Consider the following 144,179-nt stretch of genomic DNA (forward strand, 5'->3'; position numbering starts at 1 on the left):
AATTTCTAGATATATATTTTTGAGACAAGAAATTTTCTCTGAAGTATTTAGTGTATTGTGTATGATGCTGAATAAATATTTGCTGAATGAATGGTTGAATGAATAAAAAGACACTCCTACTCTCATATTGGGAAGTACTTGAAAGCCTGTAATAAATGATGTGAGAAATCTAAAATTCCAAAGAATTCTGAAATAAGACTTTTAGAAGACTAAATGCATAGTCTTTTGAAGTGAGTATTCACTTCCAGATTTTTCTGTGTTTTCAGTTTGAATTTTTATTTGGCAGTCTTTAAGCAAAGTTTATTTGCATAGGTAATCAAAGACAAAAGTAGTATCTAACTCAAAAAAGTTTTGTGAGGATTGAATAAAACAACACATGTAATATATTCAGAAAAGAGTCTGAGACATAGGAATCCTTAAGGGATGTTACTATTACAGCTATTTGAATCAAAAGCAGAAGAGTGTAACTGTTAAGTGCATGGACTCTGCTGCTACACTGGTTGGGTTCAAAGTCCACCGGTGTTTATTAGCTGTGTGATCTTGGGTAAATTACTAAAATAGCATAATAGTATGTGTCTCAAATGGTTGTGATCAGGATTAAACATTCTTAGTCATATATACAAGAGTACACTTTGAGCATTTAATCCTCATCACAACCATTTTAGGTATACATTTTTATTATAGCACTTTAAGTGTTATATTTTTCTATCAATATTATCTATTTCACTTCTAATAGTGTTTTTCACACAGTAAGTATGATATAAGTGTTTGCTGTTATTATGATGATGTATTATTTATGATGCCTGGCAGATAATATTATCAGCATCTATTGACTACATTTATAAAGGAGACATCTAGGATGATTTATATGTCTTTATTTGGGCCCCTGGATAGCAAGCACTTTAATATAGGTAATACAAGAGGAGGAATACCATGGATTCACACTTACTGGCACTACTTTAGGGGTCAACTAGACTATCCTAATGATTATGTTACAAGGAGAAAGACAGGAGGTAGACTGTGAATCATATGTAATCAGGTACAAACAAGTGCCTTGGTGAATCTGGTGACAAAAGACAGTCCCAGCATCTTGATCTTGGAGAAGCCAGTAAGCTTTTGCTAGATATGGGGTTTAAAGGGTAGGCTTTATTTGTAGGCAATAGGAAGGTATTGCAGAGTTATATTTAGCAAGTGAAGGAGACAGATCTGTGTTTTATAAGGATCACACTTTGTCAATGGGGTACATGTAGGAAGCGGTAATAGCACATGTGTCAAACACAAGGCCCGCAGGCCAAATCCGTCCCGCCAGGCCTTGCAATGTAGCCCGCACCGCGCTGTCATCACTGCACTCCGCTGCGTTTCCATCACAATGACAGTTTATGACTGTTCAGTAAACCATTCGGCCCGCGATTTAGGCTGGATTTTAGATTTTGGCCCCTTCTCTGATTGAGTTCGACACCCCTGTTAAGCCTCGGACTGACCTACTGGCAAAGTCACAAACAAGTCCCAGCTTGGAGTGCACAGCCCTCTAAGCATATTAAGATTGATCTTGTGACTGCTCCCTAGATCTTTCCTGGGTAGCTACTGGGCTGTGGGAGGGGCATCAAGTGCTTCCAAAACAAGTGAAACTTACAAGAACATTGTAAATTACTTGTTTGTCCCTGACAATAAATAAAGCCTCAGCTTTGCAGTCTGGATCTGTTCTGTGGCCTGAGCCAGGCACAGAAGATCCACCTAGACCCAGCTTTTTCTCTTTGTCTGTCATTTCTCCATCCTGTGTTGCCCCCGCTCAGGCTCACCAAACCCTTGGCTGTGCTGGTGCGGCACAGGTACAGACTCTATTATTTATAGTTCTAACCAGAGATTAGAGACCTAATACAAAAGGTCTTCAACAGTCTTAAGCTAGAGAGATGATGATGGTCTGGACTTGCAAACAGGTGGGGAGGATGGAGAGGAGAGGCCAATTCATTATGAATAAGGGAGGTAGAATCTGGTCTGGATAATGGAGTAGATGTGTTAGTAATGAATCAAGGATGGCCTTGAGGTATGTAACTTGGATAAATGGTTGGAATGTTAGGCCACTAAATGGGGGAGGGAAGACATCTGGTTGATTTGGAGGTGCACGTGGTTTGTCTAAGCAGAGATGTCTAGAAATAGACTGGCTCTAAGAGTCTAGAGTTCAGTCAAGAGATCAGGTCTTGCCCTGGCCAGTTTGGCTTAGTGGATAGAGTGCCAGCCTGAGGACTGAGGTGTCTCTGGGTCACTTCTGGCCAGGGGCACATGCACGGGTTATGGGCTTCATCACCAGTAGGTGATGTGCTGGCTGCAGCCAATCAGTGATTCCCTTTCATCACTGATCTCTCTCTCTCTCTCTCCCTCCCTCCCTCCCTTCCTTCTTCCCTCCCTCTCTAAAATCAAGAGAGAGAAAGAGAGAGAGAGAGAGAGAGAGAGAGAGAGAGAGAGAGAGAGAGAGAGAGAGAGAGAGAGAGAGAGAGAGATATCAGGTCTGGAGATATAGATTTTTTCCACCAAGTCTATAAGAAGAGGTGAGATAAAGGAGAGGGAATGGGCATTCAGGAAATGGGCAGAAGAAATGGGGCCAGTGAAAGAGAGAGAAGGGGATGTCAGAGAATTAGGAAGAGAGCGGAGAATAAAGTGGGAGAGGTTTTCCTAAGAGGAGAAGTGTTACATTTCAGAGCCATCAAGTAGGAGGAACACCAAAGAGGTAAGCTGGTGACTGCAGAGCAGTCAGTTGACTTTTGGGCCTGGAATCTAAATTGTCCGCTGGGGGTCAGGGAGGGGTTGGGAAGTTTGGTTATAAAACCAGCCAATGTGAACTGTTTGTTCCAGAAATTTGATTTACAACCAAAGGAAAGAATCCAGTGAGTGATTAATTATGTAGAATACAGGGTTCAGAAGGATATGTTTTATATGGGGAAGATTTGAAAGTAAGATTGAGGAGAGGTCTGAAAGAAGATCATTGAAGGAGCAGGTCATAAAAGATGATAGAAGGTAATTAATAATAGCTCACATTTACTGAGTGTATACCATGTGCTAAATCCTCTATCTAGTAAGTACCTTTCTCACATGCTCACTCATTTAATCCTCACTCTCACCTGTAGGCAAGGACACATGCTATTGACCCGAGGCTATGCTGGCCAGCTGCCCTACATAGGTCTAAGAGCACAGGGAAAGGTATCTGTGCATAAGTAAAGAGGTATGCTTTGCCCAAAAGGTAGACATTGCTTCCTTGGAGATCAGGCATAGGAAAATGATCAGCTTGGAAGCTGAAAGTGTTTCTACTTGATGGCTCCTTCCCTCAACTTCCCTAAGTAAAATAGAACATCTGCTTTGAGAAGGAGATGAAGAGGCAATAAACTAGAAGTATTACCACAGAGCCTGGGATTCTACAAGAATTAAAGAAAAAGACTTCCAAGCAAAACACAGCCCTGTTATCCTAAAAACAAAACAAAATATAACTGTAATCCGACTGAAGTAGATACGACAAGTGCTCAGATAACTGCAATGTCAGGTAGCCATAATCGATACAGCTATATGAGTTTCCCCAGGGAGATACTTTAGCTGCTTAAAAGGGAGGAGGATCAAAACACATTTCAAAGAATGTGTCACATTTAAAAGATAGTTTCAATAAGTTGTCCTGGAGGCTCAGTATCCCATTCTTTCCAAACCACAGCTGGATAGCTTGCTAACATGTAGTTGGTTGTTCAATAAAGGAGTTGTCAACAAGGATTTCAGGAAACTGGAGTTGAGGAGAACCAGTGCAGAGTGGGAGGGCAGCGGTTGAGGGCATTGAACCTCCTTTTTCTGACCAGATAATGGGTTCTGCCTCTGCAAGAGTCCTACCCTTCATTCTCCCTTTTCTCTTCTAGCTCCTCTCTATTAAGTGCTTATCAAATACCTGGCACTTTGCTAAGCTCTTTATACTGTACACTGAATGAATTCAATCCACCCCTCCCCCCCCTCACAGCTTTTTAAAAATATATTTTTTATTGATTTCAGAAAGGAAGGGAGAGGGAGCGAGAGATAGAAACATCAATGATGAGAGAGAATTATTGAACAGCTGCCTCCTGCATGCCCCCTCCTGGGGATCAAGCCTGCAGTCCTGGCAGGCATGTGCCATGACTGAGAATCGAACCCTGACCCTGCAGTCCACATGGTGAGGCTCTATCCCCATAGCTTTTGTGAAGACACTCTTATCTTCATTTTTTAAAATTTCTTTATTGATTATGGTATCACATAATTGTCCTCATCTCCTCATTCTCATCCCAATCCCCTCTCCACATAGGCCCAACCTTCCTGCTGTCCGTGACTACTGGTTAGGCTTATATGCGTGCATACAAGTCCTTTGGTTGATCTCTCTCCTCTTCTGCCACCCTCCCCTACCTTTCCTCTGAGGTTTGACAGTCTGATCGATGCTTCCCTGTCACCGGGTCTGTTTTTGTTCTTCAGTTTATGTTGTTCATTATTTTCCCTAGATGCATGATATCATGTGATACAAGAAATACACTTATAAGAACCGAAAATGAGACAAGCCATAATGGTTATGCTGTAAGGCAAATGAGTCAGTCTGTAATGAGTTTCTTTCTGGGCCAATAGTTCTTTTGAGTCCCCATTTCAATGTCAAACAGTTCCTTATGTGTAGATGTCAGCAATGATATTTCAGTTCTAGATGGTGGACAAATGGTGGTGATACAGGTCTGACCATCTCTGGTTTGGTCCTGGGCATCCTTCAGAGACGCACAGCTGCTGTCTGCTAGTTTGACAAGGTTTTGTCAGTGTCTTCCATCTCTGTACTGTTTCTCTTCTGTCTTTGTGGCTGGAGCAGTCCTGTCAACTTCTCTCTGTTCATCTTCATTTTATAGGTGACTTTGATGAAGCTCTGAGAGCTCAAGTTACTTGCTCAAGGTCCCAGAATTTTACCCAGATCTGTTTAATGCTAAATCCTTGTTTCTTATACTGCCTCCCATAATTATGCGAACACAGTTGGCATATAGGAGATGCCTAATAAATTAATAATGGATAATAATAATTACTAATGAATATATGTTCAACAACATATGATGCTTAGGGAATTTAGCAAGATTTAAAGTGAATAGAACCTGCCTGGTCAGTGTGCTCGCTCAGTGGTTGAGTTCAAATCCCAGTCAAGCCACATGCCTGGGTTGTGGACTCAAATTGCAGTAGAGGGCATGTAGGAGGTAGCTGATCAATTATTTTCTCTCATCATTGATATGTCTCTCCCTCTCCCTTCCTCTCTCTGAAATAAATAAAAACATACTTTAAAAAATAAGTAAAAGTGAATAGAACCCAAGGTATCCTTGTGGCAGGAGGAAACACTTTTTTTTTTTAAGCAAACAAATTGAACTTACTATTTCAGGCACTATTTTAAGTATTTGATGCAAATGATTCCATTTAATCTTCATGAAAATCATATTTGGGGTGAGTATTATTCCCATTTTATAGCTGAGGCATTGAGTGACAAAATGATTACCCCTATCTAGCCCACAGCTAATAAGTAGCAAAGCCAGATTCAGATCCCGGTTAGTCTGGCTCCAGAGTCCATGTCCTTCATCGCTATACAACACTGACCCTGTGAAGATCCAATGGAGCCAGAGTGTGGAGTCCCTGTGCACCCAGCCAAGGGGAGCACCACTGTTCTGTCCCTTTCTCAGAGCTGAGGTCTCTTCCATGCCTCTTACACTAGTGATTCTTCAGGACTTACCATTTTGGTAACAGCCATGGCATCACCCAGATCCTTTTACATACCTGAAATTATAAGCTTTCTGAGAGTAAGAGCGGATTTGTCCTTTTTGTATTTGCAGCCCAGCAATTGCCAAATATTTGGCATATGGCATTCATATGATAAATATTTATGAAATAAATGGAAGAAAGTACCATAAAACTAGTCAGGCTTCCTGTCTCAGATTTCTTAAAAAGGTAAGACATAGATCAGAAACTGTATAGATAGTACCCAGAATTTGAAAACACTTATTCACAAAGATGTATGCACTCCTGTGTTCATTGCAGCATTATCCACAGTGGCCAAGACATGGAGACAACCATAGTCCTTTGATAGATGATTGGATAAAGAAAATGTGGTGCGTGTAAACAACAGAATACTACTCAGCCACAGAAAAGATGAAGTCCTGCCATTTAAAACAACATGAACGGACCTTGGTAATATCATGCTAAATGAAATAAATCAGTCAGAAAGCTAAGAACCATACCATTTCATTCAAATGTGGGATGTAAAGCTGAAACTCATAGACAATCAGGTTACTAGATGGAAGGGGGTGGGAGAATAGTGAATTATAAAGAGGGCCAAATATATGGTGGCAGAATATGATTTTACATTAGGTGATGGGTACACACTGTGGAGTATGTACCATAGAAAAGTACGCTTGAAAACTATGAAATCTTTTTAAATAATATCAGCCCATTTAAAATTTAATTTAAAAACTATTACTGTGGAAAAAAGAAATTAGGAAACTTTACCCTCATAAATTCTTACATTAAGATGAATAATATTGATAAAGCAACTTGAAATCTTTGGTAAATAGGGTCTTTATTAGGGTTTCACATCATGTCAACAGAATAAAAATATTTTAGAAATCAATTCCAGGTTAGCCATGCCAAAACGAATTTTGTGCACTGGATGTCTTTTGTTAACGCGTATTCTTCAAGAATGTCCTCAAAACACCGTGAAATTGTGCTTAACAGTTGCTTTTATGAGTCATTTGTCTTGAAAACTTATCTTCAACTTGGATCAAGTCTTAATGGTGAAAACCTGCAAAGAAAGATGTGCATAGATTTAAGGCTTCATTGGTGGGAGTTTGATCTGAGTGGGAGTAAGGTGCTGAGGAAGAAAACAGAGTTGAATGCATGAACAAAGGAGCAGCTGAGGAACACTAAAACGGTGTCTGTCTCGGAATTGGCCGGAAAAAGAGTTTCTGTGTGAATGTCTCCTGAGAGCTCCTGGGGAAAGCAGGAGGAGGCCCTGGGCACACCAAGGAGGTGATTTCTACTCCTTCCCACAGCACTGCAGGTTTCTTCATTGAATTGGAAGGGCACAGCTCACATACAGGAGATAAGAACCGAGGCTCTGTAGTAGGCTTTTTGGTCTATGAGAGCAAGGCTCTTCCCGAGCATCTAGATCAGTTCCCGGCACTCGCACACATTCAATCAGTATTTGGTAGTTGAATGAATGATGTGTAGCATCTATCTCACAGAATCTGAACTCCCCAGTCTTCTAGCAGTGTGTTCAAAAGGATATTCCTTAATTTCTCTGAACTGCCTTTTTCCCCCCTTTTAATGATAAAATGAGTATTTACTTCATATGATTGTTGTATTAATGGAAACATAGTTTGTAAAGCATTTCATGCTTGGTACATAGGAAACAATCAGTGTAACTTGTGGTTATTGTTATAATTATTGACATTAGTACGTATCAGGCTGCAGCCAGATCTGACATTTGGGGAATGACCTGCCCTCTGTACTCCCTGCCATCCCGGTTTCCTTTATCTAGTGCAAAGGAGAAATATTAAAGGTCCTTGACTTTCATGTAGTTTACCCTTACACAACCTTTACTTTCCCACACTACATATAGACACCTGAAACTGTTTTTATTGGCGATTACCCTTCATGGTGAGCTACTTAGTGATGATTCTGAGCTACTTTACAATTAACATGGGGTAAAGATTGGATTTTGGCCCAAGTCAAGGCCTATTCTCACCACAGGTGGTCTAGGGCTGAGTTAAGCCTGAGTCCTTCTTCCTGACATTGACCATTTGTGGGGAGCCTTCCTGAAACCCTGGATAGCCAGAGACTGGAATGTGTTCTTCCTTTCATTCTCTTTCTTTCTTTTTTCCTTCCTTCCTTCCTTCCTTCCTTCCTTCCTTCCTTCCTTCCTTCCTTCCTTCCTTCCTTCCTTCCTTCCTTCCTTCTCCTTCCTTTTCTTCACAATTTCTCTGTTGACTCTGTGCCTCAGTGTTGGTTGCTCTCTCTATATCACAGGATTGCTATCCAAAGCAGGTGTTTCTTGGCCTGTTCAGCTTTCCTCACACCGCCATTCTCCATGGGGAGGAGCAGATGGAGAGGAGCTTATGAGCATGGCAAAGTGCAAGGTGAGATGGGGAGGGAGAGCAGTCAAGAGGTCATGGGGAGGGGGTTCAGTCAGCTCAGACCTCACTAGGTTTATGTTAGGGAAACTGGCAGATCAAGGACCCTGTCTCCTATCCCTGCTCCAGAAATGGAGCACCTGCCATCTCAGAGGTTCAGACACTGGAGGCATCCCAGCTCCCTGCTGCAGCCTCTTTCAAGTCTGGAAAACAGCAGGAGGCGGGCTGGCTACTTCAAGTTGTCAGCTGTATCCCACAAGAGGCCTCTGGAAACCCATCAAGATTTTTACCTTCTCCTTCCAAGTTGCCAGGGTTCAAAGAGGCAGCTTCATAAGAAACAATGATTATGGGGATATAGTTCTTTGCTTTGTTGTGTTGTTTTGTTATTTGAGAACAGAACCCCTCCCCCATCCTTATAATATGGAAACATTTGCTAAGAGCCCACTTGTCAGGCTCTATGCTACTTTTTTTAAAATGCTCACCACAATTTAAGGGGTTGGTATTATTATCCTTAAAAAAAAAAAAAAAGAAAAGAAAAGAAAGAAAAAAGGCAAGTCTCAAAAAGGTTAGTAATATTCTCAGATTTATATACAACTAAGACTTAAAGCAGTGACCAAATAAGCCTCATGTGTGAAATGTACGTGGAATGTAAAAGAAAAGGTGAAATGGAGTTTATTCAGGATGGGTGCTAATGTGTAAAATGGGTGAAGGTGGTGGGATATTTATGAAACAGTTTCATCTAAAGATCAGGTTGAAAGTAAGTCATCCCAGCTCTGGGTTCTGAATAGTTACTACTCAGGTTAGTATGCAAAGGGAGGTACTAGAAAAGGTACATATAAAACAAGACAAAGGAGCTCATAGAAAAGGGAAGGGTGGTTCCGTTGAACACACACACACACACACACACACACACACACACACACACATTTAGCCCTGGCCAGTTTGGCTCAATGAATAAAACCTTGGCCTTTGGACTGAAAGGCCCCAGGTTCCATCCCTGTCTAGGGTGGCAGGCTTGATCCCCAGTAGGGGGCATGCAGGAGGTAGGCAATCAGTGATTCTTTATCATCAGGGATGTATGTATCTTTCTCTCCCTCTCCTTTTCTCTCTGAAATTAAACATATATATATATATATATATATATATATATATATATATATTTAAAAGAACACTATTTTTAAAAAGGTGTGTGTGTGTGTGTGTGTGTGTGTGTGTGTGTGTGTGTGTGAGAGAGAGAGAGAGAGAGAGAGAGAGAGAGAGGGAGGGAGGAGGGAAAAGTGACACTGAATAATAGAATGTGAACCCACAGTGCCTGCTCACATTCACAGACACTACGAAAAAATACCAACACTGAAGGAGACACAGGGATGCCATTTATGGATAAAAGCTATTTGTGAGAATGAGAAGCCTCACAGTGAGATGATTACTCTCGTTAGGTCCCTCTGGGAAGTAAATTAGGTGTTTGAGGAGGTATGTGCAATTCTCTTAGATCTCTACATTACATTTACAGGGATGATGAGAATGATATGCTGCCTTTGGCTTCCAAAGGGGGCTTTCTCAACTCCAGGCAATAGCACCTTGCACAGAGAGAGAGGGCTGAGAGAGAGACAAAGGCTCAGGTCATATTCTCCTAGCTGTTAAGGAGTTTGCAAGGGGTGCACAGGGCACATAGGCAGATGTAGATGCAAACTACAACCCCGGATAGATGTGCTGGTAAATGCTATACAGGAATGGGGAATGGAGGTGGGGACAGGAGATGCAGTTACTGGTTTGGGAGCAGGTTTTAGAATGTTTCTAGGTTTAAAGTTCACTGACTGCCTTGTCAGCGTCCTTGTTAGTTAATCACTTAGACTGCTCCTGAAATAAGTTTCAAAAAATAATTATATTATGATAAAATTTTAGAGCTGAGAAAGAACCAATTAATGATCATTTTTACTAGTTTTTTACACATGATTATTGATTTCCCTTAAGGGTTCCTAATTATAATAATTAATAATACCATGCAAGAACACCATGAGTTAAGTACTATTATTATCTCCACTTTACAGATCAGAAAACTGAGGCTTGGAGAAAGTAGATGCCCCGGATCTCATATAGCAAAGGTCAGAGCTGGGAGCTAGGCTCCACCCCAAATACAGCCAACTCAAACACTCATGCTCTTTTCTACTTGGAAATTAAGAATCCAACAGTCAGTTTTAATTTTTAAAAAGATATAATGGAAATTGTAATTTTTTTTAAAAAGCTGTTCATGGTGATTAATGCTATATGTGTCTGCCCTCACTCAGTTGGCAATATAGGTAATCTCCTACAAGCCAGAAGCATTGGTTAGCAATGAGAAATATCTCTTTTGAAAATTAAAATGTTAAATAACCAGCACCCTTTCAAAATAGAGTAAAACCTTGGTGGGGAACCAGTATTTTATTCCAAGCCTTTCATTTCCAGACCTTGGAGAGTTAAGTCAGTTACTCTGAAGACCTACATTTGGGAGCAGAGGAGATGGAGGGGTGTTGAAGCAGTTCATAGGAAAGTGAGTTCAGGAACTCACTAATCTTAAAGAAACCAATTCAGCTAGCCAAGAATTTCTTATAGATCCAGTTTATATTTGAGGTATATGGGACACCATTTCCTTCTTCTTTAATAGTGAAAAGTAGAATAAAATGATGAGTAAATCTTAATATTGAAGCCTATCAACTTTACTAAAAAAACAAAAAAATCCCCTTGTATTAAAAAAAAAAAAAAAAAGAGGCATCATTATTATTTAAATACTAGGGGCCCAGTGCACGGAATTGGAGCATGGGAGGGGTCCCCTCAGCCCAGCCTGCACCCTCTCCAATCTGGGACATTCCTCTCACAACCTGAGACTGCTGGCTCCTAACTAACTGCTCACCTGCCTGCCTACCTGATTGCCCCCAACTGCCTGGCTTGGTCACCCCCAACTGCCCTCCTCTGCTTCCTTGGTCGCCCCTAACTGCCTCCCATGCTGGCCTGATAGCTCCTTGCTGTCTTCCTGCCAGCCTGGTCACCCCCAACTCTCCCCTCTCCCTACCGCCCCTCCTCCCCCCTCCATCCTGGTCACCCCCAACTTCCCTCCCTGCCAGCCTGGTCACCCCACACAGTCTGTATTTGATTGTCCAGTTGTTTGTCCAGTTGTTCCCCTGGCTTTTGTATATTGGGATGTGGAAGTTGGCAGCTTACTGAGATGAGAATACATAATGTAGAGTATACTAGCAAGAGGGGGACATTCTTTCTATTTATGATATTCTGGAATCTACTCCTGTCAGGGGAAAAAAAAAAAAAAAAGATGTGTCTGAAAAGGCAAAGAAGGAAGGCAAATCAGCTACATTGGTCTCTCTATATTTGGGCATCAAACACTTCTGATCATGACTGTTGAAAAGAATTCCTTCTGCTTCTCCCTGTCTGATCTGATGTCCTCCACAGTTAAGGTTGTTAATCACTATTCAGTGAATACCAGCTGGACTGAGTCTAGGTGCCAAGTCAAGAACAAGTGTCTTCACCTCTTGGTATCAACCCCCCAGTGCTTAGAAAAAAAAAGCAAAAAAGCATGGAAGGGGTTAAGGGCTCAGTGAGTGACTGCTAGTTAAGGGAAGAAGGAATAAAGAGCAAACATATCTCAGAACTGTTCAGACTGTTAGTGTAGTTTTATATACATAAAGTTTGATACCAGTCCAACAAGAAATATCTTGCTGAACTTTAGAAATGAGCACCGCTATGATGTGCAAGTTTCATGGCATCTTCTGGAAGGGCAATACAAGTCCAGGAGCAGAGTAGAGGAGGAGAAAGGACTTTCCATGTTCCCTTGGCATAAAGAGGGTGTTGATGGAGGGGAGGGCAGGAAATCAGGTGTGTCAGGGGTGGTGGGTGGTAGAAACCCTACATGTGTGAGAGTGGAGAGGAGAGGTTACCAGATCCAGGGTCTATTTGGGAAACGTGTGTTGTGCTGGCCAAGCAACCAGTTTATGAAACACAGAAAAACCAAGCCCAGGAATTTATTTTCCATAGAGCAGGAAATCTCTTGTGTTTCTCCCCCTCCCCCCTCTCAAAGTTAAGTATAAGCAAAAATATATCCTCACCAAGAGAGAACAAACATTGCCATTTAATATGTGTACCATCTAAATCAAATGCCTCTTTCAGGCTTTTGAAATGCAAACGGTGGGCTTGTTTTCACACTCACGGATTAATTCAGCCCTCAAAAGTTCATGGAGGACCTACTAGAGCTAGAATTTTGTTAGGCACCACGGGGGGTGCAAAGATGAATGGAACTCAGTCCCTATCCCCCAGGAGTTTAGGCACCGTGGGGGAGACAAACGTCCTTACCAGTCCTTTACAAGAGGAGCTAAGAATGTAAACAGGAACTGTAGGGGCTCCGCTCCGTTCGGAGGATGTTACAGAGATGGTTTGGAAAATTAGCAAGGCTCTTCAGGCGAGTTGGTTTTTAAAGGATTAAAACTCTGATGGAATTAAAAAAAAAATTTTTTTTAAACGCAAGAACTAGGGTCAAGGCTCTGGAAACACATGGAGTGGGGCATCACGGAAGGAACAGAGGGCTAATTTGGCTGGAGCACAGGGTTCCTTAAATTAAAGGGGGCCCTGAGGGGATGGTAGCTGGGTATGTGCCTAATAGCTGGGCTCAGGCATTCGGAAGCCAGCCGAGCTGAGACATTGTTCAACATCTCTGTTCTTTGATTTAAACATTTTTGGGTGTCTTTTTTTTTTTTTTTTTTTTTAAATAATTCTCCTCTTTCCTAAAGAGAGTTCTAGCAGTTGTGGGGGGAGGGGATAGGACCCTTTCCTAAAGTCAACGCCTTAGTTAAAGGTCTGCAAAGCTGCCCACCAGTGATTTTAAATCTCGCACCAGAAAAGAAATCGTGTCAGAGGCGGGGTAGGGGGAACCCACTGAACAGCAACATCAACCCCCAAAGGACACCGGCCCCAGGCTGGGCGAGCTAGCTGCCTGCCTGCCCGACGGGAGCTGGGCGCCCCCCGCACAGGCGGGCGGGCAAGGGGGTGAGGAAGAGAGGGAGAGGGAGGGAAGGGAGGAAGCGCGGGAGGGAGGGAGGGAGGAAGAAAGGGAGGGAGGCGGTGTCATGTGATCCGCTTCCCTGCTCCTTTAAGCGTCCACAGGCGGCGGAGCGGCCACAATCACAGCTCCGGGCACCGGGGGAGCCCGAACGGCCGCGCCGGGGGAGTCCGCGCGGGCGCCGACCGCCCAGGTCCCATCCTCGCCGCCAGCCCGCACCCCTGAAGTTTTGCAGCGGCGCCCGGAGAGGAGGAGAGGGAGGGGGCGGGGAGCGTGAGAGGAGAGCGAGCAAAAAGCACACCCCAAAACATTGTATTTGCAAAAAAAAAAAAAAGGGGGGGGGCCGCAAAAAAGGAAAAAAAATGGCTGGGGCAATTATAGAAAACATGAGCACCAAGAAGCTGTGCATTGTCGGCGGGATTCTGCTTGTGTTCCAAGTCATCGCCTTTCTAGTGGGAGGCTTGATCGGTAAGTGCCCGGAGCTGCAAACTTTTCCCCCTTTCTCTCTCGGTCCGGGCCCCTTCCCTCGCCGCTCGGGCTACTTGTTACAGTATCGCTGTCTCGCCTCTATGATCTAATTAGTCCGGCTATTGTGCTTAAGAAAGCAGAGCTCCATGGGGCTCCGTGGGGCACCATCCAGTCTAGTGGCGAAGAGAAAAGGAGGGGGAAAAGTTTTGGCCTAGTTTCAGTATCCACTTGAAAGGCAGGAGGGGGGCGGCGGGGGTGGGAATCTGAGGCCTGGCCACTGGACCGCGGGAGGAAGCGCCGGGTTGCAAAGTTGATTGCTGCTCCCGCCCCCGGCCCCCCCCCCCCCCCGCTTTTTCCCGCGCTCCCCCTCCCCCCCGCCACCCCCACTTTCCTCCTCTTTCCCTCCATCTAGCTCCGGAGGGCGCCTAATAAGACTTTATTGGGAACAACAGAGGAGTCGGGGGAACTGAGCCTGATGCAAACCCGGAGCCTGGGTCCAGGGTTGTGCTGGTTGCCTGTGTTAAATGCATCTGGTCTGGTCTTCTCAGCCAGGGGCTGAGAGTTTGTGTGTTGGGTCCCAACCTCCCGCTCCGTCTGCTCCCTCGAAGCACCCCATTCCTACTCTCCGCCCGCTGCGGTCAGGAGGTCCGAGCGGAGCGAGGGGAGGCGGGATGGGGTGGGGGGTGGGGTGGGGGCGGCGGGAGAAAGTCCTTGGCTGGCGCCCATGGAAGTTGGAGAGGTCGGAGGAGGAGGAGGAGAACAGCGTATCCGAAAGGTGTTGCTGTTGGCCTGGTGCCCTCTTTCAAATCTGCCCTCCCCCCACTTCTCGGAGCCCCGAGAGCGGGTGGATCTGGAGCCCGCGGTCCTGGCTTGGCGCGTTGGGAAGCTCCCGCCACCGCCACCCCCGCACCCCGCGCAGGTGACAGCTCCCCGGCCCTAGGGGACCTCTCCTGGTGCACACAGCCCGGACCTCTGAGCCAAAGAGGCTTCCGGATGAAGAAGGTCTCAAGGACCTTCCACTCGAAAAATTACCGCCCCCCTCCTCCCCCTCCCCCCCCTTTTTTTTTACTCTCTCTCCATCTTCATCTGTCTTCCCGCCTCTCCATTCCATACTCTCGTGTCCCCTGCCCCCAAGAGATTTAGGACATCCCCGGCACAAACTTCAGCGCCAACTATGCAGCCTGCGCGGATGGGGGATTTTACTCCCTTCTCGGATTTGTAAAACTTTGTGGAGCGGAAAGTCCACGGAGGGGCTCTCTCCACGCTTCCCTTTGCCAAGAGTCTGCACCGCACAGAACAGGCGTCGTCATAGTCATAGTCTCCTCTTGGGGGTGAGAGCTTGGGCACTTGGAGTGGTATGCTTGGCGTTTTGTCTCCATACCTGGGTGTGATGGGAACCAGCCAAAGGGAGTCTGGTTCTGTAAATCGCTGTAACGTCCCAGGTAATTGTTTTTAAACAAAGGAGAGCGGGCAAAGCTTCCCTGAGGGGAGGCATTGCTGGAGGAGCTCAGACCTTTCTTTCTCGCTGTATGTGAGCAGAAAGGGGTTCAGAGTTTTCCAAGCTCCTATTTTCAATTTGGGCCAAACACCTTAATCTTGGAACACCCCCTTCCCCAAAGACACACACACACACACACACACACACACACACACACACACACTCAGGTAGAGCTTTCCTCTTATGAGCTCCTGTTCACTAGCTATGTGCAATCTCTGAGTTTCCTTGAATTGGATTTTTCGAGGCTCTTAATAGTACATCCTCTGCTGGGAGCTGAAGGCAGCCTTTCCCTGTGCGCTCTCAGTGATTATGCAGCGGTTACAATTACACCTCTTGTCTCCCTTGATGAGCAGTTGCAGTTAGATGCCATTGGATCCTGTGTGATTTCAAGTGGCAGACCATAATTAAAATTTCTTGCACCTTGTGCTTTCAGAATTAAATTGGCCTATTATCCCTGTCTGACCTTCATCCTCTTTGAGGTTTTTGTTCGGCAGTGAACCATTACACACAGCTCCCTGGTGTTTGTTGGTGCACGTTTCGTTTTCCAAAGCTGATACTAACCTTGAAGGGCCCATCACCCAGTGTTTTAGGTTTCTGAGGGCATTGCTGGAATTAGTATACTTTCTGGAGCCTTAGCACCAGGGAGATGGTCTGACGACACTGGTGCGTGACTGCTGGACATTCAAGTTGCAGTGAGAATGGTACAGTTGCACGTTCAAAGGGGGGTTTGTCTGGAGTGAGGGATGCCAAGGGTTGTTTTCCCCAGAGAACTTGGTGAGTGACCAAAAAGTTAGTGATCGGTTCTAAACTGTAATTAGATTCTCTTGAACAAAGAAATGGCTTTATTTACAACTTTCCTTAAAAAAGGAAATAATTATGTATAACACATCTTGGGGGGGGGGGGTAAGTTTTCTGTTTAGCTTCCTTTCTTCCTCGGTTGTCACAGCTCTGTACCCAGTTCTGGCTGGGAGACTGAAAAGATCAGATCCAGCCCATGTTAAATACTTGGAACAGCTTCCAAGCCTTTATCTCATCCATTTAGAGATTTTATTTAGTTAGTTTTTTTAAAGAAATCTAGGAACTTGGGTATACTACAAGACCCAAACATGGGAAATAAATATCAACAAACCGTAAACATGTTTTTCCATCAAACTTCCCTAAATTGGGAAGCAGAGGAAACCTATCAAGGAATAGAACTTCAACAAAGTGGGCCACTGGATTCAATAGATGAAGGAGCAGTTTGTAGGCTGGAAAGCAAAGTTCACAAACTTCCTTCTCCACTCTCCCCACTGAACAAAGAGCTTCACTTCCCAATTCCACTGATATGTTAGAAGTCAGGTATCCTGGGTGAGATGTGTCTTTCTAATCTGTAGAAGCCAAGGGAAATTTTAGCAGTAAATTGGCCATAATATATGTTCCTTTTTGATCACTATTCTCCCAGAAAGGAAATATGGACCTAGAAAGAGGAGGATCTGAATGGCAAAGCTCCTGGTTATAAGAATATAAGTACTACACACACATATGCACGAAACAATGGCAAACCACACATCCCAAAGCGACCAGGCAAATCAATTAACCAACAGGCTTCATTCTCCTCCTTGTTACCGTATTTTCCGGCGTATAAGACGACCCCCTAATTTTACAGTTAAAACATAGGTTTAGGCCTATATTCGCTGTATAAGACTACCCCCCCACTTCAAAGAAAAGACTTACTTTGCCGTCAAGATCTGCAGGTAATTTTTGTGCAATTTTTGGTCTTCTGCCCCCTATTTTCGGTTGACTTTTTTTCGTTTCAAAAGTCGTCTTATAGTAGGTTAATGAGTTTAAAGGTTCTTTCAGTTATAAAATAATATTATTTTTTCAGGACTTTGAGAGTTTTAGATGGCATTTAGATTGGTGTGGTGTCTGATTGCAGCCTTCTAAAATTGATGGGGAAACTTTAAATATTAAGTAAAAAAAGCAAATAGAGATTGGGTTTTGGTTAGCCAGCTTAAACACTCCCCTATATGTGTTTGGGTGTGTGCACTTATTTATTTATTTTTTTCTTGTGCCAGTGTCTGGGTACTGCTAAATCTTGAATGGAATTTTGCAAAAAGGCTCTAGAAAGCAATAGGTATATGTCAGAACTTGGGGTATTTAAAAATTCACTGGATTATGCTGTGCTTTCGTAAAAACCGAGCCATTATAAAATCTTTCATCTGATTATCTTCATATGTATTGAAAAGGTTTCTTACGTGGCTAGCTTCTTTAGTATTTAGAACTCACTTAAAAAATTTAAGAACCCCCTGAAGGAAAATAAAACATTTTAAAGACATAGCTTAATCTTTATCCTCCTCAAAAATAAGCCTGCAGAAATTTTTTTAAAAATAAATTTCCTTTGATTTCATGTAGAGACAGGCAGCTGCAGGAGTGAAGAGGGTGGATAGGAAACATGTGCCCTGAAACACGAGTGCAGCCACTAAAAATCATGAACTTGAATCCCTGGCCCATTATGTGCAATTTGCTCAGCTTCTAATTAGTCATGTCTGGGGGATATAATGGTTGGAAAAGCAGGTCACTGTTCCCACCTGTTCTAAAAGTGTTAAGAGTATGAAGATCAGGACTGGATGAATAAAAAATTATTTCATTGCTTTAAGCATACTCAGAAATGAGAATATTTCAGACTTACACTACAAATAAGTATCAACAAATTACCAAAAATTGTTTCTTTAGGAAAGATTGCTCTTTCAAAAGCTCATTATGTGAGCATATTAATGCTAAGACTATTATGTGTGTGTATATCTATCTATCTGTCTATATGTATATATTATATATGTGTGTGGGTATATTTATGTGTGTGTATGCATATACTTAATCAGTTTTCTTAATTTTTACATGGACTTATGTATTGTAGTACCTTTCAATGATATAGCCAAATGTATTGTGCTATTACTGATTCAAGAGGGAATTATTGGTGGTCTTGATTATGGTTTATTCTTGTGAGTTTTTGTTTTTGTGACTTATTTATTTAGAAGTTACCAGATTTTAAGAAATTAAATACAATTACAGTTATGCAGAGTACATAGAGTTTGTTTCCCAATACATTAGGTTTTATGCTTGTTGTGGTATTTATTTTATTTCAGCTTATGTTTAATAATGCACCACTTTTAATCCTGCAGTATTTCTCTATCTGGTGAGAATCTTGAAAAGAACTAATTATTTGGCCTTTGGTAAATGTTAGCCCACATTTTTCTGTATTTGATTCTCCCTTTTAGTTTATAAAATGTTGTGTTTGATTAAATCATGTCCTTTTCCCCCCTCTTTGTTAACTACTAGAGTATCTACTGTGGTTTCTAGGAGCACTATATAACTTCAAAAATTATTGTAAAAATTATTTTCTTAAGAACGTTGAACTACTTACTTGGCTATTGCAACAAAATCATGCTTGTGCTAACAATCTCTAATCATGCTTTCATCTGACTATTCAGATTACTGTCTTGCTTTCTATTGGAACTTTCCCATTTTCCTATTAAAGGTGAGAAATATTTCCTTGAGATAATAGTGCAATGTGTGGCTTTATAAGGCGTTCAACCTCGCTGCTTGAAACCCATATCTAGACTCAAAGCTTTTCCTACCTAGTTGACATTTTTCAATAACTTGACCTTTAATTTTTTTTTTAAATCCACAAATACTGAGAAAATATTTTTACCTTATCTTCCTCATAAAAGTGTTTCTAATGAGATTTAGAAATTGAGAGTTTATGAAAGTCCTTAGCTTAGTGCTCATGTGTGTCACTTGCCTAATGTGCAAAATATTCCTTAGAGCCTACTGTGTGCCCAAAATAGGGCTGCGGTGCTGACTGTGGCTTAGAAAAGTGGGGCCTTGAAACCCAAGGAACTTAGGGAGCCATAGGAAGAAAAGAACCCCTCTAAGTATAAGTTCACAGCGAAAGATTTCCTATGATAAGGTCTCTAGCATCAAAATAATTCTCACTCATTACTGGGAATTTGAGAACACCTGAAATTAGAAGGCCTATTATACCATCAAGTAATTATATTAAGATTTCATCTTAAAATTAATGTATTAATAAAATACTATAAGTAATGTTTAATATATGTTAAATGTGCACAATGTGTCAGACATTATCTAATTTAACCCATGCAAAGCCTTGCCAAATTGGTACTGTTGTACCCAGTTTGCATATAAACTGAGATGTAGAAATGTCTGGTGAAAGTGCTCAAGAGAGCCTAACTAGTCAGGGTCAAAGCTGCAGCTCCAGTCAATCTGACAAGAGAGCCAGAATTCTCAACTATTAGGTAATCCTGCCTCCACTTCCCAAAGTCTTGACTTCAGGGACTTGAATATAGCAAGACATATGATGAGTTAACTATTATAGTATCTAATGTGGTTTGTAGGAGCACTATGCAACTTCAGAAATTTTTGTAAAATAGAAAAACAACTAATTTCTTATTTTTAATCATTGGGTAACATATAAAAAGGAAAATATTTCAAAAACTATGCTAAATGAAATGGAGTCCAGCTGTGCTGCATAGCAGAACAGTGTCTTTGCCAAGGCTAAGGGAGGACACCTTTTGATATGCCAGTCTAACCAATTTCTTTCAAGTTCTAACCAGTTTCCATAATTGTATGAATCATCCACTGCCTGAGCAGCCAAGTTCATTAACCATAATGTGCTTGAGCTCTGCTACTTTAAGGTAGATTACTCGATTTGGTTTTCTCTAGTTAGTGGTTTTAACATATAATATAGTTATGTAGATCTGGACTTCAAAGGAAGAGGAGAGAAGGAGTCAACTGAGGTTGGAGAGGATTTTAGAGGGTGTGACTTGGCAGTGATGGTAGAGCAATTGAAAGAAGAGCCTCTTACTGAAAACTGAAAATTCTGTTCCCCAAAAGGTATTTTTTGTTTATATTCACACCCATACATAGAAGGAGGGCATTTCAAACCAGAGACTTCCGTGCTGACACCTTGAATAAGGTACATTTTGTTCTTTGGGGTGAAAAAAAAAATGCTGATAGACTCAATTTTGACAGACTTTTGAGAGATGATGGCAGATGGGGAGCATCAAGACATGAAATGATCATATCTGTTGCATTTAGGTTTTGTGTCTTCTCTGGGCTGTTGTAGTGGTGGTCTAATAGACAAATGAGCCAGGTACGGATAGTTCTCAGAGAAAGTGCTTGGATGGGGATGGAGATCAGAGTGGAGAAGAAGAGCTTGATGATGAAATGTTTTGCAATTTCCCTTTTCATCCTAGGGCTAATCTAAAAGGATTGCTAAACAACAGAAAAGGGCAACTCATATGTTTTAAAATACAGAAATATTAAGGTTCATTAGCTTTTTACTACTCTCCCACTCCCCACACCTCTAAGTCTCACAGAGGAATAAACACAATAAATAATCAGATTGTCATCCAACCAATAGTGGAAGATATGGCTTATTATGATTTGTTGCCGTGTGAGCATTTACTCACTGACTATGGAGAACATTTTATATGTATAGATTTATTTGATGATCATAACATCCTAGAGAAGCAGGTACATTCTCCAGTTTTCAGATGAATCCGAGGCACATTTAAGGAACTTTTCAGAGGTTACAGAGAGAGTAAATAAGAGGGCTAGAGCTCAAGCCCACATTCCTTGGCTGAATCCTAATCCATGGTCTTAAGTCTAATACAACTCTCCATGGGAAACAAAGGGTGGAGCGTGATGATGCTGGTTCTACATAGAATTAGTAGGTGATGATAGCTGTCTCCCCTTTTCCTGCTTCAACCCTTTTCCCAGACCACATACCCTCATCACTGCCTAGGTACTAAGCATGGACCTAGTTAATTCCTAAACAAATGATCCCGATTCAAATACATACAAACCAATTACACTAGCCATTGTAAATGTTGACCAGTGCTTGCAGAACATGCTGGGGGTGGGGAGCTGAACCTGAGAAAACTGTACCCCAGCTACTAAAGAGAGATCATTACACACAGCAAAGAGTGACTGAGCATTGTACTTGAAAATGTGTCAGAATTATTGACCTCCTGAGTGCTGTCTAGATTTGGCCTACACAGTCAGTCCCAAATATAGCTGTTGCATATAAGAAAAATGTGGGTGTGGAAAAGAGAGATAGGAATAGAATATGGACCCAAGGAAGAAAAACTAAGGCCTTCATAAACATATGAGACCATATCACTGGGACACAGCTTGTAACTGAATTTCCAAAACCTACTTCTGATGTCACCCACTTCCCATCCCCAAAAGAAACTAGTGATTCTATCTGCTATGCCTGTTCAAATCCTGGGCCTTCAAGGACAATGTTCTCCTTTCTTTTAATATTCCCTGGTGAAAGGGTGTTCTTTCTTCTCTGGAATTATAGGGCATTCTTAAACATCTCGTTAATTCCCTGGGTAAACTCAGAGGCTTTATCCACAAAACACATTTCCAAGAAAGCAGAGGTAATTGAAAGAAGAGGCCAAATTATTACATTTGTTTTGGCAAGGCATTTTGATTTTTCTTTAGAAAGAAGGTAACAGGTTTGTAAATGGTTGGCTCAGTTTTTTTTTTTTCCCCAAGCCCCAGATTAATAAGGCTTAGCTCATGAGAGCTGGTTGAGGGCCAGTTAACTGACCTTAAGCCTGGCTGAGCCCCTTCCAAAGAGAGAGTCCTGGTCTCAAGGCAGCATCCTGTAGTGGGCAGACAGTTGGCTCGAACTCTGCAGATGATGTGTCTCGGTGACCTCAAATAAGACAAAAGCTCCCACCCCCAAGTATGATGTGGGGCAGTGCCCTCCTGTGTGATTGTTGTGAGGATCTTGAGGACATGGCGCTCTTTGGGGTATCTCACTGAACCAGGCCCACCAGAGAGGTGATACCCAGAGGAATATTGTCTGAAACTATTTGATTAATTCCATATCCATCTCTCCCACTTTTTCCTTTCTCTGTTATTCTCTGTTCTTAGACATGGAGGAAACATAATCACGATGGTTTTTATTTTTTACTAGTAGCCCTGAACACGAATCTGTGTGCCAGTAGCTCTTTGCGGGGCCTGGCTACTCTGCATCCTCTGCCTAGAGGCTCTATGTGGCCCAGAGGCCCATCCACAGCTGGTTGTGGAAAGCTTGCTTTGTTGCTAGGGCAACAAAGCAAGCATTCCACCAGGCTGTTCATGCTGCCTGCTCTCAGTGGCCGCCTCCCGGGGACTGGGGGACTCCAGAGAGGGCTGCCATCTTGTGGCTATGGGTGACACCATCGCTGTGATGGAGTGATGGTTAATTTGCATATTACCCTGTTATTAGTTAGGATTCTTTTTCTTCCTTGAGTCACCACCACTTTTGTCAAACACCTCCAGGTTCATGGGTCTATTGAGATTGAAGAAATGGGAATGACCCAGTGCTTTACTCAGTTGGGTTTGAAAGTACAAAACAGGTCATTACATCCTGCTCCCTAGCATTGATTACCATGCTGTAACTGAATGTCTCATAAGCCTCCTCTACATAGTAGCTATTCTTGCAGAAAACTAATAAATAAGAACAAAAGTCTAAATCATTCTCCTAAAGCCTGCATATTTTGTGCTTAAGAGAATCCCTCATGCTTTTACTCAAGGTCTATCTTATTTTTGCTTTACACACAATTTTAATAGAGCTTGGTTATGCCATTTCTAAGTCTATAACAGTTGACAATTTGCCACAGAAACTCTCTGGCAGCAGAGAAATGTGGGAGTGGTAGGTAACATGAGAACAGAGGAAGAGAAGGGGAAAGAAGAATGCCCAGGAATCTGGGGTCTCTATGATATGAGCTAGTCATTTCATTCCTCAGTAGCCCCATTCACAGCATCATTACATTATTGGCTGGTATGCTAGTTGATTCTATTCTAAAGTGATCTTATTGCCATGAGTGTAGCTTTTGTGTGACTGCATCCACACACTTGGGTGTAGTTTGGTCTGAAAGGAAGCCCTGGAGCTTGTGGCCATTGAAAGTGTAAAGATTGCCGGAACCGGTTTGGCTCAGTGGATAGAGCATCAGCCTGCGGACTGAAAGGTCACAGGTTCGATTCGTGTCAAGGGCATATACCTTGGTGGTGTGCACATCCCCAGTAGGGGGTGTGCAAGAGGCAGCTGATCAATGATTCTCTCTCATCGATGTTTCTAGCTCTCTGTCCCCCTCTCTTCCTCTGTAAAAAATCAATAATGTATATTTTAAAAATTGTAAAGATTAAAGGGCCTTGGAGACCGTCTTGTCCTACCTCCTTTAAGGAAGAATCAGTCCCAGGAAAAGGAAGGGACTCAGTGTACAGAATTATAGTCAGAGCCATGGCTTAGACTCAGGTTCTAAGGCCAGTCAGTACTGCAAACATATATCACCTTCTGAGTTTCAGCATGAAGATTTGATTTCTGTCTTAACTCAAGAAAACTACCCACTTGTAGTTCTTATAGTTCTATTAATTTTTCTGCTATTTGAAAATAAAATAGCAATAACTTGAATGTCTTCTCCTTCTTGCTTTTATATACTTAATCTTATATTCTTACCTAATCTCTTACAGAGCAATGTAATTATATACTGTTATAAGCTGTTCTATGTGGATTTTAAAGGATACTGTGGAGTTAAAAAAAACAAAACCAAATTCCTGTGTTGCTTGCTGAGGGTGTGGTACATTCTTTTCCTCTTGCTTGAGAAAATGTTGCAAATGTAAAACTTAAAGAAAGAAAAAAAATCCCACGACTGTGGTCCTTGCTAATCCAACCAAAGACCCATCCTGATGTTTCATTTTAAGACTTCAATCTGTGGCTCCTTTGACTAAAATTCTGTGACTAACTTTTGTGCTTTTGCAGGATGTTTGTGGCAAGCATAATTTTAAAGTCATAATGAGTTTAAGGGAAGTGGCATGCCCTATATTTTTTGGTCTGATTTACATACAAAAGAAACAGCAAAATCCCTCATCCTACCTCTCTACCATTTCTTCAACTCTGAGGATAATTGCAAACAGAATTTCCAAATTGCCAAAATAGGACTTAACTGAATGTTGAGGGCTCCATGCCACTGCGACTGACAAGAAGATTTTTGTGATTCTAGAGGTGCAAGTATTCACTATAAATTCTTCCTCCTCCACCTTTGTTTTTGTTGAAATTAAGCAGAGTCGCAAATACTGTGCTTCTCTGCATCTTCTGATTGAATCCTAATACATTTTGGCTTTTAACTCTGTTTAACATGCTTGCCTTCTAATCACAACAAACGTTTGGGATATATATATATATATATATATATATATATATATATATATATATGAAACCCAGCCTTCTCTCAAGGCAGAGAGGTCTTTGGGAAGCCCTCTTCCTTTGACTCTGGGTTCTTATATATTTCATCTGCTCCCAGTTGGGTTGTAACTTGCCCAAGAGCAGAATGCCTTAAATGTTGAGAGAACATGTTCCCACATTCCTTTCTTTTCTCTCTCCTGTTGAGCTAGTTCTGGCTTGTGTGAAACCCTGGCTTGTGTTAGCCCCTGCCTGCTGCCACTTAGAGAACACACCTCCTCTTAGATAGGATCAGCTTTTTCAGGATTGGGAGGTGGGGTTATGGGCTTGGCTGTGACAGGTGACACAGGCATCCTTTTAGTCACCTTTCCTCCCGATTTTCCAGAGTTTGCAGCTCTGTGAGAGAGCAGATGTTAAGTCCCCAGCACCATTCTTTGAACATGTCTAAGCAGAACAGAGTTTTGCTTCAAGAGAACATGGTATTTATGGATAATAGTTGATGAAAGAGAAAGAAACAGGATAATTTGCAGATACCCAAGATTTTTAAGATAAAAGGATATGAAGGTTACCTTTCAATTAACATTTGTTTCCTTTTTAGAATAAACATCAGAAGAATTCCTCTATGCCCCTGCTTCCCTCACCAGCCACCTATGTTTTTGTTTTTTTGTTTTTGTTTTTTAAAATATATTTTATTGTTTTTTTACAGAGAGGAAGGGAGAGGGATAGAAAGCTAGAAATATCGATGAGAGATGAGAGAGAAACATCGACCAGCTTCCTCCTGCACAGCCCCCACTGTGTTTGTGCCCGCAACCAAGGTACATGCCCTTGACCGGAATCGAACCCGAGAGGGACCTTCCAGTCCGCAGGCTGATGCTCTATCCACTGAGCCAAACTGGTTCTGGCTGTTTCATTTTTTTAAAAAAAGAGAGAAAATATACTTTGGGAGAAGGATCAGCAGTATATTTTGGACTTAAACAAAAGTGACATTAATGTATTGTAAATTTGAGGCCATAATATTAGTAGGTCAGGACTTGGGTTAGGTACTGATTTCCATTCACTCTCTGGGCATCTTACTTTAGCATAACTCTTCTGGCAAGCAGAGCTGCTGCAGTCGTTTTGAAAGTTGCCTTTGAGGACTTGGAATCCTCATAGGATTCCTAGAAAACAGGCATTCTAGGTGCTGGCTGAAGATTTTCCATATGCTGTTTCTGTTCAATGATAAACCTAGTGATCCTTCCTTCCAAAGCAGATTTCTAACTGATGCTTTTCTAACATGCGGTGACTGGTGGGTGGAATCTGGTTTGTTATCAAGCTTGCTTTGTAAACTGCATCACCACTTACATATTTTGGACCTCAGTTTCCTCAGCAAAAGATTTCTCCCTCACAGGGAAGTTGTTGGGTTAAATGAGAGAACATATGTTACCAGAGCACATGTGTTAGACCAATCAATACAGATTGGCCATTTCCCTGGATTAGAAGTGATCACTAATTAACTTTGTGAAGTTTTGTGTGTTTTCTCAGTCATTCTATACCTGGTTAGGCCCGTGGCAGATTTTTTCTTCCTCTTAGCGGGTTACATAAAATTAGCAACGCAGCATCCCTGCTTAATAGCCTTCTACTCGGCATAATCCATGCTAACCAGCCATTCAAGCAGAATGTCATTTACACTTTTGGTGAAGTAGAGTGACTAACTTACTTTTTGATCCAATTAGTAATTGTTTTCACCAGGGGTTTACTCTGAATCTTAAATTTTGCCTTTTAAATTGCCAGGCCAGTATTTATGGCTCTTTATAGCATGGATAAACACAGGCAGCAAACTATGGCACTCAATTCGTGGAAAAGCTATATTCCATCCACATAAGCTGCTGAGCGAATCTGTTTTACATTAGAAAATTGAAGTCATCATCCATGGGGAATTTTTTTTTCTTCTAGATAATAATTTAAATGACAAATACCTTTGAAAGTTCAACTTCAAGGGGAAAAATGGATGATCTTTTTTTTCCTCATGAAATATCCACTTCTGAAACATTAACTAAAATTGTAGTGCTCTAATGGGAGAAATTATAAACCACAATAAAGATGAAAATATAACCCCTCTAAAACTGTAAGCTACATGAGAGCAAGGATGGTCTAATTTGCTCACCTTCATCTCCAGTGGTTATGTGGTTACCATAGGGGAGTGCAGGGTAGATGTCTAGTAATACTGGTTGAAGAATTACTAGGTACTTGCCTTTTGACTTATTGCAGAGGTCAGAAGTAGCTAAAATGTCTCAACTTTAAGGTCTGACCTAAGATTTGTAATATTATATCTCTGGCTATTCTTTAATAATTTGAATGAGAGGAGGTTTCTTACTATTATATTTTCTTGAATTTAAAAAATTGTGTCACCTTCATGGTTTGCATGCTTAGATTTATAAAAACATATAATTTTTGAAGTTTTAGAAAGGGACATTCTCCTATTATGTTGTCGAAACTAAGACCCAGAGACAGCTCAGTGAGAGAATAAGATTAGAACCAAGACAACTAATGAAGCGTTTCCTTGCCTATGCCCACTGTTATGTGGATTGCTATTATATCTGATCTCCATATTTGGTCTTTACTTAGCCATAAAGGCCAAGAGTTGACTGTGACTGGTTGTACATACTGGCTGGGAAGAAGGGAACATGGATTAGTATATGTATGTCTAAATTTGGATATTCAAATGAGAATGTTGACAGATGATGGAATTTTTGTGATTTATTGTCTTTAAGAAATAAATGTATTTTTTCTCCCTCCGTGTTTTTATTAGAGGCTTCTTAAAGACCACATAGTTTGCTTAATTTTCTGTAAATTTTTGAAGATGAAAAATTCACCTTTGAAAGTTTCTCTTGGAAGAATATTGTAGAGGTATTTACAGTTCTTGGAGATCAGTAATGTGTTTATGATGCCAGCTTTTATAACTGCCCTTGACCAGAAAGCGTAATAATGCCTTCAAATAACCAGCCACCTCTGCATTCCATTGTGTTCAGTCTGTGCATCTGGATGGTGGGAATGAACATATTGACATATTTCTCCAGGTTCCTGAGCAGCGCTGAAGCATGCTGTGCTGAGGGTGTATCTGGATGTGTACCTGGGCTGATTGACTTTCTAGTGGAGCAGGTGGAGATGAAGGACAGAGATTTAAGAAGCAGATGTAAGCTGGAAGGGATAGAAGCAAAAGCCATGGAGACAGTCCCACAAAAGCTGATCTTAGACTTCTTTTAGTCAGACCTTCCAGCTAGAGAAGGGATGTTTGGGCCAGGGGAGGAGGGGCAAACTCAGAGATGGCATAGAGTAAGGGGAGGGAGAGGTGGTTGTATTGGAGAGAAAATAGGGGCTTAAAAGAAAGGCGAAAGGAATTCCTCCTCAGCTGGGACAACACATCATCATGCGTTCCCTCTAAAATCGTGACTTTTTTCCTGTATGGATCCACCCACTGCTCCAAAGCCTAGGTAATACTCCACTGGAGCCCTAGCCGGTTTTACTCAGTGATTAGAGCAACAGATTGAAGAGTTGCAGGTTTGATTCCCAGTCAAAGGCATGGACCTCGGTTGTAGACTCCATCCCAGGCCCCATGGGAAGCATGTGGGAGGAAACCAATTGATGTCTCTCTCTCACATCAATGTTTCTCTGTGTGTCTCTACCCCTCTCTTCCACTCTATCTGAAAATCAGTGGGAAAAATATCCTCTAGTGAGGATTAACAACAATATAAAAAACTGCCCTGAAAATGGGAGTTTGCTGTTGTAAATGAAATAAAGAGCTTGCCTGGATATAAATTAAATCTTGGCACCATCACTTGCTGGCTATGTGGCCTTGAATAAATTACTTAATCTCAGAGCCCCAGTTTTCACAACTCTCAAATGAGTAAAATGATAGTAGTGTTACTCATGATATGATATGTGAAAATATTAGATGAGGTAATAAGAATACAGTGCCTGGCAAATATTAAACACTTAGGATAGGAGAGGTACTATTTTAATCTCACTGGAATTCTTTGAGCCCTGGAATGAGTTCCTGGAGTTAAATTACCTGGAGTCCTTTGGGAGGCTGGCATAAAAGTTTGTGTGCCTGCTCTGAATCTGGCTGTACTGGCTCAGAGAGATGTAGATGGCTCTAGTCTCAGGTTTAGATTGCTTGTGAGAATTTAAAATCTAGCAACTAATAACATGCATTGTTCTGTCCCCTCCTAATTTTTATTTATGTTTTTGAACAAAAATAAAATGATGTTAAAAATTAAAAACAAAATAATTTTCCTGAAATCTATCATTTTAATACAATTCTGTTAGTTTTTTTAATTTTTATTTTATTCTTTTATCTTCTGCAATTGAATAGTTCCAACTTTATATAAAAGACATAGGAAAGCCTAGTTAGCAGAGGCTCAGAAGTTTATTGTTTATACCTCTACCATGGTGTATTTATTTTGGAAATTCAACTGTCAGTTCCTCCTCTCCTCCTTCTAAACTCCTCTCTAATACTTAAATCAAGTTGCTTGTTGAGCCATTGAACCATGGGAAATTCATTTTTTAAATCTGCTTAATTGCTGTGAGACTTTTAATTTGTTCTGGATGATGGTGCTAATGTCTGGGAACTGGGACTAAAGCCCTCCAAAGTTGTTAATTCAATCAGCCGCAGTGCCCTAGCCATGCCTAATGAAGTAGAGGGTGGGGGGTTAGGGGGGAGACAATCCAAATTCTTCTCACAAAGAGGCTGGGGCTCTCCTGAACACCTTGTCAAAGATGAATAAGAGGGGCCCCACAGTTAGGTCAAACACTTGGGGCAAATTACCAGGGTGTCAGTCCATATTAAAGCCCTGGGTTGTGCTTCCCAAAGAATTATTCAGCGGGTTTTATGTAGGACCCCAGAGTGTTAAGGCATGGGTTTTGTGTGCATGTTGTTCACACCTGCTAATCTGCAAAATTCTTTAATTACTGAGGTCCTGTTGTGGCTCTGCCTGTAATATGTAAGATCATAAACATTACCCCCAGACTATTGATATTCCCGTTAACCACTGAAGTTTTCCATGGCGAGACTGGTGAAAGCTTGCTCTGTCCTCATGATAAATTAGCTTGTTTATTCCTCTTCTGCTTATTTCTATCCTGCTGTTGGTTAGTGTAATGAAGCAGAAATCCATTGTGTGTGTTCATTGGGTAGCGATCCTCTGGCACCAAAGGGGGTAATTGAGTAGAAAGGCAGAATGCTGTTGGTGCATGGGAGAAGTTAACACCACATGAGGTCACCAGGCTTCAAGCTTTAATCAATGTGGACACAATGCAATTGAGATTTTGAAAAGGGTTTGTTTATAGTGTGAGAATAAGGGTCAGTAGTTAATTTGAAATGCTGTAGGTGTGTTTTCCTTGAACCAAGAGGTATAGAGCATGTGTCATAGAGGATTGTAAATATCCTCAAGGGAAGGATGTAATTGGGATGGGTGTTCACAAAGAAGGGCATTTAGGAATTTAAATGTACTTATTATTGACCCATCATGTTTTATTTAAACTTTTCCAGTCTTCAACATGAGAACGAGACTATAGAAAATCCATAATATAGAGGCACAACCCTACCAAGAAACAACTTTTTTTTTAAAGCAGTGATTTCCTTTCAGAAGATAATTGAAGCACTATAAAACATTGCTAATAGCCATACTATGCGCTACTTCCAAAAGAAAACTCACCCTCAGAAGTTCACATCTTCTAGGATTTTTAATTGCTGTGGCTTGAATGAGATAATATGAAGACCATGAACTCCTCTAGTTTTTCATGCTATTGCCCTTTCCCATTCCAGTTCCAGGCTCCAGTCTATACCGGGCATGTGTGTCTGCTCTTTGGAATATTTTTGCCGCCCACCCCCAATTCTTCGATTACCCATGTTTCAATACCTGGAAACACCATAAGCATTCCTTGGCCAATGTGAAAGTAGAGAGGGCTTTTCTTTTTGTTGCAGGGAATCTACAGAACAACATCTGGCTTTCAGAAATGACTATAGGAAAAGAACGTGAAGGTTATGGTACCAAAGGCTTGATATGGGCTCTCAGATGCTTTGTTGAGTGCATGTCAAATCTAGGTGGTGAATTCATACTCTGAATCCTCACACTTGCATGATGCTTTTCTCCTCCTAAGCACTTCCTCAGTAATCATTTTATTTGATGTTACCAACAGCACTCTAAGATAGGCCAGCCCACTAGGGATATTCACATTTTAAAGTTAGGGAAACTGAGATGGAGAATAGCTATATTGTGGTTAGTGTTTTTGTTTCTTTTTTAAGAAGGTAATTGATTTGTTTGTGGTGGAAATTATTCTGGGGATTTGAAGATTGATTGTTATAGGATGACAGGGTGATGAACGGGAAAAGAAGCTTAGGTGTATGTTTTTTGAGAGAGAATTATTTACTATGGTAGTTATGTATGTTAACCAAACATTACTTTTTGAGCTATCTTCCATGCCATTTGTGGTCCATTTTCTTCACCTTCCCCGTGTAGCCCTCAGCAGCTCCCATAGATAGTTATTAACAATGCAAAGAATATCTCTGGCCCTACCAGTGTAGCTCAGTGGTTGAGTGCCGACCTATGAACCAGGAGGTGAGGGTTTGATTCCCAGTCAGGGCACATGCCCAGGTTGCAGGCTCTATCCTCAGTAAGGGGTGTGTAGGAGGTAGGTGATCAATGATTCTCTCTCATCATTGATGTTTCTATCTCTCCCTCTCCCTTTCTCTCTGAAATCAGTAAAAATATATATATATATTTTTTAAAAAGAATATTTCTGAAGGAACAATACATTTCAGCCTACTGAAGGTGGCCACATGTTTTGATCTTTCCCTGGGCAGAATCTGTGTCTTTAGAACCCTATGTAAATCTAAAACAGGGAGCCAGTGAGGGCTTAAAATATCAGAGTGAAGTGTTATAGTATGGTCACCTACAATATTAACTTCTCTGTGGTGTGCCTTTCTCCCTTATCTAAGTCATACCAGGAAATAGGCATTGGAAGGTCATTCTTGATGTTGGTATGAAAGCACATAGAATGTATGTGCCATCATTAAATTAGTACCCAATCACCTATTGTTGGACATTGATGATATTTCTAGTTTGGGGGCTATATAATAGTCATTCTGGGAACACCTTCTTTTTAAAAATACATCTTTATTGATTTCAGTGAGGAAGGGAGAGGGAGAGAGAGATAGAAACATCAATGATGAGAGAGAATAATTGATCGACTGCCTCCTGCACACCCCCCATGAGGGATCAAGGCCGCAACCCAAGCATGTGCCCTTGACCAGAATAGAACTCGTGACACTTCAGTCCACAGGAAGATACTCTATCCACAGAGCCAAACCGGCTAGGGCTAAAGTTAAATTCTTATTCATGCCTTAGTAATTTCACTTCTGTAAACTTACCTTAGGTTAAAAGGCATGCCCATGTTTAAGGATTTTGATAATAATTGCCAACCCTCACTTTAGATCAGTGATTACCACCACATACTCTTTTAGGCAAGTCTGGAAGAGGGAAGACTTATTAGGAAGAATGGTTCAGCCAGATTCTCACTGCATTGTGGCCAGTAACAGGCATTATGTTTAATTTTATTATTTTTGCAATGTGCCAAGAATATCCTTTTCCTTTAATTTACATTTCTTTACTAGTGAGGGTGAACCTTTTTTCATATGATTACTGGCTATGTATATTCTTTTGTGATTTGCCTGGCTGTTTTCTTCCTTTAGTATACTACTTTCAAAGTTGATCATCCCTATGATACACTCCTTAGAGATCAGGAAAGAGGAAAAAATTATCGAGGAGGATGGTTCAGCCCAATTCTATTGATAGAACGATACTGCGTTTTCTCTGTAGCACTTCTCCTTTCCCACTCTCAGTTCATGTGGTTTGAGAGAATCCTCACCTCTGACCCCAGTGATGGGCACGTTACCAAGCCACAGTGGACATGTGGCTTCAGTCAGACTAATAAGTAAATTCTGAGGCTTGTGTGGAGGCTACCAGGGGGAGATGTTCTCTCTCTATCTTTTTTTTAATTTTTTTTATTGAACTTGAATCTTGATAATATGAATCTGGAACTGCTGGAAGCTTTCCAATGTACCATGATAATGAAGCTAAGTGATTGTAGATAAGTGAGATCTATTGACATAATTTGATTTCTCAAATAACTCCTACCCAAAGACTGCTCTGTCTCTGCATATTTTTTAGCTTCCCCTTACAATATGATTGATTTGTTTCACTCAAGCAACGTTTAGCAACGTTTAGCGTGGTTTCCTTTCTCTTGCAGCCCAAAGATCCTTGACTGATGTACTTATTCCTATGTCTTTGGTTTAAAGATAGGTTGATGGAGACCACTGATATATTGCAGGAGGTGTTTTTAGAGAGTTTGCTCATGTTTGATGGAATAGGTCTTCTGTAACAATTAAAATATAAAATCAGCTGTGGAACCAACCTCTGTTTGACATAGTTCTTCCAACTAGAGCAATGGTTGGAATGGTGTGTGTGTGTGTGTGTGTGTGTGTGTGTGTGTGTGTGTGTGTGTGACTGTTTGGGTATTGAGTGGCTAGTGAAGATCATTAGTGACAATTCCTGAAGCTAGGCCAGGCTGCTGGCTTTGAAACGGAGCTTGTTGCCACATGTACTCATGCTGAGCTAGATCTCTATATGAAATGGATGGCAACAGGATGTTCCAGCATCTAAAGTGAAGTTCTTGAAGGCACAGAGAAGCTTTAGTGACTGCTTAAGGCTTAGGCCCTAAGCAGAGCAGTATTTCTGGGGATGGCTGGAAAACTTGAGTAGATGCTGTGATGGCTTGGGGTTTCTTTGGGACATCTGGGAGTCTGTGAGGCAGAATGAGGATCAGCCAGGGCACATTATTACCATTCTTGAACTGGATTAGTCATGGACCTCAGAAGGAGTGCAACCATGGCTCTTGCCTTTAAACTACTTAAATTTGATTGGAGAGATAAGGTCATTAAAGTAAGATAGTTTGTTGTTAAAGTCAAAGTTGGGCAATGTAGATTAAGTGTTCTTAGCATTTTTTAGATCATATAAAAAGATTTGTTTTTGAAGAATTAGTGGGTTTGGCCTGGGCCTTTGAAGCTTGCTGTGATTATTTGAAGCACTGTTTGATGTGCATAATCCCAAGAGAAGATTCACCTCATTCCAGACACTGAATTAAAAATGAACTTAATAGGAAAAACCATGAGTGGAGTAACAGGACATCTGGCTCTAGCCCCTTCTGCCTCCTTAGCCATACCATTCAATCCCTCTTGCCTCTTCTTATCTTTATCATTTGCTAAGTAGAGATGGCAATGCTTTCCCTTAGCAAATGAAAATGGAGGCATGTCTTTTCTCAAAGCCAAATATGTTGGCATTTTGCACCCAATTTTTTTTCTTTTTGTTTCTAAGGTAAACCCTTAGAGTCTTTAGGTTACTTACAGCTTAAAAATCTGTTTAGATGGTGATGAAGGTATGTCTTAGCACTTTGCTAAATTCTGGGAAATATAAAGAGACGCAACAGATAATAACCTTCTCAACTGTGATGTTATGGAAAGAAGGCCCTTGATCTGAAATCAGTGAGCTGAGGTCTTAGGGCATCTACCATGTGACAGCTGTGAGACTGGATTTGCTATTACTAGTATCTCTTCAATAACCCACCTTAGATCTGTAGGCTTAAATAAGATGTTATAAACAAATGCACTCAACTTTTGTAATGCACCAAAGACAAATGAGGTGACACTATTTTAACTGAGTATATAGGCAGGACATATATTAGAATATCTTTAAGTGCTCACTCAGTTGGTTGAGCATCTTCTGGTGCACGTAAAGGTCACAGGTCTGATTCCTGGTCAAAGCATGTGTCCAGGTTGCAGGTTTGGTTCCCTATTGATGTTTCTCTTTCTCTCCCTCTCCTCTTTCTCTAAAATCAATAACATGTTTTATTTTTAAAAAAGAACATCTTTAATGTAAGACAGAGCAGCACCTGATAAAATATTAGGTAATATTAATTGAGACTTTAATGTGCCAAGCAATGTGCTAAGTGTTTTATATGCCTTATCTTAACCTACATGGAAGTTGAAACTCAAATCTTTATCTCACTTGCTGTTTTCAGATTCAAAGGTTTTTAGAGATTGAAGGTAACTTAAAGTAGTGATTTGGACTTCTTTATCTTGTTAATTGTATTTTCTTTAAAAACCCTCTGTTCTAGCCCTGGCTGGTTTTTCTCAGTGGATAGATCATTGGTCTGCAGACTGAAGAGTCCCAGGTTTGATTCCAGTCAAGGGCACATGCCCACATTTTGAACTTGATCCCCAGTCATGGGTGTGCAGGAGGCAGCTGATCAATTATTCTCTCTCATCCTTGATGTTTCTATCTCTCTTCCTCTCCCTTCCTCTCTGAAATCAATAAAAAAAAAATATATATATATATAATGGAATCAATAAAAAATATATATATATTATTGATTTCAGAGAGGAAGGGAGAGGAATATTGATATATATATTTAAAAAACCCTCTGTTCTAGCCCTGGCTAGTGTGGCTCAGTTGGTTGAGCATGGTCCTATACATCAAAAGGTCCTCAGTTCAATTCTGGTCAGGGCACATGCCCAGGTTTCTGACTCAATCTCCAGGAGGGAGCATGCAGAAGGCAGCTGATCAATGTTCCTCTCTTTAATCAATGTTTCTTCCTCTTTCTTCCTCTCTCTCTAAAAATAAATAATAATGAAAAACAATCTAAAAACCCTCTGTTCTAAAAGCAATGACTTTTGGGGGACAAAACCTGGAAGTGCTGTAAATTGACCAGAAGGTTTACAAATACCCGTAAGGACGGGCACTGTGTTAGATACTGTGGACAATCTCCATTCACAGCCTTCCATCTGTATTTCCCTTTGTGAATTCTTCTGCTGAATGTCCCATCATCCTTTGTCAAGATGAGGTCCTGTTCATTCTGTCTGCTTTCATGCCATAAATGTTTTAGGAACTCTCCACAGACTGGCTGGATTGTTTCTCTGGGCTGTGAACAGATTGTGTGGGTGATGAGACAAGTAGGAAAAGACTCAGCAATAAAAAAAAGAGGGATGGAAAGCTCTTTCTTTGCCTTTCAGAATGGAGCTTGGACACAAAGGGAACTTCGTTAATCATGCCTCCTTTTGTAATCAGAATGGTGGAGGCATTTTTTTCCCAATCACTATTATTTTGTCCTCTGTCTCCTCTGAGTTAAACCAATTGTTAATAACTAATCAAGGGGTTAAAAATTTCCCAGACATAGCCAGGCGGAATCAACTTCACTGGATACAAAAGTGGGTTGAGAACCAAGTTGGGTGAGGTACCACGCTTTGCACAGGCATGGCACTAGTCTGATAGGATACCCTGGTGCGAGATTGACAAGGTGACAGATTAGTGCTTAGATGAAAATTTCGTGTGTGTGTGTGTGTGTGTATGTGTGTGTGTGTGTGTGTGAGAAATGGAGATGAGATAAAAACAAAACAAAAAATGGCTTAGGTTTTTACAGAATTCAATCACTTTGTAGTACCAAGTTCCTAAAATAAACACTGAATGGAAGACTTTAAGCACCTCAATTTATTGAACAATCTTGGACAATTTATTGTTTAGTCTTTCTAGAGTTGTCTTTATGGAAATCAAAGGAGGATAATAATCTTTGGTATCCACTTAACGGGTGTCCTGTTAAGTAATGAGACTGTAAATGTTTTGAGTGCCCTGGAGATGAAGAAATAGGGACATTTTCTCTTAAGTATTATTCATATTAATGTGGAAAGACGAATCAGTATAAGTTTTTTTTCCCTCTTAAAAAAAACACCTATTATGCTTTTAGCACCTGCCTTTTATAAGGGAGGTTGTGTGCCTTAGCAGAGGTTGACTTTGTAACCATTTTGTTTTCCAAGACAGGTCCTGCAAGTTTACCATGTGGTTGATTTTCTAAGAGGAAAGTTTGAGGATAGCCTTGTCCTGCTTCCATTCTGTCAATCTAGTGGTGAGATGATTTATAATGAATTGTTGGTTAAGGGTGAATCAAAGGTAGTGAAACCAAAGGTAATAGTAGTGTTTAGGAGATAGCCAATCAACTATTTTTCTAGCTATTTTCTACCTGCATGTTTGTGTATTTTCTTTTCTTTTTTTGTTAGTTCTCATTGGAAAATATTTTTTCAGTAATTTTTAAAGAGAAAGTGGAAGGGAGGGAGTGAGAGAGAGAGAGGCATCGATTGGTTGCTTCCTATACATGCCCCAACCAGGGCTGGAGATTAAACCTGCAACTCAAGTATGTATCTTTGACTGGGAATCGAACCAGAGTCCCTTTGATGGGAAGGCTGGCTCTCTAACCACTGAGTAACACCATCCAGGGCTATGTAGTTTCTTTTAAGAATTAAATGGAATTTTGAAGTAAAAATAGTGAGAGGTAGCTATGAAGTCCAAAGAAGAGGCATTACAGTATCTTTGAGTTGAAAGATAGAAGAAATAGCTGCTTAACTTTTGAATTTTTTTAACCTCTATTGCCCTATCCCTTGGTCATCAGTACAGAAGGAAAAAAATTCTCCACAAGGTTTTTCTCTCTCATGTCTGGTCTTACCTATGTGATTTTTTCTTCCTACTCAAGATTGGAATTTCCCACTCCTGTTATGGTGATGAGCTCCTACTGGTATTCTCTCTCTGCCCAGTGGAGACCCCTACTTCCCTCCCCCACCATTGTCTGTTTTCAGCAGGTATTCACAATTTTCTAGTTCTTTAGAGAAATAGATTTTATATATATATATATATATATATATATATATATATATATATATATATATATATATATATATAGCCTGTGCATTTTTCTAGTCTCGTCTCACCCGCACTGGGATCTCCCAGCAGAGACAGCACCCTTGCCATCCCCTTTCTGTCCAAGTGATGAGTTGCTGTCTAGACAACCCAATTGAAACACTATGGTGGTTACATGTTCTTTCTTATCATTCAGTGGAAAACTGGCTTCCATTACCACATTGTAATTTCCACTCACGAATTTTCCTTTTAGAATAATTTAGATTATATGCTTCCCTTCTGTTAGATGGTGACCTTTCAAATAATTAAAGATGACTATCATTTCCCTCTTTCAACTTTCTCTTTTCCAGTTGAAAAACACCCCTTATCTGGTTTAGACTCCTGACCATATTTGCTGTCCTATCTAGTGATTGTATTCCCCATCAAAATTAAGTTTACCTCTGCTACCATGGCAACCAGCTACTGAATATTGTTTTTAGTTAAAGGAAACCACCATTTTCCTGTATTTAGTAGATTGTCCATAATTCAAAAATCAACTTGTTAGCATTCTTAGAACAAAAACATCTATATTTTTGGTGGTCAGCTTATTCAGAAAACAGTGAGTTCTAGAACAGTCCATGTACCTCCTCATCATTTTAGGTCAGATAATTTATACTAAATGTGTTTCCTATATATCTCTGCATTAATTTTTCTCAGTAAGAGAAATAGTATGGCCCAAGGCAAGGAGAGTTTCTGAGCTCAGATAGAGTTAGGGTTCAAACCCCAGTTCAACCACTTGTTGACCTTGGATGAGTTATTTACCTTTTCAGCCCAACATAACAAATATCCAATAAATGGTACCTATTATGATCATTTGTAATTTGTAGATGACAACCTGATGCAGCAAGTCCAGTATGTAAATAACTATAATGGTAATGGATTGTTGAGAACTCAACTACCCCTATAGCTGCAACTCTGAAAAGGCAGTGTCAAAGACTGGCTTAGAGGGATACGGATTTTTCTTCTAAGCCTGGGTTGTTAGGACAGGGCTGACCTCTCCCAGCCAAGACCATCTCGTCTACCTGTTTCCTTTCTCTTGATTATATACCATGAAATCTAAAAAACTTTTATCTAGCAATAGTTGAACCCTCACTGGAGGGCAGGTGAGAGTATGCAACAAAACAAGCAAACCCAGCATTCTCTTTATCTGTAGGGAGCAGGGGAAGGAGTATGGAAGACCCATGATAATTTTTTTGGCCATAATTATTTTACAATAATTTGTAAAAATAATTGTGAAAAAATGTTATAATCCCATTTCACTCAGGAGAAAACAAGGGCTAATTCTATGTTCCCTCAAGCAACAGGTTGACTAGGATATCCCTGGGTTATTTCTCGGGGAAATACGTCTTAGACATTCAAGTAAAATTTTTATAGCATCATTTCTGTTTATTGGGACTGTTCACTGAGAGATGAAGAGAATCCTTTTTTTAATGACCCAAGATCCAAACCCTCTAGTACTTTAGAATTAACACATTCTTAGGGGGTAGAAGATAGGATAGAGAGCAGGGATAATGTCCCCATCTCCCACCAGGTTATTCACCTTTTGCTGGCAGCATCATTGTTATCGATACTTAACATTGATTGAGGCTCACTATGTGCAAGGTGATGTAGTAGGCTCTTTCTAGTAATTATTTTCTCTTCACAACCAACCTGTGAGATGGACACTCTTTTTAAAATATATATATATTTTTTATTGATTTCAGAGAAGATGGGAGAGGGAGAGAGAGATAGAAACATCAATGATGAGGAGAATCATTGATCTGCTGCCTCTTGCAAGCCCTACACTGGAAATGGAGCCAGCAACCTGGGCATATACCCTAACCGGAATCAAACCAGGACCTTCTGGTTCATAGGTCGTTGCTCCAACCACTGAGCCAAGCTGTCTGGACAAGATGGATTCTCTTAGTTAAATTTTATAAAGAGAAAACTGACATTTCATAAAGCTATGTATATTGCCCAACTAACCTATTAGTAAGTAATAGAGCTGGGGACTTGAACCCAAGTATTACTGAGTCTATAGCCTTTGCTTTAAATTTTCCTTACTCTGTTTTTATAGATGTCTACAGCCACATAAAGAGCCCTTCCTATGAAAGCTGCACTGTAATTATTGTTTTCTCATATGGAATATTTTTTTGTAGAAGGTGATCTATGTAGAACTTGGAATACATTAAGAACCTAGCAGTTTAAATGAAAATCTGAGTGGATGTTATGAATTGATGAATATTATGAATTGATTAGCAAATTTTGTCAATGATCTTTTAGGTCAGTGTATGCCTGACTTTCATTTCTTCCGAATAGTAATAGACAGCTTTGTAGAGCCTATTTCTATCATTCTGAAAAACAGAGGCTGGATGTGCTCCACATTATTTCACTGTATTGGAATGTCTTTGTGTTGTGTTATACTGTGAATGCATGGGACATCGGCTGGAAGCTGGAATGGATTTTTTTTTTTAAATCCCTAAACATTTTCTTTGTGATTGGATTAGAGTCACTTCCCATAGTGCATATTATGGAGGTATATTTCTTCATGCTGAATACATCAGTAAGAAATTTTACGGTTGGCTGGGGTTTGCCCTTGCTTTTTGGAACAGTTCAGTAATCTCACCAGTTAGTGGAAGATAGAAAACACCCAAAGCACATTCTGACCACGGTAGAGTGGGATGATTAAGGTCTTTTCCTCTAATAGATACGAAAATGCAAGGAAAATGAGGGAAGAAGGAGCCTAGACAGATGAACAAGGCTTGGCAGCCTCTATTCTTGGCATACAAATTGACCCTGTTAGGAACAAATATTTTTGAATCATGTAAGAATGATTTTTGCCATAATATAGAGTGTATTACTTCCCTCTATAGTCATGCAATTCTAAGTTAGATGTAACAGTTACAATACTGCTTTTACATTTGAAAACACTGGGCTCCAAGTTTGGTGGCATAATTTGCCTGGTTGGTGGCATGTCCTGCAGGCCTGATTCCTGAGATAATTCCACCAAGATTCTTCTCCTCAAGTTTGCACTAGTTCAGGAATAGCAGACTGATTTGTGGCCCAGAGTGAAGGTCTAATTGTGTGAAGAGGGCTCCTAGAATATTGATGATGAAGAAGGCACTGACAGCTGTTCTTCCACCCTCATCCAGTACTCAGGTGTCCTCTGTACTTTTTTTTTTTCCCATTAAATTTTTACTGTTGAAAGTATTATGTATGCTCCCCATCACCCCCATTAATCCCTTTTAGCCCACCCCCACCCCCTGCCTCAGGCCTTCGCCACCCTATTGTCTGTGTCCATAGGTTATGCATATTAGTTCTTTATATGCAATACAAGTGGGTGGGTGGGTAGGTGGATAGTCTCTTTCCACCTACCCACCTACCCACCCACCCACCTCCACCTTCCCTCCAAGATTCCATCCCCTGCACTTTTTGCACCACCCAGTGTTACCAGCAGGAGCACCTTTATTCACCCAGTTTTGGGCAGCTCATTGTCTTCAACTGGTCTGGTTAACTTTGGACTATCAGATTGTATCGATCTAAGAATTCCTTCCTTAGAACTTGCAACATTGGGACAACCTAGAATAAATCTAATTTCTCTTCCAATTCTTAACCACTCACATATGTGACCTTATATCTGTAACCTGCTCTCCTCAATGCAAACCCAGCTCTTTTCTTTAACAAGCCACATATCTCCAGCTACTACGTATTCTACCTGTGACATGTCCTATCACTCCTTTTTCTTTGATTCCTCTTCTCGAAAATGGCATTACTATCCATCTGCTGTTGGTACAGGAAACTTGGGAATATTCTTGACTCCTCTTTCTCACTCATATCTGACATGAATCAATAGGGCCTGCAAATTCTTCTTCCTAAATAAGAAACTCCATGTATTGAGACTTTTGATTCCTAGGCTATGCCCCACAGATCCTTTAACACCAGAAGCCTTCCATTGCTTTTCTCTACTATAATAGTTCTTTCAGAACTTTCGTATGCAACTCATTGGGCCAGAGAGAAAAACTTATTTAGAGCTGCTGGGTAAATAGAACATACATGCAACAGAAGGTTCCTCTGCCCAGGTTTCTGTCTGAGCCTGTTTTGTAAATTTGATCTCAAAAGTAGGTTTGATGCCTTTAGAATGGGTGTTTGCTTTTCTCTCTGCTATGAATTGGTTTAAGATAGTAATGAAATTGCCAGTTTTCCCTTCTGGGTGTTCTTAAGAATAAAGGTTTCATCATAAAATCTTCATTTATGCAGCCACTCATTATATACACTGAAGGCTAAGAAATAAACATTTTTTTCTTATTTTATTTCTGTCATACAGGCCTTGATTCCCTCAGGGCAGTGCTGGAATAGGATAAATAATTTTTAAATTCTACCTGTGAGAACCTCAGTTTCCAGGAAGTAGGCTAAAGAGTAGTTATCTAGACATGCTCCCACATTTTAATATTAGCTGTAAACACTCTTGGCAAAAATTTTAAAATATTACCATGTTTTTGCTTGCCTGTTGTCTGTCTCCTACACATTTTTTTGATGTGTAAATGTACTTTTTAAATTTTTTTTTACTGTGGATTGAGATGGTATTCAGAAGATATCATTTTGATCCTCAAAACTCAGTATTCATTGTATATGTAGGTTGACACAGATCTGCAAGAACCATCATAAATGGAAGTGAGCCTCAACTGGGGCACATGTGTAACATTGGGGGGTTGGTATCAAGAAGGGGCGTGGCTTTGTCCCACACTGAAATGCCAGTCTTCATTATACTTTGATGTAGGCAGGCCATGGGTCAAATTCACTATGGCACTTTTTTTATAGTACCTTATATGTTTGATAAAAGTCAGTAAATATTTGATAAGGAAACAAAAAGCAAATAAATGTTTGATATAAGTTAATTTCCTAACAAATAATTTAATGTGCTTATTATGACATAATATAAATTATTCAATTGAGGTTTGGAAGATCTGCATGTTCAAATCTCTATGTTTAGCGCCATAAAGAGGAAGAAGAACTGGAGCTTATAATTTTGTGTGCTTCAGAAGCTATGTTTGTAAATAAAGTAGAATCCTATATAATAAAAGGCTAATATACTGCCGAAACCGGTTTGGCTCAATGTATAGAGCGTCAGCTTGGGGACCAGGTTCGATTCCGGTCAAGGGCATGTACCTTGGTTGCGGGCATATCCCCAGTGGGGGGTGTGCAAGAGGCAGCTGATCGATGACTCTCTCTCATTGATGTTTCTAACTCTCTATTTCTCTCCCTCTCTGTACAAAATCAATAAAATATATTAAATCAACTGAACAGCAGAACGACCAGTTGTTATGATGTGCACTGACCACCAGGGGGCAAACACTCAATGCAGGAGCTGCCCCCTGGTGGTCAGTGTGCTCCCTCAGGGGGAGTGCTGCCCAGGCAGAAGCGGGGCTCATGGCTGGCGAGCACAGTAGTGGCGGCTGGCGGCGGGAGCCTCTCCCACCTCTGTGGCAGTGCAAAAGACCCCTGGGGATGTCCACCTGCTGGCTTAGACCTGTTCCCCTCAGGCCTAAGCCAGCAAGCGGACATCCCCTGAGGGGTCCTGGACTGTGAGAGGACACAGGCTGGGCTGAGGACATCCCCCCACACACCCAGAGCACGAATATTGTGCACCAGGCCTCTAGTGCTATAATAAAAACCTAGAATAGGGAATATTGGCATTAGTGGAAATAAGGATAATTTGTTACTGAAAGGAAACTGGTGAAGGCTTGAGATGCTGGCACATTATAGGCATTTAACAAATTGAGTGAATGAAGGAAGTGGGACCTAAACTAGAACCCAGAGCTGATTAAAATATTTAACAATTACCTAGCAGTCTTAATTTTATTTTAGTGATTTAAAAAACCTAATACATTCTAAAAATGTAACCATTGAAACTATAGTTTACCCTCTACCTCCAATTGGACTCTACCTCTAATTCTAGAGAAGTTGAAATTATAAGGTCTTGCCTTTTCTTTGAAAAATCAAGTAAGGGGATATGATTATCCCTGGCATTTCTGAAATTCCAGGTAAAATTATTAACGAGCCTTGCTTGACCTTAACTTCAACTTGCACTTTCTAACACTAAATTGTTGGCCCTTCATAGTGCCTTGTACTTTTGTCTGAAATGTGTCAGATATATGGAGAAATATTAATCAATATTAACCAATTTGCATGAAGCTCTTTCTTAGAGTCTTATGATCTCCATTCCTTAGTAACCTACATGTATGAATAGAAGACTCTATCATTTTGGTGTCACTGAGGAATGCTGACTTAGTTCAGGCTCTTATCTATTCAGTTACTTCCCGAATGTTTCCTTGAATGGAGACCTCGCCCTTTCCTGAGCCTAATTGTGCCATTGTTTGCCTAGGCAATTTATCAGTGAATTCTTTCCTTAGGTTGCTCTGACGTTACTTTACCTCCCACTGGGAATCTTGGCACTTATTCTGCTCACAGATCTGCCATAGACGCTTCCATGCAGGTCTGTCATATGTTCCTGGGTCAAGTATTCTCATCTAAGTTAACTTCCCAGACTGCCAGTCCAGAATGTGAAATCATAACCAGAAACCCAATAAATGGTGGGAGAGTAGCCATTAGTTTCAAATGAGTCCAGTGCATTTTGGGGAGCCTATGTTATTCCACCACCTCTTTCTGGAACTCTGGGAGAACCCTGGCACTGACTGAGTCTCGAGAGAAGCTATCCTGGAGGGGCCCTTGGTGTGGAGCCCAGCCCAGAGCTGGGTAGTGCCCTGTCTGTGGAGGTTCAGTAAGTTCCCCATGGCACCCAGTCTTCCTCACCCAACCTCTGCTCTATTCCTTACCTCTTAGGTAATTGGAGAGAGAGAATAAAGAAACGAGCTGCCGAAACTGGTTTGGCTCAGTGGATAGAGCTTCAGCCTGCGGACTGAAGAGTCCCGGGTTCGATTCCGGTCAAGGGCATGTACCATGGTTGCAGGCACACCCCCAGTAGGGGGCGTGCAAGAGGCAGCTGATCGATGACTCTCTCTCATCAATGTTTCTAACTATCTCTCTCCCTTCCTCTCTGTAAAAAGTAAATTAATTACATATATATATATATATATATATATATATATATATATTTATTTATATATATATATGCCAATATTAAAACAAAAATTGTCCCGCATCCCACGGTGTTTTAAAAAAGTCCCTATCGGGATTTAAAAAAATAAATAAATTAAAAAAATAAAATAAAATAAACGAGCTATTGAGAAACAGTGTGGTGTGGTGGAAGGAGCACTGGATAGCCAGTCAGTCTGGGGTGGTAGTTCTCACTCTGCCACTTGCTGGTGGGACAAAAACCACCCATTTTCAGTATGTGCCTTGGAGCGGTGTCCTAATGACTGTACCTGTTTACTGAGGATTAGATGGTGCAGGTGTGTGAGATGCTTTGTAAACTGTCATGTGTGATCAGCATAGTTAAGAACTGTATTTATTATTAACATTGATTATATTGATAAAGGTAGAGGTCTGTAATTTATAAATAATAAATACCTGATAAGAATTATAAATCATGAATGTGCGAAATGTATAGAGTGGAATGAGTACGTCAGAACAAAGCCGCTGTTGCTTCTAGAAAAATGTGGGGGTTTCTTACACCTAAAATGTTAAGACAAAAGTGTGCCCAGCTTGCTCACAGAATAAGAGCCAGTTGTCCGCCTCTCTGCCACCCCTCTCCCCACAGCCCTGCCAGGACAGCTTTGGGCCTCTCCGAGGGCTCAGACATTTCCCACAGCAGAGCTGGCCTGCCCTCCATGCTGGCTTTATGAAAGATCATAGCCGAGGCAGTAAATTATAAGGTGCTGTAATTCACTTCCCATAGGTGGTCTTGGCCGCGTTCCACCGCCTTTTGGCTGAAAGGTGGCTGATTTTGAAGCCCTGGCAGAGAGTCAGAAATTCAGCCCAGACGACCGGTTTGCCAAGCAATGAGCAAGAGCATCAACAGATGAGCCATTTGGTTTTTCCGGGGAAGTCTTTTGTGTTCACTTCACGTGTATTTCACATTTGCTGTTTGGGTGTTTGGGGAGTGATGGGGAAACAGTAATCGTAGTTATTTTTCAGGGAGAGTGGTTAGAGTTAGTGATGTGATGTGACGCCCTTTCCTCAGATCTCTTAGTTTCTCGTTGCCTACCGAAGGGGAGGACCCGTTTTGTAATCCGAATTCAGAATTCAGTGTTGCTCCCCCAATTAGCACGCCTGATGGTTGGCAGATTCGATGTGCTATGTCTCTGGCAGGACCCTTCCTGTGCGTTTTATTATTTTTTCCTAAAGAGGAAGAAACTGGCACCAATCTTTCGAGCCTAAAGTAATGCCGTGTTTACCACAGCATTTCAAATACTATGTAAGAGTCTGGCTCAGTGTCCCAGAGCACTCTCATTTTTTTCCCTTTTGGTTCCAAGTCTCCTCCGTTCCACGGGATCTAAGCCAGGCAAGGAATGGGAGCCAAGCGGTGCTGCCTGTCTGCCCTGTCGATTCTGACAAATACAGAGTCATTCTTCTATTCTCCAAAGCTGCGACATCTCTGGCTCCAACACAATTGGGGTTGCAGGCCAAGCAGCTTAAAATCCTCATCAGCCTTCGACATACACATATAAAAATTTTCAATATTTTCAAAGTCAGAATAAATTCTACAGTGTTTGCTACAATTTCTGAGCCTTTGCCGTCAAAAAGTTTTATGTCGTTTTTTTTCACAAGTTTATGTGGTAGGGGACTTTTTAAATAAGTGCTTGACATTTGTTCGTATGACATAAATTATTTTGCATTCAATTGGGCTATGTGGTGTGTGTGTGTGTGTGTGTGTGTGTGTGTGTGTGTGTTTTCATAGTCGTAGTTTAGTGTAGTGGAATGTTCTGCCGTGTTAAAAAAATTTAGCTTTCCTAGAACAGATGTTAGCATAATTAACTACTTACCGAAAATTGCTGGCAGGAATGGATTGCATTATACTTAGCGCACCCATTACACACACCAGGGCACGGCTGGGATCACTCCGAAAGCCACTTCTCCAGGTCTTGGCCCTGCAGACAGACCCACGTTCTGTCCTCCAGTAATTGAGATGGAATTGTGAAATAATACTTCACTTAGTAATCTAGTAAGATTTAATTGGCATGGTGGAAATAGAGGAGAATTTTATCTTCAGAGTCAGTGGCAAAGGGAGTGTGAGGGTCGTCTGACCATTATATCTTCAGAGCAGTTTCAGTCAAGGAATTAACAGACTTGACAAGTCAGTTAATTCTGAAGCACTAAGTCTGTTGAACACAAGTGTTACACTTTCCAGCTGGAAATTTTGAAGCAGTCATTATAGTGAGACATCCTAAAACTTAGTAGACACATGCTGTGGCAGGTAATAAGGAATCCTTTTGGGAACTGGCCTGGAGGGAAAGGCAAACTGAATTGGCTGGAGGGATGGCTAGTTGTCTAAAACCTCACAAGTCAAGGAAATAATATGGTCTGGCTACATCAGTTGTACAGTATATCCCACGTGTTTCCTTTGAACTAGAATTAGAGTAGGAGGTTTTTTTGAGCTTAAGAAAGACAGGCAGAATCTCTGTGGGAACTCACATTAACACATTCAAAAACTAATGTCTAAATTTAGTTGAAGAGTCTTTTATGCTAAATTAGTGCCTTGGGGGGAACTTTGAATAAATAATTGTAGTTGTATAAATAACAGGAATCCATCTGGTCTCCTCAGTTTCTGCCACCCACGTTCCTCTTTCCTTCTCCTTCCCCTCCTTGAGGCACATCAAAAAGCCTTAGTAAGCCCTGGAATTCTCCAAGAGCTAAATGCCCAGTACATTTCCTATAAGTTCTCATTGAGGCAAACATAGATATGCAGATAGGCAAAGATTAAAACCAAGTTGAATACAGGAGTCCCCCTTTACCCATGGTTTTAGTTACCCACAGTCAACCATGATCCAAAAATCTTACATGGAAAAATCTTACATGGAAATAAACAATTTCTAAGTTTTAAATTGTCCACTGTCCTGAGTAGCTTGATGAAATCTTGTATGGTCCTGCTCCATCCTGCCTGGGACATGAATCATCTCTTTATCCAGCTTATCCACACTGTATATGCCACCCGGTCAGTTGTCAGTAGCCAGGCTCAGTGGTCAGATGGCCTGTCTCAATAACACAGTGCTTGTGTTCATATAACCCTTATTTTACTTAAAATGGTCCCAAAGCACAAGAATAGTAATGCTAGCCATTCAGATATGCCAAATAGGGCGGTTTTGGGCATCCACCTCCAGGGGTCTTATACTGTATCTCCTGTGGATAGGAGAGAATAACTGTATACAATCTTATAAATACCATTCATAGTCAGGTAGTAGAAGTTTTCTCTGAGTTACAAAGTGAAGTGAATATTGAGTCACTTAGCTTTATAGTTCAGGTGAAAGTTGTGGGGGCTTACATTGTCCAACTCTTGCTTTTGTTCTCTAATTTTGTAGATATATACATAGGCCATGTAAGTCTTAGCCCCAAACAATAATTCTATCTTTTAAAATTAGCCTCAATTCTTTAAAAAAAAAAAAAAAAAAGTCTAACATTCACTTTTTAGTAACCCCAAGACCTTTAAGGAATGCAGTAGAGGAAACTATTTTAAATACAGATTAATAATTTAGGCATTCATGCTTTTTCAGGTCCAGAGATCATGATTGAAGTTTTTATACTGAGACTAGGGTTTAAGAGTTAAATCAGCCTCCCTCTTGAGTCCGTAGCAAAATGAATCTGCTAGTACGTGGTAGGCAAACTGCGGCTCGCGAGCCACATGCGGCTCTTTGGCCCCTTGAGTGTGGCTCTTCCACAAAATACCACGGCCTGGGTGAGTCTATTTTGAAGAAGTGGTGTTAGAAAAAGTTTAAGTTTAAAAAATTTGGCTCTCAAAAGAAGTTTCAATCATTGTACTGTTGATATTTGGCTCTGTTGACTAATGAGTTTGCCGACCAATGTGCTAGCAATTGCAGGATGATTATTAATGCTCATAAACGTGTTATCTTTTTAACTGGTCTGGTCTCTACATTTCTTCTCCTTGTAGTCCAAAGCAGATTAATCTTTATCATTTTTGTTACAAAGCAGACATTCTTTTTGTTATTCAGGTGAAGGATGTTATCTGACAATCTAGATTTCAAAGGCTCTTTGGAGGCCCAGTTGCTGGAATAAGAGATTGAGCCTCTCCATTCCCTCCCACCGCCCACTCTTCTTCTCCACTTTCTAGGAAAGCTCATGTCTGGCCTTGTGAAAACTTTCCTAAGGACAGAGAGAAAGGTGTCTTAAGAGGAAAGATCCCTCATCTAAAAATTCTTCAGATATCTGTTTATTATTTCTTCTTCATATTGCTCTATAGACTGTAGCAGAGACTGTTGGGAGCAGAACCCAAGCTCCCTGGTAGAACTATGGCACTGGTTAGAGAAAGCAAAGAGCTGAAACCAAGTTAGGGTGATGCTGCATCTTCACCTGTTAAGTGATTTTTAAATAAAAAAAATTTAGTGCTCAAACAGAACATACTGTGATTTCCTAGGTCAGTGGTCGGCAAACTCGTTAGTCAACAGAGCCAAATATCAACAGTAGAACCATTGAAGTTTCTTTTGAGAGCCAAATTTTTTAAACTTAAACTTCTTCTATCACCACTTCTTCAAAATAGACTCGCCCAGGCTGTGGTATTTTGTGTAAGAACCACACTCAAGAGCCGCAGTTTGCTGACCCTGGTCCTTGGTATCATACCTATGATGGAGTACATGGTCTTCTTCAGAACCTTCCCCATTTGGCCGTCACCCTTTCTCTCCTGCCTAACAAATACCTGCTCTCTTTCAAGGATAAGTACAAACCTTAAGTCCCAAGCCTTCTGCAAGCAGCTTCCCCACCCCCAACCCCTTTCCCACTGATGCATCCTATACAAACCTCTAGCAGAACAAGTTTCAATCAGGATGTGTTTATCTGCCAACTTCTCAGCCTCCCACACCAGACTGTGAGCAACTCGGGGTCTGGGACTCTTATTGTCTCTATCCTTACTTAGCACAGTGCTCACATAATAATAATGCCCCTAGATAATTGCTAAAGGAGTCTTTTTCACTTGAATAAAGCAAAGAAGTAAGTAGTCTGTGTTGACCTAAATGAAGACCATGTGTCATGTCACAGACTGTTTTAATTTTAACTTTTCTAGGAGGCAACCAAGTCTTGCATCTCTGTCCAACTCTTTAATTATAGGTTCTGGAAGGAGTAGGGGCTAATGATTTTGATATTGACTCAACTTTGAGCATGATAGCGGTAGTGGTTGGCTAGATAGTAATTTGTAAACTGGACTGCCATTTGAGATGCCATAACAGGAAGCTGACTGGAGTCAATGAATATTCTTCCAAAAGAAGTATGAGTTTAGTCATTGTTCACTTACATTTTTACTCATGGTTACACTGTGATGAGGAATGGAATTTTTGCCTCATTTTCAAGAATTCAATTTCCCTACCTCCCAAATATCTGACTGTTCAGTTATTTTCATGTCATGTCAGGATAAATGTAGTATTCATCACAATTATAATTACTTTTTCCTGTAATTGTTTGTTTTTCTGTCTGTTTTTCCCATTATCTCTACATTTGACATGGCTAGTGTCTATTAGGTTCACTTCACTCCCTAACAGTGCCTAGTGCATAGTAGGTACTCAAGACATATTTGGTGAATGTAGTATGAGTCTTAGTGATGTGCATAATTGAGAGGCCACTGAATTTTTAAAGGCTTCAAATTGTGTTTGTGCAGATTTTCACAACCTTGCATTCGAAGTCTAATTGATTTCATATAATTTTAAAATTAAATATCCTATAGTATCACATTTCACAGTTTTTGTGCTATAGTAGAGAGGTGGAGGTCAAAAATTCTGTGTACCGATACAGATAAGGAAAGAAAAAAAAAAAGTCCTATGTTTGACATAGTAAAGAGAACTGAACTCAAATGGGCCGAGTTTTCAATGAAGTAGCTAGTGGTTTTATGACTTCTGGGCACACTCTAAATGCTGTTTTACCTACCAGAAGTTAATCCATCCACAGTGCCTAGGCATCTTCATTTTTGGCCAGATTGCTCTGTCCATTAAGTTGTACTGATGTAGAGGTAAGTTTTGGCCCACTTTTTTCAAGTAAATGCTACGGGTAGATAGAGGGGACATTTATAAAGTCTGCTGAGGCAGCTGGGTGGTATTGCATTACTATCCTAGGACTACCTAGGAGTGGTTATTTTTAGCTGTCACCCGAGTAAACATGACTCAGTTTGTTGACCTGAATCCATCCAGCCCCTTCTTAAATAAACACAGTCTATTAATCCCTAGAACCACACTGTTTCTAAGTAAGGTCTTCATTGCATATTACCTGTTAGTTGACTGTAGCTTCTTCAGAGGCTGTAGGTAATTTCAACTTCTTCATTTCACTCTGTTCCCTTACAATAAAATCCATCACACTTAAAAAACATTAATGACAAATCAAACTTCTTTTAATTTTAGACACTGCTTTGTAATTCATGCAGTCACAATTTTGGCTACAATTTAATGAAACTACTGAAGGCAACCAGCCTTTAGGTATAACCTTTATTTTTTAGTTTACTTTGATAGGTTTTCTGCATAAAGAAACATCTGGGAGTAGGATGTTGTCCTGATGTATAAATACATTACTGGGGAAACATTTCTTGTCCACTTATGAATATCAGAGTTTCTATTTACTTTCCCCAACAATTCAAGTATTTTGCCTTTTGAGCACTACTAGAAACATTGAAAATATTAAATTGTCTTCAGGTTTTAAGTTAGGCAAAGGTATTTGAGTCCAGAGGACTAATTTATTCAAGGAAAATGTTTGTGATTCTCATAGTGTAGCCGGAGATGCATTTGAGATTTCTCCCAAGTTCGTTGTCATGACCTTTATGAAAATATTAGTATTCCTGGGATTTTTTTTCTTTATGCAAGAAACACTAGACTAATGAAAGCATGAAAATGATTCAGGCTGCTATAAAGGCAGGCGTTCACTGTGTCCATTAAAAATGCAGCCTTTGTGCCCATAAAGTGCTCAGCTTCTCTGTTATTAAGTTTGGAATGTGGTTTTGGAGCTTAGCTGAGGAACTCAGCTAGTTATTTTTCATTTTGGTCCAAGGAGGGAAAGGCTTGTTTTTCAAAAAAAAAAAAAAAAAAAAAAAAAGGGAAAAAGGTTAGGTTCATTTTGGAAGAATAGAAGTTTTAAAATGTAGTCACTATTTTTTGCCGCAAATAGTCAGTTTGAGCATGTTAGCTAAAAATAGAATTCGTGACTTTTGTCTCCCTGTTTATTTCTCCAACCACATTAAAAAGAGTTCAGTTAAATGTTCCATATGGTCTTTTTAATGTCAGTGGGCTATTTAGCTGAGTCAGGATAACCACAATTTGATTGATTCATATTTCTAATAATAAGCCAGATGTCTGATTACAGATGAATTAGGGGCAAAATGTCTTTGTGATACAGTTTTGAGTTTTAAAGAAAAACTGCCCTGGCATGGATTAGTGGTGACTCCAGGCTGCAGTGTTCAGCATTCTACATTGAAGGACTTTTAGCTAGAGCTTAGTAGTGCTGGGTTTTCAGGTACTTTTCATTAGGCATTGTCACACTTTCTGCAAACAACATGTTACCACTCAAAACTTAGGATAGATATTTAGGTACAGAATAATGTGTATCTGAGCATTAGAGGTAGAGAACATATTAATAACACAAACTTTGCCTCCTATGTGACTTTCCTCTTGCTTTCCATAATTCTCCCTTAAATAAGAGATGATTTCTGCTGGTAACAGGTCTGAAAGAAGAGTATACTGAATATATTTACAGAATTAATCATAGGTAAACCATGCACATAAAACATAATTTACATAATGTTTTTCATTCACCACTAACTTTAGGAGAACATTTTTATAAATTGATTTTAAAAAAGATAGTATACTGGCAAAATCCACATGAGGAAAACTATGAAAGAGATGTCAAAATGAACTCCAGTTAATGGAGAAGCAGTCATTGTTTTTGCAAGGAAACACTAAATGTTGGGAAAGGATGCTTATTCTGTTCATTTTCATTTATAGACTTAAGGTAATTTCAATGAAAACCCCAGCAATAGGATATGCATTTGAAATGGACTGGAAAGAGTGGATTTACTCCGTCAGATACTGTTACATACCATCAAAACAGTGCTGTGTTGGGCCGAAGCCGGTTTGGCTCAGTGGAAGAGCGTCGGCCTGGGGACTGAAGGGTCCCGGGTTCGATTCCGGTCAAGGGCATGTACATTGGTTGCGGGCACATCCCCAGTGGGGGAGGGTGCTGGAGGCAGCTGGTCAATGTTTCTCTCTCATCGACGTTTCTAACTCTCTATCCCTCTCAATTCCTCTCTGTGTAAAATCAATAAAATATATTAAAAACAAAACAAAACAGTGCTTTGTTGGGCCATGACTTTACCATCCAATACATGAAACAGAGCAGATTGTCCAGAAAGATCTATTGTTATACTTAAGATGAAATTAAGTCATAAGTCAATGAAAGTCTATACAGTAAAGAATAATGTCAATATTAAAAATAATAATAAATCTAGAACCTCACCTCACCTTTTATATTAAAACAAATTTCAGAAGAATCAACTATTTAAATATTTAAAAAAAGAAAATTTTTAAAAATAACTAGAAGTTAATAAAGGAGACTGTTTTTTAGAACTTGGAGGTAAAGAAAGTTTCTGTAAGGAAAAAAGCATAGGAAAAAACAAATGAAAAGAGATTCCATATAAAATTTGGATCATCTCTATATTGAAATATAGACAGCAGATGCAAATGTTAAGATAAATTAGAAACAAAAAAAATATCAGGCAAAGAATTATTCTTATTTATAGACAGCCTTTACAAACTAAGGGGTGTGTAAGTAAGTTCAATTTGGCATATCATGTAATTATTTTGTAACTGCTAGTTGAAAATGTTTAATTATGGAGAAATTATTTATAATATAATAAGTAATATTAGTTTTATACCTTTTATATACTCAAACACTGTTCTTAGTACTTTTCATGCTAACTTGTTTCATGACTTAGAGAGGTAGGTACTATTATTATTGCCATTGAAGAGCTGATAAAACTAATAATACACAGACCAGTTTAGTAATATCACCCAAAACTTCCCTAGTGTGACTTAGTGGTGACACGATGAGAATGAGAGAGCTAGGATTTCACATCAGGCAAGTGGGCTCCAGAGCTGGTATTATTTACCACTGTGCTGCTCTGCTTCTCGAAGTGAGTGAGAAGGAAAAGCTACAAAACTATGTATGGCATGATCCCAGTTTGTAAATTTGTTGTTGTTAATATTAGTATGTATTTAAAGGTCATACAATTTAATTTGTGTATAAATTTTTTATAATTATACACTCATTGAAAAGAAAGGTAGTATTTTGGTATTTTCTAAAAATGGTTACATTCCAGTGGGATTTTGGGTAAATGTTGGTTCAAACTTGAAAATTTCTATATTTTTAAAATCTCTATTGTAATCAGTTTATAATCACAAAATAGTGTTTTTTCAATGTTACATTGTTCAAATGTGATGTTCTCTCTTAAAATGCATGGGTTATATTTTGTATACGTTTGAAATGTCAATGTTTGAGTTCTCATCCTTTGAAAGGTACACTCTTAAGTGGGGACCTGAGGTTAGCATAGTTCTTTCTCTCAGTCAAAAGTAGTTTTGGTCCTAGCTGGTTTGGCTCAGTTAGATAGAGCCTTGGCCTCCGGACTGAAGGGTCTCAGGTTCGATTCTAGTCAAGGGCACATGCCCGGGTTGTGGGCTCAATCCCCAGTAAGGGGCGTGCAGGAGGCAGCAGATCAATGATTCTCATCATTGATGTTTCTATATCTCTCTCCCTTTCCCTTTTTCTCTGAAATAAATAAATAAATATATATATATATATATATATATATATATATATATATATATATATATGAATGAAGCAGTTTTGTAAAATTTTAGAGTTAAGAATCTTAGAAACCACCATCTTGTTTCCCAGATGAGGGTCCTGAAGCCACTATAGATTTAATCAGCTTCCCCAAGATGAACTGAGAGGAAGTGCTTTAAGCAGGTTTCAGACCCAGGTCTTCTGACTTGAGACACTGGTCTATGAAGCCCCAGAGCTCTGAAGTTCACAGGCAGGTGGGGACTGAAGCACTGAGCATTTTCACTTTGGAGTGAGGAGGTAACTGAACCAAACGATTACAAATACATTCTTTTAATAAATACCAGTGGTGGAAAACACACTGGGTAGCCCCCTGGGGAAACATTATGTCACTTATAGAGGTCAATGAGGATTCTCACCAAGATTTGGGAGATCCATAGGTATTACTGATCCCAAATTATAGAAGGCAGTACTAAAAAAAAAAAAAAAAAAAATAGAAGGAAGAGGGTAGTGAAAAGAATGTTAGCCAGAAAAGAGCACTCAGTGGATGATTTTTCTAAAATAATAAAACATTTTCTTTTCAGCTCCAGGACCCACCACGGCTGTGTCCTACTTGTCAGTGAAATGTGTGGATGTTCGTAAAAACCATCACAAGACAAAATGGTTTGTGCCCTGGGGACCCAACCACTGCCACAAAATCCGAGACATCGATGAAGCGATTCCAAAGGAAATAGGAGCCAATGACATTGTGTTTTCTGTCCACATTCCTCTCCCCTTCATGGAGATGAGTCCTTGGTTCCAGTTCATGCTGTTTATCCTGCAGCTGGACATTGCATTCAAGCTAAACAACCAAATCAGTAAGTGCACCGTCCTTCTTCCTTTCTGATCTTGGGGAATTTCTCTCTTCAGGTTCTTTCAGAGAACAGTAAAATGATAATATTAATAGCAGACAATTATCAACCCACCAGTTCCTAGAGGTAGGTCTTTTATTTCATCTTACAGTTAAAAAAAACATGGGCACCAGTGAGGTTGCCTAAGGTTTCAGAAGGCTGGAGAGTGGATTCGAATTCAGGCATCCCTGCCCTACCCCCCAAGCTGCGTTAACTCTCCAGGCAGTGGGAAGTGTTCCCTCTTCCCTTGCCTGGTCTAATGATTAAATTGACATAAGACATATTAACAGGAGAAAAATTAATTTCATATGTATGGGAGCCCTAAAGATATGAGGCGGAAGGGCAAGTTGGAAAATCGAAGCTTAATATGCCATACTGAGCTGAGGAATGAGAGGTCTAGAGCTGCACAGGGCAGGAGGATAGGGTAATTCTCAGGATGATGAGAAAGCAGATGTTTGGAAATTAGAAGTATGCCCTGCTATGCAGGTAAGTCTTTCAGATAAAAAGTTATCTCTGAATAAGCTTTCTTTCTGTGCTAGACCCACTCATTATTTAAATTATTTTAGGCAGTTAAGAGAGTGGTAAAATTTTTTTCTTGAATTTGCTAGGTCTCGATGGCCTTCAGATCAAAATAATCCACATGCCAAATGGCCCATTCACCCCTTCACTTCTGTCGTGCCACAAGGGAGTTCACCCCACTTCAGTGCGTAGAGGATTTCTGAAAGGTCCCATGTTTCAAATGTTTTTCCCTCCCACTGGGCTTTGAGTGAAGCCATTGCCTTAGAAATAAATATCTGTCAAAATGGGAACATCAATTCTTGAGCACCCATTTTTCCATTAACCTGGGTTATATTTTTGAGCTTAGTAGTGAATCAAGACTCTGAGCACATGGGGAGGAAGAGATCATTGGGTGATTTCTGGGAAGGAGATCCACGTGTCACATCTGGGGGTATTGTAGGGAATCCTAAGTTGAGAAGGAAAAAAGCATTTTTTACTGACATGGGATCAGGGGTGAGAAAGAGAAAGAATGTTGAAAATAGTTCTGCATTAGTCCTTCCAATAAATTAAAGCATTTTTTCTAATTGTAATTTTCCTATATAAACAATAATCTTAATATTCAGTCATATTAATTTTCTCTGTTTAGAAGTTGAAATAATGTATGTATCTGATTGACACCTTATCAAAGGAGTTATGCTGAGATACTTTTCCATAATATAGACTTTCCCCTTCCCATTCATTTGCTCTTTTACCCATTGCTTCTAAATGTTTTTGAGTGCTCACTACCACAAGGCAGTGTACTGATGGCTGGACATGCAGATACAGATGAAGACTATCCTTTAAGCGTAAATGACAAGGAAATAACCAATCATTACAGTATGGTGTGATAGACACTCTGGTTTCTCTTTAGATTGCATAAATATTTTACCTTTTACAGTATGGTGTGATAGGTGCTATGACTAAGATATGCCCAGGAGACTGAGGAGCATAAAGAAAAGGTTTTAGAGCAAGGAAAGGAAAGGCTGCCTTGGTGTGTGTGTGTGTGTGTGTGTGTGTGTGTGTGTGTGCACGCGCACACACACATAGATATTTGAGGTGAGTATTAAAGAGTGAAAACCCTGACAAGGAGTTGGGGGTGAGGATGGGGACAAATAGGAGAACAGTATAATTAGAAGGAAGTAGGAACAGTTAATATGAAGATGTAGATTTGAACAACTGCTGGAAGCATTCAAGTGGTATTTTCCTTGCCCCATTCTCTTGTATATAGACTTATTGATTGGTTTTATACCACATTTATTTGTTCACTCATTCAGACTTTAAGGCCCACACCTGTGTTAAGCAATGGGTACCGAGGATATAAGACTGAACAAAAAAGGTGTCCTTGTAAGGGATTAGGGAAGATGGTGGTTGGGAAACCTACCAAAGAGAAACATATATGCTATAATGAGAGGAAAAAGCAATATTGTGATATATAAGGAACAAATATTTGGTCATTCAGATGACCCAAAAATACTTCTCATACATTTAGTCTTTGTCCACAGTTCCTGGCTCACAGCCCCACCCCCATCCCCAAAACCTTGGAATTTCTAGTAATAAAGACATTGGGAGCATCTGTTGTTATATTTGGCCTCTTGTTCTTGGATTTTAAAAATGCTTCAGAGTCATGGAATGTGTGTCTTGTGATCCATAACAAGCCTCTTTCGACCACCACCACTGGGCTTATGTTAAAGAGGTGACTTTTAGAAAACACCTAAGTCAGGGGCAGGTTGCCAAGGAAACTAACCATAAATAAAGGATTGAAACTTTCATTCACACACAAACACACACACCGTTTCTGGGGAGGAAAGAGAGGTTGAAGGTAGAATCAATCTCCAATGGCCAGTGATTTCATCAGCTATGGCTATGTAATGGAGCCTCTACAAAAATCCAGAAGGAGGGGCTTTGGAGAGCTTACAGGTTGGGGAACTGGAACACTTCCACATGCAGAACCCCACGTTCCACAAGGATAGAAGCTCCTTTGAGATCTTGCCCAATTGTTTCTCTTAATCTGGCTATTGAGTCATGTCGTTTGAAATAAATCTGCAATCTAGTGAGCTCTGTGAGCTGTTCTAGCAAATTAATTGAACACAATGAGGTGGTTGTGGGAACCTCTGATTTTCAGCCAGTCCCTCAGAAGCCACAGGCGACAATCTGGGCTTATGATTGTCATCTGTAGTGGAGGGCTGTTCTTGTGGAACTAAGCCCTTTAATCTGTGGAATCTGATGCTATCTCCAGGTAGTGTCAGAATTGAGTTCAGTGATAGGATACCTTGCTGGTATTCAAGAATTATTGGAGTGTGGAGATCACCCGCCCCCCCCCACACACACACACACACTCCACATATCCTCTCCACTCACACACCCTGCATACTCTCTACACACACATCCTAATTGGTGGTCAGGACCTATTACTTATATAATTTAATAACTTTACAGATCAATTACTTCCCAGCAAATATTAATCCTAAACATCAAAAATGCCTATGTTGGTGATGGTTTGATAAAATATTTCTTTCTATATATAATTGAAGTATGAATGTATGTATTCAGGTTCCAAGATATATTTTATCCTCATGTAGAAAAAGATTTTACTAAAGATTTTTATCTTTAAAAAATCCTTAAATTTCTTATAATATGAGGTCCTGCACTTAATAAAGGCACCCTGAAAGGTTGACAAGATAGACAACTAAAGGTTCTGTCAGCAGATGTATAAAATAGCTAAAATCATAGAACCTCAAGAAAACCAGATTTAAAGAAATACTTTTTTTTTTAAGCAGGAGCAGTGAGTAGAGGCTATTAACTTTAATATGAGAGGGTTACATATTGGGTTTTGGGGGATATTTTATCTCTTAAATGTATCCTCTATATTTTTGTTTACGGACAATGAAGACAAAGATTTTAAGAGTGATGGTGAGTCTTTGCTCACCGACATAGATATATACATACATGTATTTTAATTATAACAATATTTGTAAGACATGATCGATTTTGCTCTGACTTTTATATTAGGAATGCATGAGATTGCATGTCCACTTTTTATATTTTATCATTGTTTGGATGTCTTTCTGACAGCAATAAATGGTGAACAAGATCCTATTATATGTGGATGGCTTCCTATTTATCAAAGATTCAGCTGTAACAATATTATCTCCAATGTAAGGAAAAGTCAGGAACAATCCTATTTTTTCTTTAAGCTTTCCTAGGCAGCCCATGAAATAAATTTCAAATTTCAAGTATAAAAGATTTATCATTTGGACTGTGAAAAAGAGAGAGAGACAGAGTGTTTATTTAAAGGGTCTTTGAATAGATACAATAATCTGAGGGCTCTATGTTTTAAATAACTTTCAATTTTTTGGGTTAAATGTTTATTTCCTTTAAGCTTTTTAATTTAAGGATTTTGGTTAGGATTTGAGATCTTGATAAACCTTTAGAAACTAGAAAAGTATTGACTTACTATTTAAAAGCTAGTCATTGTTTAATCAATTTTAAGATATTATCAGGCTGTTCCTTTGGAAGGAAAATGATGACATTAAAAGGTAATTCATAGTGATAAAAATGGTTAAGAGATTGTGTATATTATATTTAGTAATTGGGAAAGAAGATATCCCACATATATTATGCAAAAAAGTAACCCACATTTGAAAAAGTAATTTTAAACAGAACTTCTACTTTTCACCTTTTAAATATAAACATTTTTAACACCTACAATTGTCATTTGATGATAAGTATGAAAAGTATTAGCCAGTTCAACTTTTAAATGGTGATAATTTTAAAATCATAGTCTACAAAGATCCAGGGAAGAAAGGCCAATTGACAAAAATCTAGACTTAGATACTTAGAAATGGGAGTAATTGATCTTTCAGCAAATACCGGTTACAAATTCTGAGCAGACCTATTGTGGAAATCTATGATTGGGTCAGTGATGGCTTTTTTCTGAACATTTTAGAGGCATGGATTTAACCGGTTTGTGGTGTTTCTGAAGAATTGTAAGGGACATAGATTTCAGTTTTACTCCAAAGAGTTAGGATATGGAGGGAGAGTGAGTAGACTATAAAGGGTGTCAGAAAAAATGTCAGCCTAAACATCTGACATCTGGATGTATGTTAATCACTGGTTATCTATGTGATGGGCTTAGATTTTTCTGTAACATCAAATTCTGACTTGAAAATAAATATCCTCTAGAGTGGGTGTATCTCATTCATTTTAAAGTGTAATTCTAGTCACTCACTCAATTTATGTGTATGTTTGTGAAATATAGGCTTAGGTTCACTAACAAGGTGCTCACTTGTAATGGAATGTTCCTTTACTGATTATAACTGCAAGTCACATACTTACATAACTTCAGACTCTCCATGGGACTCCTTTTGAGGAACTTGGGTGCAGAGATCAAAGACGTTTGTGGGTTTTTTTTTTGACATGTCTTAACACAGCTTTCAAATCTACAGACTGTTGAAATAGAAATACTGAGATTCATTGGCAGAAAGCCTCAAGATGGATTGCTGTGTTGAGTAGTAAATCTCAGATTTTCAGAGGTCTAAAAATCCCTTAGGCTGAAGAAATACTATAAATGGTATGCAGTAGGGAAAGCCAGGGTGTCTGTTCTCTTCTTAGGTAATGAAGTTGTTTTGCCTTGAGCTCTGTGCTGAAACTCTACAGATGAATATTAAGTCTAACTGCTTGTTTCATTATTGCAAATGACTACATAAAACGATGGAATTGCATATTTCTTTATGAGTGATTTTTCTTTTCTCAGACTGAAAAGTTGCTGTAGATTTTATTTCTAATAAAAAAATAATTAGGATGATATCATTCAAGTTAGATGGCTGAGTGTCCTGGGAGGAAATTGCCAAACTTTTTATGAAGTGGTTGTGCTCTCCCATTTGTGTCCCTCTTATGGGATTAGGTAGATACTTCATGAAAACAATGAAAATAAAGGAACAATCTGTTAACTGTAAAAATAAACTGTCAGATTACCCAAAAGTATCAGGGGCGAAATACAGAAGGAAGAAAGTCAGGGAGTCCTTTTGTGAACAAATTGTTGGCCATCAGCAAGAGTCATGGTTCCTAATTGGTTTTCACATATTTCTTGGGAAGCATCCACAAAGAGAGCTGAATGGGGCAGCAGATTCCATACAGCACCAGACTACAACTGCTATGATGGAACAGGCCACTGGTAATATGGTATTCGCATGACTGGAATTTCATGCTTCATCAGATAATCCTCTTTAACAAAATATGTTGAAGCAACTACTGAGAAAAAGACTCCCACCATCCCACTCCCCATAAACAGAGACCTTTGATTCATGACCCTGCTATTATTTCTCTTTATAAGAAGGACATTTCTAATTAAATATTTTTCTTCATAGGCTAGAATCACCAAGATTTTCAAAGTTACATTTTAAGTGTCTTTACCTACCTCAGTCAGAGTTAGGAGATTTAAAAAAAAGTGGGGTTGTGGTGGTGGACAAAGGGAGGTTGTCAGTATTCAAGAAGGGTTAAAGTGACTAGGCCTCTTTCTTTAGGAATCATGTGTCCCCTTCAAATGAAGGCTAGACCTTAGAATTTACTAGTATAGTTAGTCTTACCTACTGACTTGGAATGGAAAGAAACGAGAATCATGGGAGAACACTATATTTTCATGATTAACCCAGAGTAGTGAAGATTAGGTACTTTGTGTTTTTTCACGCTCATTTATGAATATCTTTCCCTTTAAGGGAATCTTCAGGCATAACTTTGGAACTAATCATTATGAGCATGTTTATATTGTCAGGAATATGGGAATCTTTGGCTTTGTTTTATTTTGATGTGATGATTTGTAAGCCCTTCACTTGGACAATATCATTATACAGCTGTCTGGATCTCTCTGTCTAGTTTGATGGTGTTGCATTGTATTTCCAAATTTAAAAATCCAAATGAGGAACAGAATTGGGCTCCTCCAGAACTTTCCCAAGATTTTTATTATTATTAATGTTTTTAATATCCCGCCCCTCCTACCTCCTTCCAGTTGTCCATTGGCTTACTGGTCAATTTAACATTGAAAAGTAGATCATATTGGCTTGATCTCTAGTCTTAACAAAACACTCATCTTTGGTGCTGAATAATTTGCAGTAATAGTTACTAAGCATTGATTGTGTAACTCTGAGCACTGAGCACTGGAGGCAACGGTAGAGTACTGCTGGTCTAATAATCTTCAAACAGGCGTCTGTGGGTAGATTCCAAGTCCCAAGTGAGCCCCCCTGATAACGCTGTGTAAAATTTTAGTTGTATAAACTTGTATGACTTTTGGGAGTTAGAGGGTTTGGGTTAGGGTTAGGGTTCTGACTTGAAAATAAATTCAATAATAAGGCAGAAAAGACATATTCATTGGACAATTATTTTAGGAAGCAATCTAGACAAGAGTAATTAAAAAACCAGAACCTCTTCTTCTGGCTTTTGTCAGGTTTCCAAATAGATGCTTGACTTCCAAATGTTAAAAACTGGTCCTTTAATTTACCAGACGAAGAAACTTTACAACCAGTGATACTTGCCCACTGTAGCACAGCTGGCTGGAGACATAGCAGAATCTTCCTGTTGTATCTCAACCATTTAGGTAGGCGGATGGTACATAGCAACAAGTATACTACGCTGTACAGGTCAGTGAGCCTTCTACCAAATAGAGGCCTCTAATTTTTGGTCAGAAGTTGCTCTGGTCTTTCTAAAATGGTGTATTTTTATATATTTTTTTAAAATCTGCCAATCTGTAGTTAGTTCAGGGATTGCAGTGTAATCTCAAACCTAGACTAGGAGGTAGGCAGGTCCTGTTTATAGTACCACAGCTGCAGATCACCCACATGTCTCATTTCCTGCTTTGAGTTTAGAATATAAATGGGGAGATTCTCTTTGCATCCATAATAAGTATATTCTGGTTACTAAAATAAAAGCCTGGTGACATCAATGAGAAATGTGAACAGCAAAACAGCCAGCAGCAGAAGATTCCTAGATGGGGCCTCCAGTATATAGAAGGTGTTTTTGTATTTTTACCTCCTTTTCTAACTTTGTGTTTTCTTATTATTATTTAAATGCAGCTAGCCATCACATAGCTAATGTGAGGTTATTTTATGGGGAATTATACTTTTATTGTGAGTAACCTTAGGAAATATGAAGTAAAATTATTTCCTAGATTGTATTTTCCAAAGCAAAAGAAAGTTAGATGGGGAAGAAAAATCCTTTATTAAACAAAGCTGAATTCTATCCTCAAAAGCTCCAGGGACTCTATGTTGAAAAAACAACCACCCATTTCTTTCAACATCTACTTACTGTCTACACACTGATGCCAGAAATGGTTTCAGTTCCTCTTTGGCCTTAGTAAACTGATGTTAATAGTAGAGGCAGTAGAAATTCTTTAAAGGAAGAAGAAGTTCTGGTTTTTTAATCACTCTTGTCTAGATTGTTTCCATAATAATTGTCCAATAATATATCTTTTCTGCCTTACTGGTTATTCATACTATTACCACAAAGGAAAGCTCACACCTAACCTGACAAGCAAAATTATGTTTTCTTTAAAAGTAAGTTTTGGGGGAAATTGAAAATATTTAAATTTAATCTTTGAAAACAGTTGCTGTCACATAGAAACGAGTTCTAATAATTGGAGTTGTTCAGCAATGAAAAGGCTCAGTCTTTAAGTAGTGAGCACCTTGTTACAGGTAGTAATCAAGCAGAAGCTGTTTTTGGGGGGTGGTCATGATGATGATGGCCACAGTAATAGCTTGCCTGGATGGAGAGAGAGAAGGATGAGTGGAGAGAGAGACAGAGAGAAAGAGATGGACAAACAGAGAGAAAGAGAAACATCAATTGATCACCTCCCATACACATCTCAACCAGGGATCAAACCCACAATCTGGGTATGTGCCCTAACTGGGAATTGAACCCATGACATTTGGGTGAATGGGACAACACCCCAACCTACTGAGCCACACTAGCTAGGGCTTCCAGGTACTTTTGTACAAGAGCTGTTGGTTGTTGTCTTTGCTTCCAGCCATTTGCTTTTTCCTCACACCATTTTCTTACAGAACTTACCTATCTCCTCTCCCTCAAAAGTGAGCTTCTACCATTCCTACTGAATGAGCAGCTGGCCACTGGACCAGCCCTCTAACCTCAGATGATTGGGTTAGGATGGGCCCTTGATCCAAGGGGGAATAATCAGATTCCTCTCTCTCTTTTTCTCAGGAATTGGGGTTCATTGTTTCTAGACCCCCCTTCTTCATTAGCACTTAAATTGAGAAGTCTTGAAGGCTATCTGGGCAGCCATCACTCACCACCTACACGGAGAAGCAGAAGAAGTTGGTTAAAACCAGATGCAAAAAGAAAGTGGAGATGAAGGAAATGGGGTGTACCGTATTTTTCGGACCATAAGACGCTCCAGACCATAAGACGCACCAGTTTTTAGAGAAGGGAAATGAAGAAAAAATAGTGTCCTAAAATATTTTATGTGCATTAAAACCCAACATCACAGTCATAAACACATGTAATCAACCCTGTAAAGTAAACAGCAGCATTTAGAACCATTTTAGAGCCGGGCAAGCACACAGAGACCACACAGAGCCGGGCAAGTAAAAAAAACTTTTTTTTAAAAGTATATGTGTAGGCTATATTTGGACCATAAGACGCAGGGACTTTTTCCCCCCACTTCTGGGGGGGAAAAGTTAGTGCGTCTTATGGTCCGAAAAATACGGTAACTATGATCGACTACAAGTGATAACTTTCTTCTTGGCAGATTTCTCTTCCTGGTTCTGTTCCTTCAAGCTTGTCAGAACTTTCTGTCCTTGAGTTCCTTGAGATACCTTATGTCCCTCCAGCTAATTTCTGCTTGAGCGTGTGTGGGTAAAGTTCTGTTACTTGTAACCAAATCATCTCTGTTTAAGACAACTTTCCCTGTATTTCATCTGATCATCTCTACAATTCTTCCTGGCAGAATGAGGAAACAGAGGATGAGGCCAGTTAATTGACTTGTCCAAAGTCTCTAAACTGGGAAATAGAAGGTTGCAAGTGAAGTGGCTCCAGGCATATCAATAGTGCTGTGAAGTGGTTTCCTGTTCTGAGTGGGTCCTAGACGACCCCCAAAGTCCCAGCTATTCTAACTCCCTTTTGCAGAGAGTCCTTGACTCACTGAAAATCCTTTGACTATAAAAATCTCATCCCTTCAGCTTTGTAAATGGGTGAGTTTGGGGACACTCACGTGTGAACCATTTTAGAAGACACCCCTTTGTTATTGGGTGGCTTAGTGTTGAAATGAGTGAGTTTTCTTGTGTTTTATTTTGTTATGTGCTACCCTGTGTTCATTTCTAGTCCTCGGGTAGGCAGACAGGGTTGCTGTACTGGAAGTGTATTTTTAGTCTGACATTAAAAAATGTATCATAGACACCAACACAGGAAGCAGCTTTTAGGTGAGTCAGTGTATAAATAACCAAAGAGCTTTCATAAAGGGACGGTAGGTCTTTTAATTTTACAATCCAACTTCTGAGCCTTTCTTCCCAACTTCATTTATTGGGCTCTTACTATGTGCTGTCCTGTTCTTTTCTTAGGATTTAAGATACAAAGATAAGTCCTTCATAATACAGTTTCAAAAAACATCATGACCCTTCTATTTTACCTTTTTTTAAATTATTATTTTGAGAGCAGGGACTGTACTTGTTCATTTTTTTGTGTCTTCATACTTAGCACAGCTCCAGGCACAGTAAATACTCAAGATGCATTCAAAATAATTAGTTAGAAGCTCACAGCCTAGTTCAGAGAAACAGAAACAAAAACTATACCATGTGTTCAGGGCTAAGTGTCCAAAGTATCCAGTGAATACCAACAGGGAAATGATTAACTCACTTATGAAAAAGTAATTTTTTAAGCGTCTTTATGGGTGGAGTCTTAAAAAGTGAAATTTGTGACCATCTACTTTCTGATGGCAAAGAAGTAATTCAAAGGCGGCTTCATTTTATTATGTGAAGCCAAAGTGTTTGGGCTGAATCCTCAACCTGACACTTACAAAGTATGTGACCTCTGGTAAGTTTCTGAACTTCCTTATACTTTATTATCTTCATCTAGGAAATAGAGGTAATAGTCATCCACCCTTACAGGATTGTTTTAAGGCTTCAACTAAAAGAATGCATGATGCTTTTACATAGTAAGTGCTTGGTGCATAATAAATGCTCAATAAAGGTGAGTTATTATTCTTGGTCTTGAGTAGAGAAGAGGAATGTGAGTTCTGAAGAGAACATAGAAGCCCAGAAAGGTGGGCAGGAGGGCAGAGTGTATAAAACAAGGAGCCAGGGGATGCTGCCACAGGCCTTTCATTACTTCAGGACAGTAGTTCTTAACTTTGGGTCAAGGATCGCAACCTCGGGAGAAACATGTACCCAGGCCCCATTCACACATATTGTATTCATATTTCTACAGGAGCCCTGAAAGTCATCCATGGAATTCAGAGGTTTGTGAATCTCAAAGTAAGAGCTCCAACTTCATGGTATAGTCCGTGGTTGGCAAACTGTGGCTCGCGAGCCACATGCGGCTCTCTGGCTCCTTGAGTGTGGCTCTTTCACAAAATACCACAGCCTGGGCCAGTCTATTTTGAAGAAGTGGTGTTAGAAGAAGCTTAAGTTTAAAATAGTTGGCTCTCAAAAGGAATTTCAATTGTACTATTGATATTTGGCTCTATTGACTAATGAATTTGCCGACCACTGATATAGGCAGATCTCAAGAGTGCCAAATACCATTAAAAACATGGAGAATACCCTTGTAAAATGGAAGATGTTATTAACATGTAAATTAAAATGTTTTGGAATAGAATAGTAATTCAGGTTGGGACAGGAATATGTGGGAGACAACCTCAGAAGTTAAGTGACTTCTCCAAGGTCACCTGGTTTGCAGGTAAGAAAGTCAGGACTAGCACCCATATTTTTCTACTGTGAAAAGCTATGAAATAACATGTTATATGCAAAGGACGGTGAGCCCATTTGTTAGGCTGTAGAAGAATTGCATATTGCAGAGAAAAGATAAGCTGCTGAAAGACAGAGGGGTCAGTTGGTGAGTTGCCTTGCTGACCAGGTGAAGACATCCAGAGTTTGATCCATCTGGAGAGAATCGAAGATCACGTGTCTAGTGCTGAAAGGAGATGTGGAATTCAGGATTTGAGGCTCCTCGCTTGTCCTTTGAATTATACAGCAGCTGGAAATCGCATTTCTTTTTCTTTCCTTCCCCCCCCCCCCCCCCAATCTGGACTCCTTGCATGGTGGTATTCCCAACAGGAGGGCATCTGTGAACTTTTTAATGGGAGAAGTCATAAAGCTGGGTTAGGGCTGTGTTTGCACAAGGGCTGGCTTCCGAGGCAGGTAAAATCTGACTCCCCTTCTGCTTTTCAGCTGCAGACACAGCATCGCTGCCACCACCAGCTGAGTGACTCGGAATCGAGGGGTTGCCAGTAATTGTGGGTTTAAGTCACAGAGGAAAAAGATAAGAGGCTAGCAAGGCTGGTTTTTCCACAATTAAATGTTGCCTCTCAGGCTTCTCTGACGGCAGGAATCCAGGAGGTCAGGAGCCACCAGCCATATTATTTTTCTCCCGGCTGCCTGCTCTCATTTGTATCCCCTCCTCATTCATGGGATCGAAGAAAAGATGGGTTGGAAATAAAAAGCTTGTTCTAGCCTACTTTTTCCTTTATGAAACTTGTCAGAAACAAAGCTTTCCCACGAAACAGATGGGACCCCTTCTGGTGGCTGACTCGCTCTGCCGGCAGCACAAAGGTATTTGGGAGGGAAGGGGGAAACCCATTGTTGCAATGCACGAATGTCCTTTTATAATAATGACTGTGCTTGCTCTCCCCGGTGGCATGCACTCTGGTATTTTTGTGTGTTTTTTTTGTGTTTTTTTTTTACTGTTTAACTCTTACCTGAGTCAAAGTCAAAGTTTTCATCCCTCATCACTCCAACTCTATTATAAGTGCCCTGAGGGTAGGAATGGTCATGCTGGTTTTTGTTTTTGCCAGAATGCCTCAAGTGTAGAAGGAAGTTAAAGGGGGGGTGGCAGTTTGGATGTTTGCATTCATGAATTGTTGGAACTAGAAGGACCTTCATCATCTTAGGATTCAACTTCAGTGTTTTAAAAAAAGAATGCCATGGGTAAAGCGACTTACTCAAACTGTACAGCTAATTAGTGGCTTTCCTAGAGCCAGAAACAGGTCTCCTAACTCGTGACCTAATGGGAAAGAACTTGAGCTGTGGAGTCAGACAAACCTGAGTTCATATTTCACCTCCCTCCCACACGAGCGGTGTGATTGTGGGCCTCAGTGTTTTTTTTTTTCATTTTGTGCTTGTAGATGATCGTGTATAGCCGTCTGGCATCTATGTGTGGCTGAAAACGTCTGCACATATTAGGCACTCAAAAATGTGATGTCTTAAGGATCATCGTTTTATTTATTTTTAAAATATGAGACCCTCTATAAGAAACATTTCTACCATCTCTTCAATATTAGAACATGCAGTCCTGTTGCTTTTGATGAGAACTTAGGAGGGAGAGCAGGCTAATAGGGCTCTAAGGTGGATGCAGCTTAGAATGAGCTGGAAATAGAAATGGATCCTGCCGACAGGTGCAATGCCTTCTGCCTTCTCCTGTCACCCCTCAATGGAAGGGAGTTGGGTTGGTTCGTTCAGCAGTTCCTAATGGAGTGCCTACTATGCTGAGAAAGAGACTAGCGATGCAGGGATGTGGGGCGGCGGGGGAGATGAACAAACCAACAGGCCCAACTGGCATCAGAAGTGATAGGAACATAAATGATCACAAGTGATGTGATGAAAGAGGGGAAGGCCATGGGCTAAGGGAGGAGCACCCGGGAGGACGCTGCCCAGACTCAGTAATCAGGGGCAAGTTTGTGGAGGTGCATGGCGAGACAGAGGCAGAGGGGTTGCCAATATTACCAAAAGGGAAAGAACTCGATTTATTTAACTCTACACTAAGGAAAAGACTGAAGGTGGTGGCTGGAGAGAGAGAGAGAGAGAGAGAGAGAGAGAGAGAGAGAGAGAGAGAGGAAAAGGGAAAGGGAAGGGGCTTATCACTCGTTAGTGTAGGTGGCTTTTATTGAGGGGGGGACAGTGGAGGTTTTTCAGGGCTCAACCAAGGGTCGTCGTTTTTATTATGCTTCCTTCTGGTTCTCAGATACACGTGCCTTCTGCACCTTCTCTGTGTTATTACGGATCTATCCATACTTTAGAAGCCTGGGAGGGAACCCAGTATTGCTTATTGCTCCCCAGAGCTTGGGTCCAGGGAATGTCCTGGCTGATGGATCAAGAGAAGGACCTGACCTGCAGATAGAACCCCTAAAGCCGAGTGCAGTCATTCCACCCCTTTTCCCCCTCCCCCACCCCACCCCCCATAAGCCTTTGAGACAAATACTCTGTGTGAGTAACACTGGCCTGACTCCAGCAATAACACAGCTGTTGAAACAGCTTAGTCACCAGGGCGATGGAGGGGGTGTGCGCGGGAATGCTGGGGTGCAGTGATCTGACATTTAGCGGGCTGGCAGCAGCCCGGAGAGCCTCCGCAGGTCTGTGGGAGAGTTTGGAGAGGATCTGCTTCCTGTCCACAAGCATCCCCTTGTTTCTTTTGAAGCCCAACCATAATCCTGGGCAGAGCAGACTGAGGAGAGGAAGAAATGGATCACTCCTTCTAGACACCAGGTCTCTCCCCCTTCACGATCCGTGTTTATTTCCTGGATAACTTTTGTTTTCTGCCCCAGGGTAAGCTGGGTGTAATTTAGATATGGTGAAGAGGGAAAAGGTGCTCACTTAATCTTATCTAAAAATCTTTAACTTCTGGATATCCAGGTGGTGTCTGAAGAAGTTACAAGGGCAAGTCCTGGCATTTCTGCCTGACCTTGCTTGGATTCCTTTAGCAGGTGCAGCTGCCAAAACTCTTGCCTACAGGACTTTGGGCAGATCTGGGCAAAATCCTGAGCCAGTGCCACCAGGCTTTGGGAGGGCTGATACACTGTCACAGAATGACCCTGTTCCTCATCCTGGGCTTCTGCTGCACTGTTTGTTTTGGAAGCTGTTGAGTTAAATTAGCCACCCCCCTCCCTTCCTGGCGACTGTATGAGAATACAGCTATCAGTCTGTGAACTCTGCCATCGTCAATTCTATTTTTAGCTTCAGTGTGAATGAAGCTCTCTAATTGCATTCAGAGAGAGAGGGAGGGAGGTAAGTAGGGTGGAAGAGGAAGAAAGAGAGAGAGGTAGAGAGGGAGAGAGAGATTTCCATAACCATCAAGTCAACTGTTCTAAATGCGCTGTGCACTGGCAGCGTCCTGGGAGAAAGCACAGAAGCCACCGTGTGTTTCCCCCCCCTGGCTGTCAGGATCGTTTTCTGTCCCCGTTTATGTTGATTACAGTCTTCTAGGAAAGAGCTGTTGCCACAGAGGTTTCCCAGTGTGTTCACACTTGCCGCTTGGATGATTTTGATTTCTCTGGCTTTGTTGGAAAAGATCGGTTCATTGTGGAGTTCAAATTCCATGGAAAGCAGGCAAGGTGTTATTTTCTATATTCTCTTAAACATGCCGAGAACCGAAAGGACAACAGGCTCAGTTCCATGTAGATCTCTCTGTCCCACACCAAGTCCCAGGCTGCCTTTCACACAGCTTCCAGATCTCCTTGCTTAAACATCCTTATAATAAAATGCTGCAACTCAGAGCAAACTCCTTCCCTCTGTCATCAGGTTCTTCCTGCCAAGCTTTGCCTAGTCTCGCTGCTCCTCCCTGACCACACCAGGCTACTTTGAGCTTCCATGACTTTTTATCCACGTGGCTTCCCCTGCCTGTAATCCCTTCTCCTACGGTGTGACCTCGTGAATTCTTACTCACCAGTGATTCACAGAGGACCATCATCTTGTCCAGACGAGGTGATGTGGAAGATCAATATTCCATGCTACCATCCTTGTCCCCCTACCAAGCACTGTGGGTACCTTTGTGCTGACAAGGTTCTTTACATGTACTTGTGATGTCGTACTGCCCACAGGGAATTATACTTATTTATGTATATACCTGCCTTTCCCACTTTACTGTGAAAAAATGATGGCAGTGACTTTGCCATATATGTCCTTTTATGCCATATATGTCCTTTCGTGCATGGAGGGGGAAAATGAACTGGATTGGATGGTCCGTCTAGTGTTATGGTTTTCAGAGGTAGATTGATTCCATCTTGGTGGCAGCACCAGCTGTTGGGACTCCTAAGGTCCTGATGGGTTTCTTTTCAGTCCTAGAAACATAAGCCTGAGCAGATTATCAGAAATGTGACATGTTATACCCAGAAGGCTGCACAATTTTCCTTCTCTGGAATCTCTTGCCTATAGTTCCATTTATTATCTTTTTAAATATATATATATATATATTATTGATTTTGTACAGAGAGGAAGGGAGAGAGATAGTTAGAAACATCGATGAGAGTCATCGATCAGCTGCCTCTTGCACACCCCCTACTGGAGATATGCCCACAACCAAGTGCCCTTGACCGGAATCGAACCCGGGACCCTTCAGTCCCCAAGCCAATGCTCTATCCATTGAGCCAAACCAGTTTCGGCCCATTTATTATCTTATTCCCATAGCCCAGTGGTCGGCAAACTCATTAGTCAACAGAGCCAAATATTAATAGTACAACGATTGAAATTTCTTTTGAGAGCCAAATTTCTTAAACTTCTTCTAACACCACTTGTTCAAAATAGACTTACCCAGGCGGTGGTATTTTGTGGGAAGAGCCACACTCAAGGGGCCAAAGAGCCACATGTGACTCGCAAGCCGCAGTTTACCGACCACTGCCATAGCCTTAGACAGGCATGATGCACACTTCAAAGTCTCACCTTTTATTGCTTTTCTTCACCCTTTCACTCTAGACCAGGTGGGAGGATTCTGGTTTCTAGTCTCTGCATTTACAGCCTGTCTCCTCCTTTACACCCAGTAGCCCTCTTAAGTAGAACACTAGTGCAGCCCCCTATCATTATTCAGATGTGAGGGATACAGGAGACAGTGCCTCCCTCAGGACCGTGTCCCCTAAAAGCTCCCTTCCCACGCAGTCCTGGGGAACAGGCACGTTGTTTCTTGATGGAACCTTTAGGCCAAATTTGAGGACCATCCTCTTTTTTCCTGAAGGACATGTGGGGGTGGGTAGGGAAAGGGAAGCAGGGAGTGGGAAAAGAAAGTGAATGCCACCGAAATACAGCAAACCATAGGCCACACGTGTGAAGTGTAGAGGTGATGAAGTGATGGAGGAGATCTGGGGCTGTAGGAGTATTTGGAGAAAGAAAGATGCTATTTGTTAATTTGGCAAGTTTTCGGTGGATAGCTCTTGTATAAAGGCATGGGTGGTGGAGCTGTGAACAAGACTGAGGCAGTTCCTGCCTTTTAGCAACGTCTCCATCCAAGTGGGAGGAGGGTGGGGAGAGAGAGAGACAGGTGAGTAGCAGGTAGTTGCCCTGTGGTAGGAAACATGTTACAGAGCTGTACACAGTGGCTGGGGGAGCAACAGCAGGGTACTTCATCGAGTTTTGACGGGTGAGGGAAAGTGGGTGAGAATCTGCAGATGTCTTGAGGATGAGAGGATGAGAAGGAGTTATTTGGTACAGGTGGGGATGCCAAGCACCATATGCAGAGGACTGTCAGAAGAAAAGAAACCCTCTTCTAATTCACGCTCACATGAGCATCATTTGAAAACTCAGTGTGCCAGTAGAGACTCTGAGCGCACCAAGAGTAGGTAACCTTGAGCAGCAGCAGCCTTAGACTAGCAGTCAGCATTTACCAAGTGCTTACTGCATGCCAGGGCTGTGCTGAGTGATCACACGTGTTATCTCATGTAATGCTCTCAGCCAGAGTTGAACAGACATTGCTGTTACCCCCAGTCTGTGGGCGGAGAAGTTCAGTGACTTACCCACCGCTACACAAGCACCACTGCCAAGGTCGTCCGTCCACCATCCAGGCTGTCTCTCTCCAGGGCCTGAACTCTTCTCCATTTTCCACGGCAGGAGGTGGTGGCGGGCTATGTCCAAAGTGACCAGCCTTGGTGGTGGTAGGAGCAGGAAAGGGATCATGAGATAGGAACCTGGGAGCCGGGTTAGCACCAGGAGCCAGGTCTGAGTCTTTTAATGTCATTGAAAGAGTTTCAGCATTAGACTGAGGACAATACAAAAGGCATTCAGGGTATTTTGGAAATTATCTCTCTGGCTACAGAGTGAAAAACAGAGGAATGAGGCATCGGTTTGAGTCATCTAGGTCTGAGGCAATAGTGGCCTTGAACAAGGGGAGAGGCAGTGAGGGACGAGGGAAGTACAGTAGAGACACACACACAGTGGGAAGGGAGCAGGCAGATTTGAAACTCAGGAGGAAAACTGAACTTGAGAAGGTGGCTGGCATCCCTGGAGCAGACGAGTCACCCTCAGAGCAAGTGTGCTGAGTTAGAAGGGGAGAGAGCTCCTCTCCATCCTAATGAACACCACCGATGTCATTTTTCTGTATTCTGTGGTGCTTCAGATGCATTTGCTTCTGAAACAATTGATGTCCCAGCTCCTTGTCCGAATGAAGGTATCAGTGCAGTAGGGTGCAATAGGGATACATGGATGTTTTCTAACTGAGGTGTCACTTTGCAGAGGGCCGGATGTGAGCAGTGCTTTCCCGTCCTAATCATGTTTCATAGATTGGCATTTTATTACACCCAAAGGGCTTTGCCTAGGAGGTATTGCTTCAGAGCTTAGCAAGGGACCATTTTGGATGATGCTTAGGAAAATGTCTTCTTACCCATGGGAAATATTTTCCCACCAGGCAAATGCTTGACGTGATGGGGACAAATGAGATAGGCAAATGTGAACTAAACTGTTAGGCTGCTTTGTAAAATCATCGTACTCGTTCATTTTCATAACTGCTCACACCCAGGCCTGTAGGTCATCTTAAGAAAACAGCCAGGGCCAAATCTGTAATGAGCTGAGTCCCTTTTCGCCAGACCTATCCATGGATAGAGGACAGGGTTTGCTTTGTTATTTCCTTAATTAAAAGCGTCAAGAAAATACAAGCCAGGTCAGAGAGCGTTTGATTGGGGGAAGGAACACTGGCATAAATAACCCCAGATTATATGTCTGCTGGAGGCTGTGAGGAGGCTGGTGCGGGCGTCCTCCTTCAGAGGTTACCCAAACAATCCCGCTGAGGGACAGGCACCCCTATGGAATGTAGGAATGCATATGAGGGTTTTGAAACCTCTTTAATTTTTTTTCCTTCAGCGCAAGGGCCCAGGATAATCAGGGTTTCTCAGGGAACCTCTGACAACCACAAAATAATTATTTATTTCCTCTAAACCCTTTCCCCTTTATTTCCAGTTAATTGGTCAACAGTGTAATCTAACCATCCGGGGACTGGAAGGAAAGGGAACTTTTCAAGTGACTGTGTTCCCAGTAGTCCTGTCAGCAGCCTTGGGAAGTGGGTCCCACTATTTCTAGCTTGCAGAGCTGGAAACTGAGACTTGTTCAAGGTCTCTCAGCCAGAAAGACATACAGATAGGTTTCAGAAGCAGATCTCTTTGGCCCCAAAACTCTTTGTACTATCCTAGCTGGCAAATGCCCATTTCAAAAATGTAATGCCTTCCAGATCCATCCATGCTATTGCAAAGGGTAAGATTTCATTCTTTCTTTTTAAAAATCTATACTTTTTTATATAGTACAGAAAGGGAGAGGGAGATAGAGAGAGACATCCACAGCTGCCTTCGGCATACCCATAACTGGGGATCAAGCCTGCAACCTGGGCATGTGCTCTGATGGGGAATCGAACCCGGGACCTCTGGGGCCATGGGATGATGCTCAATCATTTCATTTCATTCTTTTTTATGGCTGAGTAACACCTGAAACTAATTCAAAATAATACTGAATACAAACTGTAATTGAAAAATAATTTTTTTTAAAAGTGTAAGTGAAAAGCATTTTGATTACTTCCTCATTAGCCTCATCTTTCATCACTTCATTCTCCCCCTCCCTGCTCCCAAGGATTGTTCTTATATTAAACAGCTGCCCTGACTTCTTTCCCAGCTCGCTGTCCCCCTGGCATCTTTGGCTCATTCCAAAGGACTTGCTCTCCTCTTTGACTTTGCACGTGTCTTCAGCAAACAGATGCACAAATGCTTTTCTCCTGCGGGGCAGGGCAGGTTAACACTAGCACAGAGATAAATGCTTCCTCAGGGTTTGATTGAGTGATGCTTCCTAATCCGGAAAGGCACAGGTCTTTCCACCTGGAATGGTCCTCAGCCATCTGGGACTGCTTCCCCAGAACCCTGGAGCGCAGGTTTCCTCATGTCAGAGCACCACCCCCATCACAGGCTGGAAATAGTAAGTGTGAAGAGCCACAGTGCCTTTCCACACCTCCCTCCCCATTCGGGATGGATTTTCCACCCAACAGAAATGTGTCTCCAAAGCCATTTGAGAAAAGGGAAGCTTGGCCAGCCCACAGTATAGCAAGGCCACTTCTCTGGTACACTGTGGAAAAACCATGTGTTTCCAATCTATAAATGCCCAATGCTGACACGTTACAACTTTCCCCACCATGGAACTGGAATAACCAGTGCTCTTGTTTTATAGGGAAGGTTCTCTAGGTGCCAGAGGTAGCCTTGGCCTTCCTGCCATTCTCCCAGGGAGTGCAAATTGGATCCTTCACTTTCATTATCTCTGGGCGTGGGGATGGGGAAAAGGGGAGGATTGCCCACGCAGTATCCCAGGAGTCATGAAACTGGTGTTTTATTTCATGCAACATAGTCATTAAAGCTGAACTTTACTTCCGAGTCCATCGGAGGCAGGAGAGAAATGGTTCAGGTGGCTGACTTCACAGGTTTGCTGAGCTCCTTAACCCAGAGCTTTCCTCTTTCCGAGTTCTGTGTCCTGGGTTCAGATAGGAGTTCATAGTGGACATTCCCATGTTCCTGAAACCTGGTGGTTATTTTGAGTCAAAGGTAGGGATGAGAGTTGTACTTCCCTAGTAAAAGGATAACAACAATAGTGAATCCTTTCTGCTTTTGGCACTGCACTAAGCATTTTTTTTCTTTTAAAAAAATATGTTTTTATTGATTTTAGAGAGAGAAGAAGGGAGAGGGAAAGATAGCAACATTAATGATAAGAGAGAAGCATTGATTAGTTGGCTGCCTCTTGCACGCCCTCTACTGGGGATTGAGCCCTCATTTCAGGCATGTGCCCTGACCAGGAATCAAACTGGGGACCTGTTGGTTTATAGGTTGACACTTAATCACTGAGCCACACTGGCCAGGCTGTAAGTATTTCGATGCGTAACTAATTTAGTGATCACAGACTCCTAAGACAGTGGTCAGCCAACTCAATAGTCAACAGAGTCAATTATCAACAGTACAACTATTGAAATTTCTTTTTAGGGCCAAATTTTTTAAACTTAAACTTCTTCTAATGCCACTTCTTCAAAATAGACTCGCCCGGGCCATGGTATTTTGTGGAAGAGCCACACTCAAGGGCCAAAGAGCCACATGTGGCTCGCTAGCCTCAGTTTTCCAACCACGGTCCTAGGAGACAAGTCTTATTCCAACAGGAAAAGAGCCTGAGCATTTGTCCCAGAGTGATATCACAACATCCACTGAAGGAGAGCTGAAGGGTCACTGGAACTGGCTATTCTCCCTGTGGTTTCCATATATAAGTGCACCACAAGAAACAGTAAAGGCTGTAAGACTGTAGGCCATGAAGCTCTAGAAGCTTGAGGCCATTGTTCCTAAGGGTGTGACTTTTGAGTCTTGTCTTCTCCGTCTCACAAACAGGAATGATGACACCTTCCTGCTGCCAGCTGCCTAGGAAGGAAGCAGGCGATGAGTGAGGTTTAGGCAGAGTGTGGGGTCAAGTGCATGAACAGTCACAGAAAGCTTTAGGAAGACCTTGCCTCTATGGTGGAATGGAGAGAAGGGAATGGTGGTGTGGGAGAAATGTCTCCTCCACAGAGTGACTCAGGCCGCCTCCGGTTCTGTGAGCTGACCTGCGCAGAGATTGTCTTTCATTTAGTTTCGGTTTAGTTTCTGTTGTTAGTGAATTGGAAGGAAGCTTCTCTCAATTAGTCTGGTAAGAATGACCTATACAGCCTCATGATGTCTATGGGCCGGAGCGCAAAGCAGCTGTCACCAGCCGATGAGGCTTAGTCCCCTATCTAAGCCCTACCTGCCCCTGGTCACACATCTGGTTAGGGGCAGAACCACGACATGAACCCAGGTGTCCCCAGGCTCCCAGCTCTGTGCGGTTGGGATCACATCATGCTTCCCTAGTCAGTTTTCTGAAATGACTGGAGTTCAGCAGTTCTTCAGTGGGTTTCAGTAGTTCTTCCCATCAAAGCTCATATCAGGGAACTCCAGATATATTACACGCCATGCTGGCTTTTCCCAGGAACATGGGTATTTCTCTCTTATGGAAATATGCAAAGGGTGCTTGGTCAGTGTTGAATGGCCCCTTGCACACAGTGTGATTGATTCAACTGTTAAGTTTCTCTTGAAGTCTACTGGTTTCTACCAACAAAGGTAGTAGTGGAGAGTAGGAGGACTTTGGGCTGATCCAGACCAAGGCTTATGTCCCATCTCTGCCATGGTATTGCTATTACTGCAATGTATTACTATGTATTCTTGGGCAATTTATATAACTTCCTCTTCAGAGGATGACTGTGAGGACTGTAAGTTTTTATTAAAGACATGTGGCTCTGTGGTTGAGCATTGACCGATGAACAAGAAGGCGGTGGTTCGATTCTGGTCAGGGCACATGTCTGGATTGCAGGCTTAATCCCCAGTGTGGAGCGTGCAGGAGGCAGTTGATCAATGATTCTCTCTCTCTCTCCCTATTTTATTTTAAATAAAAATCTGTTTTAAAAAACACACAAAATGATGGTTGCCTCTTAAGACAGTTTCAAAAGAATTGTCACTCTCCTGTTACCAACAACAATATGACTTTAAGTGACTTAATATCTGAGGACCTTAGTTTATTTCCTAATCAAAGGAAATATCCATGCTCATTTAGTACAGTTGTTGGGAAAATTAAATGAAAGCAGGGGAAGTCACAGGGCTTCATACAGAGAAGTTGCACATGAAAAAGTGTTTTAAACTTTTGTTTTTAACCGCGTATGTTAAAACAGTTTGGGGATTCCCAGCAGATGGGATGAACTCAAAGCTGGGAACTGGCCAGGCTGCAAACCTGTCTGGCTTCTTTCTGTCTCTGAGGCCCCTGCTCTGAACCAGGCCCATCCCTAACATTAGTAGGGCCCAGGGCAAGAGTACCTATGAAGGTATGGCTGCCGTATGTCTAAACATTTAAAAGTGATAAGTAAGGCCAACAAATTGTTAAGATAAATAAGGTCTGACATCTAATTGAAACAAATTTGCCTTCATAATGGACCGGAAGGCCAGGATTCTTGGACTCCTTGGGATTCTGTGCCAAAATGTGACTGACCAGGCAGTGTGGGCCCCTGGACGCCTTTTGTTCCCACCCCTGTATCCATCCTGTGCAGAAAGGGGCCTTGAGTGCTTGTGGGTGGACACCCCAACCTCCAAGCCCAATCTCTATTCACAGCCTCTTACAGATAGCGGCCTTTGAACACTCCTGAGTCCAGAGGTGCATTTATGCTTCTGTAATACCCCTTGGGGGCCAGATGTGAGGAAGAACCCCCCTCCTTCACCTTTCAGGCTGTGGAAGTGGCTCAGAGAGGTCTGGGTAGGATATTCTGGCGTCCCAGGCTCCTGGAATATGGTCTAGAAGTTGGGGGAGGAGTTAGGCTCTGGGTGGGCATGTACCCTTCTCTAAGGTTTTCTCATCCTCTGAGAAAGGGAACAGCTGGAAAAGGGCCCCTCTTACCTGTGGCTAAGGCCAGTGCTGCGCTGAACCCTAGTGCTCCAAGGAGCCCAAATCGTGAATTGACAGCTTCTCTTACAGCTTTTCTGATTTGTATTCTTGATCTATATGGTTCTACAAGTGCCCTTTCAACAGATTGAAAGCCCCAATTTCTAATCCCACTTAGAAATAAAAAAAAGATATCCCTTGGTGCCTAGTACTAAAGCTCTGGCCAATTCCTTCTATTGACCACTAAGGCTGCCAGTAGGGAGCAGTTGCAGCCGGCCTTGCCCCTAGCCTAGAGGGAAAACAATGGTCAAGCATTGCTTCTGCCCAGCTGGGCCCCCCACAGTTCCTCCTACAGACTCTTCCCCATGAAAAGCCCTGGGTCTTTGTAATGCCTGGTCCTCAAGGCCAGAGTCTCCCCTCAGACTGTGTGGTGATGGGAACTGGGGGGACCAATGATTCTATGTACAGACTTTGACCCAGTCACCCTGTTGTTGGCACCAGGCCTCATCTCTGTCTTCCGCAACATCTGGTGCTTTCAAGTTCAGAGTGCCCTGGGAGTCTATGGGACATGTTGGCCAATACTCCTTCTGTGGGAGTTTAGGCTGTGCCTGTCTCTATGGCTGTCAGAAATCCTACTTTAACTATTTTTCATCTGTAAGAAATTAGCTGAAACCTGTGGCCCACTCATTTATATACAGTTTCCCCTTGTGATTCAATAGTCGCGCACACATGTGTGTGTGTGTGTGTGTGTGTGTGTGTGTGTGTGTGTAATTTCAGGAGAAAGACAAGTAGCCAATTCACCATGTTTGACTAGATTTAAATACTAATAAAGTTGCAGATCTGATGTTCATGGAGGATTTCATCTACATTAGAATGGCCTCAGATCCCTTCTTTTCTGCATCATTTCTTCCCCTTTCTGGATATTTGCAGAGAAGTGAGGATTTATGGCACTATCATATCGACCTCAAACCACAGGGATGCCAATGGTAGGAAAGCCCTAAGTTCCCAGACAGCAGTTATTGGTTCTCCTGTGTGTGTTCAAGTTCCAGAGCCTAGAATTGAATGCAGTCTCATAACCCCAGTGGGAGCCAACGCTCCAATCATTTCAGAAATGTGGTCTGTCCTATTTTTATTCCCCATTACAGCCCTTTGTTCTTGAACTTGCTTAACATAGCATAAAACAGACAAATGAATAGATGCAATCTTTATGAATTTAAACTCCTTAATGAGTTCTTAGGTGAGTTAAACCTATTCATGGTCCTTACTGTTATGGAATAATGTGTGGACATTCCTGTGTATAATTGTGTACTCATTAATGTGTTCCTACCTATGTATAAGTCATTAATTTTGGGGAAAAACCCTTCATCTTCTGGGTTAACATTGTCCACAATATGAAGAAGGGGTTTTACCTTTTAGAGAAGTAGCAGATAATATATATCCTATATAATAAAAGGCTAATATGCAATTGACCAGAAGCGGAATGACCAGTTGCTCAGCACAGGAGCTGCCCCCTGGTGGTTGGCCAGAAGCCGGCCTCATGACTGGCGAGCACAGTGGCAGCACTAAGGACCCCTCAGCGGACATCATCCAAGGGTCCTGGACTGCAAAAGGGTGTAGGCTGGGCTGAGGTGACTCCCCCTCCCCAGTGCATGAATGTTCTGTACCAGGCCTCGTGTGTGTGTGTGTGTGTGTGTGTGTGTGTGTGTGTGTGTGTGTGTGTTTCAGAGAGGAAAGGAGAAGGAAAGAAATATCAATGATGAGAATCACTGGGGACCAAGTCTGTAACCCAGGATGTGCCCTGACTAGGAATTCAGGTTCATAGGTTGAACTCTGGTTCAACCACTGAACCACATAAGCCAGGCCAGATCTTATATTTGAGAGCTTATTGCAAGTAATGTTAACAAGAGTGCTGTTAGACTACAGTATGTCCAGAAGAAAGCACCAAAGGTATTTAAATCATGTTTCTGAGAGGAGTTGAAAAACCTGGTCACATTTCTCTCAGGGAGGAGAGAAAACACAAACAGATATGAGACATGGCTTTCAGGGCCTAACAAACTTCTATAGAAGAAGTACCTTACCTTCCATGTGATTCCTCTGGGCAGACCTAGAACCTGTAGTGCAGGTTATAGGAGGATAAGTGTTGAATGAGTCAGAATAAGACCATCTGAGCTGCCTCAGAGAGAGTGAGGCCCCCATCTCTGCACAGCAGTAATAAAAGGGGACCTATAATCTAGCTAGACATTCATTTAATGACTTTTAAGTCTCTAGAGTTAGAATTTCAGATTTGGAATTTGATATGCACTAAGTATCTATCTATCTATCTATCTATCTATCTCTATCGTCTATTTATCTTATTGGTTTCCATGGCAGAACCTATAAGAATTTTTTAGCTGTGTCCAAAGCTATTTTGGAATTGTGAGTTCTTTCTCTTGCAGGAGAAAATGCAGAAGTTTCCATGGACGTTTCCCTGGCTTATCGTGATGATATGTTTGCTGAATGGACTGAAATGGCCCATGAGAGAGTGCCTCGGAAACTCAAGTGTACCTTCACATCCCCCAAGGTAGGATTCCTTGTTGTCTAATTTGTTGGAGTTTTTATTGTTGATTTCCAGGTATGCGGGAAGATATGCTTTACAATTAACAGACATGTTCCTTATTCCTTAGCATGCATAACCCACATTATCATTTGTCTTAGTAGAGAAAAGGGCTGTGTAGATATTTCCTGTCCTGGCAAAGGAGGAAAGAATAGAAGGAATGTCTGTCTGAAGTGGTTTAGTTGTTTCTCTGAAATACTTCCATAAAAATAAATTCTTCATTCTTTGGTTAATAGCTGAATGTGTCTGAAGAAAATTGCTGAATTACTTTGATATATAAGAACCTTGATATTGGATTAGTGCTGAGTCTACTTCTCTTTTTCTTTGGCTTCTCTTTGCTGCCAAAGTTCATGTGTAGGTATGAAGACTAAAAATCCCATTGACCACAGACAGAAAGACATGCTCAGTCTTCTAATCCATCTTTAAGACTCTCCCTTCTCTTGTTCTTCTAGGAGAACTCAGCCAACCACCCATGGAAGGGAGATTGCTATGCTGCATTAAAAATATGGGAACATTTTCTTTGGGGCAAAGGCCCAAAGATTGATTCAGTGACCTCCAGGGATAGTGGGATTTGATGATTAAAGGACCAAATCAAAATTAGCTGGAGGCCCTTTATAAAAGTCAAGTGTTGCCCTTACACATGCCTCCCTGATATTCTGACCCCTCACCCTTACTTACCCCTCTGCTCTTAAAAGTCTCTGTGAAGGTAAAATGGAGCCATAGTTACTATTACTCATGGTTACCCACATTCCCCAAGGGTGCTGATGTGGTGCACCAGCAATGATAGGTGATCTCTGATGGTCCTTCAGGTACAGAAATGGTCTCATTTTCTTTGTGTGAAGTGTATGAGAGGCCAAACTTTATGAGAGCACATTCTTGAGTATGTCATTTGTCACACGGCATCTCTAGATCAATTGCTCCTGAAGGATTTGGATAGCTTTGTAATACCTACTCCATTGTTTTGTTTAGTTCCTTTCCTAGCATTGGCCTTTTGCTTTTGCCGCTAACTATAATGTTGAGATTCCCTGTGGAATTGTGAGAATGGCAGGTTGAAGCCTCTCAGTACCATGCCCCTCCCCTGTCCATCCTACCTTGAGGAGGAGTAAGACGGGGCATGCTCACAGAATTAACATTAAGTAAAAGCATGGATTTGAAGCAAAGCATATCTTCAGTTCTAGGCTGTATCACTTATTGTCTGCATAACTTTAGGCAAATTTACTTATTCTGTCTGAGCTTCAATTTCCCTTCTGTAAAATGGAATAATAATAATAATAATGATGATGATATAATGATGATATATGAGTCTTTGTAAGGACTAGACAGAATAGTGAACATAAGCAGAATGACCTTATCGTGTAACATGTAGTCTGGGACACATTTGAGAATGAAAGAGGATGTTAATCAGATGGGCCACTAGAACTCTCATGGGCACAAGCACCTATTGGGGCACCTGACATTTATTAAGTCTCTGTTCCGGGTTCCATAGACTAGAGCTACAGCAAGCATGATCTGGGACTGACAGCTTCAACATCATCTGAGAGCTTGTAGGAAATGTAGATTCTAAGGGTAAAAAAAAATAAAAAATCTGAAGGGTCAAAATCGCAGCGGGCAGGAGCAAAGAATCTGTTTCTAGAGGATTTCGATTTCTTTTCCTAAGCTTGATAAAATTTGAGAGCCACTGCCCTAGACCCTTTGCTGAGTGCCAAATATAGTTCCACTTGCAACAAAAATAAAGCCACCTGGAATTGTTTGGGGAGCCTTCAGGGGACAACCGGTGGGTGAAAATGAGTGGTAGAGGGAAACTGGAAGTAGCAGGAGAGGGGACTATCTAATATGTTCAGAGCTTTGTGTGCAACAGAGAAAATTAATTAAAACCTTTCTAGCTGTTGCTGCAAGTTGCCTGCGTCTTTCAGAGGTGAGACTGGTTGGATATCTATGCTAAAGGATATAAAGCTTCAGGATATGGAATTTCATCCTCAGAAAAGGGAAAAGTAATTTCTCACCTCACTTGCACACTTGGAGGGCACTGGGAAGCAGAGTGAGGGGGAGTCATTAAGAAGCCTGCAACTATTCCTAGGTGTTGGCTGCTTAATTATCTTTAGGATGTGTTGATTCCTCTCAAGAAAGATATTAAACTTGAAAAGTGTGAAGGAAAATGAATCATCAAATCTGTGCTTTCTGATTGCAGTTAAATTTAGTTTTGAGTCTGAAGATTAAATGAGAAATTGCTGTAAAGGGTTTTAGTCCCTTGTGGTTTGTGAAGTTAAAAAAAAAAAAAAAAGAAGTAGTCAAGTTGCCACCTGCTGTAATTTGTCCTAATTAGTCAGTCTCATGCTGGAGTTGGCTGGAGCTGGGGAAGGCCTAAGGGGGATGAGAGAAAGTAAAGAGAGAGGGGCGATTGTCTTTCTAAATGTCCTAAATACTGGCAGAGGCAGAACTTCAGTGTGTATGGAAAAATCCCGAACAGGATGCAGTGTTTATCTTTGAGACAGGTAGGCTAGGCCAGGATTTTGGAATCCAGTGTATTTGGTTTATTTAACTTAGATTAAAAACATTTTTAATTGATTTTTAGAGAGAGAGAGAGAGAAAGTGAGAGTTATTGAGAGAGAAACATCAATGAGAGAGGAACATCATTGATCAACTATCTCCTGCACACCCCCTACTGGAATTAAGCCTGCAACCCAGGCATGTGCCCTGACTGGGAATTGAACCATGACCTCCTGGTACATAGGTTGTCACTGAACCACTGAGCCCCAATGCCAGGGAAACTTAAGATAAATTTGTTTCATGAGTTGATAGCATTAGCTCTCTGTACGGCCAGGGAAGTAGAAGACCCCTGGAGAACAATGAAAGGGGACTAGAACCCTGTAGATTATCTTATTTTACCTTCTTGTTTTACTTATGAGGAAAGTGAGGCCAAATGAGGTGGATGACCTTCACAAGGTATCCAACAAGGAGCAAGGTCAGGTCATTGCTATTCTTATCACAGCACAGTGCCGGTCCTCAGGCATGTCTGATGCAATGTCATTCGTTTCTTCCCCATCAGAGCTGAAGGCTGGACTTGGAAGGCCCATGCCTCAACCCAATACTATTACTTTTGGGACTATAGCATTCGACTAAATAAAACTCTCTTTCCCCTCAAAGTCTCAATAAAGCAAGACTCTGATTGGAAACATATCAGAAAATCCTCCTTGCTGGTACCACAGGGGGTCAGCAACCTCCTCAATGCAGCTTAATCTGAGGTTGAATCAGAGCCTATAGTGTGTTTTTAGTTGTTCCTGCAGAGGCCTACCACTAGCTCTGATTTGTAAATATATGAGAGAGAAAGGAACAGGAAGGAGAGAAAGACAAGCCTATACAGGAAGAATAATCCAGCCTGCAGATGGAGTTTGGGTAAAAAGCAGGATTCTTTCTGCAGAAAAACATTTTAAATTCCCTAAGCCAAGTCTAATCGACTGATAATTCTGATAAGAGTCCCTCCAACCTTAAAGGATAAAAAACAATCATGATTGATTAATGATGTCTGCTCTGAATAGGGAGTAGAAGCAAACAAGCCAGATATTTGCATGCTATACCTCTACTTTGCCATGTGTGTCTTTGGTCTCTATACGGAGGTCTCTGTTCATTCCACTCTAAGTTCTGACTCTCCAATAAAGAACTCCACAAGATCACAGAATGGGCAAAAGACTCTTCATATACTAGTCTATAGACTTCTTATTATATTCCTTCTGATTTTTCCATTGACTTTTTGCTCTTGACGATTCACAAAAATTTATAGAAATTCTGAGAATTCAGCCTTGGGAACAACAAATTAGGTCTTCCCTATCATTTGATCATCAAACATTGAAGCTGTCATATATACCCTACATCGATGGTAGACACTCACCTCTTTTATCAGGAAAAAGTCCCTGGCTGCTAAAGCTTATGCCTCTACATGGCCATATTTACCCTAAGCCTCTACCCCTCGGTAGGATCACAAAACCAGGAGTCCTGGTGTGGGAAAGCAGAATTTAGTTTTCAAAACAACCTGTGCCCCTACTCTCCAACCTCCCACTGCCATGTTCTGGGCTGTAACTCTTCAATTGATTGGCAGGAAGGGTGGAAGACTTCTTTTAAAAGCTGGGATTAATTTTTGTTTAATTAAAATGTCTGCTCCTTCTGCCATCTTGCCTCTTGGGCAGTTTAGAAGCGCTGGAGATAGAAAATTCCAAGCAGTCATCTCAAACTAATCCCATTATTGCCTTTCATCCCTTTCTGTCTTCCCCAAGTCTCAAGGGTTCCTGGAGTTGCTTCTTTTTCTGTCAAATCAATAAAACATAGATGTTCTCAGCTTCTTGCAGCTTCTCCTGCTGGCCAAAACCATGTAAGTAATTAGCCATTACCTAAGACTGTGCGGAATGTCAGCAAGAGCTTCCTCCTGAACCTTAAGAAGTTAACTGTCCCACAGAGCCTTACAGGTCTCCAGTAATGGGCTGCAGATAAAAAGCATGCAGTCCTGGTAGACCAGATGAATCTGATAGGAGGCTCAAGTGAGGGTTAAAACACTGAGAAACATGCAAGGAGACAGAAGAGGTTTTTGTTTTTTACCTACTAAGATTTTAGGTTCTACCTCAAATGTGGCTAATGGGTGTTTGTTTTTTGAAGGAAGGAAGGGCAGCTAGTGGATACAATGCCTCCAGTGTGCCCTGTTGTCTGTACCTCTAAGGAATACCTTTAAGCATTAGCTAGGAATACCTTTAAGAATTCATGCTAGGAGGCACAAGTAAGACAGATCAGACAATCCATTGGCAATAGTGACCCTGCCTCAAAACCTCCGTTCTTCTTCCAGACCCCAGAGCACGAGGGCCGTTACTATGAATGCGACGTCCTTCCTTTAATGGAAATTGGGTCTGTGGCTCATAAGTACTACCTTCTGAACATCCGGCTGCCTGTGAATGAAAAGAAGAAAATCAACGTTGGCATTGGGGAGATAAAAGATATTCGGTTGGTGGTAAGTGTATCTCATTGACCCAGGCAGTCTGCAGCACTAGAACACAGGCTAAGAACTGGTTATGGAGCAAGTGCATTGAAAGGGAACACGCCTCTCACTCTTGGTATCTCCAAACCTCTATTGTCTCATCTGAGAAATAAGAATAGTAACATATACCCATGATGGCTGAGATTAGAAATTTGTGTGAGAGATTACAGAAACGGAAAATAAAGCGGTTATTTCGCCCATTGAAGATGTCATAATGATCATGATTGTATAATGAATAACACCAAGATAAAAACAGTTATTTTTTACATGTTTCACCTTGCAAACCTAAATGTTAACAGGAACAGTGGTGTTTTAGGTTCTTTCCATTTATTTGTTTAATGGAAAAATTAGAACATGGGGTGAGGGGACCATTTTTTAATCTAAAACATAGTTACACAAGAAATACATATATATTGTAGAAAATTAGAAAGTACAAGTAAACACATAGGACATAAAAATTACCTGTACTGTCAGTGGTCGGCAAACTGCAGCTCACAGTTTCCCACTCTGTTGACTAATGAGTTTGCCGACCAATGTCCTAGCATATAGAAATAACTACTATTGAGGTTTTGATTTCAGATTTCTTCTATACATATATTTATGTACAAAAAATAGGATTATACTCAATTGACATTTTTGCTCTCTTTTTAAAAAATATATATTTATCGATTTCAGAGAGGAAGGGAGAGGGAGAGAAAGATAGAAACATCAGTGATGAGAAAGAATCATCGATCAGAACCCACAACCTGGGCATGTGCCCTGACCAGGAATCGAACCATAACCACCTGGTTCATAGGTCGATACTCAACCACTGAGTCACACTGGCCAGGACTTACTCTTTTATTTTAATGGTATTTTGTGAATATGTTAATTGTATATTGTGAATATTTTATATATGCAGTGAATGAATATTAAATACACACACACACATGCACACACTCTCACATAGATTTACTTTTAACACATTTTACCAGTCTTAACTTTGGTCATCTACGGTATCTCCAACTTTTCAATGAAGGCCATACAGAAAAATCTTTGATCATATTCTTAATCATCCCCTTTGTATTGTGTGGGTCCATTTTTATGCCTTTGGATTTATATTTCTACAATGCCTGAGAAGGGGTCAGGGAGAGTAGGCAACAGTATATGCTCTGAATGTGAAGGCTTTTGATCTGGACAGTTCAGCAGACAAGCCCCCCACCCCTCCTTGCCTCTCTCTGCTGGTAGAAAATAACGCTAAGATATGTTCACCTTCAAAATGTTGGCCTCTCTCTAGGGAATCCACCAAAACGGAGGCTTCACCAAGGTGTGGTTTGCCATGAAGACCTTCCTTACGCCCAGCATCTTCATCATTATGGTGTGGTATTGGAGGAGGATCACCATGATGTCCCGCCCCCCAGTGCTTCTAGAAAAGTAAGGGCTGGTTTGGGAATACCCTGAGGAACACAGCATCGCATGATCTAACTGTCTGCTCCTGTTTAGCAGGATCTAGTTCAAGTGGTCAGTGTAGTACTTGGGCTAGTGATTTGACCAGGAATCATTTTGGACTTTTTTCTCCTCCAGCTTTCACATACAAATTATTATTAAATGCTGCAGGTTCTCTCTCTTTCTGCTCTTTGTTCCGTCCTTGCTTCTCATTCCCACGGTCTGAATCAGATACTTCTGTTACAGAGGATGAGCTGCCTTTCTCCTACCTAAGCCCAGTCCAGAAGGACAATATTCCTGTAGATGTATCCCTTTCTCTCCCATATTACTGACTTTTTTCCTTTTTGCTGAACCATTCCCACTAATGTACAAATACTCTCTGCTAGCTCTCATTCTTGAACAAGACTTTTCCTTTTCCTGTTTCTCCCAGAAGCCATCACACCATTTTTCTTTTTTTACAACAAAACTCCTCAAAAATTTTTTGTCTGTAATCTTCTCCTATTTTTTCTTAAGCCCATTTCACACACCACTCCCTCCCGCTACTCCGTGAAACTGGTCTTGACAGGATCACCAGCATTCCAAACCCAATGGTCCTGCCTCAGTCCTCACTTTTCTTGACACATCAGCATTTGACACGATTGAACACTGCCCCCCCTCATTTTTGAGCCTTTTCCACCCTTTTTGTGGGCATTCTCCTTTTTTGCTGACCACCACTCCGTCTCCATTGCTGTTTCCGACCAACTTTCCAACCTCTTAAACTTTGGAGCCAGGGCTCAGTCTTTGGAACTTATCTCCTTATTATCTGTGCTTAGTCCTTGGATGACCTCATTTGGACTCATGGTTTTAAAAAGCACCTAAATGATGACTATTAATTTATAATCATCAATCTCAGCCTCTCCCAACTGTCGACTCAAATATTCCAGCTGTTTATTCAATATCTTCACTTACACAGAAATACAACACGTGCAAAAAACAATGGCTATCCTCCCATTTCGAACCAGCTCCTCTCCCGGGAGTTCCCATCATGGGAAATGGCAACTCCACCCTGTCCCCTTGACTTTTGGTTTCTCACGCTCCTCGTCTAACCCACCAAGAAATCCCACAATTTTCATTGCTGCTACCCTAATTCACCATCATTTCTCACTTGGTTTATTTGAAATAGCCTCTGAACTGTTCTTGTTTCCACCATTTTCCTCCCTATAACCTATTCACTCTGCAGCCAGATTCCCTTTCAAGTGTAAATCAGATCATGTCACTCCTCTGCCCGAAGCTCTCTATTGGCTTTGCACCTCCCTTGCTCTAGCCTATAAAGCCCTGGATGCTATGGACTCTTACTGTCTCTGATTTTATCTCTTATCCTCTTCACCACCTACCATCCCCTTGATGGAACTCAAACATGCCTAACCCCAGGAACTTTGCACTTGCTGTTCTGGTTATCTGAAATGCTCTTATCCAGATATATCTATGGCTCAATTCCTCATTTCCTTCAGGCCCTGTTCTTATGTATCTTCTCTTAAAGGCTTTTCCTGCCCACCATGCATAAAATAACACCACTCTCCATTCTCCCACCTTGCTTTATTTTTCTTTATAACAATCATTATTTATTATCTTTCCCTGTATACCCCTCCTCTAACCCCATCTGAATGCAGTTATCAAAAGAGTGGGATCTTTGTTTTGCTATCTATTACATTCCTAGTGTCTAGAATAGTGACTGGTACATAACAGGAACTCAATAAATATGAATTCATTGAATGAATGAATGAATGAATGATGTTACTCCACTGTTGAGCCTTTTTTTATTGGATCTTCAGTTCTTTTAGGATAAATTGCAAATTCTCTAATGAGGTATTCAAGTTTCCTCATGAGCTTGCCCCTTTTCACTTCTTTAGTATCATGTCCTGACATTTCCTGATAAGTGCCTCATACAGATCCCCAAGATGCTCAGGCTGTTCCAGGCTTCTGTTTCCCCCATCCAGGCACTTCCCTCTGCTTGGAATGCCCTTCCTCCCCTATTCTTGACTTACAACTCACTTTAATTTCTGTCAAAGTTAGAGGTCCCAGTGACAGCCTGGGCATACATTTCTGTCATATCGCTTATTACACTTTGTCTCTTTATCTGGATGAGGCACTAAACAGATTTCCAGGATTGGAAGAACTGCTCATATTTATTTAGGTATGTATAACCCTAACAAAGTGCCCAGCACATAATATGTGCTTAGTAAACATATGTACTTCATTAATAATGAATGAAAATAGAAATAAATCACTGACTCAATGAATAATTTGATAGAGAAATGACAATTAATAAGTGTGATAGGGGGTGGGGGAAGCAACAGTAACACTAAACAAGCCATTAAAAGAATGTGCATTTCATATTGTTTGGAATCATGTATTATTAAAACGAATATGCTTATATAACTCACAGTTGCTGAGGAAAGCATTATAACAATGAATATTCTTAGCCATCAAGTTAGTGATAGCCTGAATAGACGAGAGAGGATAATTATATTCAATGAGGTCTGATTAAGAAGGCAAGGGAGAGCAAAAACATTGCGGGAAGCTTTTAATCTGAGCTGGTACCAAAATAAAATCCCAGGGATTAAGGAGGTTAAGTTCAGTGATCTAGAAAGGTTAAGGTAATACTCCTCCATCCTGCATTGGTACCACAAAAAAAAGACATTTTGTATCTCTGTGTAGAAGCTCATTATGGGAGCTAAGAAAATTGGTCATACAGCTTCATTTTCAATAAGTATTATAACATCTCATTTCCCCAAAACTGGCTTCTGATGTTTGAAGATCTGCTTCTGAAATGAATCAAGTCATTTTCCTGATATGTTCTTGCTATCAGAGTCATCTTTGCCCTTGGGATCTCCATGACGTTTATCAATATCCCAGTGGAATGGTTTTCCATTGGGTTTGACTGGACCTGGATGCTATTGTTTGGTGATATTCGGCAGGGCATCTTCTACGCAATGCTTCTCTCCTTCTGGATTATCTTCTGTGGCGAGCACATGATGGTAAGAGAAAGAACCTCTCGGGGAAGGGACAGTGGATATGGCAGAATAAATTAGTGGCTACAGGAGTGAGTTTTGGGATCAGGCTTTCAGCTCCAATTTCTACTTCACCACTGCTTAGCTGTGGCCTTAGGCAAGTGGACTTAATCACTCTGAATCTCAAGTTCCTATCTATAAAATGGGATTTATGTATAGGGTTTTTATGAGATGTAAATGTAACATACTTAGCAGGGAATAAACACACAAAGATTAGTGATTATTATTATTTCTTGTCCTTTGGCTTCTGCTCTGCTTATCCCCAGGACCAAAGTAACCATGACAGAGTGTAGTGTAGGCCCAGTTCTTTCCAGCTGGCAGTTTGTCCAGCTGGCCTAGTAACCCCTCTTTCCCTGAAATACTGACCTTCCTGGTCAGTTTGCACAGACACCAAATCGTATTTCAAGAGGAATTGACGGTACTGTGGCTAAAAATAAGAATGGTGCCGTCAGCACGCTGTGGCTAAAATGACACACCAGCTGGAGCTTGGGCCCCAGATCAAGCACATGGGCTTTGTGGTTGGTGGGCTGTTTGTAAATTCCATGATGGTTTGATCATTGCTTCCGAAGCTGTGCAGCCCTTTTAGAACAGTGAGAGGAGAGAGAGGCTTTGCCTACTGCCAGGGGAGGCATGACGGTTCGCCAGCATGAGACCGAGCCCTCAGCAGCAGGGACAGTGAGTGGAGTAGGCTCAGGGGCAGCTGCCGGACAGTCTGCGGAGTGCACTGCCCAGAGTGAACTGGTGTGGACTGTCCCACCTGGGTCCCACCTGAATGCTCAACAATGTCTTTTGCCTTTCTCTATTTTCTCATTTTACACCCCTTTAATTTTTGTCTTTTCATATCTTTGTACATTTATCAAGAGGAACCATTTTTGTTTTGAATAAAGATAGGGAAAACATGGATTTATTTTCCTAACCGTGAGACTTCTTACATTTGACATAGTTTAATACCTTAGAGTCTTTATTCAGTCCTCTAGAGACCACCCCACCTTATCAAACATGAAGAATAAGTCACATAGGAATTTAATTCTAAATGATTTAACCTATGAGGCCTTTCTTTGTGTTCCCATAGCACCCAGTTGTTATTACTATGAGAGTTTTAGGAACAGATTTTGGTCTCACCCATTCTTGAATGCCTAGAGTATGGCAGGATGTGTGATACACAACAGGTTGTCATTAAGGGTTGTTCGAATGACTGACTCACCTATGGAATTGTTTTGTTCTCCCCATCTTCATCTCATTTCTCAACTTTGCTTTAATCAGGATCAGCATGAGCGGAATCACATAGCAGGGTATTGGAAGCAAGTCGGACCAATCGCTGTTGGCTCTTTCTGCCTCTTCATATTTGACATGTGTGAGAGGTGAGCAGATGCCTGTGGGACTCTGGGCTGAAATGCGCACCAGCATGCCCACTGCCTGCTCTTCAGGAGGGGTTTTCAAAAGGGGGAAGGGTGGTTGGAAACCTGTGGACATTTCTTCAGAGAGGGATTGGGATTAAATCAAAGGTAAAGCTCTTTATAGATGCAAACTACTTGGGCTGATTACTTGGGCTGATTATTCCTTTTTTTTTTTTTAATTGTATTTTATTGATTTCAAAGAGAGAGGGAAAGGGAGAGAGAGAGAAATATTAATAATGAAAGAGAATCATTGATCAGCTACCTCCTGCATGCTTCCTGCTGGGGGTCAAGCCCTCAACCAGGGCACATGCCCTGATCATGGAATCAAACCGTGACCTCCTGGTTCCTAGGTTGAGGCTCAACAACATTGGACAACACTGGCGGATTGGGCTGATAATTCTTCAAACTCTTTTTCTATTTAAGTCCTCTGTGACTTTTTTTTCCCCCAACATATTTTATTGATTTTTTTTTACAGAGAGGAAGGGAGAGGGCTAGAAATCTAGAAACATCGATGAGAGAGAAACATCCATCAGCTGCCTCCTGCACACCCGCCACCGGGGATGTGCCCGCAACCAATGTACATGCCCTTGATCAGAATCGAACCTGGGACTCTTCAGTCCACAGACCAACGCTCTGTCCACTGAGCCAAACCGGTTTTAGCCCTCTGTGACTTTTCTAAATACACCCTCCACCCCTCCAGCTGAAATATATTCTAAGAATATATAGAAAGGAAAGTGCCCCTTTTCCTCTGTATTAATTGTTTCTTGCTTTTCCATCTCGTTTCTCTTTGTAGAGGGGTACAACTCACGAATCCCTTCTACAGTATCTGGACTACAGATGTTGGAACAGAGTTGGCTGTATCCTTCCTGGATTGTCTCAGGGTTTTATTTCTTCCCATAGCCGTCTGATCCCCAAGATCATTTTCTAATGATGTGCTCCATATGTGCTCAGCCAGAGCTTTGATCCTTAGACTGAAGATAACGGCACAATTAAAGCAAATAATGAGAGGAATTAATGCTTGCTTTCAAGCCTGGGTGAGAGCAGGCAAAATAAGGAGATTGCAGCATGTCCCCACGGCGGAAGCATCAGAATTGCTGGTCTTATTGCACCCTGCCTAAATTATCTATTCCACCCTTGTTTACTGCAGACCGAAGCATGACTAGCTTTTTCCTAGAGCCATGGAGGTTGATTTCTGGGCTTCTTGTGGGAGAGCCAGTTTTTGAATTCCTCTGTGTGTGAGACTTCTTACAGTGACCTTGGTGTGCTGACACACCATGCTGCTGCTATTCATTTCCGAGCCCAAGAGGAGATAAGGCTAAGGTGATTAGTTCCAGAGGCGTTGCCCAAGGCCTCTGGTTGGTTGCATAGACTCTATTGGAGTCATCTTCCTGAAGCAGAAGTGACAGTGTGAGCTTAACCCTTTTAGGATGCTGCATTTAAATATTTTATCTTCCTGAATAATGCATTAAATCCTTGGGGAGAAAAATACTCTTCTCTGGAGAGGGGAGAAAGCCTTGAGTTGTATTCTTTCCTGATGGATAATATTTTGTCATGTGCTGGCCAGTATGCTTTGCCTGGCCATGATGTTTATATTGGCTTTGTATTATCACAAGAAGTTTGTGAGCACACTAAATTAGTAGTAGTATTTATTATCTGAAAGATTTGAGAGTTAAGCTTCCCCGCCCTCCATTACTCCAAAAATGTGAGCTGCACCAAACAGAGCAATTGGAGCCAGTGCCAGCAACAGGTACAAGTGGCAGCTGCTGCCCTGATCGCCCCTCGGGAGAAGAGGGAGATGGAGAAGCCCTCAGGGGCGATCAGGGCCAGCAGCCACCGCTAGCACCCGCAGATGGCGCCAAGTGATTGGGACCAGCCCTGGGCAGCAGGTGCGAGCACTGGGCGGGACTTTGGCTCTAGGGAACAAAGAATTTTCAATAACTACCAGAGGCTCGCCCCAGTGACCCACCTTGGTGTGGTAGCCCTGCTCACCTGCTCCACCATCCCGCTACTGCCAACGCCTGACACATTCTGCACACACACCCTGATGGTCAGTGACCATCAATGCAACCAGTTGTTCGGTTGTTCAGCTGTTCAGTCTATTTGCATATTAGCTTTTTATTATATAGGATATATATAATATATCTACATATATACCTCAATATATGTAATGTCAAGTCTACTCTAGCCCCTTTGTTCTATGATATGATGGTGATTTAGGAAAGCAAATAACATTTCGAGTCCTGAAGCAAATAATTATGTTCTCTTCATTCCAGGGTACTATTGATTTTAGGAAAGAAGGAAAAGCTTCATTAAATATGCTATTTAATGATATATATACCCTGTTTCCCCCAAAATAAGACAGTGTCTTATATTAATTTTGCTCCCAAAGATGCGCTAGGTCTTATTTTCAGGGGATGTCTTATTTTCGGGGAAACACGGAATACACGGAGTTCACACTTGTTAAACAACTGTTAAATGTGCAGCTTGGGGTGGAGTTGCAGCAGAAAGGAGTTAGGGGTAGGGCACCTGTCTCCCAAGTCAGCTCACTCTACCTCGAGCCTCAGTGGTTCTCAGACTGAACTTTAAAAGTAGGTCTTGATATCACCCTTAAAGATTAGCCTGAAAGTATATTGCCACCCTCTCAACTGCCACCTTGGCCATGTGTCCTCCTGCTCCCTGTTCCGTTTGACATAATGGTTTCTGTGGTGGACAGGAGATTGCAAACAGAGCTTCACACCAGGTTTTACTTTAAGACCTTCATTCCCATGGCCAGCCTCCCTTAGCCACTGCTGCACCCATCCCCACTGCACCCGCTTCTGATTCCAGGGTATTTCAATCTCCTCCCAAAAATCCAGAGACTAGCCCAATGGCTCCCAAACATGGTTATACTTGGTGTCCTATCCCCTGAAAAAACTGATTCCATATACCTGCAGTGCGAGACTTGGAACATCTGTATTTTAATTCCTCTGGTGATTTTAATGCAGCTGTCCACTTGATCAGTGTTATGCTATCCACATCTAATATTTCAGTGCTGTTATTGTGTATGTGAATCTTCCTAGGACCTTGTTAAAAGGCAGATTCTGATTCAGAAGGTCTAGGGTGAGCCTTTGAGTCTGCATTTTTAACAAGCGAAGTTTCATTTCTCCTATTTGGCTTAGAAAACAATTTGGAACGTTTCTCTCTGTGCTAGAATTGTGGCATAAAATGTGTTTCGCTGACATTAAAACCAGGTTTGGGTCGGCAACTAAGTAATTGCGGATTTTTAAAAGAAAATCAAAGACAATTTTTTCATGGAACTAAATAACTTTATTCTGTAATGTATTGCCCATTTTGATCAATGACCTTTTGCCATCTTTCAGGCAGCATCATAATCCCATGTTCAAAAAACTTCTGGTTTTTATTAGCAAAAAACTGAATCAGGTACGATTTGACATCATCATCATTATTGAAATTTTTACCATTCAAGGAGTTTTGTAAAGATCGAAACAAAAAGTAATCAGATGGTGCAAGGTCAGGACTATATGGTGGATGTGGCAAAACATTCCAACCAAGCTCCATTAATTTTTGCCGAGTGACCAAAGATGTGTGTGGCCTTGCATTGTCATGATGGAATACAACACCTTTTCGATTTGTCAATTCGGGCCGCTTTTCTTCAACTGCATTGTTTAATTTCATTAGTTGTTCAATGTAGACATCAGAATTGATCGTTCGGTTGGGTGGTAAGAGTTCAAAGTAGACAATTCCTTTGTAATCCCACCAAACTGATAACAAAACCTTCTTTTGATGAATATCAGCTTTTGATGTTGTTTGAGTTGGTTCACCTGGCCTGCTCCACGATCTTTTCCGCTTGATATTGTTGTAAACAACCCATTTTTCATCGCCAGTTATCAGTCGTTTTAAAAATGGATCATTTTCATTACGTTTCTTTAGCAAATCGCAGCTGCTAATGCGTTGCGTTAACTGTGATTCTTTCAGTTCGTGAGGAACCCATGTATCGAGTTTTTGAACATAGCCAAGTTGTTTTAAGTGATTTTCAATGCATGTATGTGATACATGAAGCTTCTCTGCAATCTCACGTGTTGTACTGTGACAGTCCAAATTGATTATTGCTTTGATTAGGGCGTCATCAACTTCAACTGGACGACCAGAGCGTTTTTCATCTTTGAGTGAAAAATCACCAGAACAAAATTTGGCAAACCAATTTTGACACTGCCGTTCTTTTAAGGCTTTGTCACCATAAACAGCACATAACTTTTTATGAGCTTGCGATGCGTTTTTCCCTTTGTGGAAATAAAAAAGCAAAATATGACGAAAATGTTCCTTTTGATTTTCCATTTTTCAACGAACGCCAAACGAAAACTACAAAACAGATCAAAAAACTTTTTTTACTGATTAACAGCTGAATAGCCAACTATCAAATAACAAAATGTGTTTTACATTTGTACTACGTCTGCAAACCTAAAAATTCAACTGAAGCCATATATGTGTGAAACCCGCAATTACTTAGTTGCCGACCCTATTTATACCCCTGAAAACTACCTGTGTATTTGGAGAGAAAAGGTATTACCAATGGAGCTGGGAGAAGTGCTTGTGTGCTTGCCTACCCTGCTGTTTCCTTCACCGATCACCATCAGATGGCCTTCATCATTGTGGCTGGCATCTGCCTCTGCCTGTACTTCCTGTTTCTGTGCTTCATGGTGTTTCAGGTGTTTCGGAACATCAATGGGAAGCAGTCCAGCCTGCCAGCCATGAGCAAAGTCCGGCGGCTGCACTATGAGGTAAGCAGGTCTCTTGGCTCATTCAGGAAATGGTACTCAGTGTCTCCTGCTTGTTGTATAAACATGCACACACACACACACACACACATACACACCCCACCCCACACCTGGAGATTGGAAGCCTTTACTTCAAATACACATACCGATTGAGAGATTTATGCGTACTCTAGGATCTCTGGGAAAAATAAGAGGCTACTTCCTACCCTGAGAGGCATGTAGCTGGACTACCTGAATGTTGGAATTTCCTGGGGTATAAGTGTATTTCTGTCCCCAGTGAGGAGGAAACTTGTCCCACAGGTTCTTCGGCTTTGGGGTGGAATGTAGGTGCATGCTAGGTGGGAGATTTGAGTTTGATAGACTTGAGATTTGGCTTGGGGTGAGTCACTAGTTAAGGTTCCCTTGCTGAGAATCAGCCTTTAGACTGGGTGGGGTTCAGCCCAGGTGATCTGATTTGCAGACTGCAGGAAGCCACAGTTCCCTGAAATATCCAGCAGGTGCTCAGATAGGGTTCAGTAATGTCTGTTTATAGATTATGTGCCTCATTCAAAAGAAACACTCGAATTTCTAATGCGGGTAACACATTCTTGATTTCTCAAAGACCCCTTTGCGCTCACGCCCAAGTGGCTGTCCTTAGAGACTTGGTCCCAATTCCTCTCTGAAGAGAGAAATAGGAACAGCAGAACCCCAGGGCTCCCATATGCAGTGGGTCTGCAGAGGCGTCCCTTCCCAAAGCACAGGTTTTCTCCAACTCTGCTCTCAGAAAGCAGGGGCACTTTCTAAAGTTTTGCCTGTCGCTAGAGCTAGAGTGACACTTGGAAAACTCAACCGAGCCCACTTCAGGTTGATTAATATGCACGTTTCTTTTTGTTCACTGTAGCAGAATTTTATTTCCACTGGGGGGGAAAAAAAAAACTTGGATTTGGTAACTTTGAACCCTTGCAGAGAAGCATAACCAGCTTAACAGGGAAATTAGCAGCCTCATGATGTGCTGTGAATATAATTTCCCAGGCTCTGGTGTTACTGTTTTATGAGAGATAAGAACATAGGACATATTTGGTCCAAGACTTTTTTTTTCCACTCTGCAGAAAAAAAAGTTACTACGTGAAATTATTTCACTATTGCTCTTAGGGATTTGGTTTTATGGATTTCTTTTTTAAAATTCGCTTTTTAGAGATGTATATATTGAGATAAGGATTGGCGATAGCTGGTGGAATGTTAAACTACTCTTTCTCTCTTCTAATAGGGGCTAATTTTCAGGTTCAAGTTCCTCATGCTTATCACCTTGGCCTGTGCTGCCATGACCATCATCTTCTTCATTGTTAGTCAGGTAAGTGGATCCTGAGAAGTCAGGGTGAGAATGTCCCTGGAGAGGCGCTTCTACTCTGCACAGAAAATCCTGCAGAGCTACTGAGAAAGGAGCAGGGAACCTCTCGTGTGGCAGCTGGGCAAGCCATGTTCTCTAGGCTTCATTCTGGGTCTTGTCATTATCTGGCCAGAAGTGGACTGAATTTTCCCTTCGGTCAGGGGAGGAACAGTTGCTAAGTAAATAAACAGCCTGCAGCCATATTGAAGAGCACTTGTTTTATTTACTTCAGAGAATAAACTTTTCAAGCCCTGTAGCAAAACACCAGCAAGCAAGTATTAATTTTAGTTGATCCTTATCTAGGCCATTAGCCATTCTTTTTAGTAATTCTATTGCCACTTAAACATGAAATGAAATTCAAAAGTTCCCTTATCTCTACTGGTTATTTCCAAAATTCAACATTTTGCTGTGCTTCAAAACTTTAATGCTAATGATTTTTAAATACTGGTAACTTGTTTTTTGGAAGTTACTATTTATATCTAATGTATTATGTATCTACTAGAGGTCTGGTGCATGAAATTCATGCACTGATGGGGGTTCACCTCAGCCCAGCCTGCACCCTCTCCAATCTGGGAACCCTCAGGGTATGCCCCCAGGATTGGGCTTAAACCAGCAGTCGGATATCCCTCTCACAATCCAAGACCACTGACTCCTAGCTGCTCACCTGCCTGCCTGCCTGATCGCCCCTAATTGCCCCCACCCCCTGCTGCTGGCCTGATTGCCCCATGCAGCCTGCTGCTTGGTCATTTGGTCACCCCTCACTAACCCCCCTGCTGGCCTGGTCATCCCATGCAGCCTGCTGGTCTGTCATCTGGTCGTCCCTCACTAACCCCCCTGTCGGCCTAGTCGCCCCATGCAGCCTATTTGGTTGCTTAGGTTTTTATGTATAAAGATTGTTCATCTGAGCTTCACATAAATCCTATGGGTAGGAATTGTTATCCCAGTTTGCTAGAATATGAAATCTAGTGGCTGTGGAGATATATCCTATTTATGTTTTCCACTTGGGTGTGACTATGATGGATTACTTAAAAGTTTGAGGTTCAATTTTCTTATCTGTTATATGGATATAATAATAGTACACTGTAGAAGGTGGCTATAAGGATCCCATGAACTAATGCTTGCAAAGTGCAGGCGTTGTGAGCATATAGGCATGCCTTATGGATAGTAAAAAGCGTGAATGTTATGCTAAAGGACCCAGACTAAGTTAGGGACCAGAACCCATACCTTTTGAGTTTTGTTGTTGTTTTTTTTTACCAGCTGCTCTGCCATCCCTGTATTTGGCGGAAATTGAAGATGTTAGACATGCTCTCAGAGCCTTAGGGCAAGACTTGCCCTGTTCTGCTAGCAAGTTTCCTTACAGGACTGGGGCTCCTCACTTTTTGTGCCACTATCCCCTTGGGTATGCTGGTGAAGGCTATGGGCCTCTTCTTTGAATCTTTTTAAATGAGTAAAATAAAAGGCTTTGATACTCAAAGGAAATCAGATAGGTAGATGATATATATGTGCAACTATATATAGCTATAAATGTAATTGATATGAAAATATGACTTCTGTTGGCAACAAAATTATAGGTAGTGCTTCTATTGTATTATGGGAGTTTGCTTTCTATAATCATAATCGAAAGAAACAGTAACTTTTTATTAGAGACTGGTGAAAACAAAAATAGCACATTTTTCTCATTTCAGTTCACATACCCTTTGAATTCCACTAAGGACACCAAGTTAGGAGTCCCTGGAGTTCTGTTGGCTATGCCCACTGGGAAGTGTTAGTTGCTCCTGAAGGCTGATGTGAATGTGGGGGAAAATAACAAATATATACGTACATGTCTTCATGAGATCTGTTCACATCTGCTGTGACCTCCAACAGTGCTGTGTTTGTATCAGACTGTTTGTTTATAAAACCTTGGAAACTTCATTCTCCACTCCTGATGCAGTAAAAATATTTCAAATTCTGATTGAGTTTCTTATTCACCTAACCGAGGCTCAAACAAGTTGTGCGGGAGGCCCGACTTATCCCGTGGCCGAGTCCCTCGTGTGACCAAAATGTTTTGCAGCCCTGCATGGCCTTGGTCATGTGCTTGTTAATACAGCCAGTTCTGGTAGGCTGAGCAAGCACCGTGCACCGCGTGGAGACCCGGAACCTCGCATAAGATGAGCCGAGAAATAGAAGGCAGTACCAAGATATGCTCCCAGGAAGGGCACGTTTGCTGCTAACACATGCTCCTGCCACTTTAGAAAGCTGCAGTCTGTCTCCCCCTCCCTCTCTCGTCTCTGCAGAGTCCCTGCTCCCTGAAGTCAGGAAGGGACATTGGGCTGATGTTTAAGGCGGTTATATGTTGTCCAAACTTAACCTTGTACACATTCAATGACTGCACCTTTTTAGAGCAAAGGAGGTCAGTCTTCCAAGGAGCAGAGTCTGTGGCTTTTCTCTTAAGAAAAAGATTAATATTCCATTGCCCCAGTATTTCCTAACACGGCCTCAGCCTGTGGCTGGCTTTTTATATCTGCTGTGACAGTCAGCCCAAAGTGGATTTGAACTCTTAAGGGGATAGTGATGAAGTCTTTTGGATTCCATTAGCTGCTCACATTCCTCCTGCTGGGTGGCTTTTTTTTTTTTTTTTAAATAAAGGTTTATTTATAGATTTAAGACGTTTTCAGGCATAACTCTCAGTGTCCCAAGCACTGTATTAATATAGTGATCAGAGGATTTATTTTTTTAATGTCCTGTTGGAATGTTTCAGCAATGAGCTCACCTGAAAGAAAATCTACTGGGTAACTTTTTGAAATAGATCCCAGCCTTAGGTAAAAGGAATGTATTAAAACTTCCATTATGCACTCGGGCTTGCTGGGAGAGCTTGCATTTAAGCCCCTGAAATATAATGCGAGGGGATCTCGCCAGGACATCGAAGCTGGAGGCCAGGAATGAAAGGCCGCTGGAAGCTGTGGAATGCAGTGACCTTGAAGCTTTGTAGCTGGGCACTGAGGTGCAGTCTTTTAACACCTGCCATTTTAATGGCCCCAGTCCTAGCAACCGAGGGATGGCACATCACAGGGTGGTGTGTTAGCCCCTTCCCTCTGGAAAAGAAACAGGCGTTCCATTTAGGGGTGACGCACAGTAGGGAGCAGAAGTGCGATGCAGGAGAGAAGGTCACCGACCTTCCCTAAGGGAACCCCCAGGTGCCTGACATGCAGGTCAAGCCACAGGCGGCAAACTCCCAGAGAGCCCATCCCCGGCTCTTCTTTTCTTGTTTGTGTGATCACTTCATTCTGTTGCTTGCAGGGGAAATGTTTCCAGTCACAGAGCCTGTGTCTGGGATTTGGAAATCTTGTTGTTAAGTGGAATGCTGGTTGTCAAGACTACTGGGTGTAAGAGGATTTGACCTTCACTTGGCTCCAGGAGTATAATTGGGTGGTTTCACACAAAAGTAAATTGTTCAAATGTTAAATCAGGAAAGGCAGGAACCTTTAGAAATAGGATGTATACAGAGGGGAGATGATTTTCTTTTTTTGTTTTTGTTTTTTTGTGTGTGTGTGTGTTTTTGTTGTTGGGGCTACCTGATTTTTCTCTCTGAAAGTTAAAGCGGGGTGACTGCCACCTCTCTGCTTTGGCATTAATGAGATTTTTGGATTTACAAGGCTGCTCTGTTGAGGCTGCTGATTGTGGTGCATGGTGGTGGGAACGTGCTCAGAGCCCAGGATGGCTCCGTCTTGAATAGTTGAGGGGGGAGAGGGGAAAACACAATCGAGTCCCCAACAGCAGAGTGACACTGTATACAATTTATTTATGCAAATTCAATTCTTTGCCCTCAGCAGGAAATAACACATTTAGAGATTACACATTAAGTAGTCTGGGTAATTCTGCATCTCTATCTAGACGTGCATGTGTCTCGAAGCAAACATGAGAGTTGGGCATGAAAATGCTATTTCCTCAGCCTCAGCTCCTGTGGGCCCCTCGAGGATGAGCATGTCATTGGAGTGGTTCTGCTATAAAATTGTATTTTTCATATATATATCCAATTTATTATGTGCCATGCATTATATCTAGAATATATAGTGCTTATGTATTACTGTACAGATTTGAATAAACACACCTACATATAGATATACTAATTAACCAATGTGCATCATGGCCAATTCAATGAATTTTGAAAAGAAATTTGACCTTACACAATAGTTGCCTCATAATTTAGCCTAAGAGACCCTCCTTGGTTTAAGATAATATTCCTACTCATGTGTTGTATAATGGTTAAGTAGATCTTCTTTTGTAGTCAGAGCCACGACTTTCTAGCTGAGCAGTCTTAGGCAAGACATTCTGTGTCACAGTTTACTCACATGTTGAATGGAAATTTTAACTACCTACTTCATAGATTTGTTATTGAAACTAATACCTTCCATGTAAAACTCTTACTAGTGTACTTTCTGACAAACCATTAGCATTAAATAAATGTTAACTATTATTGTTCTTGCTATTATTTTTTTAAATCTTAGCTTTGCTAATACCTATTCACTATTTTTTAAAATTGACATAAAAGAATGCAATAGGCATAAAATAGTTCAATGAAATAACACTTATTACCTATTGACCTCTTACTTTTAAGTGCAATTATTGGGATTTGCAAAGGACTGTGGTATTTTCTTCTGACTCTTCAGTCAGTTATTTCCTAAGCGTGACTGTTTCTATCCCCCCTTTCCATGTACCTATCTGCACTGGCCTTCTGCACATCCTTATGCTTTTGCCCATATTCATTCAACACACATCTGTCTGTTGAGCACCATAGTGTACCAGGCATACAAGCAGGTGTTTTCTTAAATCTGTGATGCCGCCCCCAGCAAGAATCAAGTTCAGCAAAATTGTCAGTCCTATTTCTAGTTTATATCACAGGAAGTAGGGTCTCTTACAGGTCCCCTATCTTAATAGAGTAGAAGAAGATAAGAAGTGTTTGACCCTGTTTTACCTGTACTTCTCCCAGCCTAGCCGCCCCTCCTAAATTGCATAGAGAGGAGCTCCCTTTGCAAGGACAGCGGGTACTAGTACATATGGCATCTGCTACATGGTTCCAGAAACCATCTTAAGGCTTTCTCTCCCCTTCCATTAAAAAAATTATCTTAAGTATGCTCTAAGTACTGTGATTCTTATAACATTAGGCTATTCTGTACTTAAAAATAAGAAAAAGTGACATTTGGAGACTTTTCTACAAAGTAAGCCCTAAATAGCTTGAATGTTGGTGCATTGCTCAAAAATCAGTAATGGGTAAGAAATCCTTCTTTGGCCAAAACCTTCCTGAGCATGTCATATAAAGTGAATTATTTCCCCTAAGTAAATAAGAATTCATGGTGGTGGTTTGTTTATGAGTCACAGAAATGAAGAAGAAGAAAATATATGTGTCACCAGTGTCAAATTAAAACTGGTAAAGTCACCCTAACCAGTTTGGCTCAGTGGATAGAGCATCAGACTGAGCGGTCCCAGGTTTGATTCTGGTCAAGGGCATGTATCTTAGCTGCAGGCATATCCTTGGTAGAGGGTGTGCAGGAGGCAGCTGATCAATGTTTCTAACTCTCTATTCCTCTCCCTTCCTCTCGGTAAAAAATCAATAAAATAGATTAAAAGAATAAAAATGAAAAAAAAAAACTGGTAAAGTCTATAATCACTTAATCTGGTTAGTTGACACGCCAGGTCTTTCAGGAAGAAATACCTGTCATTACAGCTGTATTATGCCTGAGGCCCTAGTGGATTATGGATTATAAAGAGGGTACCAAAGGAATATAGACCCACTGCTTCAAAAACAGGAGGTGAAATTAACCTGTTTGTTAGTCATTAATATTTAGATATGACTTGCCCTCTTACACTTTAGCTCTTAGAAAAAGTATTAGCTCTTAGGGATAGTTTATATAATCTCACCTCATTAAATTCACAAGAATATATGTCCAATACTTTCTTTTACTCCTATGTAAGATTTCCTGTGGCAGGCAGAAGTGGTCAAAATCATTTCATTGATCTCACAAATGACCAGTCATTCACCTCAACAGTTCTGTTGACAATTCTTAGTATAACCCATATGTCATCAGACAGCTCTTAAAATAATTACCAAGTCATTAACATAGACAAAAGCAGCCTCAAAACATTCTTGCAGGATTATAAAGCACATGAAAGCTCATAATTACTTTTATGAGTGACCTACAAAGAGAGAGACGATATAAAAAAAGATTTATTGAGTGTTTACTGCATGCCAGGAAATTTCTAGAAATATTTTTACTTAATTCTCCTCAATAACCCCGCAAGTTCTTCTTTTGTACTGATGGAGACTAAAGTCCAGAGTCTTAGTCTTTACTTCTCTCATATTAAACAGAGTATGAGGTGGAGGCTGAATTTGGATCCAGATCTCTGACTGTGTCTTTATGCTTCCCCTCACCGCCCCTCTGGGGAAAACTCTTTCCTCTGAAGACTCACTTGCCTTCTCTGAGCCCCAAGGCACAGAGAAGATATGGAAATAAGAACCAGAGCTGGCCTCTGTCTGTGGGCAGTTTACAGCGAGCTGGGAAGACATACCAGAGGAAGAGTGGTATTTGTGGATAAGGGTTAAGCCCAATCATAGTTTCTTTAAATTGGTGTGCTGCTGTTTTAGGAAGAGACACTTCCCAGGTGATTCTGGTGTGCAGCCAAATGACAAGCAGACTTTGTGTCTGACACATATAGTAAGCCCTTAATTAATCTGTTCAGAGTATGATTCAGATTAAAAACTGGAGTCCTACATCGCCCTACACTTTTCCCACATCTTGAAGAGACTTGGTGTCTGTGTTGATTGGTTCCTGGGTTGGTGTTGTGTTTCTTCTCAGCTCTAATCCCATACCCTTGTCTTCTCTCCACAGGTGACTGAAGGCCATTGGAAGTGGGGTGGTGTCACAGTCCAGGTGAACAGTGCCTTTTTCACAGGCATCTATGGGATGTGGAATCTGTACGTCTTTGCTTTGATGTTCCTGTACGCACCATCCCATAAGAACTATGGGGATGACCAATCTAATGGTGAGCACTAGTCTCTTTAGTATAATTTTACTTAGGATAAGTAGGCTTCTGTCTCTACATGACTTAAGGCTAGCAGAGCCTCTGGGTTTCCCACACTTTTCCTCCAAGTGTGAGTGAGCAACCTAAGGATTGCAGAACCATACGACAAAAAGCCAGCACAGGGCAGATACTTCTTTAAGTTCTCATTTTAAAAAATACCTTGAAAATACATTGGGAATATTACATTCTAGTCTAAAACATGTCCCAGTGTTAGTACAAAAATTAAATTTGCTTTCCTTAATTATTTTATATTTATTTATTTATTTATTTTCAAAAATGGACTGTTGAAAAGTATACCACATTCATTCTTCTAGTATGAGAAGTGTGGTCCTAAGATATCTGGTGGAGTGGGACTGGGCCCTGGGAGTTGAAGAGGGAGCTGGCTTCATTTATCTCTTGCTCACTTTTTCTGCAAGGCTGTTGACTTGTGTCCAGACTAATAGCTACTCACCAGTCCCCACAGCCTGTCTCTCCTTAAGTGCTGGTGTTGCTGTCTCAGATGTTGATGCTGCAAGAGCCTTAGAAAACATAGCCAGTCTGGCCATTTTATAGATGAGGAAACTGAGGCCCATAGAAGGGAAGGGCTTGCCTTTCCTTACTTACCAGCCACGGCAGGAAGAAATGAATATTACTATCCATGGCAGAGCTGTTAACTTGGAATTGGTGGCCTGGTAATCTTCTGTTCTGATAGCTCATTTTTCTTTGGATGCTTGATTCTATACTGTTTCGGTCCACCCTTATTCTTTCATCTCTTTTTCACACTTGCTTTACCCAAGCCACATACTTACTATTCCCCAAATATAAGATGTTCTTCCTCAAATCAGAGCCAGTGCCCTTCACTCTCTCACAGAGCACAGACCAGGGTTCAAGGTCTGCCTGTCCACCATGGCACCAGGGGTTGGCCTTGCTCACAGGAAGTTCTCAGTGAGTGTGTGGTAAATGAATAGATTTATATCCTGTCTCTTCATCTGGGTGTAATAAAACCCTTCCTGTCTCTTGGGCTCATTCAAAATGCTTCTTCCCTCTTGAAACCTTTTCCTGATCACACCAGTTGGAGTTCAGCAAATTAGATTCAGTAGAATATTATCGCCGTGGGATGTTAATAGACAAATACGTTTGAAAATCATTGGGTTTTTAATCAGCATCAATGGGGTTTTTGCTAAAAGATATCTTAATGCCTTTAGCACATTAATATGTACTGTAAGTCATTTAAAATGGGCGGGAAGGGGGAGGGAAGGGAGAGAGACAGCATTTCCCCAAGTGATGACATCATTTGGTCCTGGAACTCTTATTCTAGGCAGTGTATCTTCCGGAACCGGCGTCCCAGGGAAGAGGCCTGGGGGAACAAGGTTATGCTTCTCACACGACACGCACTGTGCAGCTGTGCATGAGCTCGCCTGTCCCTTCCCACTCCTGTTGAAACACTAACTCCTTAAGGGCGAAGACTGATGATTAAGGGTGCTTTGAAAATGTTGAGTGAATTAATGCTTTAGAAATAAGAGTTTTAGATTTTTAAAAAAAAGAGTTCTAGATTATCTTTCGTATTTCAAAGATGAGCCATCTTGAAAGTGGGGTTAAAGGAGGTGGATGGTGACATGAGAAATGGGGCGAGGAGAGGAGACCTTTGTGCTGAGGGTCAGCGGTAGAGGAATGGTCTCCACCAGCATCTGTCTCTGGCACTTTACCTGCCACTCTGTGCCAGAGCGTCCTAAACCTCAGGCCTGCCTTCCTTCCTGGTCCTCGACTTCATGTCACACTCAGTTTCAGGTTTACCTTTGGCCATAGGTCCTGGGCAAGAATAAAGACTTTTTAAAATATTGTTGTCACTATTAGAGATGTGTCCCCCATTTTTCTCCTCGCCCACCTCTACCCAGCTCCTGCCCATCACCCTCTCCTAGTCTTTACCGCACTGTTGTCTGTGTCCATGGGATATGCATATGTGTTCTTCGGCTAATCTCTTCACCTTCTTTTACCCACACCCTTCCACGCCCCTCCCCTTTGACATTCGTCAAGTCTGTGCCATGAATCCATGCCTCTGGTTCTGTTTGGTTCATCAGTATTTTTTGACTTGCCTGCCCAGCTGCCCAACTCTGGGTTTGACTGACTTCCTTTCTCAGAAAGCTTGTGAGCTAGGCAGCATTCACTTCCCATACCTTCCTTTCCATTGCGAGCAAGTCTGTTTGACTCTGTGCATGGCCTGTGGAAGCATGCAGCCTCTCCAACAGGGGCTTCCACAGCACCCGCAGGAAGGCATTATGGACTTGTGAAGAAGAACCTTGATTTCATTTCATGGACACCCTCTTGGACTTTGACACAAATCACATGGACCTGTTCTTGACTTGAGATTATTAAGCAGAAATGTAAAAGATGGAGCTCCAGCCTTCAAGGGGAATTCCACATAAAAGCAATGGCTGGACTTCCCAGGGTGTTGGAACGATCATTCGAATGAGTGGGAATTACTGCGTGCTGACCTGTGCTTCATGTACACACACTACTCTGGTTGTTTGTGCTCTATGCCTGCTGGCAAGCTGCTTCACTCCCCTGTGCATCACTTCTCCCGATTGTAAGTGATCTCCCAGAGTATTGTAGAACCACGAAATCCTGTGGTTTTCTTTCTTCCTGATAGCAAGGAAGGGGCAGAAGAGCACCTCCTGCCATAAAGTCACAGCCCAGGGCGGGATTCTGTCACAGGTAAGGGATCTCCAAACACTGGTGAGACTTGGCCCAGCTCTGGCACTCGCAGGCACGTGGGAGGCCAGAGCTGGAGCCACCCCTGTAGGGACAGCATGACTGCCTGCCACCTGCAGGGCCAGATGGCTGAACTGCAGCCAGGTGTTAGGCAGCTCCCAGTAGGACTTCTTTCCCTGCATGACTGCTGCTCTGCTGGGCTTGCAACCGTGCAGTTGAGAATAGCACTAGATCTTTTTCTCATCGTATGTTCGTTGTTGTTGAAGACAGCTTGAACTGCAATTTCACAGAAAGCTCAAAAGCTTGTTCTTATCCTTGGCTGAGTAGCTCAGTTGGTTAGAGTATCCTCCAGATACGCCAAGGTTGTGGGTTCAATCTCTGCTCAGGGCACATACAAGAATCAACCAATGAATGCATAGATAAGTGGAACACAAATCAAAATTGCTCTCTTTCTCTCCCCAACTCTTTCTAAAATCAATTAAAAAAAAGAGGAAAGTACCTCCCCTGAATCTTTTCCCAAGTGGTGTTTGGAAATGTTCATGGTTGTTTTAGATTGTCACTGTGACTGGTACATATACGCCACTGGCATTGAGTGACCGGATTCTAGGTATGTTCAATGTCCTGCATTGAGCAAAGGAGTTTGTTGAGTAAAGAACTGTCTTGCCTCTAATGCAATAGGGCCCCTATTGAAAAACATCCTCCAAACGGCTTAGTGGGCAGACCCTTTTGGGACCCCATTTGATCATAAACACAAAAGAGGTACCATTTAGAAGGTCGTGGTGATGACATGATCAACTGTGACTTCAGAACAGCCCATGAGCCCCTGGCAGCTGATAGCCTCCTTGTCCCAAATGGTGCTGTGACTGTGCCCCTGACAGCTGGTGGCACTCTATTCTCGCATGGTGCTGTGAGCTGAGCCTTTGGAAGGGGCTCTCCATGTTGGGTTCTCTGATCATTTTTCTTCTCTGCTCCTTTCACTTTTCATCTCTTCATCTGCCGCCAAACCACACACTGTGGCCTAGGAATTATGGTGTCTTTGCCAAGATTTTGGAGCTCCTTTGAAAGAGCTAGTTTGGAATATTGCATGGAAACCTAGAAAATGAATTCTTAGGGTGATATACTGTAGTTTTAAATTCTCTGGATGGTATTTCTTCTCCCCCTCACCCTAGCTTATTCATGCTCCTTTTCCTTTCTCTTGGAAAGTTTTTATTTTTAAATTGGCTTGGACTGCTCTCCCTGCCCTTTGCTTTTATGGTCCAGAGCCAAAACTTCAGATCTCTCTTGCTGTGGAGAATGAATCACAGGTGTGCCATGCTGCTTGTCTTCATGAGATGGATGCTGGATAGACCTCTGGAAAAAGAAAAAAACGTTCAGAAGTGCTGTTTTGTTTGCAAGATGGAGAAAGATGCCAATAAGTATCAGGAGGAAGTGGGAGCAGAGAACATAGACGTTTGTGTCTCTGTTTTGGTCAAGGAATGGACAGAGGAACAAAGTGGATAGCAGGTGCAAGCGAGGGTCTGTTTCTAAAGAGCATTTTCTCTCATATATTTGTAATTAATTTTTTACAGAGAAGAAGGGAGTGGGAAAATGTCAAAAACATCAGTCAGCTGCCTCTTGCATACCTCCCACTGGGGACGTGCCTGCAACCAAGGTACATGCCCCTGACGGGAATCAAACCCGGGCCCTTCAGTCTGCAGGCTGACGCTCTATCCACTGAGCCAAAATGGTCAGGTCTATTTGTTTGCCTTTTTTGTGTGGGTCCAGTGGCCCTTGGAAATGAACCACTGAGCACCTCAGTACTCAGCACTGTGCTAGGTGGGATAAGGCGGAGTGATGTAAAGCCCACAGACAGTCCTTGTTCCCTGAGAGCTAGACATTTGGGATGGGAGACAGGACTTCCACGGCTGCCTCCTGAAACACGGGCTGTGGCAGGACAGCTCCCAGCTGGCGTGTTCTCATGTCTTCCGTGGCTGGTGGGTGCTGCAGGGATGTGGAGCTCTGACTTCCTTCCTGTTGGCTCTCTTAACCTCAGTGCAGTGGTAAGTCATGGCTGATTTTACATATGTGTTCCCGCCTGTGTGCATGGATATGTTTATATCATTATTCTATGTGTGTATATTTATGTACATATAAATATGCTTTTTTTTTTTTTTTTTTTACTTTAACAAAGGTATTTTAGACCTCTTTCTTGCAAGGACCACTCACGTTTTCTGCTCTGCTCTTGCTGCCTTTTCATTAAAATTGTTCTTTTTACCTGTTCCTCTATCAGTCTGAATCACTATGGATATCTTCCTAGGCAGAAACAAATTTTAGCTGATGCTGGTCAGCCATAAGCTCCGAGGGAGGGCACAGTCTCCCAGAGGGTTGGGGGGGGGGGACGACTTGGAACCCCTATACTCACAGTCAACCGTCCCAACGCCCTGTCACCAGTTCATGTGGGGAAAAGCTGGTGCTGCTCATGAAGTCCAACAATTCTTGATAATCGCTTTCATTTTTGTATTCTTTCGTCTAGAGTAGGGGTGTCGAACTCAATCAGAGAAGGGGCCAAAATCTAATATCCAGCCTAAATCACGGGCCGAATGGTTTACTGAACAGTCATAAACTGTCATTGTGATGGAAACGCAGCGGAGTGCAGTGATGACAGCGCGGTGCGGGCCACATTGCAAGGCCTGGAGGGACGGATTTGGCCCGCGGGCCTTGTGTTTGACACATGTGGTCTAGAGAATTCTTGTCAGAAAGCTTAAAAAAAAAAAAAAAGGAGAAACGAGATTCCTGACTGGATGACAATGAAGGGGCCAGGAGACACTCTAGTTGCCCACTGGTTCCTTCCGATTTCTGCTCACACTGAATGTTTTCTGACACACTCAGGCTGCCGGAACCAAGGTCCTGGTGGCTGGCTATCCTCTATCCTCGCTGTGGCCGTTTTACTTCCGGAAGCTTCTAAGGTCTCATGCTGCTGGGCTCACAGGGAAGGTGGCTTTGGCTTTCATTGCCTCCATAAATGTTTGGTTTGAGTCATGAGGCTTCGACAGTGGCCGCCTTTTATTGAGGTCTTTCCTCCGGTTGCCTGTTAGATGACTCACCCTGGCCAGCCCGCCTTCCTCTTGATGTCTGGATGGAATCGGTCTTCCCACCAGGGCGGGACTCAGACTCTGACATGGGCCTCAACAGCCTCTTCCCACTCCCTAGTGACGATGGGAAAGAGGTGACAGACAGGCCATCTCCAGCCCCTCCAGCTTCTGCCTCCCAGTGGCCTGACCTTTCCTTACCCAGGCACCTAAAATCACATTTTCTGAGTCTTAGAATTACTATCACCCCTCTGTGATAGAAGGTACCTCAGTCACTTGCTTGAGAGGACCTTTCTGCTTCCTAAAGGTATCAGTTGGGTAGAGCTGGTATAACAAATGTGGCAGTCTAGGTGGCTTAAGTAACATAAACCTATTTATTTCCTCATGATCCTGGAGGCTAGAAGTTCAAGATCAAGTTATCGGCAGGGTTGTTTCTCCCAGGGCTTCTCTTGGCGTATAGGTCTTCTCCCTGTGTCTTCACACGATCTTCCCTGGATGTGTGTCTCTATCCTAATCTCCTTTTCTTATAAAGACACTGGCCATATTGGATTATGGCCCATCCCCATGCCTCACATTAACATAATTACCTCCTTAAAGAACCTATCTCGGAATACAATCACATTCTCCGGTATTGGAGAATTAGGGCTTCAACAAATGATTATGGTTATTGTATTGTGGAATACAAGTCAGCCCACAACACAAGGATTTCACTCAAAATTTCTAGACTATATTGTGTCCCCTCCTTGCAGTTGCCTGGTGTTGAGTGTCCGGAGGTGGGTAGGAAATACCACACCCCAAGCATGGTATAGCCTATGTTTGATGGTTGAAAGGGATTGAGAGATGGCTGGACCCAGGATTCTGAGCCCTGTCCCACCAAGACTACTACACCTCACCCCCCCAGAGGGATCACAAAGTAGAGTCTTCCCAAGGTATACCTGTTTACTTGACCTAGCCATTCAAGCAGAGCAGGGAGGTGCTAGACTGGACTGTACCAGACAAATCTTGGTGGTGGTTTTAATTTTATTTATTTATTTTTTTATATATTTTATTGATTTTACACAGAGAGGAATTGAGAGGGACAGAGAGTTAGAAACATCAATGAGAGAGAATCATCGATCAGCTGCCTCTTGCACATCCCCAGTACATGCCCTTGACCGGAATCGAACCTGGGACCTTTCAGTCCGCAGGCCAAAGCTCTATCCACTGAGCCAAACCGGTTTTGGCGAAAAAAGAATTTTAAGACCTACCATCCATTATTTTATTAACACGCAACATATAGGAAAGGACATAATCTGAGAATAAACAACAGTCATGTGCATGAAAATAATTTTGTTTTACAAATTGATTTTCTCATCCTGCTGTGAACCAGAGACTTCTAGAGAGTTATCATTTGATAACTTAGCTTTGAAGGTGAATAGAAGGAAGTCAGTGAGGGACTAGGAAAAAAAGCCCACAGAAAAGAATGTTACAGAATGTTACAGAAATGTAATAAGTAAGTAATGTTACAGAAACAACAAAAGTTTTGGATGTGGCCACAGATGGATTGGAATCCTGGTCCTCAAAAAATAAACAGGAGCTTAGGGTGTGTCCTCCTTGATCTGCCATGTTTGGGTAATGGGGTGTTAGTTTGTCTTAGTGGCTATGAGGAAAGAATTAGTTACCCTTTATTAGTATTAGAAGACCACTGATCTCTTCCAGATTCTGTGAAACAATCTTAGAATTATTCTTCTTTTTACTGAAGTAGTCACAGATATACAAATAATTGTTATTTTTAACAAGCTGCCTGTCTTTAAAAGCTGTACTTACCATTATGTCATTATAGTTCCATTCATGTAGGTTTCTGGGCCCATAGTAAGTATTTCAGGCAGTTAGAATCAAGCAGCAGCCACCTCTGGCCATGATACCAAAAATATGAACCCATCATAGTCCTTTGAGATTAAATCCTGTGCCAAAGATCACTCTCGTTCCATAGTGGTTAGAAAGCTTTTGTCTTATTAATTAGCTGAAATGAATTGACCTTTAAGCAGAGAAAGAGACTTATTGCAAACCAAAGAATTATTTTCCTTCCATCATTCTTTTCTTTCCATCATTTATTTTTTCTCTCCCCCTCAGTAAGAAACACATCACATTTTTTGAAGGTTTTTTTTTTTGGTGGTGGTTGTTGTTGAAAGGGAAGAATCTTTAAGTGTGTTTGTGCATGGTGCAGGAGAAGCCAAGAGAGGGAGAAGAACAGATGGAGTGAGACCTTGGCAGGAGTGAGGGTCCCTGAAATTTGGAGACAAATGGAGGGATCCCCACTTCTACCATGTTACTTGCCACCTTCTCACATCCTTTCCTGCAGAGAAAGAGTTGGCCTTCAAGGTACAATATAGCCACAGGTGAATCAGAGATTCACTAGCCAGAGATGCATAGATCTGTTCCTCATCCTAGTTCTGCTGGGAGCAGGCTGCATCCCATAGAGAAATGAATTGCCTACCTGAGCCTCAGTGTCTTCACATCTTATAAGGAAACCTGGGGCACATTAAGCCCCTACTGGTGCATATGGTAAATGCTCATATGTAACAGCTCTCTGTACTGACAGTGCACTGATATTTTGTGCTATAAATTCTCTTTCATCAGACACAAAAGAGCAAAATTAACATCCTGAACAATTAATCCAAATTACTGTGTATATGTATTTATATAACTGTAACATATTGCATGCGAATGTATGCTTTGCTGGCAGTCTCACTGGCTGTTGGGAACTTTAATGTTGACCAGTGTCAGCAGAGCCTAAAGGTTAAGAACTTGGATGCTGGAGTCTCATAGCTCCCCCTTTGAATCTTTGTGTATCAACTTGTGCCATGGGCAAGGTGCTTAGCCAGCCTGTGCCTCAGTTTCTTCATCAGCAGAATGGGAATGATGACAACAGCACCTCTGTCAAAGGACTGGTACGAAGATTAAATGTATTAATATTTGTGCAGTGTTTCGGACAGTGTCAGGCACAACCTGTAAGATAGGTACCTGTGAAATAAGGAAGCCCAAGTAATTTTGGCTGTTTCTTCAAATGATCTGTAGGATCAGACACATTTTCTAGGGCCTGCCAATTGGAATCACATTTTAAGCTTAAAGAATTCCCATCTTTGGTTCAAAACCTGAAGAAAATTACATCCTGGCATCTATTTCTAAGAAGTCTTCAATGAAAGGGATTCCTTAGGTAAACACTTGGAGGTGCTAAGAGTTTCCTGGGGTGGTCAGGACTCCGAAATGCTGAGGACACTCAGTCATGCAGATCCTGAAACTGGCTTTGAACTTTTGATGGCTCTCCCAGATATGCAAATTAAGCACTTGCTTTGACCAAGCACCCTGCAGGGCCACTGGGTGGGGTGACCAAAACACTGGTGCTGTGTACAGAATCCTGGGGATAGCAGAAAGTTCAGTGTATTTCTGGTCATTTTTCCTTGAGAAGAAAACTCCTAATTGTTATTAAAAGTATTGTACGTAGTACCCTGCCCAATCGGCTGGTAACAGGCAAGTCTTGTTTGCCTGTACCTGGCACAGCCACTTTTGTAAATGACTCACAACGAGGGTGCCTATGTCTGCCTTCCCATCCCAGGAAGGCTTAGCCCACAGCACCAACTCCCTTCCTCAGCCCAGCTCCCAGCTCTGCTGCGTGTCTGTCTGTCTGTCTGTCTGTCACCTGGGGCAGTCTCATCCACCCCAGTTTCCTCATCTGTAACGCTGGCATGATCAACTTGGAGGGCTCTTGTGAGGATAAATACGATCAAGGATAAAGCACTGCGAACAGCGTCAGGCACCAAGGAAGCTCTCATTAAATGTTAGTAATGATTACAAATTACATAAGCAGTAAGCTGACTCATCTCTCATTAATCTCTCCTCTCTGGGAGATAAAAGTGGATGAAATTATTGCCAAGTTTGAGTGAAAAGGTTGGGCGTGAGCCCTGGTGTTTGTGCCCAGGTTTTCACTGTCAGCTTCAGAAAGTGAAAGGGTGTTGGCTACGGAGATGAACCCAGCTTTCTTCTTCCTCCTCTAATGCATCTCACCCCAAAACCCCTGTTTCAGGTGATCTGAGGGTCCACAACGGGGAAGAGCTCCAGCTCACCACCACTATCACCCACGTGGACGGACCCACCGAGATCTACAAGTTAACCCGCAAGGAGGCCCAGGAATAGGTGGCCGCAGCACCTGGCTGGGACTGTTCCCCACATCCCAGCCCTTCTGACTGGAGTATGGCTCATGCCAGCGAGAGCTCACTGTGCGAACCAACCCTCCACTGCTCCTGTGTCTTAGCTGTGGTTTCTTGGACCAGTGGCGTGGACCAGTTTGCCTTCCGACCAGAGCTGTTGGGGAGAGATTCCACAGCCACTAACGCATTGTGTATGATAACAAAACCTCTGGTATGACACATTTTCTGTGATCATTATTAATTAGTGATGTAGTAACATCTGTAGCAGGTGGTTTAGTAAACCTCATGTGTTGGGGGTATACTCCTTGGGGGGATGATGTGGGCCTGATGGGGTCTATATGGAGTGGAATATTTGACTTGTTTTCCTGTTTTAGATTCTAGGATAGGTTTTTTGTTTTTTGTTTTTAACATCCTTTGCAGTCCAAGAGAGGCTGTTGTCATAGTTTCACACTCCTAGTTCATGACCACTTTTTTTCCTATTTATATCACCAGGTAGCCTGTTGAGTTAATATTTAAATTGTCAATAGACATGTGTCCCTCTTTTTTTTATGGCATACTATAAAATAACTGAATTTTGTGAGATGGTCTATTTCAGCTTTGGAACCAAATCTGTGTATCCGATACTGACCGATCTGTTGGATGTGGGTTGGGTCTGAAAGCTTTTTTAACCTCCTGCTTACATGTGTTTCCTTTTGATAAGATGCTTCAAATAGCCTCCGGAAGTGTAGATCGGATCCATTAAATAAACCTGTACGTGTTTGCATATATGTACATGCACACGTCATCCTCCTGCTCAGCCACGACACACGCATGCAGATTCTTTTCCATGTCAAGTCATGGGGTGGGGGAAATGGCTTTATGAGAAATTAAAGTATTTTGCCATCAAATCAAAGTGTTTGGGGGCGGTATCTATTTTTGGAAATAGGATAACCTTTAGTACTGGGGATTAACCTGCCTAGCTGTTGTGTCTGGCAACAAGGGTGGGGGAAATGTGACATGATTTAGAAGCAGATTACCCACACACACCTATTCCCACTTCCATGAATAGCCTGTTTTGTGTTTTAATATATTTTATTGATTTTTTTACAGAGAGGAAGAGAGAGGGATAGAGAGTTATAAACATCAATGACAGAGAATCATCGATCAGCTGCCTCTTGCACACCCCCTACTGGGGATGTGCTCACAGCCAAGGTACATGCCCTTGATTGGAATCAAACCTGGCCACTTTCAGTCCGCAGGCTGACACTCTATCTACTGAGCCAAACTGGTTTCAGCTAATTAGCCTGTTTGATATTTAAATTGTCAATAGACATGTGTCCCTCTTTTTTTTTTATGGCATACTATAAAATAACTGAATGGTGTTATTTTGTTTGGTGGTGTTTTAACTCTGCCCCTGGAGAGGCAGGCAACAGTGTCTGTGTCGCAGAGGGAAAGCATCTGGTTCTGAGGTGAGAAGGCCGGTCCTTTATGAGTGTGACCTTGTTGATGCCTCCTGACCTGGATGGTCCCTCACCTACAAACTGGCCTCCATAAACTTTGACTGCTTCACCAGGTTGCAGCACCTAGTAAGCCAGGTAATGTATAGAGAAATGAATTTTAAATGCAAAAGCCACATGAATGTGTTCTTCCTGGAATCAAAAACAACTTCAGGAGCGTCCTGCTTTCCAATCACTGATGCCTGGAAGTCTGGGTCACATTCTAATTCATCCACTCAACACCCACCCCCCGTCCCCGCCACTCCAATCCCCTGATTTTGGCTAAAAGCACAGGAAGCGAGGGCAGAAGGAAATACCTTGGCTTTGGCTGTTCTCTCAGGCCTTTTCCTATCCTGGTGAACATCTGACAGTGTATGAACAAATTCACTCAACATCCACTTCTGATCTACGGTGGTGCCAGGAATTAAAGGGAGCCCATGCCTCCCCATCTGGAAGGGGAGATGAATGTGAACTTAAAACATGGCCAGGGATCTCCAGTCCCAGAGGGAGCAGGGAGAGGTTCTCCCAAAGAGAGAGGAAAGGGCCTGAGATAGACCTTTAAAAAAAAAATAAGATTTTACCAGGGCCCAAGGTCAAAGGGACCAGAAGTATGGGAATCAGGGGTTCTTTAGGAAGAGGAAGAAGATAAAGATAAAAATTATGAACAACAAATACGTAACTATCAAGTGAAACTAAAAACCAAGGGAATTAAATCTGATGAACAATATTAACTAGTGAATATAATAGAATCAGAGGTATGGAAGGGAAGTGGACTTATGATTCTCGGGGAAAAGGGGAGTGAGGGGCGTGGGAAAGAGACAACAAAAACTGTACCTATGGATGAGGACAATGGGGGGTTGGGAAAGGGCAGAGGGTGGGGTGGGAACCTGGTGGAAAGGAGCAATGGAGGGGGGGGGGGAAGGAACATTTGTAATCTGAACAATAAAGATTTATTTAAAAAAAAAAGTACGGGAATTATAGAGGAAGTGAAGATGGGGGCTGTTTAATTCGTCTGCTCATCAGGCCTGACTCGCACCATCAGTAGAAACAGCAGGAGGTAAGCCTGTGGCCCTGGAGCCAGGAGGAGACGGGTGGTTCTGCTGTGGTGAGAGCCATAAGACAGCCTTTGGGTTTTAGAGAAGCCGTGTGCTCTGAATCAACCTCCCACTGGAGCCTATGGAGGCTGGACTCTCCCAGCGAACAGACCACAGGCCTGGACCTAGGGCAATACTCCAGGACGTGGAGAGGAGGGGACTTGTTGAGGAGATGAAGCTGGCAGGCTTGAGCAGTCTGAATGTGGGCCTCAGGAAAAGCCAGGGCAGAGTCAAGTTTCGTGCCTGGCTGGGAAGGGCGTGGCAGGGCCCTGACAGAATTAGAGGTTCCTGGAGAAGTGTAGGTGGTTCTGTTACTTAAAGGTCTGTTAGTAGCAAAAACCAACTCAAGCAAGCTTTGCCAAAAGAGGGGCCTCACTAGATGTTTTCTAGAATATCTCATGAGTCCATGGAACAGTTGAACGACCAGAGAGCTTGGGAACTGGGGCAGTTCTAAGGGATCCCTGCACGGGGATCCGTGGGCCTTTCCCTGCACAGCACCCGTTTACAATGATCCCAGGTCTTTGTCTCTCTCACTTCCCGACTAGGAGAGGCTGAGTGGCTCAGCCTCAGGCAGGTGCCTGTCCCTGTGGCAATCAACTGTGATCAAGAAGTCAAGCTGGCTTTCAGCAGTGTCCCCTGTGGATTGGGGTCGGTTTCCAAAGGATGGTGGCGAATCCATTTAGCCATGGGCAAACAATCAGAAAAGATCTACCGCAAGGAACGAGATGATAGGTTTGGCTTTGCCTGGGCTGGGTTTTAAAAGCCATCCTCCGGAGGCATTGACAAGCTGACAATTAGAAATGAGAGGTTGAGCAGACCACGGGGGGGGGGGGGGGGGGGGGGGGGGGGGGCAGGAGGTTTGGCAGCCATTACCCCTGAGAAGAAGTGCAGCTGGGCAGCTCACGGAAGCCTCCAGCATCCGGGGAGGTAACCAGGAGCGGAGAACCAGCTGCCCACATTCCACAGGAGAGGAAGAAAAGGAGGTAGATTACTCAGGAAAATGTGAAGTGTTAAGAAGCCAAAGAAAGAACCAGATTTATGGGGGAAAGATGAGGAACCCTGAGAGATCCAAAAAACAGATAAGGATTGAATATAATGCCTATTGGATTTGGTGGTTTGAGCGTGGCCTTCTCAAGTGGCAAGGGCAGAAGTCAGAGGTGGAGCTGCCAGTGGATGTCGTTACAGGAAGGAGGTAGGTTTGTGGTTGGTTATTGGAATTAGTTTGGGGAGACAACTGGACTGAGCTGGTAAACCTGAGGGGTGGGGAGCCAGCCAAATAAGTCAAAAGGATGATGAGATAACATAAGCCCCAAGGAAGATGCGTTGCCTGCGCCACTGTGGCTCAGTGGTTGTGTCTACCCATGAACCAAGAGTTCACTCACTGGTTTTAATTCCCCATCAAGGCACATGCCTGGGTTTCAGGCTCAGTCACCAGTAGGGGGTGTGTCGAAGGCAACCAATCCATGCTTCTCTCATCAATATTTCTGCCTATCCATCTCTCTCTCTCTCTCTCTCTCTCTCTCTCTCTCTCTCTCTCTCTCTCTTTCTTTCTCTCTCAATCAGTTTAAAAAAGAGAGAGAGCTGAAACCGGTTTGGCTCAGTGGATAGAGCATCGGCCTGCGAACTGAAAGGTCCCAGGTTCGATTCCAGTCAAGGGCATGTACCTTGGTTGCAGGCACATCCCCAGTGGGGGGTGTGCAGGAGGCAGTTGATTGATGTTTCTCTCTCATCGATGTTTCTAACTATCCCTCTCTCTTCCTCTCTGTAAAAAAATCAATAAAAAATATTTTTAAAAAACAAATAAATAAAAAAATTTTTAAAATTAAAAAGAGGTTGCTGCCTGTTTCTCTGTGTGCTCAATCTTCTCCATAAACATGAAAAGTTCTCAGTTTCAAGAATCCAGGTTGAACACAACCATTTCCAATCAGTGGAAAATTCAAGAAATTCTTCTCCAAGTAAGAAAAAGCCTTTGTTAAGGACCACTAACCTAGACAAAACAAATCATTTGCCATGTACACCAGTGTTATAAATTGTCCTAATATTTTTCATGTAATTTTGAAGGAAATTATAGAAAAGATTTATAAAACACAATTATATACTTTTTTAAAAAATACAAAAATTCAGCAATATAGTCAACAAAACACAATTGCTCTTTCAAAGAAAAAAAAAAAGCAAAAATCAGGTTTGTGTTGGCCCACCCACTCGGTATTCACTAGGAATTATGCCTACATTTTCCCTTAGGGAAAGAGAATGTCCATAATAATGAAACAAGTTTGCTCTCCATGTGACCTGATTCCCATGCCTGAGTCTTTCAGCCCGTCTCTCTGAGCTGGTGGGTCCCTTGGAAGTCACACCCCTGGGACCTGGAAGGGACTTCTGAGAAAGTTGAAAGAAATTCAGAGGGGAAATGGGGCTTAGCTGCCATCCTTAGCTTTGTCTTTCTAAACACTGTTTTATCAACTCTGTCAGATTGATCAGGCTCTGAGAGGCTGACTGGTCACATTGGGGAATCTCGATGAACTACATACAATTCCAATGCTATCTTTTACACAAGACACAAACCTTGTGGCTCCATCTCCCCAGATGACGTTAACATCTCAACCATCACAAAGCCTGAGGCATCAGTCCCGTGCTGTCAAAGCAAATACACACAGCTCTGGAGAAAGTGCCTCGCATTGTGTGGGAATTCCACTGGGGAGGGTTGGTGGGTGAGTGAGTGAACACACCTCAGCGAATCCCAGTCTCTGTCTGACTGCTGTGGTCACATGGACTCTTTGGGATCCCCTTCTCTTGTTTGATTCAAGCAGACTTTGCTTCTTTCCCCGCCATTCATCATCGGGATATGTGAGTGCCATTTACGTGGCTCAACCTGTTTTCTGCGTCTGACTTTCACGCGACTGACTAAGCCTTTGCCCCTGTGTTGCAAGGCCCTTCCGGCCTGTGGTGCTATTGGAACCTATAAGCTTGCATGCTGACACCTGTAAGCTTGCTCTCCCCCATCATGTGTTGATACGTGGCTGAGTTCATTGTATAGGGACGACTTGGTTTCTGAGACCACCGACTGCCTTTTCTCCTGACTTCAGAGGGGTCTTCCAGGCAGAACCCTCTGAATGTCCGGAGCTTCCTGACTCTGAGGATACGCTTTTCTCTGGTTGCTGAGAAGGCCCTTCAGCAATGAGAACAGACCTGCCTTTGTGAATTAGACCCTCTTGTTCTGATTGAATGTCTCCCTACAGGTCCCATCCATTCGGGGCCCCTCTCCTCCAGGCTCCCGGCTCAGGTCCTCACCCCCTCCTCCAGACACAATGCCTTCATGACTGTGACTGCTTGCCTGGCAACAGCACTGTAGTTCCTCATTGTTCCAAAGTCTGATACTCACCCTGCACTTTTCGCTCCGGCTGCCACAGATGGGTGTATAACACTTCTACCAGCACTCCACATCCTAAGAAAATGAAACTAGGCTTAAAAAAGATCCACATCTTACACATTTTTGCTTCTCGTGACCACGTATGTATAGCCATTCAAGCACTTCGAGTTTTAAAAATGAGTATCACCAATACCTTCCTTTGTATTCAGGAACACTTTTCAGCTTAATCTTAGGAATTTACATGTACCCCTGTGATATTTCACTCTCCTCACACAGTCAACAGGTAAAGCACGTCTTTAACTTTTAAGATAAGCACCGTTTATAATGCAAATAAAGGTAGTTAACTTTTCACCAAGTGCAAAATGGGTTGGTTTTAATTGTTTGAGAACTGACATATATATTCACTAAGACCAGAAAAGCCTCCCAGGGCCTGGCCCTCCTGTGTTCAGCTCTATACACACACACACACACACACACACACACACACACACCATTGTATTAAGTCCCATTTACTGTGCATATGTGTTTTGTAATATGGAACTTTCTAATTTACGTATTTCCCCGTATAGCACCTCATAGTCACACAGTAGAGAATCTACTTCCCATGATGAAGATTGAGGCTCCAAGAGGTGAAGTGACAAAGTTGGAGCTAAGAAGAGATCCTCAGTCTTGGGCCCTCTCTGCCTTTTAAGTAGAAGATTTGCAGCAGAAAAGTCAAGAGTTTTGTTTTGAGCTCCAATTCTCATCAGATAGAATAGAATGACCTTATTGGGAAATGTTATTTCAACCTTAAAAAAAAGTATCTGCCAGCTCTCCTCCTCTATCGATGGCCAGTGTCTGCCCTCTTCTGGCCAAAGGGAGGATGACAGCTATCACTGGGCCAATCCAGATCAAAAGGTAGATTTTGGGATTGGGAAATTGGCAGTTGCTCCAAGAGAACTGCTGCTTTTTAGTAAATTCTGGTCCTGGCTATGCACGTACCTTTGCTCTGGGATCCTCGGGGCAGTTTCACCCCCACCCACGCGAGCCAGGTGAATTCTAAAGAACTCACCAGCCTCGGTTCTAAAAATTACATGTTCATGATTTCCTTTAGCAGTCCGGTGCCTAATGGAATCTGCTGTGAACAGATGCATTGGCATTGCTGTCTGAGCAGCACTGCTGTGTGTGTGTGTGTGTGTGTGTGTGTGTATATATATATATATATATAAATTAGGATAGTATTCTATACAGAAATGTTCTGGAAATTTTCTTCAGAAATTCTGTAGAAAACAGGGTCACGTAACCTGCCCTTTTCATAATACACTGTATCTAGAAAGTCATTCAGTGTCATCATCGCCTACCACATGATTTTAATAACTTTACTATTGTAGCCTCTACTAAGGATATGTTAAACTTTTTTGTTAATTCCCTGTGTTGGACATTTAAATGATTTACCAAGTTTGGCTACTACAACATATGCTGAAATGACCACCTTGGGTGTAAATATGTTAAAAGCTCTCTGATTGTTGCCTGAGGAACAATCCCTAAGAGTAGAGTCACCAGGGTCAAAGTTCAATTACTCACTAAGTGTATGTTGAGTGTATTATGGGCCAGGTGCTGTTGTAAAACACCTGCGATGGATTAATGAGCAACGTCCCTCTCACCAAGTTATTGATTCGGGGGGAGAAGGGGGATGGGCAATAGGTAATAAATAAATACAGTAGTAGCATAAAGTCTATGAGAAAAGGTGTTTACCAGGGACACCTGTAAGCCGAAAGTGCCCTCCAGAAACGTGCCACCAGCAGAATCAGGGGACCTGTGGCTTAGCATCCTTCCCGACTCTGGGAGTTTACTTGCCACTTCAAGAGGAAAAATAAACGTTAGATTTTGCATTTATCCCACGATGAGTGAGCTGAACATATTCCATATTCCTGTAAGTTTGTATTTTTAGTTTGTCGGTTAATGTTCTTTTTTTCCTCTTGATATTCTGAGCTATAAGTAGTATTGTGTGTTATATGTGTAGCCAAATTTTTCCCAGTTTCTTGCTTTTAATATTGTTTTTGATGTTTTCTGGGGCATAAAGCTTTTTTTTAATTTTTATGCAATCAAATCTGTAAATCTTTCCCTTTTGAGTTTCTACCTTTGCTGTAGTGCTTAGGGAAATCTTCCTAAGCTAATAGAATAGGTTATCCATGTTTTTGTTTGTTTGTTTGTTTGTTTCTTCTAGTTTTTAAATTTCTCTATATTCGTTTTCTTTTACTCATCAATTCATAGGGAGTTTCTTTTTCAGTGGGAATATCAATTAAGTTTTTTTCCAAATATAATGCTAGCATGACATTTGGGATAATATTTGAGAAAGACAGGATCTTAAGCCAGTTGAAGAGGCTGTGGTGAGGGGGCGTGCCTGAACAGAGAGCGGAGCGGTGATGAGGCTGATGCGAGGAACCACTGTGGCCGCTCCCTGGCCAGGCGTAGAGCATTCTGCCCCCCCCCCCCCTACTCAGGGGTTCCCCCAAGGCTCCCAGGAAACCTAACTTTGACTTGGCTGGGGTGGGCTGTCCATACGAGGAAATGCACCATCTGGTCTCATACCAGGTCACAGAGGAAACGCGAGAGCTTGGGCAGGGCCCAGCGAGCTGAGGAAGAAACAGGCAGCAGTCCTCCCGGGAAGCTATCTGGGACCAGAGCCGATGGCTTCACCGATTGGATCAACACAAGGGAACCACAAGGGAACGAAGGGAAGCAAGTGATGACCTGGTTGAGTGGACAGAGCCAAAGGGCCTGGCTAGTGCTCTTACCCTACAACTTACTGCTGTGTGTCCTGAGCCAACTTATAGTGCCTCTCTGGATCTAGATTGATCAAGTCAGATGTTCTTTTTAATATCCCACATTTAGCATTGGGGAGAAGACTTCATAAGGATATGCATTTCATGGTTTGGAATATAAGCTGCAGTTGCACAGATAAAATCTGGGAATGTGTACAGTGTACTAGCTTGATACAGAGGACAAAGTGTGTCTGTGAGAGAGAAACAGATAATCAGAGAAAGAGAAAGAAAGAGGGAAAGAGAGGATGGAGGGAGAGAGGTAGAAAGGAAAGGAGGAGAGAAATTGAAAATGAATTGGGCCTGTGAGAAAATGCTGAAGCAAGGTTTGTTGTGAATCGGAATATCTGCCAATCATGCTAACCTGCACAAAGGGGAGGGGGAGGGGGAGGGGGAGGGGCCACCCACACAGGTGCATTGGCAAACTTTCGCCCCACCAGCTGGCTCAGGACAGTCCTGTTAGCCTTCACAGTTAGAACACCTAAAACCACCGGGGCCCAGAATTAGTGTCAGTCACAGCTACTTGCTGCTCTCTGCTGGCCAAAACAAATAATGTCTGCATTACAAAAGAGTTTTTCTCTGATTGCAATAATGCTCACTTACCCAACAAATATTTATGGAGCACCCAGTAAGCACCTTGAACGTTATAAAACAGACCAGGAACCAAAACACAAAAATTCCTACCTTCACGGCACTTAATTCAGTAACGACATCAATTATAACGTCAAGCATATATGTGGCTGGTAGTATTTTAATGGCTTTATATATATATCACCTCATTTTAATCTTCAGATCAGTCCTATGATGTAGGGATGATTATTTTCCATTTCACAGGTGAGGAAACCGGTGCACAGAGAGGTTAAACAACTTCCCTGAGGTCACACAGCTAGAAAGTAACTGAGTCTGGCTCCAGAGCCTGGTCTTAGCCACTCCATTTCCCTGCATGTTTCAGGAGATACACTTCCGTGTATAGATAGCAACATTATTAGATGGAAAGACAAATGCCAACTGCTCGTCTGCCTCAGCCATTCCTCCGTCTCAGCCACTGTGTGGCGGCGAGCCAGTCCCTCAATCTACGTAGCTGTGGGAAGAAGACACATGGCAGGGGCTGGCAGGATCAGAGCTGGGACTGACCCAATGTTGTCCCAGTCCTCCTCCCTCCCCACATTGGCCCTTGGATGGGAGGGCCAGGAGGACGGAATCTCTCACCAGCTGCTCCAGGCCTCTGACGTGAGGTCCGTGTGATCCTGCCTCTCCAGTTCAGCATGAAGGGCAGCAGGCAGCCTGGAAGTTAGTGATGAAAGCTGAAAGTTCCTCCATGCTGGCCTAGCTCTCTGGGTCAAAGAGAGAGCATACAGTGGAGGGCTTCAGGTCAGCTCCCGGGAGAACTGGCACCTACTGACCAGGGAGGGGCAACTTGCCAGGCTGCACTGAAACGCCAGCGGCTGCTGCCAGGAGGGAGAGGGGAAGGGCAGTAGGTCATGGAAAGACTCCTCGGATTTTTAGAAACCCTTGATTTCTGTTAATTTATCTTATCATGTGTCCAACCTCATATAAAACATTAATTGTATAGGGAGAGAAAAACATTTTTAAATTCCATTTAGAAATTTGTTGATTTTTAAAATATATATTTTATTGATTTTTTTTTTGTTTGTTTTTTTTTGTTACAGAGAGGAGAGAGGAATAGAGAATTTGAAACATCAATCAACTGCCTCCTGCACTGGGGATGTGCCCACAACCAAGGTACATGCCTTTGACCAAAATTGAATCTGGGACCCTTCAGTTCGCAGGCCAATATTCTATCCACTGAGCCAAACCAGTTAGGGCTTGTTGATGTTTTTAAAAGGCAGATTTTAAAAATTGTTCTGTTATAGTGTACCCCAGAATCCCCTCTTATAACCAATAGTCAAATAACAGCAATAGTAATAGCTGCTCTTTAGGAAGCTCTGGTCATGGCCAGCCCCTCATAGCAGCCCCGAAGTATATGGACTTTCACTCGTGCCACTCGCAGGTGAGCATTCTGAAGCTCAGAGAGATCAGGTCCTCTTCCCCGGCTCACTCAGCGAACAGACAAGGCTGATACTGGACGACCATTACCACCACCCTATGCTGGGGCTCAACGTGACATAAACCGAGCGACTCTCCTCTGTGTCCCAGGGACCGACCTCTGAGTGTCATCCCAAGAAGCAGAGACAGGGTTTGGTCTGACCACGCACCAGTGGCTTCCTCCTCATCGCTGGGGTTCTGTTGGGGTGATGTGGAGGCAGCAGATCCGCATGTCCCCGAGAGAGGGGGGTTAGGCCAGCTCTCACATGATCCCAGTTTGCCAGCCTGGAGCAGCCGCAAGCCCAAGGGAGTCCAAGAAGGACCTCTAGAGCACCAGTGAGGTCCCAGGGGTTGCCCCACATACTCGGTGAAAAGCCCTCGGCAGTCTTCTATGGGAGGAGGGGGGCCAAGGGCTGAGGCCTGGGAAGAAGCTTGCCAGAGACTGTGCAGCAGCTGGGGCCCCGAGCTTGGACTAGAGCCCAGGCCTTGCAAGTGCAAGGTTTGTTTTCCCTGGCAGCCCTGGCCATGCCCTGCCTTCCAGGGCGGCCTCAGCAGTAGCAGCAGCCTCTGGAGCGTGATAGAAATGCAACGCTCAGGCAAAGCAGGCGTCCCTCCCAGCCTGGGGCTCACCGCTGGGGCCACTCCAGTCTGCTCTGTCTCCTCAGTGCTGCTCACACCTGGAGCGGCACCTTCACCCTGGGGACAGGAGAGACATTCTCCCAAAGGAGATGAATGTTCTCAGTTTACAGGGTCCCAGAAGGAAGGAGCCTATAGCACAGTACCAGGCAGTTCTGCTGAGTCATGCCCACTGTCTGACCAGGGCTCTGGGCAAGGCTCTTAGCTCTCGGGGAGCTTGCGGGGGGGGGGGGGGGGGGGGTGTTGGGTGCCAAGGGCCCCTGTCGAGGCCAGCTTGGTCTCTACTGTCACCTATATCTCAGAAGTCACCTTCTACATAAAAGGGATTGAACTGTGCCTCAGTTTCTTCCTTGTAAAATGATTACACTACTTATCTCAGTGTGGTTGCAAGAAAATTATGAGTGAGGACAGTGTGTGGCTATAAGAAACTCTCAATAGATGTTAGCTATCTTTATCATCACCGTGGATCCTTGACACCTGGGAGTATACTTGGCCCAGGACCTTCATGAATTCCCTAAATGACAAATAAATGGTGCTTATATTGTCTTTTAGATTTCTCCAAGTGACTTCCTCCTAGAAGGTAGTGTTTCCCATGTGCAGTCCCACAAGTTAACCAGCAGTTGAAATCATCGTGAAGGCTTAGCTCTCATGTGGCCAGTGTCTGTTGGGGTGCAGTATCTTCATTTCCGCATGAGCACTGCCAGAGCCATGGGTAGAGGCCAGCCCAGCCACATGAAGAAAAGGTCCCTTGCTCCCCTCCATTGCCCTGCCCCTCCACTCCCCTGCTGCACCCCCTCCCCCAACTGAGACCTTTGTTCAAAGCCCCGGCTGAGAAGTTGGTATAATTCTAATTTGTGCCTCAACAAAGCCACCAGATATTATTATATGCCACAGGCTCATTCCATCCAGAATTGTTTCAGCCAAAGAAGCTGAAACTGTGGGTGCCAGCACGGTTTTGTCTGAGGAATTTCATAGGATGCTAGTTCCACAGAATGTTTACAGTTGAGTCACTGTTGAACTGGCATTTTAAACAAGTTTCTTTAAAAAACAAACAAAAAACAACACCATATTATTATTGATTTCAGAGAAGAAGGGAGAGGGAGAGATAGAAACATCAATGATGAAAAGAGACATTGATCAGCTGCCTCCTACACGTCCCCTCCTGGGGATCAAGCCAGCAACCTGGGCATGTGTTTGACCAGAATCAATCCCAGGACCCCTCAGTCCATAGGCCGATGCTCTATTACTGAGCCAAACTGGCTAGGGCATAAGTTTCTTTTCCAAGGATGTCTTCATCTTTCACGTGCCAGCTTTCTGAGTCTTCAAGGGACAGACAGGATGTGCTCTTTCTCAAACTCATTCCACCATTCTGCTTTCGTGCATATAGGACAGCCGTGGGCCTTAGCATTCTGTAAGGCCCTTTTCAAACCTTCACCTGCATGCGGCACACCTGGGGGCCCACTCTGGTGCACCTTCTGATTCCGAAGGTCTTGAGAGGAGCTGAGATTCTGCATTTCTGTGATGCTCCCGGGTGGAGCTGATGCTAGTGGTCCACAGACTGCACTTGGAACAGTGGGGTTTGAGACGCTATTTCTAAAAGGTGGGTCTGCTATCCTCCCTACCCAGGAGCTCTGTGACATCTCTTCACAGCCCTACTGCCTGCTTTGGGACATGTGAAGAGTGGACCAGATCATGTGCAGAGTGGGAGCTGATGGGGACAGGGAGTTCTGTCTGTTTTGTTCCCAGCTGTATGTCCAGCACCTAAAACTGCCTGGATCCCAGACAGTATATACCTGTGGAATGATAGCATCGCTAGGGAAACTCAGCCAAGGTGCCCTTTTCCAGGCATTTTCTGAAACATTTGCTGTACTGAGTTGTGATGGATGTGAGTTCCTAAGTGGTCCAGTCCTGCTGCAGACTCACCAAAGATCTTGAAAACCGGTCAACGCACTTCTTAAACTTACACATCAGATCCATCCGAGTATACGTGAGGCTCCACCTGCGCAGACGTAGCTTGTTTCCGGGTTGCAGGAGCCTCATGGGGTCTCCGAGTGAATCATTAGGAGGGAGACGTTCCTGCTCTGGCACTCAGGCCGGTGGCCCTCAGGCAATCAGGATGAAGCCAAAGCATCCCGGGCCAAGTTCATGGGCAACTTACTAAACTGGGATCTCCGATTTGGCCTCATCCTTGTCCGGATGCTCTCATTGCAATCCGGGCAGGAAGCCAGATCCCATGCTCTTCAACAATTTGTTTGCTTCTTTGTTGTTTATTTGTTTTGATCTGGGAGAACAGGAAGAGAAGCTATTTGTTACCATCGTAGCTGCTTAGCCATTCTTAAGTAAGGGAACCTGAGGGCCAACTGGTTCCTTCCTTCCAGGAACCTATAATCTTGGGGAGCAGGGCTTCCACAATGTGAGTTGTGCAGCCAGTGGGAGGTCCAGGGAAGGCTTCTCAGTGATTCCTGAGCCGAGGCCAAAGGAGCCGAGCCTTCCGATAGCTGGATAACAGGGGAGGATAAAGAGGGTGAGAGAGTGTGAAGGTGAAATTTCACAGGCGTTACTTGGGAGGCAATGGCTAAAGGGGTGTGCCTGGAAGTGTCTGGGGAGTAGTGGGTAGTAAAGCAAAATTGGAAGCAGAGTATAGAGAGCCTTGAATGTCAGACCAGGAGGGCTGGATCCCTGGACTCATCCCTTTAGGCTGGAATCTGAGATGTACATGCTTTTAGGTTCAGGCTGCAATGAAGCAGCCGCAGAGAGAAACAGGCTCCAGGGTGAAGCTTGGGGGTGGGGTATCCAGATGGATGGAGAGCAGAGGGTCTGGCCACTGGGTACAGTTGTGCGGCTCGTGGACAAGAGCACCTGGCCAAGGGAGCAGGTGAGCACCGAAAGCCAGCTCTCGTTCCTCCCAAAGGGCTTTGCACCCTTCTCCAAAGGGGCCCCTCCACCCAGTGTTCCCTGAGGCACCTCCATGTGATGGCAGTGGTCTGCTCAGCTCAGGCCACAGCTATGGGAGGTCTTCTCTCGGTGGCGAGGTCTATTCTCAGAGCAGCCAGTTGTGTACGTTCCCAGTGTGTCCAAGGGAGGGCGCTGGTCAGCTTCACACAGGACAACAGAGCCCTGAATGCGGCTGTTCTGAGGATGAAGTTAGAACTGGAGCCAGCCAGCCTTCTGCTCCTGCTGGCTGACAGAGCCAGAGAGCCAGTGGTCTGTGCTTGATCTGTTCAAAGAAATCAACCAAATCTTGCTGCAAGGACAGCTAGGCTCCCAAGCAGGGACTAAAGGAGAATGGAGCATCTGCAGCCCTAAAGATGGGAGTTGTAAAACAGCCATGTGTCCCCAGAGGTCAGAGCAGATAATTGCACGCTCCAGAAGCATCCCGCAGCAGCCACCATCACACAGGCAGACCAGAGAACTGCAGAGGCTGGAAGAACTGTGTAGCAGAGGCTACCCAGTCACGGATGACAGAAATGTTGCCTAACATGTTACAAAAGCCCCTTCAGGAGGCCTCATCTCCAAATGAGAACAACTGATACGAAACAGGAGAGAAAACTGAGCCCAGTGACTTGTCCAGGGCTACACAGCCAGGGTAAAACAAAGCAAGAATTGGCACATAGATTTGCCCGCTCCTCACCCCCTTTTCACCGGTTTTTCCCACTCACCCAGGAGCTTTTTCTTTCCCTAAGTCTTAATCAGACTCTAGGTTTCTGTACTGAGACCACAGAACATAGGGGAGCCATCTGCTCTAACTGCATTCTTGGTCGTGGGATGCTCATGTCGGCTAAACAGATAAATGATAAAGAGAGGGAAGGTCATGCCCTGGCTGGGTGGCTCAGATTGTTGGAGCATCGTCCCGTAGAGCAAAACATTCTTATGAATCTTTGAAAAACATGGATATGGTTCCATGTTGCTTTTCTAGAACATTAGGAAAAGATCATCAACTATGTGAGTTATGTTGATTGTGAGATTTTTTTCGAGTTGATGGGAATGGCTGTATGTTGTTCATTTTCATTACTGTCCATGTCTCTAAAACCTCAGGGACCAGCATTTCTCCAAGAGTGGAATTGATGGGTCATAGGGATGGCACACTGTCAACTGGACTATATCCTCCCAAATCATTTTTGCAAAGTGGTTATATAAATTTCAGTGTTCTGTGCAGTGAATGATAGTCCCCGTTGAGCCACATCCTCATAAACACTTGCTATTATCTTGATTTTCCTAATTCAGCATGTGTAAAATAGTGTCCCATTGGTCTTAGTTTTTATTTCCCTGATTACTATTGAGACTAAACATATTTTCCTATGCTTATTTGTCATTTGTGTTTCCTCATCTATAATTATGCCTATTTGTATCCTGTTCCCATTTGGAGAGGGGATTGTCTTAAGTGATTTGTAGAATTCTAAAATATATAATCTGGATATTAATTCCTTGTCAGTTAGAGCTATTATGCTAAAATTACCTTCCGAAAGATATTTGAATTTGGTACTTTCACTTTCCTTATAAGTATCTTTTGATGATATCAATATAGTTGAGTTAGCAATGTTTTCTCTCCCCAATGTACACCTTATAGTGTGAGGTTTGACAAGCCACTCCTCCCCTATAAGACACCTGATTCACCCACAGCACCAAAATAGCATCAGGACCAAGTGAGAGAACAGAAAACAGCTTTGAAATATACAAGTGCTATGTACTATAAGGATCATCACATCCATTTTCAAGGATTGACAAAAGCCCCCTTTAAACCCAGGCTGTGAGGCTTATTGGGGCCATTTTGGCCTTAAGATTGTCTCCACTAATGATTACATTCATCTCATGCAGAGCCAGTGTGGAAGACAGCAATGATGCTAGAGCAGGTCTTTTGCAAAACTGTGCACGTCCCCTTCTCTGCAGGGTATTCGACCCAGAGCTTGGGCCACGGGTCAGGCAGACCTGGGTCCCCGCTCTGCCACTTTCAGCTTTGCCCATACGGAGTAAGTGACACACCCGTCTCATTTTCCTCCTGTGTAAAATGTGGGTAATAAATTAGTACATGCCTTATAGGTTTGCTATGAGCATTAAAATGAAATAAAGTATGTAAAGCATAGAAAAGTACTTGGCATATGAGCAGCTTGCAATAAATGGTAGGTAATATATTTTTTAAATATCTCCTCCTAAGAGTTACAGTTAAAAGGTAGCCCCGTGGATAATATCACAGCCAATCCCTTGTGCTGTCCTGCTGCTTACGTGTTGTCATCCTCATGTTACAGATGACACTGAGGCACAGATATCCAGCTTAAGGCTACATGATTAACAAATAAGTAGTAGAGGTGGGACCTGAAACTAGGGCTCCTCATTGCAGATCCTAAACTCTTCCCAGGTTGTCAAACATCCTGTCGCTCTCTGACAATTAAGGATCTTTTTTGAAGAAAAAATAAATTGCCATATTGTGTTAATAACAAAAAATCTAGCTGTTCAACCGCAGAAGATAGTGAGATAATGCACATCGATAAAATGGAACATCAGGCAGCAACTAAAATAGTATAGAAGGTTACATTTAAGAAAATGAAAAGATTCAATGTGTTAACTAAAAGGAAATGATTAAAATATAGTATATGTAGTTTTGCCTATTTTTTTTTTTACAAATGAATGGAAAGATAGACACCAACACATTAATAAGTGTTATATCTAAATAGTGAGATTGATGATTATTTTATCATTTTCTTTATGCTAATATGTATTTCCTAAATTTAGGAGTCTTTTAAAATGTAAAAGCAGGAAAGATTGAGATGCAATCATTTTAAACTGTAAAATACCAAAACCAACTTAAAATGGTACCTACTTCTTTTAAAGGAATTTTTCTTTTAACGGAGCCCAAAGCACAATGTTTGACAATGGGGGTCAAGTATGTTGTGTGAAACTGACCCAGAGTGGCAGGACGTTGGGCATCTCTGGTCCCAGGAGCCTCTACACACACACACACACACACACACACACACACACACACACAGAGCAAACCAACCTTGCACATTTTTTGTACCCCTTGGAAAGGAGAGTAGGCACCCTGCATATACCTGAGAAGCACTAAGATTTCTGTCCCCAAATGCCTGGCATTGTGAACAGCTGGTAGTGAGTTCCTAAATCCACCAAGGAATGAGTTTCTGGAATGGAGTTTGGATTGATTTGCCTCCTAGATGAAATCAAATCACAGTACACTTCCCCAGCTCTTGCCTTTGGGGTCCCAAACTGGGAGGCTACTAGGCCTGGGGTTTCCCTCTTGTCCAGAGATACTGTCTTTACCCTCCAAACTGCCTTTCAGTACAGTCAAGCTGCAGAGGTCATGGGGGGAGGCGGGGGGCGGGGGGCGGGCAGCTTCAGGGCTCCCTTAGGCTCTCCTCGCAGACATCCTGTCCACCTGGCTCAGCATCTCCCTGGGAGCACTTGCCCCTGACTCCCCTCCTGGCCCTTAGGGGAGGTTGCACTATTATTATCTCTATGTGGATGGTTATAGGTGCCTTTTAATTAACCACTCAAGAGTGTATATATTATTGATGCATCTACATTTTGAACATAAAGTGCTATGGGGATAGTTGCTTTTAACTGGGATTCTTCCCTGGCACAAACCTTGCTCCAAGGAATTCTGGCATTTCAGAGCCAGGTACTTGGTTTCCCATAGTAAAATTTCAACTGCAGTGACTAAAGGTTAAAGTTAACATCCTGAAAAAGAAAGAAAAAGAAAGAAAGAAAGAAAGAAAGAAAGAAAGAAAGAAAGAAAGAAAGAAAGAAAGAAAGAAAGAAAGAGAGGAGGGAGGGAGGGAGGGAGGGAGGGAGGGAGGGAGGGAGGGAGGGAGGAAGGAAGGAAGGAAGGAAGGAAGGAAGGAAGGAAGGAAGGAAGGAAGGAAGGAATGAAGACAAAAAAGAAAGAAAAAATAAATAGAAAGAAAAATACAAAATAAATCAGAAGAAATACATTAAGGAAGAATTACTCCAAACGTAAGCAAGTAAGGCAAGTAATCCAGCCGGCCGTACGGATCCTTCACAGTTGCATTGGATTCCGTCCGATATTTTTCTCATAATATTTTCTCCTTTTTAACCAAATCCATGCCACTTCCTATTTGGGGTCAAAGGTATTCCTTTCTCCTCTCTCTAGCTAACTGTGTGTGCACACGGCCCTGACTTCCGGTGAAGAGAATAGCACTGCTATTTTCCAGAGATGCAGCTTCCAAACCCCGTCCCATCGTTCACCCCTGTTTCCTGTCAGACACATTCTGACTCCTTGCCCTAAGGCTGAGGTAACTCACACCCCCTTTCTGTACTTTCCAGTTTACAGGGCAGCTGGTTTTCTAGCAAATCCTGAGCCGAATTCAGAGACTAAAACTAGTATCCCACCACAAGGATCTGATCAGCACCTCACAGTTTGGAATGTGCAACGCTGCCTCCTGAAAGATCCTTCCTGGATTCTTTCTCTGCCATGAGGCAAGCCTTTGCTATTACTCTGTTGGGACATAAAAATAGATTTTTCCACAAGAGTGACTGAACTGAGTAAGAATGTAATGAATGTGTCTGTATTTTATAGACCCTGGGACTGTTTGTTAAAACAATGAAATAGCATAAGACCCAGCAGACCCAAACCATGTCAAATGGCTATGCAGAATGTACACACTTAGGTTGGAAGTCTTATTTTTTTTAAAAGATCCTAAACTATTACCTCTCACCAGGGTAATATATCATCCGATAAGCGAATGAGGATGCTTCAGTGGGTCAGAGAAAGAACAGAAGCCTTTCATCCAACTTCTCTGTCAAGGAATTGGAAAAGAGAGCAGACATTGACAAAGGGCAGATTGGACATTTAACTTCACTCAGCATGCTGGTCTGAGTACATTAGAGCTAAAGGGAACATGACCTTGTGAATAAGGTCGCATAAGACAATGACCTCCAAGGGTCTAAAAGACCAGAAGAGATGCTAACGAGCCAAAGACAAGAGGTTGCATCCCTGAGATCATGTTTTAAAATATGCATGAACTTGACAGCAAAAGCAGGCCAGCAACTAGAAGGGGCCCTGGACATCCACAGTCCCAACATAGCTGAGGTTGGGGGGCCATGTCATGTTCCACCAGCAGAAAGAAATAACCTGGGGGTTCCAGTAATTGGACAGTTCAACAGGGGTCACTAGGGGGAGGCAGCTGCCACAAGCTGATGTGACATCCAGCGCATTAATGGAACTGTAAAGTTTCCAAAGAGGAGCCCAGGACCCCCTGAACTTCCTCATCTGACTCATCCAATACAGAGTCGTCCTCCGTTGGCCCTGACACTGTATGAAGAAAAGTTTCATATGGCATTTACCTTGGGTAACAGGGTCTGCACTCTGATTTTGGCTTTTATCACAATGAGATAAACATTGCTGGACCCTGAGAGACAGGTTTATTCAAATGATACATCAAGGGATGTTCTGGACATCCCTGAGCCCCAGAGCCACTGTGGCTTGCTCAGTAATGGGCACATACAACAGAGGGAGATGGTCTTTCAGACTCAGAAACAACCCTCGGTGAGCTCAGCCAGCAACTGCATCAAGGAGGGAAAATACCACCCACCCATACCCCATTTTTGGCATGTTTTCTAACTACTTAGGGCTGTTCTAAAATAAAATTGGCAGCCTTGGGGAGTGAGTTCTTTGTTATTGGAAATGTCCAAGAGCAGAGATTGGATGACCTTCTGACCGCAGGGGTAGACCGTGAAAAGGCCAGGTAGAAATGATGCCCACCCTCTTCCAACTCTGACAATGATCCTACATTCAGACCACCCTGCGGTTTTTCTGAGGATAACATTTCCCAAGTAGTTTCATTCTCCTAATTTGGAGTATGCGGCCCTCTATGAATGACAGTATTAAGATTCTGAATCCATCTTAAAATGAAAAGTCCTTGTAGATATATATATTTTTTTAATCTCCATCTCTTCTGACGCTGCCTCCAATCACTCTGCCAGGAGAACCTGAATTCATAAGAACAGAGGGACTGCACTACTTTTGCCTTTCTAGCGTTCTAGGTCCACTAGAAAGGGTGTCATATGTCCCCTCTGGCTCCTTCTTTGAGGAGTGTGAACGCAGTGAAAGCCAACCTCTGATTGTTTGCTCCTCCTCACCTGTAGAGGGCCCCCTGGGAAAGTACATGGGCATTCTTTAATTATTGTCAGCTGAACCCAGTGTCAGCAAAGCCTAGCCTTGGGGACCCGCCTTGCCAAAAGGGCAAGGGTATTGTCAGCTTGATCTTCATTTTAGCCCAGGGTGTGGGGAAGTGGGCTTTGATGTCTAAATCCATTCTAGCACCAGGAATGCTCAGGGCCTACTCAAGAATGCAAATAATCTCCTTTGTCTTGACCTTTTGGTGAAACTTCCTGGTATTTGGGGGTATAAAGTAAACATGCTGCATCAGCACTGGGTCACTGTCTCTCCATCAGAAGAGGTTCACCCAGCCCCAGCTTTTCTTTCTATCTCTGTGTCTTATCTCTCTCTTTTATTTCTCAATCCCCAGCCACCAATACTCAGGAATTGGACCTGCTCTCTTTTGCACTGGATGTGGAAAAGAGAGAAAATAGCTACATCTGGTGCCCACTCACCTGTTTCCCAGTCTGCTCAGTCCAAATCCATTTGAAGCAAGAGCACAGATTACTGCTAATTTAGGACCATTACAAAATTTACAAATTATATAGTAGTATATATTCATATTGGTTCCCTAGCAACCATCTTGGAGTCACTTAATGAGATAAGATTATTGCTCTATTTAATAAAATCTGATAATAAGAGAAGTCCAACTATACTAGTATAGCTCACCTGGGTGTGGGCAGGTAGGCAGGTGACCTAAATGCAGGTTTCAGCCCACTGGATCAGATCCAGAACATAGACATGCCTCAGAGATACTGGTGGCCTTGCCCAGGCAATACAAAGGGGTCTCCATCCTGCATGCAGCCAGCCTGAAAAAGGGAGCCCTTCTCTGGCTGGCCTCTGCAGGAAGAGAAGCACCCCCTCCTGTGGGAGTGGTGCAGGAGAGGGAGAAGGCCAGGACAAGCTCACTTCCCTGTGGCTCACAGAATGCAAAGGTTCCTGCTGTGTAAACTGGCAAGGATGCAGAGGAGAAAATAGTTCCCTCACACAAGCAGGGGAGTGCTGAATAAAATACTCAAGGCACACAGCTGTCTCATGGTAGACACTCCTTGCCTCCTGGAGAACAGACATCCGGACACCCACACCTCCCCATGCAGAGAGCTCGCAGCTCGCAGCTCCCAGCAGCTGTGAGGAAGGCATTTGCTGCCACCCACCCACATACGCTGACAAAAGTCAAAGTCCCTTTGAAAGTTACAATCTGCAATAGGAGATGTCATTTCTGCCCTTGAGAGGTTTGAATAGAATGGTGCTATTGAGTTATTGAATTTTGTAGATTTCATGAATTATAGTTCACCAGTAGACTCTGCTTCTAATTTGCTACATCATGCTGGCAAGCCATTTAAAATGGAGAGACAGCGTGTGACCTTGAATAGGTTACTTATATTTCCAAGCTTCCATGTCCTCTCCTATCCCTCCTGCTTAACTCTTCTAGGACCCCAAACAGAACAGTCCATACTTCTAAGGTGAAAACTGTTTCTGGGTCTCCCAAACCTGGGCCCCAGATCCAGAGCTGCCATTTCCTTACTCCTGAGCAAGTTGCTCTTGAAGGTAAAGGTCCGAGTGAGGTTGGCTCCAGCTATGGGGGGGGGGGGGGGGGGGGGGGGGGAGGGGGGGGGCCGGGAGATAGCTGAGAAGATCATCTCCGCAAGCATATGGCAGTACTGAGGGCTTCCAGGTGGGCTTTAGGGCCTCATAATTCTGTTGCCTTTCCATCCTATTGTTGGATAAACTCAATTGACAATTCCTACATCTAATGTAAAGTACTGTTCACACTCATTCAACCTCTCTCCAACCAGGTACTGTTTCTTCAGCCCCTTTCCATCAGGGATTGTGGAGCCACTGGTACAGACAGGCTTCCTGGGAATGTTACCTGTGCACAGCCCAAACTGTTGCACTGTGACTCAGGCAACAACTTAATCAACTATGTTGCGGTAGCAAACAGGGTCCTCTTGTTTTCCAGCCTTCAATATCTGTTTCCGCACAAAACGATGTCACATGCTTTAGTTTTCTGTTATGGGAGCATCCACCTCAATGGACCAATTTCTAATTTGCTGAGGGTAGTCTAACCTGTGTTGTGATTGTAGAGAGACCCAAGCACACCATTGACTTCTCACCTGTCTCGAGGTCTAGCAAGTTGGGTAATGCTTCGCAGTGGTGATTCGGGAAACAGAGCTCCTGCACTCCTGTGGTTCTGTCATCTCCAATGCATGGCCCATCGAGCAGAATGGGAGTCCTTCGCTCCACTGTGCTGAGGAAGAGGGAAGAGACAGAGGCCCTAGGATAGGTCTGGAAGGATCCTATATGACTTTCATCCATAGTGTTCTGTTTGGCCAGAACTCAGTCACACGGTGTTGCCTACTGCAAAGGAGGCTGGGAAATGTAGTCCAGCTAAGTGGCCAGGGAGAAGAGGAAATGGGTTTAGTGAACATTCTACTAGTCTCTACTACTGTTAGTTGTTGTATTGGCTCTAAGTCTTATCTATTCTGCCTCTTATCTCTAATTTTTTTCTATTCTTCTCTATTTCCAATATCACATCCTTTATTTCTAGCCTTTCGTAATTTTTTATAATACCTCCTTTTCTCCCTCTTCCTAACCTCTTATCCTTCCGATAGGCATTTGCCAGTTATTTTTCTTTTCTTTCTTTCTTTCTTTTTTTTTAATTTTCATCAGGTGAATGATTTTTAAAATGTTATGTTTATTGTTCAAAGAATGACAGGTGTCCCTCTTCCCCCCCCCCCCCCATTGACCTCTTCTACACCACATCTGCCCCCCATCCCAGCCCTTTACAGTACTATTGTCTGTATCTATGGGTTATGCATATATACATACATTTTTGGGGGGGTTAATCTTTTCCCACCAACTTATCCCCACCCCTTGCTTCCCTCTAAGATTTCCAAAACTCAGATCTGATCATATTACTGCCCTTAACCCAAAATGTCAGTGTCCCCCATAACTGTGCTTACAGAATAAAGTGCAAACTCTTTAGCCTGGTGTAGACATTCTACTTGCCTGGAACTCTCACACATTTGACCTCTGCATTTCCTTCTCCTTTTCAGGTTAGTGCATATGATATTCTTTCAGCCTCCTCCACCTCTTAAACTCATGCTCACATGTCACACCCTCCATGAAGCTGTTCTCAAGTTACCTGGCTGAAAGTATTCTTTCTTCCAATGTTGTCATAGTCCTTTGTTTACCTCTGTGTTTTATTCTTACGTTATTACTCTGATAATGTTATTCTGGTTATTCTCACGTTATGTGGCCAAGGAAAGATGTATATTAAAAAAGAGCAGAACCAGTCAAAAACCAGAAGTATTTACATGCCTCTGTATTGTGTAAAAAACAACATGAATATTCTTGTGCATCATGTCAATTTAAAACTTTATCAAATCAGATTCTTTATGCAACCCTGGGGAGCCCGAAGGAAACTCTCTTCCACTGTTGGTACAGGGGAAGGAAAGCTCTTTCTGTTCTTGCCTAAGAATCCTTTTGTTATTGTAAAGCCTTCTTTTTTTAATGCCAGTCTCTGGAATTGTACTAATTATTCTTACATTTTAAGACTCAGGCTTGTGAGTATACTATGGAGAGGAGAAAAAAGAAAAATTAATTTTACAGTAAAGAAATTTGGCAAACACTACCTCCACCAGGTGATAAAGGATAACAATGACAGTAATGTCATGTTGACAGTATATACCTGTGATATGATGTGATGAGAATGATACTGTACCTCTGTGGCTTTCCTCCCAAACAATTCCCAGACTAATTATGAGAAAAATATTAAGTAAATCCCAATTGAGAGACATTCTACAAAATATTTGACTAGTAATCCTCAAAAATTTCAAGGTAATAAAAAACAGGCAAAGTCTGAGAAACTGTAATAATCAAGAGGAAACTAAGGAGACATGATAACTAAATGGGATAGGATCTTGAGGCCCAGAGAGAACATTAAAAAAGAAAATGGGAAAACCTGAATAAAGAATGGACTTGACATGAAAATATAAAGTACAGCATAGGGAACATAGTCAATAATATTGTAATAATTATATGATATCAGGTGGGTACTAGGCTTATCCGGGTGATTACTTTGTAAATTATATAAATATCTAATCATTGTACAACTGAAGCTAATATAATATAGTATTTCAAGTGTAATTTAAAATAAAACAGTATAAATTAAAAAACTAATGGACTTGGGTTAATAATCACATATCTATATTGGTTTATTCATTGTGACAAATATACATATAAACTGTTGTAATACGGGAAACTGGCTGGAAAATATGTGGGAAGTCTTGATCCTATCATGGTTAATTTTATGCATCAACTTGGGTAGGCTATGGTATCCAGTTATTTTGTCAAGCATAAGTCTAGGTGTTTTTTAGATGTGATTAACATTAAATCAGTAGACTTGTCTAAAGCAGATTATCCTCCATAATGTGGGAGGGCCTTATCCAATCAGTTGAAAGTTTTAAGAGAAAAGACTGAGGTCCTCTTTGCAAAATCCTGAACAAAGTATAAACTTGAGTTCATAATTATGTATTAAAATCGGTCCATTAATTGTAACAAATATGCCATACTAATGTAAGATATTGATAATAGGACAAAATGTCTGTGAGGTAAATGGGAATTTGCTATCATTATAATACTTCTGTACACCTAAAGCTGTTATAAAATTTAAAAATTATTTTAAAAATCAGACTTTTTTTTTCTTCATTTTAAAATAACAATTCCTCTCTATCAGCTGTTTCCTGCCACTTTATTAGACCATAGTGGCAAAGAGAGAACTTGGAGCAGGGGAATGGGAAATATTAGAAAGAAAGGTCATTGCTCTGGCAGATCATGTTCAGAACATCAGGTAAGTTGAAGATCAAGCCATTCATTCAGAAATATTTATTGTTTGCCTGCTATATACCAGGAAGTGTGAGGACTTCTACAATGCATTTACAAATGCTATTCTCAAGAATTTTATTATTGTTCAGGTTTGTAACACACACATACACACAATTTACATAAGTATAGGACATATCAATCATATCCTTATATAAATCATATGTGTATAATAAACATGGATATGAAATAATCCTATCTAATTAAAGAGAAACATGCAAATTGACTGTACCTCCCATATACACACAAGCCACACCCACCAGGCAATCAGGTGCAAGTATGCAAATTAACCCAACAAATATGGTAGTGACCACAGAGCTGGAGAGAGCAGGAGGCTGGATTGCCCCCCGGCAATGGAGGAAGCCAGGCTTTCTGCCCACCCTGGCCTGCCCTGGCCTCTCCTCAAGGCTACAAAGTTTCAATTATAGAAGATAAATAAATCCCAGATACCAGGGTCTCTGCTTGGGTTGCCGGGGTGTGTGGCTTGCCTGCAAACCACCACAGTCCCCTCACCCAAGCCACCCCATGCCCCAAGGGAACCCCCCACTCTGATCCAGAACACCCTTCAGGGCAAACCAGCTGGCCCCCACCCATGCACCTGGCCTCTATCCTACCTGATAAAAGAGTAATATGCAGATTGACCATCACTCCAACACACTAGATGACTTCCCCCATGTGCAAAGATCCTGGCCCCATGTGGACACAAAATGGCTAGCAGGGGAGGGCAATTAGTGGTAACCAGGCCAGCAGAGAGGGAAGTTCGAGGTGACTGGGTCTGTAGGGAAGGGCAATTGGGGAGCCCAAGGCCTGCAGGGGAGAGCAGTTGGGGAAGACTAGGCCTGCAGGGGAGGGAAGTTAGTGGTAACCATGCCTGCAGGGGATGGCAGTTAGGGGCAATCAGGCTGGCTGGAGAGCAGATAGGCATCAATCAGGTTGGCAGGAGAGTGGTTAGGGGTGATCAGGCTTGCAGGCAGAAGCATTTAGGGGCAATCAGGAAGGCAAGCAGGCAAGCAGTTGGGAGCCAGCAGTCCTGGATTGTGAGAGGGGTCCCAGATTGGAGATGGTGCAAGCTGGGCTGAGGAACATTCCCCGCCCCTGTGTACTAATTTCATACACCGAGCCTCTAGTATAAATATAATATATATTATATATATGTGTATATATAAATGTAAATAATGTATCATATACACTCAGTGTGTGTATATATATATATATATATATATATATATATATATATATATATATACCCTGCATAACTCAACTCTCTTTCCTTGCCTTCCATAGGCAACTGTTCTAATGTATTTAACAGTTAATGTATCTTGTATGTGCATATCCAGAAAAAAAAACATATAGTATTGCTTTGTGGGCATATATCTTAAATTTATGTAAGTGGTGAGGTGCCATATATCTCATACTATTTTCTTAGTTATTTTGCACTATGTTTTAACACACATTCTTATCATTATGTGAATATATAACCTTTTACTAATAATCTATACGTAAAAGCCTAAGCAACTGTTCAACTGCTCAACCGCTTGCTATGATGTGCACTGATCGCCAGGAGGTAGATGCTCAGTGCAAGAGCTGCCCCCAGGTAGTTACAGTGGGAGCACAGCTCAGCTGACCGGGATGAGTGGGGCCGGGATGAGCAGGGAGGCTCCTCCCTGGATTTCCACAGGCCACACCGTGGAACCCGTGGAACCCTTCCCTCCCCCCCCCCCCCCCCCCCCCCCCGTGCACCAATTCGTGTACCAGGCCTCTAGCTACTATATAGCATTCCAAGGTGAGTATCCTGGAATGAAAGAAAGATCTTCCCCTGCCAGTCCCATTACATCTGACACTCTCCATCCACAGCCCACCTTGTCAAGGAGGCTTTAGTTAGGTTAATGCATTTCTTTGGGTCTAGGGTGCAAGTATTCACTCACACAGACTTGATCACTTAGAAAGTTTCCAAAGAAGAATTCGAGCTCATTTCATTAAGAAGACTATGCTGTCAACTTATTCAAAGTTGTAGTCAGTGCTACTCCAGAAATAATCTCTGCCTCCTGTGAATATATTATGTATGATTCCTACAATTTTTTTTTCCTGAACCCTAGAAGACTATGTTAACTCCATCTCTAATATCCCCATAGGATTTCTGAACATTAACTATGTTTCAGGATTGTGCAGGAGAATGAAAGGTGATGGGTATGGAAGAGAGGAACTGAATGCCTTGTCCTGTGTCTGATTGGCTGTGACATCTTGAGCAGGTCTTAACCACCTTCTGTGGTTAGAATAGGTGCTGAAGTCATTCTTCCTGGCTTTGAATAACAGTTCTGCAACTTTCTAGCTGTGTAATCTTAGACAAATTACTCACCTAGGAAATGAGATAATTGAACAGGTGATTTTCAGGATGGATTCCAATTCAACTACTGTTGTATCCACAGATGCATTTTGGCTCTGTGCCCTTTGGCATCATTCTTCTGTCAGAGACATCCTTTCCCCTATTTCTTCTTCTCCCTTTAAGTTTTTCTCCAGAGAGCATGTTCTCTATAATGCTTTTCCTCAGAACTTAGATTTAAATTAAGAATGGAAGAGTGTTCCATTAGAGATGGAATAAATGAAAGTAAAATGAAATATACTTTTCTTACTTATTGAAATAACAGATAACTCTTAAAAGTAATCCTCTCTAATAAAGAAGAAATATGCTAATTGACCATCATGCCCTCAAAGATGGCATCGTCCACAGCCACAAGATGGCGGTGTCCGGTCTCTTCAGCCCCATGGAATCGCAGATGCGCAGCACAGCCAGACCTGCCTCCAGGCAGGGTCTGGCCACTCCACGCACCTGCCTCCAGAATCCCCCAGTCGCCTCAGCCCCCCAGTCATCCAGGGCCGGCCTGAGGTGCAGGCAAGCCCTAGATGGCAGCTGCCCAGCTGCCCAGGGCCACCCAATGCTCAGGTAACCAGGGTCGGCCGAGGCTTGTGCTGTCAGCAGTGGCAGCAGCAGAGGAGCCATGGGGGATCACCTTCCCCTGATCGTTGGTTTGCCTCCCACCCCTGAGGGCTTCTGAACTGTGAGAGGAGGCAGGCCGGGCTGAGGGACCACCCTCCAGTGCATGAATTTTTAGGCACTGGGCCTCTAGTAAGAATAAAAATGGATTAAGTGATTATAACATGTAGGTGAGTGACATGAGTGGCATTGATGTTAAAAAGGGAAGGAGGAATTAATTGGGAATACTATGTTGTAAGGTACCTGCATTGCTTGTGAACTGGTATAGTGTTCATGTGAACTGGTATTTAAAACTGGACTTAAATTTGTTATAAATTTACATTGTAAATTGGTATGTTAAGAAAGAAGAGAAAATGGAAATCAATGAAACAAAAAAATGGCTCTTTGAATAGTTCAATAAATGGATAAAGCTATAGCATGGGTAACCAAGAAAAAAAAAAGAGAAAGAGAGAGAGAAGACACAAATTATCAATATCACAAATGAACTAGGGCCGTCACTACTGATATGATGGACATTGAAAGGTTAATAAAGAACTATACTGAACAATTCTATCTCCACAAATTTGACATTTTGTAGACAAATTGCTTGAAAGGCAAAAAATACAAAATATTCATACAGGAATAATCTGAATATTGAAAATGAACAAAATTGAATCAACAATTAATAATATTCCAAAAGGGAAACCACAAGATCTAAATGTTTTTATTGGTAAATTCAACTAAATATTTAAGAAAAATGATAT

The 144,179-nt window shown here is 42.2% G+C and overlaps 1 protein-coding gene across 7 annotated transcripts; it reads left to right on the forward strand.

Annotated features, from left to right (window-relative positions):
- The first annotated feature begins 13,266 nt into the window (after positions 1–13,266).
- Positions 13,267–115,898, forward strand: WLS (Wnt ligand secretion mediator). Of its 7 annotated transcripts, XM_036445016.2 has the most exons (14): positions 13,268–13,644; positions 54,688–54,960; positions 80,822–80,946; positions 85,808–85,969; positions 87,273–87,409; positions 90,270–90,438; positions 91,735–91,832; positions 92,662–92,725; positions 96,503–96,646; positions 97,890–97,973; positions 104,876–105,029; positions 106,366–106,417; positions 107,695–107,759; positions 114,888–115,018. In XM_036445016.2, the coding sequence occupies exons 1-13, from the start codon at positions 13,539–13,541 to the stop codon at positions 107,726–107,728; spliced, it is 1,602 nt and encodes a 533-aa protein (XP_036300909.1). In that variant the 5' UTR covers positions 13,268–13,538; the 3' UTR covers positions 107,729–107,759; positions 114,888–115,018. The 7 variants fall into 7 exon arrangements, with proteins under 7 accessions (XP_045440440.1, XP_036300909.1, XP_045440439.1 ...); XM_036445017.2 differs by lacking the exon at positions 106,366–106,417 and having other exon boundaries at positions 13,269–13,644; positions 114,888–115,898; XM_045584483.1 differs by lacking the exons at positions 107,695–107,759; positions 114,888–115,018 and having other exon boundaries at positions 106,366–106,511.
- The last annotated feature ends 28,281 nt before the right edge of the window (positions 115,899–144,179 follow it).

Source organism: Pipistrellus kuhlii, unplaced genomic scaffold (genome assembly GCF_014108245.1).
Source record: "Pipistrellus kuhlii isolate mPipKuh1 unplaced genomic scaffold, mPipKuh1.p scaffold_m20_p_2, whole genome shotgun sequence".
NCBI lineage: Eukaryota > Metazoa > Chordata > Mammalia > Chiroptera > Vespertilionidae > Pipistrellus > Pipistrellus kuhlii.

Excerpts from the sequence above, each read along its gene's own strand:
- WLS (XM_045584483.1), top strand. The coding sequence starts at position 13,539 with ATGGCTGGGGCAATTATAGAAAACATGAGCACCAAGAAGCTGTGCATT. Across the intron at positions 13,645-54,687 it reads TCTAGTGGGAGGCTTGATCG|CTCCAGGACCCACCACGGCT; the intron begins GTAAGTGCCCGG and ends TTTTCTTTTCAG. Across the intron at positions 80,947-85,807 it reads GTACCTTCACATCCCCCAAG|ACCCCAGAGCACGAGGGCCG; the intron begins GTAGGATTCCTT and ends TTCTTCTTCCAG.